A 140,890-nucleotide genomic window follows, 5' to 3' on the forward strand; every position below is an offset into this window, starting at 1 on the left:
TTTGGGGCAAAGATTGTTCTCACTGGTAAGGAGAGCAGGGCAGGGGCCTGCAGACAGGAGGGAGAGGCAGGGGAGAGCCTTGGATACCTGCGGAGAAGGAGCGAGCAGGACATGGAGGTGCCCTGGGATGTGTGGGAGTCTCTGTGTTGTGCTCCTGCCCCAGGAGGCAGGGGCTGGGGTCATGGCCTCAGAGGGAGACAACCACCTTCGCTCCCAGGTGTCTAGGTGCCTCGCTGGAAGATAAGCATTCCTGCACACGCCCTGGAGTGCCAGAGAAGATGCATTAAACGAAAAACTGCCGGCCCTCGTGCCCCCACCTCCCACCTCTGCAGATCCCACCAACCTCAGGTAGAAAAATCTGCCCCCAACAACAGCTGTGTCTGTGCTGAAGTAGCCAGGGATCTTTCTCATCATTATTCCTTTAAAATGCAGTAGAATCGGGCCAGCGCTGTGACACAGCAGATTAAGCGACCATTTGCAAAACTGGCACCCCATATGGGTGCCGGTTCAAGACCCAGCTGCTCCACTTCTGGTCCAGCTCCCTGCTGATGGCCTGGGAAAGCAGTAGAAGATGGCCCAAATACTTAGACCCCTGCCACCCAGGTGGGAGACCCAGATGGAGTTCCTGGTGCAACGGGTCAAGCCGCTACCTGGGGTCACACATCCTGTGTGAGTGCTGGTTCGAGTCCTGGCTCCTCTACTTCTGATCCAGCATTCCTGCTAATGCAACAGAGAATCACTCAAATGGTTGGGCCCCTGCCACCCTCATAGGAGACCTAGATATAGAGTTCCTGGCTCGTAGCTCCACTGTGGCCATTTGGGAGTGAACCAGTGGATAGAAGATACCCACCTCTTCCTCCCTCTCTCTCTCTCTCTCTCTCTCTCTCTCTCCCCGTCCCAACTTTGCCTTTCAAATAAAACAAATCTTTTTTAAAAAAATATATATAGTCTAGCAACTGTTTCCACATCGCTTACATTCTATTAGAGATTGTAAGTGATCAGGAGATGATTTAGTACGAACATGAGCATGTGCCAAGGTTCTGTGCAAGTGCTATGCTGTTTTAAATAAGGGATTTGAGGACACATGGATTTCAGATTCGGCAGGAATTCTTGGAGCCAAGCTCCCACGGACGTTGAGGTGTGACCAAGAGGCTGAGAGGTGGCCAGAGCACGTGAGAATAAAATACCACCGGTCAGTCCCCCGAAGGAGTCCCCTGTAGAAGAAACCAGCTCTCCTCCTCCCCCGGAGCAGGTTTGCACAAAATGCACATGCAGAGCCGTGTGGTCTACCAGGACCCCTCGTGAGCACGCCTCAGTACCTTCTGGGGAAGCCCTGCCTGTCCTCCTCGGTTTATAAGGGGCAAAATGCAAGGCACAGAGAGGCTAAGTCTGCAGCCCCAGGCTGCACAGCTGCTAAACTGTAAAGACAGGATGCGAACCAGCTCTTGCCTGACTTGAGAATCTGCCCACCTGGCCATCGGGCCATGCCTTGGCTCGGCATGAAGCTGCAGGTGCACAGAGGTTGACACTCGCAGGCAGTGAAAGCCGAGACATGTGGGGTCTGCACCTGCTCCACTTCTCCCCTCCGCCACAGCCTTCATCCTGTGCTTGGCCCAGAGACAGCACGAGAAGAGACCGAGACCTCACCGACTGCTTTTCTGCTCTCTCTCCTTTTCCCTCCCTTCGCTGTGCATTTACACTGGGAAATTCACACCCCGCACTTTATCTGCAGGACAGGAAGAGGCGCCGCGCCGCACCTGAGCGCGAGCCCGAGTTGTTCGAAGCAGCAACTTCGAAAGCAAGGCTGCTCCAGGCCTCCGGAGCTGGCACGAAAGGGAACACAGGCATTTCAGAAAGGCTCTTCCACGAGGGGAGGTGAGCTCACTTCCTGAGGAAATGACTGTGGGGGGTGGGGGTGTCTGTGGGGGCCGGCCGGGCCTGTCTTGCAAGCGGCTGAAACGGGCCCGCGGTGTAATCAGGCATGAATATTGATGCAAAGAAATTATGCATCTTTGTACACTCGTTTCTGATTTCATTCCCATGCTGCATCCGCATAGTTAGGCTGAGCAGCCCATGGGGCCCGCCAGAGTGTAGCTGCCCTGAGAAAAGCCACTTGCTTGGCAATATTTGGTGGCAGAAGAGCAGTCCAAGTCATTAGCGAAAATTAGAACCAAAATGACAGCGAAACCCTCTCAGCTGGAAGGGCCTGGGACCCAAGTGGCTGGAGTCAGGCGCTGTCCCCGTCCCTGGTCTTTCATGAGACCAGAGGAGCCAATATGGCCGGCTCCGGAGTGCCCGAGCAATTATCATTCTAACAAATAGGGCTTTTTCTAATATTCGCATTCCTTTCCCATGGCCTCATGAAAACACAAACATTCACTCCATCCTCAAAAAATGCAGGCGCTCCGGGAGGACAGAGCCACCCGCCCGGCCCCCTAGCCCGGCTGGCCCAGCTGGAGGTTGCGCTCTGCCGTGGGTTTGTGCATTGATTGTTCCTCACTCAGAAGATGGCCCGTCTGGCCCTGCGGCCGGCCACGGGGTGTCCCTGGGGGCTGCGTCATCCAGCCGGAACCTGCCCTGCTCTGGAGCCTGCTCCTTAACACCTGCACTTGGGAGAGGAACAAGACACAGACCTGAAGTTTCACGTTGGATGAATATTTTTGTTTATTTGAAAGGCAGAGAGACAGAGACCGTGAGACAGACAGACAGAACTCACGTCTACTCATTCACTCCCCAAATGCCCACAAGGACCAAAACCAGGCCAGGCCAAGGTAAGGAGCCCAGACATCGATCAGGGTCTCCCACGAGGTCTCCAAGGACCCAATCCTTTGAGCCATTGCTTGCTGCCTCCCAGGGTGTGCAGTAGCAGGAAGCTGGGATAGTGAATGTCCACAGGACTCAAACCCACGCGCTCTGATACGGCATGCTGCTGTCCCACACGGCGCTGGCGCCTTAGCCCCGGAAGTCTAAGCTGGTTCTAGGCTTCTTCCATCTTCGTCTGATTGCTCGGGTCTATTCCCGCAGAGTTACCCACATCAAAGGGAAACAGAATAAAGAATCCAGATTCCCTCGAAACACACCAACATGCATAGATCTCAACATTTTTGTACTCAAGTCAATTTATCTTTTAATCCCATTTTCTATGAAGTTATTGAAATAACCTCATAATAAATGGATCTTAATGCACTTCCGCACTTACGCCAGGTCGTTCAAAGCATTGTCAGCATACTGGCTGGCCCTTGGTATTTGTTGTAGAGGATACCTGGGCCCCCAGAACGTGTACTGCACGCGTTGAACGTAGGAATTAGCGTGTGAATTTATGCTGTGATCCTGAGGGTGAGCAGTATCAGATATAATCAGTTGGTAACCTGTATTGATGGGTTATTTTCAAAGATCACAGCCTGGGGGAAATCAAAGTAAGGTAGATAAAGATCCACAAACAACAACTCATTTCTCTTTTTTTAAAATGTATTTGTTTGGGGGTCAGCACTGTGGCATAGGGGGTGAAGCCGCCGCCTGCAGTGTCAGCATCCCATATGGGCACTGGTTCGAGTGCCAGTGGAGCCAGTTGCTCCACTTCTGATCCAGCTCTCTGTTATGGCCTGGGAAAGCAGTAGAAGATGGCCCAAGTGCTTGGGCCCCTGCACCAATTTGGGAGACCCGGATGAAGCTCCTGGCTCCTGGCTGCGGATGGGTTCAGCTCCAGCCATTGAGGCCATTTGGGGAATGAACCAGCAGATGGAAGACTTCTCTCTCTGTCTGTCTGTCTCTGCCTCTCTGTAACTCTGCCTTTCAAATAAATAAATAAAACTTTTAAAAAAGATGTATTTTTTTGCCATTTCATTAGAAAGACAGCATCAGACCCATAGAAAGACAGAGTTCTTCCAACCCCTGCTTTAGTCCCCAAATGCCCACAGCAGCTTGGGCTGGCCACACTGATGCCAGGAGTCCAGAACTCTATCTGAGTCTCCCAGATGGGTTGCAGGGACCCAAGTCCTTGAGCCAGCACAACCTGCTGCATCCAGGGTGCACTTTAGCAGGAAGTGGATGGGAAGCAGAGGAATCCAGGGCTGGAATCCAGGCGCTTAATATGGGACGTGGCCACCCAAGCAGCAACTTAATCGCTGCACCAAACACCACTCCCCCCACAGCTCTTCTGTGAAAGAGAGACAAGGAATTCTCACTTTCTGTATTGTGTGTTGCTCTAACTTTTTAAACAATTAGGTGAATAATTTACTCAATATGACCAAAAAAACATCATTTTCCAGGAAAGTGAAAGAGAATAATGTATAAACATGCAAACACTGAAACTGTCAGGGAGAAGAACCAGTTACCCAGATTTAGGAGAACAGGGGGTGGGGAGAGGCAGGAGAAAGAGTAGATATTAAGAATTAGGTGGGGCAGCTACGTGGCAGAGCTGTTAAGATGCCACTTAGAACACCTACATCCCATGTCAGAGGGCCTGGGTTCAAGTCCTGGCTCTGCTCTCAACTCCAGCCTCCTGTCAATGCATACCCCGGGGGGGCAGCAGGTGATGGCTCACAAACTTGAGACCCTGTCAGCCATGTGGGAGACACATATGGATTTATGGACTCCTGGCTTTGGCCTGGCCCAGTCCAAGCTGTTGCAGGCTTTTAGGAAGTGAGTCAGTGCCTCTCTGTCTCTGTCTCTGTCTGTATCTCTACTTTTCTAATGAAAATTGAAAATAAATTTTTAAAAAGTTTTGAGTGGCCACCACTGTGGTATAGTAAGTTAAGCCTCCACCTGAGGTGCTGGCATCCCAAATGGGCACCAGTTCGAGTCCCGGCTGCTCCAATTCTGATCCAGCTCTCTGCTGTGGCCTGGGAAAGCAGTAGAAGATGGCCCAAGTCCTTGGGTCCCTGCACCCACTTGGGAGACCCGGAAGAAGCTCCTGGCTCCTGGCTTCAGATCAGAACAGCTCCAGCCATTGCTGCAGTCATTTGGGGAGTGAACCAGCGGGTAGGAGACCTTTCTCTCTGTCGCTCTCTCTCTCTCTCTGTAACTCTACCTCTCACATAAACAAATAAAAATCTTAAAAAAAAAAAAGACTTGAAGGGTCCATGCTGAAGCCGGAATGATGAATGATGACCACCTGTGAGGGAGTAGCAGACCGAGAAAGGTCCTCCACATTACACTCCGCACATTTGTAATGTACTTTGGTCTCTGACAATGAGAAATGCGAAACTGCTACCAAAAATAAGGAAAGGGAGAAAAAATGAAGTTATATTCATAAATGATCATTATAGATGTCTTAAATGCAAAGCTTCTATTGGCAAGACACCCTGGTTTGGTTTGTATTTTTATACTGAAGACACTTTTTTAAAACAGGATTTATTTATTTATTTAATTATTTGAAAGGCAGAGTTACAGAGAGAGGAGAGACAGAGATATCTTCCATCTTGTGGTTGGCTCCCCAAATGGCCACAGCAGCTGGGGCTGGACCACAATGAACCCAGGGAATTCTTCCACGTTTCCCACATGGGTGCAAGTACTTGGGCCATCCTCCACTGCTTTCCTAGGCCGTTAGCAGGAAGTGGCTCAGAAGCGGAGCAGCCAGGACTTGAATAGGTGTCCGTGTCGCAGTCGGTAAAGGAAAGGGACTTAGAAACCACCCGAGAGCTGTGTTTTCAGTCTCCTGTGGGCCCCAAACCCACTGCAGAGCAGAGGAGCTCAGGAGTTGATGGCCGCAGGTGTCCCCGTGAGCAGACAGGATACCAGTGTGGGTTTGGAACCAGAGTCCAGGTTCCTGCTCTTCCCCAACCACTCAGCTGCCATGTGGTCTGGCCCATTCATGTCACCTCTCTACAGCTCCATTTTCTCTCTGTAGAAAGGAGTTAGAAATAATGAATTCAGGGGCCGACACTGTGGCACAGTGGGTTAAAGCCCTGGCCTGAAGCGCCAGCATCCCTTATGGGCACCAGTTCAAGTCCTGGCTGCTCCACTTCTGATCCAGCTCTCTGCTATGGCCTGGGAAAGCAGTAGAAGATGGCCCAAGTGCTTGGGCCCCTGCACTCATGTGGGAGACCCGGAAGAAGCTCCTGGCTCCTGGCTCCTGGCTTTGGATCAGCTCAGTCATTTGGGGAGTGAGCCAACGGAATGGAAGACCTCTCTCTCTCTCTGGCTCTAACTCTCTCTCTCTCTCTCTCTCTCTCTGTAACTCTGTATTTTGTATAAAAAAAATAAGAAAGAAAATTTTAAAAATAGTATTAAAAAAAGAATGGTGTAGTATTTGCATAGAATCTGCCTGTATACTTCACTCTTCTTTAGATTGTTTATAAAACCTAATGAAATGCAAATGCTAGGTGAATAGTTACTATGCCCTACCATTTAGGAAGTAATAGCAAAGAAAAAGGCTGGACACATTCAGTTCAGGCACAGGTTTATTTGAAGATTTATTTTTATTTATTTGAAAGGCAGACTTACAGAGAGAGAGAAAGGGAGAGGAGAGAAAGACAGAGAGAGAGCTTTCACCCACTGGTTCACTCACCAAGTGGCAGCAACAACCAGGGCTGGGCCGTTCTGAAGCCAGGAGGCAGGAGCTTCTTCCAGGTCTCCCACGTGGGTGCAGGAGTCGAAGCCCATGGGCCATCTTCAGCTGCTTTTCTCAGGCCATGAGTAGGGAGCTGGATCGGAGGTGGAACAGCCGGGACTGCAACCAGTGACAATATGGAATGCTAACTTCGCAGGCGGCAGCTTAACCCATTATGCCACAACTCTGGCCCCCAGGCACAGTTTTTAAAAATGAACTTTGCATCCCTGGCAGGTTGATTCTGTGGATGCAGAATCACCGGATCCAGAGAGCCAGGACCATCTACCCCACGAGTCCAAGAGAGGGGCAGAGACACAAACTTGTAAATGCTTGACCACATCACAGATATCTACCATCTACGTATGTGCGTGCACAACTGGTCTAGAATATTGGCTATTGAGCCAGCGCCGCAGCTCACTAGGCTAATCCTCCGCCCTGCGGCGCCGGCACACCGGGTTCTAGTCCCGGTCAGGGCGCCGGATTCTGTCCCGGTTGCCCCTCTTCCAGGCCAGCTCTCTGCTGTGGCCAGGGAGTGCAGTGGAGGATGGCCCAAGTGCCTGGGCCCTGCACCCCATGGGAGACCAGGATAAGTACCTGGCTCCTGCCTTCAGATCAGCGCGGTGCGCCGGCCCCAGCGCGCCAGCCGCAGCGGCCACTGGAGAGTGAACCAATGGCAAAAGGAAGACCTTTCTCTCTGTCTCTCTCCCTCACTGTCCACTCTGCCTGTCAAAAAAAAAATATATATATATTGACTATTGTGATTATTGGCACACCACTAGGGATTCCCCTCAGAGTGTGTAATATCACCCCAGATCTAGAATGAACGAGAAGATTCCATAGCCGGCGTCAAGTTCCAAGCCCACACGTTCAACACTGGCCAACTATTACTGAGCACTCTCTGTGTGCCAGCTGTTGCAGGTACACCCAAGGCGTGGTCTTGGAGCTGCCCCTAGGAATCCTCCCTCAGAGAAATAAACAGCAAACACAACACAGAGAGACTGGGCGTGCATGGGGTGGTAGGCTGCAGAGCATCCAGACTTCTTCCAGGGAGAGGGGAATCAAGTCGGGCTTCCCGGAGATTGAAAACAAGGACAGGTCGAGCACCCCCAAGCTAAAACTCTGAGGTGCTCAAAGTCTGAAACTTTTGAGCACCCGTGTGACCCCACAAGTGGAGAAACTGACCCCTGACGACCTGTGATGAGTCACAGTTAAACTCAGAAGCACTGGAAACATTGCATAAAATAGCCTTCGAGCAATGTGCACAAGGTTTATATGAAACGTAAATGAATCGCGTGATCAGATGGAGGTCCTGTCCCCAAGGCAGCTTATCATGGGTATGCAAATATTCCAAAACCTGAGACACTCCCGGCCCCAGAGATTTCAGATGAGCCACTCTCAACCTGCACCTAGAATGAGGGTGGCTCTCCAGGCCCTGGGAGCAAAAGCCCGGCCGTGAGAAAGAAGGTGCCGGCGCCCAGCCAGGTGGCACCTCAGGTGGTGGTGGTGATGGTGGCAGCCCAAGGACGGGGAGGAAACTCAACCAAGGGACCATGCATGCTGATCAAATGCCCCCGGCCTGTCACAGAAGTGCCAGCCACAGCCAGGGCATCCTGGAGAAGATTCACTCCCGGGAATCCTGACCACCGCCCTCAAGGCCTCGGTCACCTCCCTGCAACCCCAGACAGGTGAGAGGACCTAAAAGTTGTCCCCCATGAGTATCCCGTCAGGCCGCCCCTGGGCAGATACTTGTAGATCAGCGTTGCCCCCAGCCTGAGTCTTGGGGTTCTTCTCCGGAAGCGCCCTTGGCTGGGCTGTGCAGCAGGAAAGCAAGGGGACATGGAGCGGGGGTCATTCCCAGCCCCTTTGAACAGTGGACTGGTGTGGCAGGTGTGGCTACTGCCTGTGACGCCAGCATCCCACGTGGGCGCCGGCCGGAGTCCCCGCAGCTCCACTTCCTATCCAGCTCCCTGCTAGGGCGCCTGGGAAGATAGCAGAGGGTGGTGCCAGTACTTGGACACACATGGGAGACCTGAATGAGGCTCCCAGCTCCTGGCTTCAGCCTGGCCCAGCCCTGGCCGTTGCAGGGGAGTGAACCAGTGCTAACTTCAGGAGGTCCCTGGCTCCTAAAGATGAAGCCATCAGTGAGACCCTGTGGCTGCCTTCTCTCTGACTTCAGGAATGCAATTTCTGGTGCAGTACCGGGACGTGTGGTGAGGCTGTCACCGAGCTAATGGCCATGGAAGCATCAGCGTTTTCAACCGTCCTGGAGGTTCCTGGTGGGCCTCCATTGTCCACACAATGTGGTCTCTTCATGTCAGGTGACCCTTGGAAAGACTGCACGTGCAGCCCAGGGTCTCTGAATGACCTTTGACCTCAGCTACCACCTTGGACCCAAAACTCATTTTGGAACCACTTTCGTCCTCACCACTCTCCCATGAAGCAAGGAAGTGAATGGTGTCAACCATGCCCCGCGTTTTAGGTCATCCTAATGGCAGCCTGAAACTAAGAAATGCCCTCCAAATAGGCACCCATGTGAGATGTCAGCACTGCAGACAGCAGCTTAGCCCGCTGGGCCACAGCACCAGCCCTAAACGTAATTTTTTTAACTGCGCCAGATTGATCGATCTGAAAGATAACTCTCCCCACAAACTTTATCCTGAAGATACTTTTTGACATCTTTGTGTTCAAAGGAGCATTTGTTGAAGAAACTGTTCATATCCTATAATTTTCATTGGCAGTTCACTTTAACTGAGCCCACAATAGTTAAAATTCTTTTTTTTTTTTTTTTTTTTTTTTTTTGACAGGCAGAGTGGACAGTGAGAGAGAGACAGAGAGAGAAAGGTCTTCCTTTTGCCGTTGGTTCACCCTCCAATGGCCGCCGCTGCAGCCGGCGCACCGCGCTGATCCTGGCAGGAGCCAGGAGCCAGGTGCTTTTCCTGGTCTCCCATGGGGTGCAGGGCCCAAGCACCTGGGCCATCCTCCACTGCACTCCCTGGCCATAGCAGAGAGCTGGCCTGGAAGAGGGGCAACCGGGACAGAATCCGGCACCCCAACCGGGACTAGAACCCGGTGTGCCGGCGCCGCAAGGCGGAGGATTAGCCTATTGAGCCACGGCGCCGGCTCTAAAATTCTTTAAAGAAAGAGAAATCCGGGGACCAGCGCTCTGGTGTAGCAGGTAAAGCCGCCGCCTATAGCGCCAGCATCCCATATGGGCGCCCATTCAAGACCTGGCTGCTCCACTTCTGATCCAGCTCTCAGCTGCGGCCTGGGAAAGCAGCAGAGGATGGCTCAAGTCCTTGGGCCCCTGCACCTGCGTGGGAGACCTAGAAGAAGCTGCTGGCTCCTGGCTTCTGCCTGGCGCAGCTCCTGCCATTGCAACCATCTGGGGAGTGAAACAGCAGATTGAAGTTCTCTCTCTCTCTCTCTCTCTCCCTTTTTCTCTGTAACTCCACCTTTCAAATGAATAAAGAAATCTTAAAAAAAAAAAAAAAAAAAAAAGATCGGACATGCAGTGACAGTTTGTAGAACAGTTTGTCTCTCCTACTAACACTGACAATAAACACACCATACCCCAACATCCCACTCACGGGGTGACCCACAGCACATTCAGAGCGGCATAACTCACAGCAGTCACAACCAGAAGGAGCCCGTATCTCCCAACAGGAGACCAGACAAGTAGATGGTGGTCATCGCAGGTAAGGCAGCTCCAACCACAGGCAGCATCCTGAATGAACATCACACGCCACGTTACCTGCTGTGTGACTACGTTTCCTACAGAACTGGAAAAGCCAGATAATATGACACAGCAGCCCCCTCCCCGTGTCTGTGGCTTCAGATACCCAGCGTTAACCCCATGCTACTGCACAGCAAGATATTTTTGAGACAGAGAGGTGGAAATCACAGGTGTATAATTTTTCTGACAGTACATGGTTATCATTATTTTATTTTATTGTTGTTCCTATCTCCTTGTGCCTGATTTATAAATTAAGCCTTATAAAGGAAAAAAACATAGGACAGTCACGTGTCTCTTAACCACTGGGAGGCATTCTAAGAGACGTGTCCTCAAGTGATTTCGTCATGTGCTGCCATCCCCTAGTGTCCCCGTGCAGACATCCGGGCTGTCACTGTGTGATATATATATAACTGTATGAGACCACTGCTTCGCGTGCCATCATCATCGACTGAAACCTTGTTATGGGATGCTTGACTGGATGCAGAGAGTTTGCTACCAGCCAAGCTTCAGCATCCACAAACGAGCGGGGACTTTATAGAAGCTGTGAGGTTCAGGGACACTGTATAAGTGCATCCTTGAACTTAAATGCACCCATGCTAAAGGAGAGCAAGAAAAATTGTGTAGGAGCAGGAATTTGGGGGCCATCTGATGCAAGCCATGTGACTTCAGGGCTAAGAAGCTACACTTTTTTTTTTTTTTTTTAAGCAATGAACTCCACAGATTCAGATGTAAGTGAGCCAGGACTGGGGAGATAATGATTAACAACCTCTGAAAAGAGTTTAAGGAACGGCCCAAAGGCTCCCCTCCTGATTCCCAACTGATCGCTCCGGCCTGATCAGCTCAGCTTCTTCAGACTCACTCCTTCAACTTCTCCTTTGACCTGGCCCAGGCACCTGTTGGTGGGAGACAGAGATGCAAAGAGCAGCCAGATGTTTGTAGCATCCCCCAGCGCAGTGCGGCTGTAAATCAACGCGAAAACAAAGTGAGAGTCGACCTCCGAATTGTCTCTTACGGCGTCCCGAAGGTCAGAGCCATGTGTCTTGGAAGCCTGACCGCTACAAATGCTCTTCACTCTAGTGGATCATGGCTCCTAGCTCTTACAAACAGCAGCCGTGTGCCCATCATTGAGATCACAGCTGGTGAGCTGTGGTGTCCCAAAGGCCATCATTTTGCAACATGGAAAACTAGGTGTAGTCCCGATGCGGGCAGGAAATCCATAACACTGTTGTCCTGTAGGGCTGAGCCCCTGCTGACAGGCTGTTGCGGGCTGATACCCGCACAGGATGCAAGAGAATGGGACGCACAAATACAACATTTCCTTGCATTTCTGCTTTCTCTGAAGGCAACAGTTGCAAGGCCCCAAACTTCTCCTAGAAGCCCCTCCCCTGCAGGACTGCATGCTTGGCTAACTGATTTTTTTTTTTTTTTAAAGAAAACAGAAAGAAAAAGGACAACCCAGCAGTGACACCAGGAGCTGCAGCTCAGCTGAGCAGCTCTCTGGGCTCCGGTCCCCACTGAAAAGCAGTCAGCTGGAACTAGCAAAATACACACCCATAGGGCAGAACGACTTCCGTCGCAAAGTTGGGTCCTGGCCCCCATAAGAAGCCTGTGTTGTGTCGCGTTGTTGAGTCCCGTGGTGCCGGGCTGCATTGAGCACCATGGGAGGGGCACCCCTGGGGGCACTTTCCATGTGTGCGTGCAGTGGCAGGGGGGTCTTCACTTGCTCTGCTTCCATCTGCTCTCCCCGCCCCCCACCCCGGATTTTATGAAGTTTTGAGAACCTGTGCCGAGGAGTCCTCCAACACTGACCGAAGCCAGACGCATTGGGGGAACATCTGGAATCCCTATCTTCCTTTTCCTGGACCCAGCAGGCTGCCTTCCCTGAAAACCCCCCACCCTGACGATTCCATCTGCCACCTTGTAGCCCCCAGCCCCCAGCCCCCAGCCCCTGGCTTCCCAAGCCCTGCTGTATCCGGGGAACTCCTTCTGCCTGTGCACAGTAGGCACAGGGAAGCTGCTGCTGGCACAAGCCTGCTCCCATAGCGCAACGTGAAAACCAGGGTGGGCTCTGAGGAAAGTGACGGGGGAGGGGGCACGTCCATCTTGCATCAGTTTATTGAATCTGGAGAGTCCGTAGAGGAAAGAGAATTAAACATGTGCAGGCCTCCCCTCCTCAGACGCTCTCCAAGGCTCCAAGTGAAAAAGTTTTCATATACAAAGAGGGAAGAGCTGCGACTTTGTGGGTGGTATCATGGAAACAGCTTTGGGCTGGGAGGGGAGAGAAAAAGATTCTCATCCCATTGTTCCTGCCAATAAATAGTTCTGGGCCTTAGGCAAATTGCTGGGTCTTCAGTTTCCCTCTTTTCTGTAAGGAAGTGCTTGGATTCACCCACAGTTTCACCCAGCTCCAAAGTTCTCTAAGACCTGGAATACTGTCATGCAAATTCTCTTACTGGGGATCCACAAAACACTCATGGAAGGTGTGTGCCGCAAAAAAGCCATGTACGGATAAACTTATCTTCTGATCTCATTTTTCTCACTAAGTTTTGAAGTACCCTCATGTGCGAAGGGCTGTGGGAGCCAAAGCTTGAGCCCGGGGACTTGCCTGTGCTATTTGTCTCTGTCCCGGGACATTCAGGCCATCCACCGACTCGTCTCAGCCTTGCAGTCAATCAAAGAAGTTCATCTTCTTCATGCGTGTACTTGTTACTCATTGGTGTTCTCAGTAATGAGCTGGCTTCTCTCCCATCACATCCTTGGATTAAAGGGAAAAAAAAAAAAGCTGCACAACACATAACATAGCAGGAACAAACAGTCAGGGTGAGAGCAACGTAAATAAGTCTGGAAAAATCCCAACCAGAGAGAAAGACGTGAAATTCCCGTAACGTCGCACGAGTTCGGCTCACATTTCACTTCCACACTTCCTGGCGACCAGAGAGAAGGAAGCCCAGCAGACACATCCCTGAGCACGTTGGCGCAGAAAGTTCCCGAAGACAGGAATCAGCATCTCAGGGGCTGTGGCGCTTTTCCTACCCCCAGTGTCCACCAGGTGCGTCTACCGGGCTCCTCCTACCAGATCAGCAAACGACAGAGAGGACGTGGCACGTCTGCAGCACAGTCGGCAGCACCTCTGTGCACTGTCTGTCTGTCCGTCATGGCAAAGTCAGGCGGGTGTCGGTGCCTGAGGGAAAGGCAAGGCATTAGAGCAAGGGGCAGCGGTGCGTGGCGGGGACGGGCCCATGTGCCACTTCCCTGGGTGTGTGGGCTTTTCATTGCTCTCATGGCCTTCTCCAACTTCTGTCTGCGTCTCTCACAAGGACACTGGTCCCTGGATTTAGGGCCACTCCAAATACAAGACAATCTCCTCCTGGGAACCCTCAACTGACTTCACTCACCAAGACCCTGTTTATAAATAAGGTCTGGCTGGCAGCAACACGGACAGAATGGGAGGCTTCTGTGCTAAGTGAAACACGCCAGGCCCAGAAATACAAGCAGCAGGAGCCGGCGCTGTGGCATAGCGGGTAAAGCTGACACCTGCAGTGCCGGTTCGAGTCCCAGCTGCTCCACTTCCGATCCAGCTCTCTGCTATGGCCTGGGAAAGCAGTAGATGGCCCAAGTCTTTGGGCCCCTGCACCTGTGTGGGAGACCTGGAAGAAGCTCCTGGCTTCAGATTGGCCCAGTTCCAGTTGTTGCAACCATCTGAGGAGTGAACCAGTGGATAGAAGACCTCTCTCTCTCTCTCTCTTTCTCTCTCTCTCTCTCTGCCTCTCCTTCTCTCTCTGTGTAACTCTGACTTTCAAATAAATCTTTAAAAAGAAAAAAGAAAAAGAAATACAAGCACCACGCAAGCTCACTGGTACTTGGGCTCTCAAAATGTTGATCTCACGGAAATTGAGAGGATAATGGTGGTTACCAGAGGCTGCAGAGGGCGGGGGGGGGGGGGGGGGGGAGGACAGGGAAAGGTTAATTAATAGGTACTAAGTTATAGTTCAATAAAAATAAAAGTTCTGTTGCACATAGGTAACTATAATATAATGTAATTATCATACACTGTGTATTTCTGTGAAAAAACTAGAGGAAAGGGTTTGGGATGTTTTTTTCACCCTAAGGAAATGCTATATGTTAGAGGAGACAGATGCATTTACCTGATGGAACACTACACACACGTGCATGTATCAAAACATCACATGACACCTCGCGAGTATACGGAATTTTTATATCAGTTAAAAATCGTTTGAATTGTAAAGAACTGAGGTTGCATCCATAGGTTCTAGCACATGGAGTTATCTCCTGAGGAATCACTATTCAACTCACTACAGCATCCCAAGGACACATCTGGAGATAATAAACACCCACAATAAATGGTGGGCGTTACGGCTTCTGCCCCTGGAGAGAAGCAAAGCCATGGCCATCCTGAATCAGGAAGAGGCCCCAGGCCAGAAAGCAGGCAGCTAGACCCGAGGTCAGGAAGCCACAGGAGCAGGTGCAACATGAGCAACAGGTCAAGGATGAGGGCTGGCAGAGGGAGGCGAGAGCTCAGTGCAATCTTGCTTGCTTGCACGTTTGAATCACCTGGCCACTTAAAATACAATAAAATAAATAAAAATGTAAAACAACACGTCACACCCAGGCCCCTCCCTGGGGCATTCTGATTTCATGGGATTGGGTTGATGCCGGGACAGGGGTAGTTTTAAGAAGGTCCCCAAGGGGTTTCTGATGTGCAGCGGAGGAGGAGAAATACTAAGAGCTGGAAGCGGGCTTAGGCAGGGCTCCATGTGCCAGCTCCTCTCCGGGGCGCTGGTACCCACGTGGCACAAGCCCACTCCCATCCAGGATGGGGCTGGGGGGCGCGAAGGAGGAGATGAGAGCCAAGTGGTCCATGGCTTGCGCCCCCTTCCTGGGATCCCGGCCGGTGCTGAGCGCTCCCGTGCGCACACACTGTTCTCATTTGTCTTCTCCATCTGTTTTTCCACAACCTGCGCGCGTGCGCTGTGCCTCAGGACTCAGGCTTGACTGGTTGTTCAAATTATTACAAGGTCTTAAAAATTTAAGCAGCCGGTCTTGGGTCCTCCGCAGAGCCCGGGGACCCATCTGATGTTCATATTTCAGGAGATTCGGGGTTTTTTCAGATCGATTCCCTAATGTCCTATGTTGAGAACCACCAGGCCACCAACGGCTAAGTACTGCGTTCCCCATGTCATGACATACCCAGCCGGGAGGGAGACTCGCTTACTCTCTCCTAGGCTGTCCTCCGACAGGCGCTCGGGCTGCGCATGCTCACTGGCTACCTTCAGTCCCACACCGGAAACGGAAACGAGGAACAACTCCCAGCATCCTCCTCTCTGGAGCCACTGGCAGGTTGAGTCCACGGGGGCTTCTACTGAGAAGTAGCCCTACCGTCTTGTGGAGACTCTCTCGATGCCGAGTCTCCACTGAAAACTGAGTCCCTTAGGCCATGGAGTCAGTCAGGACTGAGAATTGACTGAAGACGGACAAAGAATTAACGAATATGTGTGGGACAGGGTCGTGCTAGAGACAGGGCTTTCCTGGCCTAAGGTCTGGGGGACAACTTAAAAAACTATTCTGAGACCTTATGGTGAAATCGCCAGATTTTAAAGGGCCCGTTAAGCCCTTTAGCAAATGCAAGTCACAGAGACAGAAGAGAAACGGATTTTATAGATTTGGTGGAAAAGGATTGAACAGAGGACTAGCAGAGCTGGTCTTTGAAACTGGCTTCACCTTCAATTGGCTGTGTGACCTTGAGCAAGACATGGAACATTTCTAGAACCCAGGTTTTCTCAGCTATGAGGGAGGAAGGTGGATTACAAGGTACTGTGGTGGCTTTTTTTTTTTTTTTTTTTTTTTTTTTGACAGGCAGAGTGGACAGTGAGAGAGAGAGACAGAGAGAAAGGTCTTCCTTTGCCGTTGGTTCACCCTCCAATGGCCGCCGCGGGTGGCGCGCTGCGGCCGGCGCACCGCGCTGATCCGATGGCAGGAGCCAGGATCCAGGTGCTTTTCCTGGTCTCCCATGGGGTGCAGGGCCCAAGCACCTGAGCCATCCTCCACTGCACTCCCGGGCCACAGCAGAGGGCTGGCCTGGAAGAGGGGCAACCGGGACAGAATCCGGCGCCCCGACCGGGACTAGAACCCGGTGTGCCGGCGCCGCTAGGCGGAGGATTAGCCTAGTGAGCCGCGGCGCCGGCTTACTGTGGTGGCTTTCTACATGAACCATAGTCTGTGTCCACGCAGTGAGCTGAAAATCAGAAGGGAATGTGTCACTGAGCTGGGTGTTCATTGAGATATATTATTATCTCAATAAATGTTTACAACCCACATGGACACGTAGGTGGGTTTTGAGAAAAACTGAGACTACTTAGGTTAAAGAATTTTGCTCAGAGTCACACAACAAGTATGGAATGAACTCACTCAGGTCTATGTGACTCCACAATTCGTAAAACTCTGATTCCCCTGTGTCTGCAATTTTACTTAGGAATTTTCTTTTAAAAGATTTATTTAGTTGTTTGTTTGAAAGGCAGAGTTCCAGAGAGAGGAACGGGCAAAGAGATCTTCCATCTGCTGGTTCACTCCCCACATGGCCAACGCTGGGCCAGCCCAAAGCCAGGAGCCTGGAACTCCATCCAGGTCTCCTATGTGTGTGCAGGGGCCCAAACACTTGGGCCATTTTCCACTGCTTCACTATATACGTGTGCATCAAGATGAGTATATCAAAACATCATGTTGTACACTTCAAATCTGAGGGTACATCAAAATCATAAAATGGAACTGAAATCTAAGTTTATTTTAGTGCAAAAAAATTATTGAAATCCATGTTGGTTTTTTTTTTCAAAATATGCATTTCTAGGGAGTTTTTTTAAAAACCCTCATACATACAGTTTTTAAAATACAATAAACACGCGGCTAGAATAGAACCTGGCACATAGTGAGTGCTCCATAAATATTACAGCAAACCACTCTCTGAACGTGTAGTCCAATGTGATGTTACAACTAGGAGGACCAAGAGCTTTCTCTGCAGGGTATTGTGTAAGTGAAAGGAGCATGCTCCTCCCCTACCAACAGCTTGCCCCTGCCAGCTTTATCTGTCTCTACTCTGTCACTGCATAGACAGGAGAAGCAGTTGGAGAACATTCCGGCCCCCCCAAAATTTTTTTTCGGTGCCAAAAACCTTAAAATCAGGACTTCCTCAACCCCCAGTGCTCTCTTCTCAGAGCTGGTAGGAGTTCATGACTCTCTCAATCCATGGCCTCCAGTAAGACAGCTGCCAGTGGATCTACAGGATAAGGTTTGTGACCAAACCCTCCAAAAATTGAAGCTGAAAAGGTATTTGACGGGACACCTGAACTCATTCAAACATTCACCGCATTCCAGCTCCACAATCTCATTTGAGGACATTTTTAGTGCCCCTCTACAACATATCCCTGTACACATTAGCAGTCCTAATTCCTACTTCCCCACACCTTAGTTTAAACCCAGACGACTACTAATCTACTTCTGTATGGATTTACCCATTCAGGACACTCCACATGAGCATGGACTTTGCTGTCTAGCTTCTTTCACTTAGCGTAATGTTTTCAAGGTTCCCCCATGCTGGAGCATGTCCCCGTACCTTATTATTTTACTGACTGAGTAACATGTCAGCATGCACATACCATATTTTGCTTTTAGGCACCCGTTGGCTGATAAAGATTTGGGCAGTTCCCACCTTTTAGCTCTTTACCAGTGATGCTGCTATGAACATTCATAGACATATATGTGTGGGTGTTGTGTTCCTAAAGTCTCATTTCTCTTAGCTTTACGTGGAATTTCCATGTCACGCGGTAACTCCACGTGTCGTATTTTGAGTAACTGCCAAGGTCTTTTCCAAGTTGACTGCACTGCTCTGAAATGCCACCTGCAAAGTGGGAGGGTTCCAGTGTCTCCACGTCTTTGCCAACATTCATTCCTGTGGTCTTCTGAGTACAGCCACCCCAGAGTAGTCCAATGTATGTTTTTTAAAGATTTGTTTATTTATTTGAAAAGCAGAGTTATAGGAAAACAGAGGCAGGGGCGGGGAGGGGGACTTCCATCTGCTGATTCACCCCCTAAATGGCTGCAATGGCCAGAGCTTGTCCAATCTGAAGCCAGGAGCCTGGAGCTCCTTCCAGGTCTCCCACGTGAATGCAGGGGCCCAAGAACTTAAACCATCTTCCACTGCTTTCCCAGGCACATTAGCAGAGAGCTGGATCAGAAGTGGAGCAGCTGGGACTCGAACTGGTGCCCATTTGGGATGCTGGCACTGCAGGCAACTGCTTTACCCACTAAGCCACAGTGCCAGCCCTTATCTATGTTTTTTAATTGCTTGTGTTTCAGTGTCATTTTTAAGAAACTATTATCTAACTTCAGGTCACAAATTTCTAGTTTCTTTGTTGAATTTTATACTCTTAGCTCTTATGTTTAGGATTATGATTCACTCTTAGTTTATTTTTATGTGTAATGTGAGAGGTTTAAATTCAGTCTTGGGGCCAGCGCTGTGGTGTAGTGGGTAAAGCCGTGGCCTGCAGTGCCAGCATCACACATAGGCACTGGTTCAAGTCCTGGCTGCTCTACTTCCCATCCAATTCTCTGCTGTGTCCTGGGAAAGCAGTGGAAGATGGCCCAAGTCCTTGGGCCCCTGTACTCGTGTGGGAGACCCGGAAGAAGCTCCTGGCTCCTGGCTTCAGATGGGTGCAGCTCTGGTTGTTGCAGCTATTTAGGGAGTGAACCAATGGGTGGAAGACTTCTCTCTCTCTCTCTCTCTCTCTCTCTCTCTCTCTCTCTCTCTCCCTCTCCCTCTCCCTCTCCCTCCCCTCCCTCTCCCCCTCCCTCTCCCTCTCTCTGTCTGTAACTCTGCCTCTCAAGTAAATAAATAAATGATTTTTTTAAATGCATGATTTCAAAATTTTCCCACAAACATTTGATGTACCCTCATACTTGCACAAACCTAGATGGTGTCACCTACTTAGACGCCCAGGCCATGGGGCATCTATGTCATGTGTGTGATCCATTGTTGATGGAAACATCATTCTCTGGTACCTAACAGCAGATCTCTCCATCCTCTTGATCCTATTGGTTCTGTTTCTCTGCAGAACCCTAATACCCCCGTCTCTCCTCTGGACCTGTTCATCATTTAATTCCTTATGTCTCCATTTGGATTACCTAGGAAAGACACTAGGACTTTGGTGTACTGGATAAGAGGTATATGGGGAAAATGTTCTCAGCAGTGACGCCCAAGGGAGTGGAGCAAAGGGATGGGTGGGCTGTGGGGCATCCTGGAGCTGGATGGCCTGTCAGAGTTGACCCAAATTCAAGCCAGGGGTGTGAGTCTTCGTAAACTGCCACCTCTCACAGCAGATCAAGGAACCACAGAACCACCGAACTTTCTTGGCCAAGATCAGTTCTCTGGAGGTCCCAGCCGAGCTGTGCTCAGCCAACTCACCTGGCCGCTGGGAGAAGCAGTGCCCCAGCCGTGAAGGGAACACACCTTCAATGCTCACCCAAATCAACCAGAGCTTGGCAAAATTTTTACTAAATCAGTCAAGAGGCAAAACCATCCTTTTAGGTCTGTGGGGAGATTCTGCGTTCGTTATTTAAGAGCTTCAGCTGGCAACACTGAACAACAAACAAAAAAGGAAAAAAAATCACCCTCACTGTGATGAAAGAATTCTACAGCCATTGGCAAGAACACAGAGAAGCTAGTGTTTAGATACGAAAACAAAACCTCGAAGGCGCTTACACAAAGCCCTGGCGTTCAAAATGGAGAATCTCGCACAAGTAGACAGGCAGGCTGACAGGCTGACGGAGAGACCAAGGGCTCGCAAAGCAAACTTCTTGGGTTACAGCAGCTCTTGGCTTATTATTTCTTTTCCCCATTAGGTACTGCATTCAAAGGACCTTCATGTGGTACACTGAAGATCAAAGGACATTTTTTTTTTTCCAAAGTCAAGAAAAAGAACAGAAAGAACGAACTATTCCAAATATACATATGTTCTGAGTCGCGAATGTTTTCCATCCTTTGTTGTAGGAAAATAAGTGGAAGACAGGAAAGACCCAGGTGATCGAATCAGTTGTGTACATGACATTGGCAAGGGAAGGGATGCCAAGTTCAGCCCGGCGTGAGCCTCTCTAAAGCAAAACTATCAGCGTTTGAAATACTCAGTGACCACCTCTCTGGGGGGAACTTTTGCTAAGCTTACGTCTGAGGCATTTGTAAAAGACAGCTTTTCTTTTACAGAGTTTTCTTTGCGAGGGTTCTTCAACATATTGAATAGACGTATAGATACCCAAGCCTTTTCCTAACAAGCCTCACATATCACAGAATTTGTGCCTTCAGTGAATAGCCTCTCTCCACAGCAAACCGTGTGTCCACTTCTCTTCCATCCCATTTCAAGTACAGTTTGAAGTAAAGAATTCCTGCTCCCTTCCTCCATGCTTATGGGAAAATCACACACCGCATGGTTCTTGAATTGCCCCAACAGAAAAGTGCCCCAGTGGCCGGGTTCCCACCACCTGCGAGAGATCTGGATTGAGACGCTGGCCCCCCATTCAGCCTGGTCCAATCTTGGCTGTTGCAGGCATTTGAGAAGTGAATCAGCAGACAGGAGCTCTGTCAGTCTCTCTCTCTCTCTCTCTCTCTCTCTCTCTCTCTCTCTCTCTCCCCTCTCTCTGTGCTTCTAAAATAAGTAAATGAAAAGCAAAATAACTAAATAAATGTGAGGCATCCAGTTTAAAACAATGCCCAGAGATGGAATCCCCAGTGTTCATAGTTATTATTGATTATCCTTTAATAACCTCAAAAAGTGACACTTGGATTTAGGGTTTTTGCACAACCTTCCCAGACTGAAGCTGCATGACAGCAGAATCCTCTGCTGAAAGACAGAAAGGGCTAAAGCACCTGCAATCTCTCTGAGAGAGAGAAATCTTTTTACTGCGGCAGCAACTCCTAACAGATCCGCTCCTCGATCCAACTCCTCGCAGATCCATTGTATCCCTGAGGACAAAACCGTTTATGACACAGTTGGTCAAAAGGCCTCCTACCTTGCTAGCAAGATTGCTTGTTTGGAACTGCAGGAACAGATTCCTTATAAACAGGCTTAACCGAGTCCAACATTCACAGTGAAAGTTCTGCCCTCAGGTTCCAGGTGATGGTGGCCACACAGATTTTCCCAGAAGTAGCTGGGGTGAGAGGAGGGGACTGGGGTGGGGGGAAAGGATTTGAGTGTATCTGGGAGTGGCAGGTAGGAAAGTGCCCTAGGGCAGGGACGCCCTTGGAGGTAGGAACTCAGTCCCACTGGGGGAGGCAGGGAGCTGGCAGGAGGCAGTTACTCCCTTCCCTGCAGAGAAGGCAAGGGAGCTGGGCTCTGGCTGCACCCGCCAGTTCTCGTCAGTTCTCCTGCATGCTGCTCCCAGAGTTGTTAACTCCCTAGCTCTTCAGGCCGCTGACTGGGGACCACAGCAAGCAGCCAAGAGACACGGCTGCTGGCAGCTCCAAGTTAGCTGTGTGTGTTTGGAAGCTGTGGGGCAGCGAGAGAGAGAGAGAGAGAGAGAGAGAGAGAGAGAGAGAGAGAGAGCACACGCAGGGGCACTGGCTGCTCCCAAGTCCTGCTTGCTCTGTGCAGGGTCTTTTGCGTTTATCACTGCATTTCTCTGACTCCTAAGAATCCTGCAAAGTGCACATTATCCCTGAGGATTTTACAGCTCACAAGAGGAGGCAGTTAGCTTCTCCGAGGCAGTGCACTGGTGCACCAGGGCCTCAGTTCTGAACCGTGACCCTGGTTCTGGGAGGACTTGCCCAGCCCCCTCCGCAAACACAGACCACCCATTCCACAGGCTGCGGAGCTCACGCAAGAGTGACGCGCCCTCCCTGCCTGCCGGGCCCTGCACTCTCTTCCACCGCTCTTTCACATTGGCATCAAGAGCTGTGCCAATTATTCAACAGTCAGTTGACCAAATACAGGACGACTTTGTGCAGGGGAGTGGAGCTCTGTGGGCCTTTGACTGGAACCTCCAAATGAACATTCCATGTGGCCGAGCGCTCGGTGAGAACAGAGGTTTAATGACTGGCCATGGTGTGTGACTGCAGGCAGGCCTGAACCTCTGGGCTTGAGCAGGATGACGAGGGGGCTGTCGCAAAGCTTCGGAGCACAGAGTAACCGTTATCTGAAGTCGGAAAGGAATTCCCTGCACTTGCGGGGATGTGGACAATGAAGCCCATCATAAAAGCTTGCGATCCCCCAGTCCCGATCGCGAAGACAAAATTAGACCTCTTAGAGTATTGATGGAAACCATGAAATCATTTTCAGAGACTTTCCCTCCAACAGAGAGAAACCCACCTACCTAAAATAACCTCTTTTTGTAGACTGTGGCAGTAATAAGAGGTTTTATTTTATGGACCTTGTTGTGCACATTCAGAGTGAATTTGGACCCACCAAATCCCCACCCTTCAGAGGAAATATAATAATGACCTCCTATGTTTTCATGCATTTAAGTCACAGCCTTTTAATTGTATCTTTAAAAAAAAGTGAATTCTTTAAAGTTTACAGGGTCTTCATTTTTTCTATTATAATTTTCTTTCATAATAACTGCTTTCTGTGGAAAGTTTACTGCTAAGAAAAAAAAATCATTCCCCCCTTTAATCCTTTTCAAGACTAGAAGGCTATTAAAAGATATTCAAGGGGGATAAGAGGGTGGCAGGCAGTGAAGACAGCCATGGTTCTTATCAGAGTGCTGGGTTCAAGTCTCAGCTCTGCTTCCAATTTTAGCTTCCCACGAATGCAGAAACTTCGAAGCAACAGCGATGGCTCAAGTGCTAGGTCCCTGCCACCCACGTAGGAGACTCAAATTGAGTTCCTGGCTCCTGACTTCATTCTCAGCCAGCCCCCAGCTATTGTGGGCACTTGGGGAGTTAACTAGCATATAGATTTCTTTTTTTTTTTTTAATCAAAGATGTATTTATTTATTTGAAAGACAGAGTGATAGGGAGAAAGAGAGAGAGAGAGAGATCTTGCATCTGATGGTTCACTCCCCAAATGGCCAGAAAGGGTTGGGCCAGGTGACTAGAACTTCATTTGGGTCTTCCATATGAATGACAAGGGCCTAAGCACTTGGGCCATCATCCACTGCTTTCCCAGGTGCATTAACAGGGAGCTGGATCAGAAATGGAGTAACCGGGACTTGAACCAGTGATCATATGGGATGCTGGCATTGTAGGCACAGGTTTAACCTGCTGCACCACAGCACCAGCCCCTCTATCAGATGGGATTTCTCCCCCTCCCAGCTTTCTGCCTCTCTCTCTTTCTCCCTCTGCCTCTCAAAAATAAATTTTAAAAGAATAAAATATTCAAGAGATAATCATACCAAATGCAGGATCAAGATACTTCAAAAAATTCATGGACAGTTGATTTAAAGGATAAATTTAGGTGCTGGCGCTATTGTGTAGCAGGTTACATGGGTGCTGGTTCAAGTCCTGGCTCCACTTCTGATCCAGCTCCCTGCTAATGCACCTGGGAAAGCAGTAGAAGATGGCCCAAGTGCTTGGACCCCTGCACCCACGTGGGACACTGGTTTGAGTCCTGGCTGCTCCATTTCTGATCCAGCTCTCTACCATGGCCTTGTAAAATCATCTTCTGATGGCCCAAGTCCTTGGGCCCCTGCATCCACATGGGAGACCCGGAAGACGCTCCTGGCTCCTGGCTTCAGATTGGCCCAACTCTTGCTGTTGCTGCCATTTGGGGAGTGAACCAGCGGATAGAAGACCTCTCTCCCTCTGCCTCTGCCTCTCTCTAACTCTGACTTTCAAATAAATAAATAAATATTTTTAAAAAAGAGGGAAGGAAGGAAGGAAGGAAGGAAGGAAGGAAGGAAGGAAGGAAGAGAGAGAGAGAGAGAGAGAGAGACTGGATGCTTAAAAGGGAGGAGTTACATTGTGATCTATCTCAGACCTAAAGAGAAAGGAATTTCCTATCTTAACCTAAGCAGGTAGAGGGTAATGAGAAATGACATACACTGGGGTGGGTGTTTGGCACAGCAGTTTAGATGTCTCTTGGTGCGCCTGCATCCCATATCAGAGTGCTTGGGTTCCAGCCCCAGCTCCACTCCTGATTGCAGCTTCCTGCTAGTGCACATCCTAGAGGGCAACAAGTTAAGGCTCCAGTACCTCGGCTCCTGCGCTCCTGCCACTCACATGGGAGGCCTCGAGTGAGTTCCTGGCTGCTGGCGCAGTCACAATCCCTGCTAGTAGAGCAGTTAGGGAGTGAGACACAAGTGGGAGACCTTAAGAAATCGCTTTTCTCTCACTCTCTCTCCCTTCCTCCCTCTCTGTCTCCCCTGTCATCTCTATCTCTCAAATAAATTTTTAAAGATGTTAAAAGGAAATAAATATTGATACAGAAAGGAGGTATATTTTACAGGTTTTTTAAAATATATTTATTTGATAGCCAGAGTTACAGAGAGGTAGAGGCAGAAAGAGAAAGAGGTCTTCCATCTGCTGGTTCACTCCCCAAATGACAGCAACAGCAGGAGCTGGGCCAATCCGAAGCCAGGAGCCAGGAGCGTCTTCCGGGTCTCCCATGTGGATGCAGGGGCCCAAGGACTTGGGCCATCAAAAGATGGCTTTACAAGGCCATGGTAGAGAGCTGGATCAGAAATGGAGCAGCCAGGACTCAAACCAGTGTCCTTAAGGGATTCCAGCACTGCAGGCAGCAGCTTTACCCACTGTGCCACCTCACCAGCCCCTACATTTTACAGTTTAAAAAGCAGACGATAGAGCAGTAGTTTAATACGCTACGGGATGGGCATTGTGGCAAGGTTAAGCTGCCACTTGGGAGACCAGAATGGGCTTCCTCACTCCTGGCTTCTGGTTCCTGACTTTGGCCTGGCCCAGCTCTCTCTCTCTCTCTCTCTCTCTATCACTCTGGCTGCAATTGGAAGCAAAGTAGCCAACAATCAACCAGCACTCAGATCTGGGCTGCAGGCATCACAAGCCATGCCTTAACCTGTTGGGCTACAACACAGGACTGTTTTTTTTTTTTTAATCAAGGGGATCTAGCTACATGGCTGAGCACATGTTACCCTTCTTCCTGCCTGGAGAATGACATGATGGTGAGAGGTGCTGTCGTCTCTGAAGCATGAGCAAGGCACCTGCCCAGAATGACAGAGCGGGAAGGTGCACAGAGACGGACACCACGATGCAGCTGCTGCATCCGCCCTGAGCCGCCTATCTCCAGCCTTCTTGGGACATGAGAAAAGACATCCTTACTTACTTGCTTTAGGCATTCAGGTTAGGGTTCTGCCAGTGCTGCCAGGAGCTCTCTGACCTGGCACAGGTGGCATCAACAACGGCAGAGGCTCAGGGAAGAGTCTAGAGACGGATGCTCCTGGACCAACCATGGGTTACATCCCAGCCTGGAAGTACCTCGAGCCAGAAATGCGTTAAATCGCCCTGACTTGCTGAATACGAGAGCTCAGGGGCACAGGCCCCGCAGGGTCTCCACTGCTGTGCTCATGACTGAGGAGCTGACTGGGAGCTGTGCTCACTGCCCCCACCCAACATCACTGCAGGGGATGCCTGGCCTGGGAGAGGTCCAAAGTCAACACTCAAAGTCCAGGTTCTGCCGAACCCGTGTCACTTTCGCACCATCCCCACAGCAGGAAATCATTGAGTTGGACCATTGTACATCAAGGGCAATCTGAACAGGGATGCTTTCGTCTGATGAGCAAAGGGTAGGATCCTGAGTTCTCTAGAATGACAGTGCTCGGTCATTGCCTCCATGGGATCCTAACTTAGCTTTCTTCTTCAAAACAGTCACTTATTTATTTGAAAGTCAGAGTTAGAGAGAGAGAGAGAATCTTCCATCCATTGGTTCAGTCCCCAGTTGACCACAATGTCCAGGGCTGGGCCAGGCTGAAGCCAACAGCTAGGAACTCCATCCAGGTCTTTCACGTGGGTGCAGGGACCCAAGCACTTGGGCCATCTTCTGCTGCTTTCCCAGGCCTTTAGCAGAGAGCTGGATCAGAAGTGGAGCTGCTAGGACGCCAACTGGTGCCTGTATGGGAGCTGGCGTCGCAGCCAGCAGCTTAACCAGCCACGCCGCAGCCAGCTGTCCATTTCCCAGGCTACCTGTACATTTTCACTAAGGCTTTTGAGTTCAAGTATTTTGTATTTTAGCATTTCCATCTTGATTTTCTATTTTGCTTCCAGTTATCTGGTTGCTAATAAATTGTTTTACACTACATGTGAAATTATGGATTTTAGACCCAAAGAAGTATTTTTTCCAGAAAGATTTGAAGTTACTTGTGTTTGATAAAAATTGATCTGGTATACTAAAATTTCCTAGCTCCAAATCTACCCATTTCCAAATTATAGGTTCACAGATATATGGTGTAGTTTAAGAATTCCAATGAATATTTTGGGTGATGCTAATAGTAAAATTTTCACATTTGTCTATTTTATTTAAAAGAAAAAAATTTTAAAGTGACTCTCACACAGATACTTAAAAAAAAAAAAAGGCTTCACTCCGGCAGACTTTAAGTGGGCAGTGCGCCTGCGCTAACTTCCTCTTTTCCGGCTGGAACCATGGAGGGTGCCGAAGAGAAGAAGAAGGTTCCTGCTGTGCCAGAAACCCTGAAGAAGAAGCGGAGGAATTTCGCAGAGCTGAAGATCAAGCGCCTGAGGAAGAAGTTTGCCCAAAAGATGCTTCGGAAGGCAAGGAGGAAGCTTATCTATGAGAAAGCGAAGCACTATCACAAGGAATACAGGCAGATGTACAGAACTGAAATTCGGATGGCGAGGACGGCAAGAAAAGCTGGAAACTTCTACGTACCTGCAGAACCCAAGTTGGCATTTGTCATCGGAATCAGAGGTATCAATGGTGTGAGCCCCAAAGTCCGAAAAGTGCTGCAGCTTCTTCGCCTTCGCCAGATCTTCAATGGCACCTTTGTTAAGCTCAACAAGGCCTCCATTAACGTGCTGAGGATTGTGGAGCCATATATTGCATGGGGGTACCCAAATTTGAAGTCAGTAAATGAACTAATTTACAAACGTGGCTATGGCAAAATCAATAAGAAGCGAATTGCTTTGACAGATAACACTCTGATTGCCCGCTCTCTTGGTAAATACAATATCATCTGCATGGAGGATCTGATTCATGAGATCTACACTGTGGGGAAACACTTCAAGGAAGCAAATAACTTCCTGTGGCCCTTCAAGTTATCTTCTCCCCGAGGTGGGATGAAGAAAAAGACCACCCATTTTGTAGAGGGTGGGGATGCTGGCAACAGGGAAGACCAAATCAACAGACTTATTAGAAGGATGAACTAAGGTGTCTCCTATGGTATTTTTGTAATCTGGTCAGATAATAAACAGCAACTACAATCAAATTAAAAAAAAAAAAAACACACACACACACACACCTACTGGGGCCAGTGGTGTGGCATAGCGGATAAAGTTGCTGCTTGCAGTGCCGGCATCGCACATAGGCCCAGGTTCGAGTCCCAGCTGCTCCTCTTCTGATCCAGCTCTCTGCTATGGCCTGAGAAAGCAATAGAAGATGGCCCAAGTCCTTGGGTCCCTGCATCTGTGTAGAAGACCAGGAAGAAGCTCCTGGCTTGGGATCAGTGCAGCTCTGGCCATTGCGGCCATTTTGGGAGTGAACCATCAGATGGAAGACCTCTCTCTCTCTCCTTCTCTCTCTCTCTCTCTCTCTGTGCCTCTGCCTCTGCCTCTCTGTAACTTTGGCTTTTAAATAAATAAATAAATGTTAAAAAAAATTACCAAAGATTTAACTAAATAGATTATGAAGGAACTAGTAAGATGTTACAACATCGAGGGCCCATGTAGACGGTGTGGTGAGGAGTGTTGAAACGAATTTACAAATAAATCAAAATTCTGGCAAAATGCAATGCTATCTATAGGGTAACAGTCTTATTTCACCAGAATAGTTTGCATTTTGATGGACAGGCATCATTTACGTTACTATTAGTGATCAATAACTTATAAAGTTGTAAAACAGTTCAAAGAAATAAGAGTCACAAAGAATCCTATGTCCTAGAAGCACTCAATAAACCAAATCTTGTTTGAAAACATATACTAGCGTTTTGGTCCATTTCAATGTCCTCTAAGATATTTCCCCATAGTGTATATTTAAATTTTTGTTTGTTTGTTTTGAAGACTTATTTATTTATTTGAAAGGCAGAGGCAGAGGGAGAGAGAGAGAGAGAGAGAGAGAGATCTTCCATCCAATAGTTCACTTCCCAAATGGCTGCAATTGCTGAAGCCGGGCTGATCTGAAGCCAGGAGCCAGGAGCTTCTTCCAGGTCTCCCACATGGGTGCAGGGGCCCAAGGACTTGGGCCATCTTCTACTGCTTTCCCAGGCCATAGCAGAGAGCTGGATCAGAAGTGGAGCATCCGGAACCTAACTGACGCCCATATGGGATGCTGACACTGCAGATGGTGGCTTTACCCACTATGCCACAGCACTGGCCCCAGTGTATTTCTTTTACTTACGCTAAGCATCTAAGAGTTCTGTCCTCCAGAGAAATCAAACGACATGCTTACTAAATAATCTACCTGACAAAAATCAGGAAAAATTCCAAAAGAAATGTAATGAAGGCCAGCACCATGTTATTCAAAACAAATAAAGTGTGTCTAGATGATTCAAGCCAAAGAACTTTTTTGAGCATTTGTATACAGGCAACAAAGGAAAAAAAAAAGACTTTGGCCTCCATTGTAATGGCTCTGCTTTTTGCCTCAGTTTTAGCGTAGGCTGGCCTGCCCTCTGCCTCCATCTGTCATGGTCCCCATTTTATGTTTTTCAGTTCTACTAAGGCTATTTCTGGGTGAAGGGCAGAATTACTGTCAGACTTTGGTTATGGGGACTGCCTCTCCATCGTGAAGGCTGGGGCTAGCAACCATTAAAGTCCTCTGAACAGACAGAGGTCCCTAGAATATGAAGATGGAGTCAGACTCTTTCCTAAACTCTGATTTAATATGAAGGGGCTGGTACCAGTCCATGTTGCCTGGAGGTCGGCGTGGTGGAGTAGTGGATTGAGCCACTGCTTGCAACGCCAGCATCCCACATGGGCTCCAGTTCACATCCCAGCTGCTCCACTTCTGATTCAACTCCCTGCTAATGCACCTGGGACAGCAGCAGAAGATGGCCCAAGTCCTTGGGCCCTGCACCCATGTGAAAGACCAGGATGAAGCTCTTGGCTCCTGGCTTTGGCCTGGCCCAGCCCTGGCTATTGTGGCCATTTGGCGAATGAACCAGCAGATGGGAGATATCTCTTTCTATCCCTATCTCTATCTCTATCTCTCCCCCATCTGTCCCTCTGCCTTTCAAATAAATAAACAAATCTTTTTACAAAATGATTGAAATGGTAAATTGTATTTGTATTTCACAGTATTAAAAATTAAAATTCAGATTAAGAGAGATATCTCTTTGAGCCTACTTGCTCTTAAAAATTATTTGCAAAAGTGTTGCACAGTTATGCAACTTAGAGTTCTCTTCCACCAAGAAACCCAGACACCAGATGGTGAGATCCATGCACACTTGGATCCTTCATAGCCTGCAGGTAGCACCGCCTCCTTTGCCCTTTACCCAGAGAAATTGGGAGAGCCACAGAAATCCTAGGGTGTATTTTTTTTATATAGCCAGAGAGTGGCTGATGGTTTCTGTTCTATCCCTCTGTAGTCCAAGGATTAAATACAGGTGGAACGATGCCAAGAAAAGCAGAGAGAGAGGGAGACGTGCTGGCAAGAGAGAGCAATAGCTGATTAATCCAATCAAAAATATTTATTGCAAGGCCTTGTTGAGTAAGATCTTTTACAATTGTTGGTCCGGAGGTAAACAAGTTGGTCTCCATCTTCCAGGAACTTAGAGACAACTAGAAGAGACGGTTTGCATCTTGTTCCAATCGCAGATGTCAGAGAGCCCACTTGAGAATGAGGTCAACAAAAACAGGAATGAACGGGGCCCGGTCGGGCAGAAGCTGAGAGCGCCAGCAAGGTGGAATTCGCTCCACTTCTCCGCTCTGTCTCCCGCCGTGTTGGCTCCTGTTCTCTGCCAAGCTGCATTGGGTGCTGTCAGAGCTGCGAACCTAGTGACTGTCTACAGTTGAGAAATCTCCAGGAAAGGAAGACCCACGCCGGTTCCCCGGTGGTCCCAGTGGAAGTCTCTCTGCGGCTCATCAGCTCTGACTGCCTCGTGTGTGCTCCAGAGACTGGGATGCACCCCCCCGCCCAGGGCGGGCCAGTTTCCTGAGCCTGTGCGAGCATCAGAGTGAAGCTGACTCATCCTGAAGCCCTTACCTAGTGCTGTGGTCTGATTGTGTGCCCCCAGACTCAAATGCTGAAACTCAATCGCTAATTCAGCAGTACAAAAAGTGGGGGCGGGGAGAGGGGACCTGTGAGAGGTGCTTAAGCCACGAAAGCAGAGCCCTTGTAGATGGGATTTGTGTTTTATAAAGAGGGAGACCCAACCCCCAGTCCCGTCTGGTCCTTGAGATGCCAGAGGATGCAGAGAGCAGCAAAGCCCAATCCGCTGCCACGTTGACCTTGGATTCCCACTCTCCAGAACAGTGAGAACGGAATTTCTATTATTTACCAATCTCCCCGCCGGCGGTACGCGGTTATGGCAGCATGAACGGATGAGACAGATGGGGCCGGGCCTCCACCAAAAGGAAAACTGAGGTTGTGCAGAGAGAGGAAAAGGCTGAACAGATGCTGGGTGTCACACACCCCAGCTGGCTCCTGCAGCTTGTATAAAAGAAGAAGAGAGCTAAATAAGTAGAAAGGGAGGAGAGAGAGGGAGAGGGGGAGAGAGAGAAAAAGAGAGAGAGAGAGAGAGAGAGAGAGATTGAGAGAGATATTCTAGCAGGAGGAGCAGAGAAGTCTTCCCGGAAAAATGGTGCGGCTGGGGTTGGAGGTGGGGTAATTGGATGTTCCGTGGGCAGGAGGAGCACGCGCAAAGTGAGAAAGCGTGGTCCCTGCAGGGGACAGAGTGCACCTCAGCTCGGTGCATCCCAGTGCAGGGCGAGGAGCCCGGGTGCCCAGGCTGCAGACGCTGACAGCAGCGGGGCTGGCCACTCCCCCTTCATTCAGTCCCTGATGGGAAGCACTGAAGGGTTCCAGCCCAGGAGCTGGTCACAAAGACCCACGCCCACTAGGAAGGGGACTCTGGTGAGGTCAGAAGTAGAGGGCTGGGGCTGGCACTGTGGTAAGGCCACCCCCTGTGCTGCTGGCATCCCATATGGGCACCAGTTTGAGTCCCGGCTGCCCTACTTCCGATCCGGCTCTCTGCTATGGCTTGGGGAAAGCAGTAGAAGATGGCCCAAGTGCGTGGGCCCCTGCACTGATGTGGGAGACCCAGAAGAAGCTCCTGGCTCTTGGCTTTGGATTGGCCCAGCTCCAGCTGTTGTGGCCATCTGGGGAGTGAGCCAGCAGATGGAAGACATCTTTTTCTCTCTCTGCCTCTGCTTCTCTGTAACTCTGCTTTGCAAATAAATAAATAAATCTTAAAAAAAAAAAAAAAGTAGGAGGCCAATTTGGAGACTATTTTAATTGTCCATGTGATTATCCCTGGGGTGAGGGGTACAGGTGCGAATGAAGGCGAGAGAGAAGTGGAGGAGAGGTGGGAAGAAGCAGCCTGGACCTGCCTGACTGGGGAGGGAGGGAGGTGGACGAGAGGCACCGGAGGAGAGGGTGTGGAAGCCAGTGTGTGTGCGAGACAGAGGGATGGGGACACTGAGACTGTGTGAAGACAGTTTCCACTTAGATGTTTTGACTTTGGGATGTGAGTAGTCAAATCAGAGAGAAATCAGAAAGCTTTTCCATTATAAGGGGATTTTATTCTGCTTATTTATTTGAAAGGCAAAGAGACAGAGACACGGAGATCATTTATCTGTTCACACGCACACCCCCCCCAAATGCCCACCACAGCCGGGGCTGGGCCAGGCCTAAGCCAGGAGCTCAGAATTCAACTTGAATTCTATTGCTTGAGCCGCCAGCTGGTGCCTCCTAGGCACAGCAGCCGGAAGCTGGAACGGGGAGTGGAGCTGGGACTTAAGACCAGGCATCCCTTGCGGCGCTGGCACACCGGGTTCTAGTCCCGGTTGGGGCACCGGATTCTGTCCCGGTTGCCCCTCTTCCAGGCCAGCTCTCTGCTGTGGCCAGGGAGTGCAGTGGAGGATGGCCCAGGTGCTTGGGCCCTGCACCCCATGGGAGACCAGGAAAAGCACCTGGCTCCTGGCTCCTGCCATTGGATCAGCGCGGTGCGCCGGCCGCAGCGCGCCGGCCGCGGCGGCCATTGGAGGGTGAACCAACGGCAAAGGAAGACCTTTCTCTCTGTCTCTCTCTCTCACTGTCCACTCTGCCTGTCAAAAAAAAAAAAAAAAAAAAAAAAAAAGACCAGGCATCCCCACCTAGAATACAGGTGCTCCAAGCAACATCGTAACCACTGCACCAAACACCTGCCACAGTTACAAGAGAATTTTAACTCCACTGGGCCTGGCCACACTGCCCCGCCCCCACATTGCTGCATGGCAACTGTCCATCTGCCGGAGCTGAGCGTTTGCTAACCACTCTGGGCAGGCTCTGTCATCTGCCACACTCCCCACCCTTCCCTCATGTCTCCCAAGGTAGAATTTGAATTCATCTACTTACCTAATTTATTATATACATTCTTACCATTCAAACTGCTGTGGTTAAAATGTGCCTTCCTTTCTTTTCTTTTATAGATTTTGGATTTCCTATCTCTGCTATAAAGGTCTAGGTCACATTTTATGGTTCCTTGGTGATATGACATTTATCTTTTACCTTTTTAAAAAAATATTGTTTATTTATTTATTTGAGAGGTAGAGTTACAGAGAGAGGGAGAGACAGAGAGAAAGGTCTTTCACCCACTGATTCACTCCCTAAATGGCCACAATGGCTAGAGCTGAGCTAATCCGAAGCCAGGAGCCAGGAGCTTCTTCCAGGTCTCCCACGTGGGTGCAGGGGCCCAAGGACTTGGGCCATCTTCTACTGCTTTCTCAGGCCACAGCAGAGAGCTGGATCGGAAGAGGAGGACCAGGACTTGAACCAGCATCCGTATGGGATGCCGGCACCTCAGGCAGAAGCTTAGGCTACTAAGCCAGCGCCAGCCCCTATCTTTTAGTTCTTACCTGTAAACATACGCTCTACCTGGCGCTTAGTTTTGCAGATGAAGGTCTGACTGAATTTTCTTCCAGAATCTATCAACTCAGGCTACTGCCATTGATTTTTCCCATTGAATTAAACCACCACACTGCATTCCCATTCTAACGGGATTTGTTTCTTTGTTCTCTACTTCCTTTGACTAAGCCATTTGATTCTCCTTACAAACAGGAGAAGCCAGACAAGTCTCAAAAAGCAAGAGTGAGGAGCGTGTGAATCCAGGCTCTTGTCTACATAACCCATCTCTAGGTCCTACCAGGAAGATGACCAGACGCATGGACGGGAAACACAGGCAGTCCTAGCCCCAGCGAGTTACTGTGTTGTCTAAATCACTTATTTATCTGAGAGACAGAGCTCCCATCTACTGGTTCAGTCTCCAAGCGCCCATGGTGGCCAGGGCTGGGCCTGTGCCAAAGCTCCAAGCTGGAAACTTAACCCAGGTCTCCCAAATAGGAGGCAGGAACACAACCAGTGGAGCCATCAACACTGCCTCCAAGGGTCTCCCGTGGCAGGAAGCTGGAATCAGCACCTGGAGCCAGGAGTGAAGCCCAGGTACTCTGCTGTGGGATACAGGTGTCTTAATCAGCAGCTGAACCTCTAATCCAAATGCCTGCTGGGACACTTAGTTTTGAATCCCTGGGAGGCAGGGTATTGCTGCAGGGGAAGCCAGGCAAAGCTCTTGATCAAAGAGTTGGGCGATGATTTGAAAGAAGCAAAGCCCTAGAAATAAGACAAGAGAAAGAGAAGAAAATCCTGGGCCATAACCACCGCCTTTCTAACACTGAGACCAACTTCTGTCCCATCCAGGGAGTATTGTATAGTCTTCCAGTTATAGGCCTGGGTATTTTCATCTTTGTTCCAGATTCCGGTCCCCATAGGAATAACAATTCAAAGCAGAGGCTTGAACACAGTGCCTAAGAGCAGGATTTATTTAAAAGGGGCCGGGGGTGGCACTAGAATTCCATATGGACACCAGTTCGAGTCCCAGTTGCTCTACTTCCCATCCAGTTCTCTGCTATGGCCTGGGAAAGCAGTGGAAGATGGCCCAAGTCCTTGGGCCTCTGCACCCACGTGGGAGACCTGGAAGAAGCTCCTGGCTCCTGGCTTCGGATCGGCGCAGTTCCAGCCGTTGCGGCCATCTGGGGAGTGAACCAGCAGATGGAAGACCTCTCTCTCTCTCTCTCTCTCTCTCTTTCTCTCCCCCTGCCTCTGCTTCTCAAATAAATAAATAATAAATAAATATATCTTTTTAAAAAAAAGTTTAAAAGAGAAGGGATCAGAAGTAGATATATGAAAAGCAGAGGCATAGGTATAGAAAAGTGGAAAAAATAGAAATGTGTAATAAATTCTATCTGGCTAAGGAAGAGCAACAGGGGGTCAAGATAGGGCAGGAGAGGGAAGCACCAGAGCTGGACACTAGGGGCCTTGTGAGCGACATGTGTGAGTGTGGACCTGCCTGATGAACCCCTTGGGCTAGGAGACAGGAGCACCCAGCCCACTGCGTAACTGTGGCTGGACGATTTGTGATGGGCCAGCCATGAACTGAGTCGGAACAGCAGGTCTGGAATTCAGCTGGAGGAGCTGGAGACAAGACCGGGTTAGATGTTAGGCTCCGGTGAGGCATCCCCACCCCCAAAAGGAGTGCAGAACATTCACAGAAAATGGAATTCAGTGTGAGCGCATTGTGGGCTAAAACTATTCTCACTCCATGCATAGGATTTTTCTTTTTCTTTATTTTATTTTATTTTTTTTAGATTAGAGAGAGAGAGAGATCTGCCATCCTCTGGTTTACACTCCAAATGCCCACAGTATCCACCTCTGGGCTAAGTGGAAGCCAAGAAGCCAGGAGTCTGTCTGGATCCCCCATGTGAGTGGCAGAAACCCAAGTACATGGGCCATCATCCACTGTCTCCCAGGATGCATCAGCAGAGAGCTAGATGGGAAGCAAAGTAGCTGGAATTCAAACCAGGCACTCTGACATGGAATGTGGTCCCAACCCATGTGTCACAACACTAGGATGATATCCTTGGTAAAAAAAAAAAAAAAAATGGTTTAGGGCCAGCACTATGGCTTAAAAGGCTTACACCAGCAGCCCATATAGGCACAGGTTCGTGTCCCACCTTCTCTTCCAATCCAGCTCCCTGCTGTGGTCTGGGAAGCAGTAGAAGATGGCCCAAGTCCTTGGGCCCCTGTATTCGCATGGGAGACCTGGAAGAAGCACCTGGCTCCTGGCTTTGGATTGGCGCAGCTCCAGCCGTTGCGGCCATCCAAGGAGTGAACCAACGGATGGAAGACCTTTCTCTCTGTCTCCCTCTCTCTGTATGTAGTTCTATTTCTCAAATAAATAAAAAATCTTTAAAAAAAAGTTTATTATGAAATAGATCTTACAATCAAAACTGTTAACATCTGTATGTACAGTTTAATGCATAATAATGAAACAATAAACACAAGAAAAAATGAATTATTTCTGGAGCCTCTTAATCCCTTCACCACCTTCCTCCCCAGAGGTGCAAGGTCTCCCAAAGGGGTTTTTTCTTCCCTTGCTTTTCTTGATGCCATTTATATAAGTGGAACTGATGTACACATTCTCATGAAACCTGCTTCTGACCTAGGGACTTCACCCAAAGTTGTGTTTGTAAGACTCAGCCAAGAGGTTCCAAGGGCTTGTTCCTTTACACTGCTTTGTACAATCCCTATATATGGGGTCATAGTGATTTTTCTACTTTGACAAACGTGTTGGCCATGTCCGGTGTTGCAATGTTATAAACAGCACTGCTGTGAGTATGTGTATATGTGTATTCTTGACCACACGTAAAAGGGTTTCCCTTAGAGAGATACCTAGGAGTGAGTTTTTCTAAATAATGCGAAACCATTTCCAAACACGATTTAACCAATCTACATTCCAGCCAGCCGGATCGAAAAGTTCAGTGTTTCCTCATCTTGTTCACATTCACTGTGGTCAGGCTTCTTAATCTTGTCAATCTGATGAGGATAAAGTGGTATTTCATAGTCTTTTTAAGGAAGATCTCTTTTTCATTCCCCAAATTCCTAGCCCCTAGCAAGGGACTACACATTATCATAGAAGGCTCCCGCATCATTTTTTTTTTAAGATGAATGACTAGCAACAGTGCACTGTGATAGATACCTTGTGCCATAGAGAGGACACCATAAGGAAAATATTCAGGGGTTGACATTGCGGCATAACTGGCTAAGTCGCAGCTTGGCGTGCTCACACCCCACATTAAGATGCGCCACTGGAGTCCCAGCTACACAGCGTCTGACCCAGCTTCCTGCCCACGCACACCCTTGGAGGCAGCAGGTGATGGCTCAAATACTTGGGTCCCTGTGCCACCAAGCTGGGAGACCAAAATGGAGTTCTTGGCTCCTGGCTTCAACCTGGCCCAGAATGGGATGGTACAGCCATTTGAGAGACTGAATTAGCAAATGGAAGCGCTCTCTCTCTCTAATAAGTAAATAAATCAGTCATTTTATTCATAAATAAACCAAGTGTCCTTTAGGTCTTCACAGTGAATTGTACAGTAGAATCCCTTGATTTGGCCCCCAAGTTGTTGCTTTCTTATTGACATAATTATGAAAAACCTCAAGCAATACGTATAGCAACTTGGGAAGAATTTTGCAGTGAACACTCCATATGCCCGTGTCTAGGTCCTGCATCCTCCTATCATCAGTGAGAAGTTACTTGACAAAGCGCATGAAAAATGGAATTAAAAGATGGTTTTATTTTGGTACAAACATTTTTGCAATCCATAAGTATAAGGGGTCTTCAAAAAGTTTTTAAAAACACACATTATCCCTAGGTTCCCAATTTTTTTTTTTTTTGCATCATCAAAATTAATGCACCTTTAAGTTCCACTTTTCCATGAACTCTTTCAAGCACCCTGGTACTTGACCTGGGGGGATTCTTCTAAAAAAATACTGATTTCCCACAGCGGGGACTCTGATTGGCTAGCCTGTAGATGGGGGCAAAGAATCTATCTGTGGTTCTCTGTCTTGGTTTGGTTTGTAAACTCCCCAGGTGATTCTAACGAGCAGCCAGCCCTGAAAAGCACCGCCTTGAGGAACTGGCTGAGATAAATAAAGAAGACAGATTTGTAATTAGCCTAGCAGCTCTCACTCTTTGCTGGGTGCCTAAAGCCATTTTCCCAGACCACCAACATTCCTAGGAAATGTGTCAGCCGGTGTCGGTTTTGTGAAGGTGTGGCAGGCTCCTGGGAGATGGTGGCTCAGGTCCTCTGGGCACTGATGCCATGGAGGACCCGGCTCCAGTCCTCCCTGGCTCCTCCTTCCAAACCCAGTAGGCACGAGAGATGGACTGACCCTTCAGATCCAAGTTAAGCAGCAGTGAAGACCTGCCTTGGGACACTCGCATCCCACACCGGAGTGCATGGATGGATTTGAGTGCCCTGCCACTCACTGGGAGACCTGGCTGGAGTTCCTGGCTCCTGGCTCCAGCCTGGCCCAGCCTTGGCCATCATGGCCATTTGGGGAGTGAACTTTTCAAATAAAAGCAGAGATTTTGAAAGAGAAAATATTTAAGGGCTCTGGGAGGCTGTGGCCTCTCCCATACAGCTATGAGGTTCCCCCTAAAATCTCACCCAAAGGGAGACTTCTTCGCTTCACACACCCTCTCTCCTCCATGGAGTGGAAATGCTTCTAGGCTGACCTGGCCAAACGTTCACCCATGCCCGCCAGAGTAAATGGAGCTCAGCTCTGCACCCTCCCCCCCATCTTAACCAAAACAAACGATGAGCACTGACGAGCAGCAACACCAGCTGTGTAACACTCACCCCTAGCTTCAGACGCTGTGTGCGTTTCCTATTTACTGCGCTCAGTATCCATTGTTCGGTCCGTAGGTCTGATTATTGTCATAATCCTGCTGTCCTGCGGTGGGCTCTTGGTCCTGGAAGTCACTCACCACCAGCTCCCCTGGCTGCCCCACCCCACCCCTCCTCCCACAGTGTACCCGTCTTCAGGGGTCTTTCCTTTTCCAGGGCTGCCCTTGGAGGATTCTCATCTACGGCTCCCAGAAGTCAGGTGCACATCATTTGTGTACAGAAAAATCCAGCACTAGCAGGAAGATCAACTTGGGAGTTTTGTTTGCTTAGGTGAAGGTTCCACAAGGTATCTCTTGCTACCTGTTCCTTCTTGTCCGAAATAATCAGTCCATCTTTTGAACACTACAAACACCTCAGTAATGGGGTCCCGTGAAGCCTTTGGTTTATGATCCTCTGGGGCTCATTCCACCTGCTTTGTTCTGGTTTTGCTATTCATACCCCAGCACTGCCTTTTTCTTTTCTACACTCCTGTTTTCCTTCTCTTTGTTCTTGCTGTTTAAACAATTCCTTTGACAGTGTGAATGCATCTTTCCATTAAAATTCAATCATTCTTTCCTTCTAATTCTGCATTGTAGCAACCAGACACCTTTCAACTTTTTTTTCAACTTTTTTTTTTTTTTTTTTTTTTTTTTTTTTTTTTTGCCACCGCTGGTGGGCTGGACTTGTACACATCTCCCTGACTGGGAAGAGGTTGAGTCTGGATGAGGCGTGGTCCTTTAAGAACCGGAATCTCTGCACAGAGCAAGATCGCTTTATGGAAACACGTGAGGATCTGCCTGGTGCAATATCCAAAAGTGTCCGTGCCTAAGTTGTAGCAGGTATGGTGGGCCACGGGCCATGTGCAAGAGTGGCATTCGTGGTGTGTGGAGACCTTCTTAATGTAGGCAGATGTTTGTTACGAACCCTCAATTGTACGTTTGAAAGCTTTCCAGTTACTGGATGCTGCTGTGTGAGAGGGGATGAACCATTTTTACCCAGAACAAGGGAAGAAGGGGCCTTCAGATGATATGTGTGTGTCTGGTAGTACAAAAGCAACATTGTATCTCAAGTAGCAACAATATTCAGAAAGACCAACAGAGCCCTGTATGTCCTTGTCCATCAATGCTTTGGATCATGCCCAAGTGGTCTGTTTGCAGACCCGTTCCAAAAATTCTTCTACTGCCCCCTCTTCCGGTGTCTCCCAAGTCTCCATCTGGTGGTACCCTGACATCTCCACCTTTGGAGTTATTCCCACGGTATGACTCTCAAAGTCCAGATTAACTGGCAAAAGCCCTGTCCCAGTAGCCAATCAGCCATTTAGTACCTTCACGTCGACTGCAGGCTGGACTTGAGCTACGTTGTCTGGTAGCTTTGTCCGTCTCTAACACCTCCGGTCCAGAAGGGCTGTGAGCTGGGGCAGCTCTAACTGGTTTCCCAGGAAGGGACGAGGCAGGCGCCACTTGAGAAGCTGCCGTTTGATGAGAGAGAGCCCACCCTGGTGGGGAATCGCAGAGAAGCACCAGAAGGTGCTTCCCCCAGCCCACCCCTACTCAGAACTGACTTTGTACCCCGAGGTCCCAGCGTCTGAGCTCAGAGCGTCTGCACTGCCAGAAGCTGCAGACTTCAAAGGAAGAGTAGAGAAGGGTCCGTTGCTCCTGGGAGGCAGCATTTCCAACCGGGTCCCCTCCTTCCTGAACTGCTCGGTCCCAACACCAAACACTTCTTCTCCCTGCCTCCCTACATGGCCCCTGCCCAACTCCAAGTATTTATGCTCACACCAAACTCGTCTTTGCCCCTAGCTGTAAAGACTTGGAGATGTGACTGACACCAAACACATTCAGTCCTAACCTGGGGCTGGTGGATAGCAGCAGGACCACAAAAACTATGCTCTCAAGGGAGGTAACCTGCTGGCATCAGGGCCTCTCCCTGCTCAAGCCCCTTCTGAAGTCTTATTCTTAGTTTTACGTCTGTAAACTTCTAAAGGAACCCTTCCCTCTCCACACACAACACACACACACACACACTGCTGAAATCTCAGGCCCCACAAAACCGGTGTCCACTTGGTGACTCAAAACTCAACTGAAACATGGAGCTGGAGTGTGTTAACATGAGGGGCTCCATTTTTACAGTGAAAAGCAAACCCTGCCAATGCTGCTGGCACGTCCCCACTCAACTCCCACACCTAGCAACTTTGGTACCATGTGCCATTTCAAAGCCATCCCTTGGGCTCTTCTCTTTCTTCTTATCCCCTTTTCATGTTTAAATTCTCTATCATGCCCTTGGCTGATGTGGACAGGCCTTCCTATTCCTCATCTCACCCCCAATTTACAGATGCCTTGGGAGAAGGGTTTCCCAAGGAAATATTGGTGTGGTGGTGTGGGTTTTTTATTCATTTTTTATTACAATATTGATGATTCAGGATCCTTGCTCACCTGGTACTCCTCTGAGCCCAAAAGTCAGTGGGCACAAAAGCTGGCACTTCTGGGCCAGCCCGAGTCACAGCGCTGTCCAGCATTCACGTGTTCCGTGAACGGGTCTCAAACCCTCGGGAAACCCAAAGGACCCCGCTAAAGAACGGCGTGATACAACCCATGGGTGGGTCAATATCTTGGCCAGGGGGGTACACTGTGACTCCTAGGAGGAGGAGGATGTTTATCATTAGTTAATAATCCTTCCCACCCCGCCACACACACACACACACACACACACACACACACACCCCTCCTGTGCCCAGAACGGTGGGGAAGGGCTGGCTTTATCGAGGGCCACTCTCGAGAGTTCCACTAAGGTGTCCGCACTCTGTGCTGGTGCGCATCCCTGCAGTCCTCTCCATTCCCGACGCGGTGCCTGCAAGACGCCACCCCACCCCCCAACTCCCAGTACCGGGCGCCACCGGAGGGGAGCTCCCGCACGGGGCGTCTGCACTCAGGGTGAGAGACTCAGTTTCTCGGCGCGGGACCCGTCACCCTGGCTTGCCTCGAACGGGAAGGCAGCGTGGGTGGGAGCATTTGGGTGGCATACCCCAGAAACCACAGTAATTGGAAGGGAGAGGAAGCAAATATCAATTAGTGACTGCTCAGCCAGCTACCAATCTTGGTTTCCAAGAGACTCCACCTTGGTCTCTTTAGAAGCGGCGGCTCCCAGGGACCTGGCACAGAAGCGACTCGCACCTCGCGGTCTTGAACGCTTTCCCCAGGAGACCCGCGGCCTCCACCCGGCCTGGGGCTGTCAACCAGAATGCACCCCGCTTGCCGGCGCCTGCGTGGGCATGCGGGCCGTGGCCAGGCCAGGTGGGGCTCTCCCGCGGCCCTCCGAGCACCCTCTGCGCCTCGCGGTGCTGGGCGCGCTGGAAGGAGCTACCTGGCACCCCAGCATCCCCCCGACCCCCGGGTTCTGGCAAGATGGCTCAAGGTTAGCAAGGACCGTGTGTGGCGCGGGGAGGGGCAAGAGCGGGCGGCGAGCGGGGGACCCCTGGTCGGCGGCCCCCCGCACACAGGCCCGCGGGGGGCGGGGAGGGGGCGGCGGGGCTCGCCGGAGCTCGCGCGGCCGGGCGCCTCCCAGGAAGGCGGGGAGGCCAGCGCCTGTTTACCCAGGAGGGCTGTGCTGATAGCACGTTCCTCGAGTTTACTTTGCTTGCCTTGAGTTTATTGTAAAGGGGTAAAGTTTTCGGATCCGTCACGTGACCCTGACAGGTCCTGCCTATGGCGCGGCAGACCACCCACGCCGAGGGCCATGGAACTGCTTAATAGAAACAGGCTTGTAATTGTGAGTCCGCGCCGCACTCCGCCGACAGCCTCCGGCGGCCCCGCGCGCCGGGGTTTTTACACTTTCCGTTCCTTTTGTAAGGACGGAGCAGGAGGAGGAGAAGACCAAGACGACGCCGGAGAAAAAGACGGCGACAGGGAAGACAAAGGGACCCGCAGCGACAAGGCCAGGGGGAGCCGAGGGGAGCCGGGGAGAAGACGGAGGAGCGCAGCACCCGGAGAGGGGGGCCGGGGGGCGAGAAAAGGAGTTGATGTGAAACCCAAGCCCAGCGTCCGCGCCATCGGCACCCGCGCTCCGGGCAGGGCTTGACGGCCGGCTATGGTGAGTGCAGCCGGCGCTCCCGCCGCCGCCGCCGCCGCCGCGCCCTCGCCCGCGCGCGCCGTGCGCCCCGGAGCCGCGGGGCCGCCCCGCGCTCCCGGCCGAGCCGCGAGCAGCCAGCGCCTGGCGGGAGGGGAGCGCCGCGTGCCGGTGCCGGTGGGGCTGGGTGGGCTGCGCCTCCGGGGCGCGGGAGCGCTGGTCCCGCGGCTCCGCGCTCGCTCGCTCGCTCGCTCGCTCCTCGCTCGCACGCCCGGGCCCCCGCCCCCGAGGCCGGCCCCGCGCGGGGGAGGGGGGCTGGCTGCGGCGGGCCCGCGCCGGGGAACGGCTGCGGGGGGAATTCTCACGGAGGGGGTCGCTCGGGATCCCATTTTCACGCTTGAAAGGGTCGCCACCTTGGCTTCCGCTCATCAGCCTGGTGGTGGCTCTTGGCTCCCCAGCGGAGGCAGAGCTGGTGATGGAGGGGCTGGTGCGGACAGAGTGACAGCACCGGGGGTGGGGTGGGGGAGGTGCGGGCTCCGGGGGAGCGCGCGCGCTAGGAAGCCTGTGCCGGTCGCGGGCGCCGGCGCACGCCCTGCACCCGCGTTCCGGGCTCCGGGCGCCCGGTTCATACTCTCGCGGCCGCCGAGCAACCTCTTACCCAGACCCGGGGCGCCAGCACTCACCTCCCCGCCGCCGTGGGTGGGCAGAGCGGGGCCCGGGGACTTGGTGAGTTCAGGAAGGGGCCGCGGGGAGAAGAGAGGCATGTGTGTTGACTCCTGCGCCCACGGATTCGGGCGCCCTGGTGCCTGCGAGTCATTAAAGCGGTGGGCGGGCGGCCGGGTGCTGGGAGCGCCGAGTGCAGCCTCGGGGGAGCCCGGCGGTGCACCCGGACCCCCAGAGACTGTGCCTCTGGGTGACATGTGTTCTGTCTCTGTGTGTTGACGTTCATGTTTAAAAGGATGCCCAGTGTGTGGACAAGTCCCAAGTATTGTGATCTAAGAAGAACCATATGGATTGTTGTTGATGGAAGATACCCAGAGAGCCCTGTTAGCTTGGACCTGGGAGAGGAGGGCCATCTTCCTCCCTTGCTATCTTTCCTTTCTCCCTGGGGAGAAGAAATACAAAAGCAGTAGACATAAATCAGAAAGCCCCACAATGGGTGGCTCTGAATATGTAATAATTGGATCACTGAGATCTTGAACTACAATAGTTCCTTTTTCAACATTCTGTGCGAATTCAAAAAAAATTTTTTTTTGTTTTGGCTTTAGTAGTTCAACATGCAATTAATTGCCTCCAACAAAGAAAGACAATGCTTTTCGGTGGCATCCTTTGTTACTGTAACTTATTATTCCTGGGTGGTACCTCAGGATAAATTGTTGCCTCAGGTGCATTGTGTCCCCCTGTTGTAAAACAAGGGCTTTCAATTGGGAGTTTGTGTGTGTTCCAGTTGTCACCCTTCCACAAGGCTGTAAAATGCCTTTGTGTGCAAGGTCTTTTTAAATAAAATGCTGCATCCAGGTGGACACCCATAGGCTCCTCCTTGGCAAGCCGCTGCGCCTAGTCCAGCGTGGTCTCAGTTCAGAGTCCATTTGCTTCATTTCAAACTCACTGTGAGAGGTGTATCTAATTTCTGGTTATAATCTAGTCATAATCTGACAAGCTGTTGGAACAGGAGTTAGCACTGTTTGGCATTTTTTTGTGAAAAGAAAAAAGACTTTCACAAATTGTCTTTAACTTAGAATCTCTGTGCACTGTTTTTATCCTTCTCTCTCTGCACACACACACACACACACACACACACCTTTTATTTTCTCCAGCCTCTGCCACAGTGTATAATGCCCTATTGAGACATGTAGGCGTGATGTGTAAACCGGATTAGCAGTATGAAAGACAGACACACAATAAGCTGGAATTGTTTTACTTCCCTTTCATTTCTCATGCCTATATCTCTAATAAATTTGTTGCTCCAGCAGTGGGTCAAAGGGATCACGTTGCTCGGCTTCCTTTTCATGCAAGTCCCAATGACAGAGATCATTGAAATGAATGGGGTGCCTTCTGCCAAATGCAAAGCTTGATATAGATATATTAGATGGGGAGAAAGAGAGGAGGAGAGAGGGAGAGAGGAAGGGAGGGAGAAGGAGAGAGGGAGACTCAGTCTACATCTCTATCAGAGCAGAGCAATGTGGGCTAAGATATTTAGATAAGTGGGACTCAATGCAAGGACCAATGCTGTATGTTTTCTTTCAAGTTCATTGTAGCTCTGCACATTCTCTCTGCCACCCGTAACACTCTCAGCAAGAGAATACCAGTAGCTTTTGGCAGTGCATAAAATCTAACTTCCCTCTCAAGCCTTAAGCCTGAAGTTATTATCAATGTGGAGATTTCTGGAACCTTCTCAGGATAGCTTCTCTCTGCCACCCTCCCCACCCCCAGGTCTCTGAGCTTTAAAAAAAAAAAAAAAAAAAAAAAAAAAGCCAGTGCTCCCGGGTTTGTGCTGGAGCCCTCTCATTCACTCCTTTGTGGAGTTGGGAGCAGCTTCCCGTTAAAGGAGATCAGGAGTAATTAGCAGCATTATTTTGACAAGTTGGCGAGAGCTGTTCCCTTTCCTCCAGCCTGGGAGTGGGGAGGGGGGAGGAAGAAGGGGAGGAAGCAGAAGGTGGAAGGCAGAGAGGGGAGGGAGTCAAGCCCAGTGGTTTTTCTATTTTGTGGCTGCTGAGAATCTTTCTTCCCCCCTCCTCCCCAAAACTTCTGAAATTCATTTTCTACCACCACCTTTTAAGTAAATACAAGAGCTGCCAATGAGGAAATAATAAGGTGTTCTTAGGGAGCCAAGAAAATGTTGGTGGATGGTGGCAAACTGGCTGGGGTTGAGTCAAGACTCAACTCTTCACCAAGGTAGCTGCTTTGGCCTGCTCAGGCCCTGGCCCACCACTCACATCCTTAGCCTAGGCGCCCCCAACCATCAATAGAGCATCTCATCCCATCTCCAATCCCTCTGCCCCACCTCCCCCTCCACACAATAATACTATGGGGGCAAGGTGACATTTGCAACTCTTTGCATTTCTGGAAGGTAGTTTTAAAACATTTTGTCAGCAGGTAAAAGTATAAGTGACCCAAGAGTCAATTTCCAAGAATATACTTGGCCCCTTTATAATCTGCAAAATTTAGCCAATTCATGTTGGGTTTTATAAACCCATTTGGTTTTGACCTAAGAAAGGTCCAATTTCACTGTGGTTTTTTATAACTCCATCTAGTCTGGCCCCCACCGTTGCCTATGGCTGGATCACCCCGAGCACAGAAGACAAATGTTTTATCTCAGTGTCATCTCATCGGTCAGATAATCTGATGTCATTTTTGAGATGTGTGTGGCATGGCTACGAATATTCCAAGTATCAGAACAGAGAGGGGAAGGAGACATGAGGGAATCCAGAGAGTTTGAGGAGTCAGTTTTGAAAACTCCAATGAGGAATCTCCAATCATGATAGGGAGACAAACATGACAATGTATGCATTGGAGAGGGAAGCAGACCGCCGATGCCTAGTTTCACAGAGGCCCACAACACCTGCGGGTGGATAAGGCACCCAGGCTCTCCCACTGGCTTGCTGACTCTCCAGGGGACCACCCCCCTCCAGGGCAGAGAGGGCCCAGAAGGGCCGGTCCTCTCTGCCCACACCTCAGTAGGCCTGGCTCCTCCTGGGAGCCAGCTCTCAGGTCTGTGGAATCCTTGTGGTTAGCTGAAGTTAACACAGCCGGTGTGGCGCTGCGGCCCCCGGCACAGGGTATGCATATTAAAGCCGACACTGCTTACAAATGTAAATAAGGCCAGATTGATTAGGAACAACATCATGGCCGGGAATGTCGCACTGGCCTGCATCAGCAATGAGGCAAATTGGGGGCAGCCTCAGCCTTGGCCACCCAAGTCGAGGAGCCTTTTACACTGGCTCCTCTTCCCTTTCTTAAAACGTTACAGAAACAAGGCCAATTAGATCCTCAAAGTAATTCATCTCTGCGTATGAAAAAAAGCAGACCACAGGGGAAGCGGCGGGTGGCGGCTGGGAAGATTAAGACAGCGCTTGTTAGAGCTGAGACTGCGGGTTGCGTCCTGGAACCAGTGGGTAGAATGTACAGGCCGGGGCCGCCGTCTGAGCTGCTGAGAAGTTAACCTATCAAACAGCGGGCGAGGGGGCTCAGCGCGCCGAAAACCTCGGAGATCAATGTGCAAAACGTTTAGGAATTAAGTCCAAGGGAGGGAAACGAGCCTGGGTGCGAGAGGCTTTGCCTTGGAAATGCTGCTCCCTGGAGCAGCCACCAGGAGGGGAGGGAGTGCGGCTGGCTGCGGGCAGGGATGCGGAACCGGTCAGTGGACCTCGCTTGGGACTGCACCCTAGAATTCCATAACGCAAGAGCCTATGCGGAAATCCCTGGGAGAAATCGCCCTGCGTTCCTGGTCCAAACCGTTGTAAAGATGTTTGGAACAACAAACATGGCAGCGCATTCCGTGGTGCGCGGTGACCTTGCCATCTCGCAAGCCTCGAAGGCAATTTCCAGTCGCAAGCAAGAAGCGGGGTGACTCACTGAAAAGCTAGAACAATCGACCCCTTGGCCTGCCTTGCGCCGTCTAGCAAACGTAACTCGCCGATCGCGATTCAAGTCGCGGCACTCTGGCTGCGCGGCGCCTGCCGGCCCTCCCTTCTGGTGCACACAGCAGAGCCGCCGGCAAAATCACGTGCTGCCTAGGAGCTGGGAGTTTTGAATTTCCGCGCTGGCTGGGGGCTCAGGTCCTCCTCCCGAGCCCCCAGCACCCCCCGGACGCGTCCGGGCTCTTTGTCCTTCCGTTCCCCCCGGGACGATGCGCCCCGACACCGGTGCCGCGCGCGCGTCTGGCCGGCCCGGGATTCAGGGCCTCCCAGGGGAGGAAGGTGGCGAGGCTGGGCCTGGAGCGGGAGAGCCGGAGGAAGAGGAAGGGGTCAGAGAGGAAGGAGCCAGGAGACGGGGAGAGGGAGGGACCGCCCGAGAGGAAGGAAGAGGGCGGGCGGGCTGGCGGCCGCGGCCCCCTGCGGGAGCCGCGTGCACCGCCCCGGTGGCCGGCGCGCCCCGCTGCAGCCCCTCGCGGGCCCGAGCTGCCGGCGCGGGGCTGCTCCTGGGCTGGGGCCCGTGCGCGCTGCCATTGGCCGGCGGCGGGGAGGCCGCGCGGGCATTGGGCGACGCCAGGGGGCCGGTCCGCCTCCAGGAATGTACTACGACGCGCCCGGCACGTCCGTCCGCACCGGCGGGGCGCGCGCCCCTTCTGGACTGCAGGGAGGCCCGTGCGGCCGGCCGGTCAGGCGCCCGCCCGACGCGCCCACCTCGCTACCTGCTCGGCCCGGGCTGCGCGGGCGCGGGGAGTCCCCGGGCGCGAGGCGCGCGCGCACGCGGACGCGGCCCGGAGCGCGCGCGGGCGGGCGAGCGGGCGCGGGGAGCCCTCCCCGACCCGGGTCACGTGGCTGCGCGGGCTCCGCCCCCTCCCCCGCTCCTCCCCCGTTCCCTCCATCTGGGTTTCTTTCTTTCCTTCCTTTCTTTCTTCTTTTTTTTTCAATGAACACACACCGTGTGCATCTTAAAGTCACACTGCCCCATTTCACGGCTTCAGTCGGCTGCTCGCCACCGTGGGGCCCTGTGCAATACAACCCCCTTTAAAAAAAAAGAGGGGAGGAATAAATACTAAAAATGAGGCCGAATCGGGGGTTTGTGGGTCTGCCACGGGGAGGCACTTTATGACTTGCAAGCGTCAGAGAAACGCATTCCACTTTTTCCCCCCTGAAATAAATAGCGTGGAGCCGTGCGGACGGCGGGCGGGGTCTCCTGCCCGAGGACCCCCTCCAGAAGCCGCGTGTGCGCTCCCGCAGCGGCGAGCGGGTCCCGGGACGCGCTCGTGGCACCAGGCTCAGTGCGGGAACGAGTGTTGGCGGTCCGCGCGCGCTTTGTTTCGAATGAAGCCGACGTCAAGGTGTTTTGTGTGCTCGCTTACGTCACGCTGTTAGGAAACGCAAACAGCGCGCCTACCTATTTGTGCAAATAGTAGAGGTTCATTGAAAAGGGGGAGCCGAAGCGAACCCTGACCGGCCAGGGAGACCCTCTCTCGAGGAACCAATGTCGTTTCGCTGGGCTGTGGAAGGGGTCCTGTTGTTTCTCCTTTATTTCTGTCACATTAAAGATTCCATACAAACGCCTCTGCCTCCACGACACTGCTCCGGCGTCTGGACTCCACTTTTTTTTGGAGGGGGGGAGCTCGGACTGCTTCAGAGCCAGGCTGTGCCGCCGTGCGTTGCTGGTGTTTTTGTTGTTTTGTTTTAATTTGAGGAGGGGGCTGCTTTTAAGAAAGGTGGCTTTCCCCCCAAGTCCTTGCTTTCCTCTTTTTAACTTTCCATCTTGTTTATCTTACCGCGAGGCATTGTTCCCTGCAAGAGTCTAAGTCTTCCCTTTAGTTATAAAAGAAAAGAGAAAAAAAAAAATCTGGCACACACTGGCGCACTATCCACCACCCTGTCATTATTGGTGCAGGCCTGGGAATCCCAGCCGGACCTCCCAGTATTCGCCGCTGCTCCAGGCCAAGGTGCCTCTGAAAGGGTGTTCTTTGAGGCATTTCAGACATGGTCGGAGCGCTTCAAAACACACGTTGCCTCTTTCTCCCGTGGGCGCCGCGGGGGCGGACGCGCGTGGGAGCGCGCGCGTGGGTGCGCCTCGCGAGAAGGAGACGCTGCCGGAAAGAAAAGGAGCGAGAGAGCGAGGAGGGGGAGCATTCCTGAATGGAAGCCTCGCCGGCGAGCAGGCTGCCCCCGACGCCGGGATGCGCGCTCCGGGGTTGCCGACCTGGGTGGTCTCTCGACTTTGGTGAGCTGTTGCTAAGCAGCTAATAATAGTCATGTTTGCTGAGTAATTTCTGCCCTCCGCGAGCCAATCGCGTCGCAGAAACCCAGGCCATCTGACAGCCTCGGGGGCGGGCGCTCCAGCCTTTTTCTCTCGCTCGCTCGCTCCCCCTCCACCCCCTCCCCTCCTCCTCCTCTTTCTCCAAATGGAGAGAGTTCTTTTTTTTCTCCTTCCATCTCATCTATTGAATCAAGGAGCCGCTGCGGCCGCTGCCCGCCGCACACACACACAGCGGAGTCCCCAGGTCCCGGGAGCAGGAGAGGCGCGCTGCGCGGGGGCAGAATGGTGCAGCGGATCGGCGGGGAGCACAAGAAGACAGAGTCCGGGACCGAGCAGCCACCGCGAGCCCAGCAGCCAGAGCCCGAGCAGCAGCAGCAGCAGCTTCAGGAACCGCCACCGCCAGCAGCAGCAGCAGCGGCGGCGCCGGCCCCGGCCCGGCAGCGCTGAGACCCGCCGGGCACCCTCGGACCCCGCGGCGGCGGCCGCTCGCGCAAGCCGGGAGGCGCCGAGAGCCCCGGCGTGGCCGGCGGGAGCGGCGGGGATTCGCTTGCGCTTTCTGCCGTGAAGGGGTCGCGGCGCGGGGCGGGGGGCGGCTAGGGGGAGCTGGGGACAGCGAGGAGCGCCGCGGCAGCGCCCCAAGGACAGGCTCGCTCCGCGCGCCGGCGGCTCTCGCCTCCCGCGAACTGGATGTGGGCAGCGGCGGCCGCAGAGACCTCGGGACCCCCGCGCAATGTGGCAATGGAAGGCGCAGCAGGGTCTGACTCCCCGGCAGCCGCAGCGGCCGCAGCGGCAGCAGCGCCCGCCGTGTGAGCAGCAGCGGAGGCAGCAGCAGCAGCAGCAGCGACAGAAGCAGGTCTGTCAACCGGAGCCCGAGACCGAGCAGCCGGCGGCCAGCAGCGTCCTCGCGAGCCGAGCGCCTGGGCGCGCCGGACCGCCCGGGAAGCCTCGGTGCCCGCGGCGGCGGCGGCGGCGGCAACATGGCCTCGGCTGGTAACGCCGCCGAGCCTCAGGACCGCGGCGGCGGCGGCGGCGGGGCCCTGGGCCGGCCGGCCGGCGGCGGGAGGCGTAGACGGATCGGGGGGCTGCGCCGCGCCGCCGCGCCGGACCGGGACTATCTGCACCGGCCCAGCTACTGCGACGCCGCCTTCGCTCTCGAGCAGATTTCCAAGGTGCATTTCAGATTCTGTTCTCCTCCCACTCTCTCTCTTCCCTCCTCTTCCTCTTGCGGATCTCCCCCGCCATACACGCGCACACACGCACACCCTCTCCAGGAAAAGCAGCAGACAAGTGGGGATTGAAAAATTCAAACCCTCCCTCCCTCCAGTCCTGGGAGGAATTGCTGTCTGCGGTCCGCAGGGGGTGGAGGTGTGTGTGTGAGTGTGTGTGTGTGTGTGTGTGCGCGTGTGCGCGCGCGCGCCCTCCCTGGCTCGCCTCTTCCGGAGCTCCGCACCGCCGCCGCGCGCGGGGGACCACCTCGAGGGCGGCCGCGACCGCGCCCGGCCCCGCGCCCCCTGGCCCCGGAGCGCCCTCCTCTCCGCGCCCCTGCCCCTGTTTGCAGCCCGGAGCCCTGCAGCACTGCCACATTTCCTAACGCCTCGGAGGGGGAGAGGCGGGGTGGAGAGGCGGGGAGAGGAAGGGGGGAGGGAGCCGAAATAAAGGTGGTTTCCTTTCTTGGCAGCCGGTTTTGCTTTTGTTGAGCCCGGAATCTCTGCTCCCTTAAAAGCGGGCTTCGCCAGGGGGACATCCCTCCTCTTCCTCCCTGGCTTGCGAGCCGCCTCCGCCGGGAGCCCGGGGCCGAGACGGGGCGTTGTAAACAGACTGCCACCTTAACTGCGCCGTGCGGGGCGGCCGGGCGGCCGGGCTTATTGTGTTGGCGAGGCTCGCTGCAATGTGTGGAATCCGGGGGCCGGCCGGGGCCCTTGCGCCGGGCACTCGGCTGAGTTGCACGTTTAAGCGTCTGGGAAGGGAAGAGCAGGAGCAGACCGCTGTGGCTGCCCTCTTCCGATCACAAACACTGTCGTAAGTCGCAGATGGCGGCCCCTGCTCCCTCCCTCGGCTCGCACGGCGGCTCCCACACGTGGACCCCCACCGATGCCCGCCCCGAGACGGGGTCGGGACTGGGCATCTCCGAAGCACACCTCCGGAGTGGGGGGCGGAGGTGGGGGAGATGGCCGGAGCCGCGGGGGACCTGGTGTGCCGGGCTCAAACGCTGGCGTGACCGTCCTCTCCCAGGTCTGGGGTGCCGGCGTCTCCCCATCTGCGTGGCAGCCCTTGTCCGAGCCGTGCCCCGGGATGCCGCGCGAACGCGCGTGGGGGGCGCCCCTGCTGCCCCCTTTCCCCACACGCCGCGGTCCGAATTTGACTTATGACTCCCCCCACACACACACACACCTCGCACCCAGCTCCACGCGGCGCGCGTTCCCCCGGGGGCCCCGCGGGCGAGTGGTGCCCGTGGTTGGGGGGGTTGCGTGGGCGCGCGCGGGCCGTGCGACTCCCTGGCGCTCACTCCCGGCTTCTGCTTCGTCCCCAGGGGAAGGCTACTGGCCGGAAAGCGCCGCTGTGGCTGAGAGCGAAGTTTCAGAGACTCTTATTTAAACTGGGTTGTTACATTCAAAAAAACTGCGGCAAGTTCTTGGTGGTGGGCCTCCTCATTTTCGGGGCCTTCGCGGTGGGATTAAAGGCAGCTAACCTCGAGACCAACGTGGAGGAGCTCTGGGTGGAAGGTAAGAGACCCGCGCCGCCCCGCCGCCGCGTCCCCCTCGCCCGCTGATGAAGATATTGGCGGGCGCACACCTAGAGCCGGTCCGCGGCCGGCGGGAAGCCCCCTGCCCGCCCCCCCCGGGGGGGGGGGAGCTGTTGATTGTTTGGGCGCCTGGCGGCTCGCCAGGCCCGCCCGACGGAGGCCGCGCTGCCGTGGACTTGGGGCGCTGCGCCCCTGCTCGCTGTCGTCGCGGCGGGGAGCGGGGCGCGGTGGGTGGGGGCGGCGCGGCCCGGCCCCGCCGCCCCCACCCACCGCGCCCCGAGAGGAGGCAGGGGCTGCGGGCAGAGAGAGGGAGGCCGCGGGGAGGGCGGGCCTGCGGAGGCGGCGGCGTGTGTGGTCCTGTTTTTGGACGGCTTTCAACTCTGGGGGAAAAAAACATTTGTCTCAAGGTACAAAAAAGGGGGGTGGGGTGGGGTGCGGGGAAGGAGCTGAAAAAATAGTAAGGCCCGGACTGGAACGCGTGTTTGCAGGAGACCAGTGTTTGCCTGCGGGTGGGGGCTTGCGCTGGGCACTGGGCGTTATGCTGGGGGCCTGCGTTTTGCCGGCAGGGGGTTCGAATGTGCTTTAAGATTTTGTTTTGAGACTTTCTTTGAAAAGCGACCATGGATTTAAAGTCCATGTTTTTGTTTGCAAAGACATTTTACATTCCTTAGGCCATGCAAGTTTTAATTTAGATTTTTTTCTTTTTTCCTCTCTCCTTTATATTGATATTACTATTATTACTATTATTATCATCTTTTTGGAAAATACAAGCTTTGGTATTGGGGACGTTTGAAGACTACTCTGGGCACCTCTTATAAGGGATTGAGATACTGTAGGATATGTAAATATTTCAGATCAAAGCACCTGGCTCCCTTGTAGAGGACAAGCTGGAGTTACCCTCAGGATGCTGTTGGAAGCTAACCTTGCCCTGTCTGTGAAGGAGCAGTGTGCCCTGTTTTGCAAGCCTACAGTAGAGCGTTTTGCTAAGAAGTGACAATTAAAATAATAGTCCAGATAATGAAGACAGACCAGAAAATATTTGTGCCTTAAGTAGCCTGGTGATTAATACAAAAGTAGACTCCATGGGGTAATTCAACCCCTTGGAGGTCCTTGGTAGATCAAAGGCGGCTTTTACTGAGCACCTATTATGCCCCTAGCAACAAGTGTGCTGAGCGCCTGTGATGTCCTTAGCACTCTGCTGGGCACCATGAGTGTGGGGTGCTGCACAAAGCACTTGCATTGAATTTGGGTTCCCGGTTGAAATGGGCCAGGACAGTAACACGGGAGGAAGAAAATGAACTTAGGTGGAAGTGGAGAGGAGGAGGGAGGCCCAAGACCTAGCAGAGGCCCCAGGACAGCAGCCGGAGGCTGGGTGATCAGCTGCACTGAGGTAGCCCCCAGTGGCTCCCGCAGAGCCAGGGACTGCCCAGCTCGGCCATATGCTCACTTCTACTTGGGTCAGCAAGTAATTTGTTGCCTGTCAGTGGTGACGACAAAAGACTGTCCTGTGTTATTCACAGCCAGGGTTTCCAGTAGGCCCTCAACAGGCTTCAGGAGAGGCAATGCCATTTGCTGTCTTAGCATGGCCTGTTTCTAGAAATAACGATGTGTCTGCCTTACACAACCCATTTCAAGTCCCGCAAGGAGCAGAAGCGTGCTTCTTCCCAGCAGGTCCGCCTGAGCTGCAGCTGGTGGAGTGGGAGGGAGTGAGGGAGTTGAGTTTTCCCCCAGTTGCACCAGCTGAAGACACACCTGGGATGGAGACACACATCCCGGACCCTCCTCTCGGCCTCCTTTCAGCCTTGGCGGCTTCAGCATGTTCACTGGTTCATGTCCCTTGTTGAGTGACTGCCATGTACCAGGCATTTATTTCATTCAGGTATACTATCACGCTATAAAGAAGCTATTGTCTTGGATTTTTGGTGGCATGACAGTTAATATAATGTTCTTACATAGAGTCACTGTTACCCCGATGAAATGCAAAATGCATTGCCTCCTAAAGATCGCATCCCTGTTGTGTTGGCCTTGATCGATGGTTGATGCGCTCACTGGTTCCGTGTTAGATTCTTCCCCCGTAGAAGTAGCAGCAGTTTCGTGAGTGCAAGGAGGCCACCACCCTGTTTTGATCTCAGTATAAAGAGCAGATAACTTTGTAGAGATCTTGCTGGTGATAAGGCCAATGGTGTGTTCAGATCTGCAGTGCGTGGAGTAGTGTAAGCTCGTGCTTTTGGGAGTAAGAATTCCCCTGCTGTCCTAGACCTCAGTCAAGGTCGGTGAACTCAAATGAGTAACAGCTCCAAATTGAGGTTCACCCAGTGCTGCCGTCTCCTAGACAGTTCTCTGTTGCTCTCAGCAGACTGGGCTGGTTCTGAGCAGGAACCTTGACACGAACTGGGTGTGTGCTGTGCGGCTACACCAAGTGAGTAGAGGGTGCACGTTTTTCCTAGTTATAACTCAGCCTGGACAGGGTTGTCCTTGAGTCGTTAAAGGGAGAAGGATGCTGGGAGTGTGACTGAAAAAGTGCTCTCCCTCCTGTGATCTAAGAATGATAGATACGTCGGAGGGAACTGCAGAAAGCTAAAAAATAGATTTAAGCCACAACATGTTGAATTCATGCAGTTTTCCTGTGATGTGGCGTCCCATCTTTGATGGGATTTTTGGAGACCCTTTGTGTGTGTGTGTTGAATTCGGGTTCCCAGTTGAATACATGTGTATGTACATATATGTGTGTGTATATACATACATATCCAGTTAGTTGCTTCTGTGTGTGTGTATGTGTGTGCATTTGAACTTTCTATATATACCCTTGAATCTGCTAAAATGTTATCGTTCTAGTGCAGCCCGCAAATTGGCTCCATCTTTGATTTGCTTTTCATGCCTTGTTTGACATGCTGGGGAAAGGAGACTTTATAAAGATGGTTTGGACTGCATTAGCCATATGTGCAGCCCAGTGCGCACGAGATAAGAAGGATCCTTTATATACAGCTTCAGGTGTTGGTGATAAGAATAGTTTGATTTTGCTGTTTAAAATCTCCATACAATGATTGCCTTTCAAGAAACTGTCAACTGGGTATTCAATGCCAGGTTGGGTCTTAGGGATTTCATCTCTGCAAGTGAGAACTGACAGAGCTCACCCAGGGGTGGAGTGATGAGGTTTGATGAGGAAGCCGTGCAGTGCCATGGTGGGCTTCTGCTGTTACAGCCACACAGGGTGGCAGCAAGGTGCGCGAAGAGGCTGTCACTTACAAATAAAAATATTCCTTTGGCACTGCACACAGCTGTAGAGAGATGGGTAAAAAAGCTGTAGCAAGGTGGTCACCCAGCAGACTCACTTGCAGGGTTGGTCTCTCTCTCTCACACACACACACACACATGCACACACACACACATGCATGCACACACACCGTGGCATTGCCAAAATGACAGAGAAATCCGAATGCCTTCCAGGATGGCTCCGAGGCAGGAGGCCTCAGCCAGCACAGGGATTGGAGGAGTAAGGGTGGGAGGGCACCCAGGGACAAAGCACCCCCCAACCAGCAGAGCAGGAGCGTGACCTCCTGGGGGCTGCCAGCGCCTCCCCTCCCCACTTGCATAGAGTCACTGAGGCTCCGCGGGGATTGGGGGTGGGGGGGCTTGCTCCTGGGTGTGGAAGCCGCCTGTCTAGGGACTGCGGTTTGTGCTGGTGTGCTTGGGCCTCTGCTGTGCCCTGCCCGGTACCAGTGCCTTGGCCTGGCTCTCACCCTTGCAGGCACAGCCAGGAACACACCAATCCATGCCTCCCCCTGCCCTTCCTTCCTCTCTTAGCTTCCCCTTTGTGTCTCTCCTGCTCTCGGCCTCATGTGCACCCCCCACTCCCACCCTGGCCCGAAGCAGGTTGGATGTCAGGGTTCATTTATCTCTTGGAGCTTTTTGTTTTTTCTAAAAGCTGGCCCAGCCCCTGGCCCCCTTTTCTGCAGAGGGTAACAGCCTTGAAATGAATCCATATTGCCTTGGTGTTCGCTTGTGAATGGCTCTGAACACCCGCCTCCGGGGAGGAGAAAGAAGCAAGTTGGGACTTGGATTTTTGTCTTAAAGCAAATTTCTTTAAAAAAAAAAAAATTAGTGTGAGTGCAGTGCTGTGTGCATCCCTTCAGCGTTCATTCACCACCCATGTAGCTTCTCAGTCTTCGCACTGATTGCCACGTGTGGGGCTGGGTGACCCTCGTGGTGGCAGCTGTCCTGGGCCCAGCAGGATGCCGGGTGGCATCCAGGCCCCTACCCACACCACTAGGGGCCAGTAGCACCGTCCTGGTGTGAGGACCAGAGTGTTCCAATCAGGGCCACGTGGTCCTGCAGGAGTGGGGGCAGGCAGCAGGGGGCAGAGCCCAGACCTGCCCCCTCAGAGCCCATCACCAGTTTGGGTGATAAATCGCAGGTGGAAGACACGTGTCGTCATGCAAGCCCATAGTGGTGGCGTCGCCAGGGGGTTTCAGTCCATCCCATCTCTAGAGAGAACTGATCCAGGTAACTAAATTTTCATGCTGATAATTTAAGCGTGCAGTTTTCTTTTTCTTAGAATGACCTTCAAAATAGCAAATAATTAAAAAAAAAAGCAACAAACACCATGGGAAGAAGAAAGGTCGCAGAAAACATTTTATATTGGAGCACATGGAGGCGGCGGGGGTGGGTCGCCCATTTCCTGGAGAGACCCTGTTGAACCTCAGCCACGGTAGGCGCAGGTTTTTCAGCAGTGAAGTGACTTTCAAAAGCTGTAAGAGCCACATCGGAATCCAAGGCTCTTTGCAGAGGCCTGGTAATGTATTAGCTCTGTGGTGTTCTCATCCTGCCTCTGTCACAAACCATTCCCTGTCCCCCCCACCCCACCCCACCCCCACCAAGCCCCTGCTAGAGCAGAGCCAAGGAGGACAGGACCGGACTGAGGCATCTCGGCCAGAAAGGCATTCGGGACTCTGGTGTGGGCACCTTTCACAAGGCAGCGGAAATACAGCTCCTGCTACCCCCTGGGGCTCTCCACCGCTCCGTCTCCTCCCCCTGCCCCCCCCCCCCCCCGCAAGGAAGAATATGTTTATTTAGACGGATATTAATTAGATTCCAGCCACGGCCACACACAGAGTTGGAAGCACTGGTGATATTGCTTTCATATTAGGAGAGACACAGTGGAGAACTGGGAGAGCCAGGCGTCAGAAAGGGCAGTTATGGGCGATGTGGAATCTCAGGTGCCGTGTGCCCAGGGCCTGCCTGCTGCCCGCCACTCCTGGCCAGGTTAGGGCCACGGGGTTTTTCCGAGACACACACACCGCTCGGAGGTTGCAGCAGATGACAGCTTCCAGATGTATGCACCGCCTGATCCGTTTGTTTAGATTCTGCACCACAGCTGATGGCGAGATTAATGCTGGCTGGAGGAGCTATGGGAGATTTGTCTGGTTTCCACCATGCCATGTTTATATTTCATTTGGATTTCTCCTTCAAAGCTGACCTGCCTGTGACCCCCGGAGCCCTGTCCACTCGGGGTGAGCTGGAACTCATCTGCCCTCGCTCTGCTGCTCACATTGGGGTGAGGCGATGAGGGAGTGGAGGGGGGTGACTGGGTTCTGCAGAGAAGGGAGCCCCCTGCTCCTGAGGCTGATCCCCTACACCTGCGCCAGCTGTCTGCCCAGATGGAGCCCCCACCTCTCAGGGGACGTGTTTGACTTTAGACGTTTCTTTGGCTTTTGAGACAAAGATGGAAGTATTGTAAAATTATTTTAAAGGGAACCCGATTGACTAGATGCCGCCATTTGGCATGACTGTCCTATTTGAACTCCTGGCAGGGGAAGTTCAGGGGATTCCCGCTAGGTAAGACCTCTCTGAGGAGCTGCCCCACCCGTCCCATTCCATCAACTGTGATCTCAGGCTGTGCCGTCCTCTGCCTCTCCCTGGCTCCCAGAACCCCCTCCCTTCTCTCCATCCCCACCTCTTCCCTCCTCCTGCCCACCCGCTCCTAAACTGCCCATCACTCCCTCGCACGAGGCTCTGCAGAGGAACCTGGGTGAGAGCTGAGATGGTCCTCAGTGTGGATAAGCCCAGGCTGACAGGAGGGCATCAGGAAATGGATTATTTCAAAGCCGCCGCGGGAGGCACCACGTACAGAGCTTGCATCTCCAGGTGCTTCTCTTGCTTAGGGTGGTCCTGGGACCATCCTCAACGACGGCTTCTTGCGAGCAGACGGGTTTCCCCTGTTGAAGAGCAGGCCATTTTTAGGTACTCTGGAGGCACCTGTGGAGTCCATTGACACGTTCTTTCAATCCGTACCAACCACCAAGGGACATGGGAAACGAGTCTTGGTCCCCTTAAATGTGGCATCAGAATAGGCAAGAATGGGTTCCCCGAGCACTTTGGCAATGCTGTGAGACCCAAGCTGTGACCCTGCGTCACCCTTCCCCTGGGTGGGACTGCAGCCCAAGCCAGTGGGAACATGGAGCTTGGCTGAGATGGGAGAGGATGGGTTCCCTTATCCCAACTTTGGCCAACGCTGGAGCCTTGGATGTTGCTCCTCACAGGTCTTGGTTGACAAGGCCAGGGAGCTGAGGGCTTTGCCCCGGGGGGGAGGGGGGCAGTTCTGCTGGTCAGGAAGAAGCAGGAAGCCAGCCACTGTCAGTGGGAACACAAACACACAGATAGAACCAGGGCCATCAGCCCTTCCGTTGCTGTTGTTTGCCGCCAGTCTCAGAATGTGGAGACCTTATAGTGCTCATTAGTTGTTTTTTTTTTTTAACCGCTTAAATGAGATTTAAGTTTCTTTGTTTCTTACACAGATCCTTTATTTTTTTTTTTAAAGAACTATTTTATGTATTTGAAAGAGTTACAGAGAGAGGTAGAGCCAGAGAGAGAGGTCTTCTGTTCTACTGGTTCACTCTCCAAATGACCACAACAGCCAGAGCTGAGCTGATCCTAAGCCAGGAGCCAGGAGCTTCTTCCAGGTCTCCCATATGGGTGCAGGGGCCCAGGCAGCTGAGCCATCTTCTGGTGCTCTCCCAGGCCATAGCAGAGAGCTGGGTCAGAAGAAGAGCAGGCAGGACTCAAACCGGCGCCCGCACGGGATGCTAGCACTGCAGGCTGGGGCTTTAACCCACTGCACCACAGTGCCAGCCCCCTACATGGATCCTTTAACTACACTGGACAAGCCATGAGTCTCTCTGAGGAGTGGAAGGGTGTCATTGAGGAGCTTCCCAGTGATCCGGTAGTTTTCAGGGCTGGATCCCTGCGGGAGAGACGACCACTTCCTGGGGTTTGGTTCTGGCTGGGGGTGTAGAGGCTCCTGCAGAAACCCCGGTGTGAGTTGGCTCAGAAAGTCCACAGCCCTGCACGTGGGTCCCACGATAACGATAACCACTGGCCGTGAAGGCGAGACCAGTGAGAAGCAGGTTCGTTGCCACCACAGGAGTTTCATTTATGACGGTAAATGAAAAGGAGTGGGAGACGGAGCCAGTTCAGCAACCAGGAGAGTTTTCAGTTAACTGGTGAAACGCGGACAGAAGGAAGCAAAAAGAACTGGAAATGGGCTTTGTGAAGTCCATGTGCGCGATTTTTTTTCCCCCTTAAATCATTGCTTAAGGGCTTCTGGCCCCTAGCTCGGGAATCTTGCCCAAAAATGCCAGATGTATTACACAGTCAAGTATTGAATGTAAACACTGCTCTGTGCCACGAGGCAGGGTGGTCCACCTCCTGTTTTAAGAAGAGTGAGAGATTGAGAGGGGGTGAGCCCTGGGCTGGCCAGTGATCGGATCCATTGTGTTTGGAGCTGGGAAGTCAAGATTTGGAACCACACAACTGGGCGTAAATGAAGACTTAGGAACGGCAAGGAGTGGCAGCAACTTGACAGCAAGCTAGGGCTTGGATCACGTTCCCTCACTGGGTCAGATGAACCTTTGTAAAATGTTGGGGCGGGAGAAGGCAGGGGCAGATGGGAAGACGGCTCTTGGGGCTCCAGCAGGAGCTCCAAGTTCCCATGAGCATCACCCTTCTTGGCTGCTCTTAGCTAAACTGAAAGGTGAGAGGGAGGCAGGCCAGGAGAGCCCTCCCCCCACCCCCCACTTCCTGCAGGCCCTCCTGCTGTGTCAGAGCAAGCCGGCTGGCTGGGTGCACCCTCTGTGTGTAACCTGAAGATTTATCACTAGGCCATTCTGGGGAGGTAGCCCAAGATATACCCTCCACTTTGCTGCTGTCTGCCGGTGATGACCAGAGGCGAAGGTCCCCGGGCCACCCTCCACGCAGTTCCCTGTTTTGCTGTGCTGTGGGCACTTAAAGCCAAGTGGAATGCCCAGACATCATCCAGCCACCCAAAGAGCCTAAAACCAAGCAGTTATTTAAGCGAACACACACACATTTTGTGAGCTAGGAGGAAATGGAATTTCAGTTTGAATGGAGGGGGTTGTTCAAGTAGCTGCACTGCTCTTATCCCGATGTGAGGAATTCTTTTATAGAAGGATCCCAGACAACTGCTTCAAGAAATCAAGGATTGCACAGACAGGAATTTTGAGATTAAGGGAAATGTGTTTGTCCGGACTCCCCCTAGCACTTTCTTTTTTGAGTTCTCCCATCTCCCCCCAGCCCACATACCCCCCACTCTCCAATTTCTTTTGCTCCTTTAGTGGGAATCCAGAAACCTTCACAAAATAGACTGAAGCATCTCACAGCCTCTTTTTAAATAGAGGCTTTCTAAGAGAGAAAAATCACAAAACAATTTCTCCTAACTGCCCAAGACGCTATTTCTTCCTTCTGCGTTGATCTCCCTACCCCTAACCCATGAGACTGCCCCCCTTGTTGTAATAAGTACAAAAAAGAAAAAAATGACAAATATCCTACCATCCATTTAGGCTACCCAGGATCCAAGGGGAAGCCCGCATGTTTAATACCTTGCTTAATTGCAAACAAAACTTACAATTTGCGAGAATTGGGATTGCGGCTAAATATCTGTTAGCTGCTCTTTCTAGAGATTTGGGAAAGAGGATGGCCTTTTTCTTCTGCTCCTCTTCCTCTTCTTCTTCTTCCTTCTCTTCCTCTTCCTCCATTCCTCCTCCTCCTCCTCCTTCTCCTCTTCCTTCTCCTTCTCCTTCTTCTTCTTCTTCTTTTTTTTTTTTTTTAACAGGCTACAGTTTCACATGGCTCCCAAAAGAAATCTCTCTCTCTTTTTGTTTCCCACACCAATTGATTTATCATTTTGCTTGCAAGCAGATCCAGAATGTTAGGGCAAGAACACACTCACTTTTTTCTCGTAACTTTTTTGTTGCGGACCGAAACCAGTTGACTTGAATAAATTTTTCTGAGGCCTGAATGTAGCCAGCAACGTGGAAAAATCTTGCCATTCAGGGCCGTCTGAATGTACATTTCAGCCACACAGAAAGCTGCATTGGTAGGCACTGGACTGCTAAATACAACCATTTTTCGCAGCGGCGAGTTAGACAGGTGATTAGCATAATTAGCACGGAGCAGCTATACATATGGTAATGCTGAGTGTGTAAATGCCAGCTGCGGTGTAAAATTTATGTCAGGGGTCGGCAGGACTGTGCGAAAGTATTGTGTTCCAGCTGCAGGTCAGGGCCGCCAAAGCTCACCTCCTTTTCTCTTGTTGGTGAATACGCCAAACAGAAGAGAAAGACAGAAATAGAACAGATACGGCTTTGATGGAGCAGCCCGGCGCTGTGCTAGAGGGGCTGCTGTGTCACACACACTCACACTCGCTCGCACACGCTTGCACGGATCCCACTCCCTTTTTCCACTGTGTGTCCTCCCATGGGGGGCCCCCAGGCAGGGGCCAGGGGAGGGGTGTCTCCCCCAGGAGGAGAAACTCAGGCCCCTTAAGGCTCTTCGAGGGAGTGTGTGCTCCCCACCCTCTTGGGCCCTCCACCCCTCTCTCACATCTGAGGTTGTTAAATGGGGGCAGTCTCTGCTGGAGGGGATAGCATTTGTCCTTTGGAAGGCGAGGGACACAATCTAAGGTCTCTAAGGCAGTGGGAGTCTCTTCTCGAACTGCTTGACTGGCTTTTGCCAAAGGGCTGAGAGATTTGCTGAGAGAGGAAGCATGGCCTCGCTAGGTTTCTTGTTTGAAGGCGGGAGTCTTGAATGGCGCACAGGCTTTGAGAGACGGGACGGGGAGTTTATGGCTCCGACAAGGTCAGACGTTTTGCACTGGGAGCAGCCCCCACCCCCGCCTGCTCCTGGCTCGGCCCCCCTCCCATCTTAGGGGGTGGGTGTTGACAGAATACAGTTCACATCAAGCCGACCCGGTGGTGAGACTTCCTCAGGGCACCAGGGGGTCCTTATGTACCAGCCCCTAATCCAGCTAATCCCGATGGCAACAAAATCATGAAAATGGCCCCCAGTGACGGGTGTCTCCCTCCCAGCACGGACGCGGAGGGAAGCAGCCCTGCGCAGCCCCGCGGCCGAAGGTGGGGACTCGCATTGTCTTCTCCCTGGTGTGGGCTCCAGTGCAAAGCAAAGCCGATAAAAAGAGACCCCGGCTGGCTGGATAATGGCAAAGGAGACGGTCTCAATCTGAAGGGTGATGTCAGCAGGGAGAAGGGACTGGGGTTAGTATTATGCAACAGCCTGCAGTGCCCAGCGAGCCTTTGGGTTTTGCTGTCATTGGGTTACTTTCTGGTTTTATTATTATTTTTTTTTTTTTGCATGAAGTCTCAACCATGTCCTGCCGGAATCACGGTACTGGGCTTTGGCATCAGCTCGCTCCCAGCCCTTGAGCATTCAAGGGGGACCGTGGTCCAGCAGAGTCTACAGTGAGGGATGGAGACATTTCCAGGTGTGCCCGGCAGGGAGTCGGGAACACCCCTGGGGCTGCCTGGCATGTGTCTCTTCCCTCCTGGCAGACTCAGTGTCACACGGGGGACTGGCAACCCTGGGAGCTGCAGGCGCAGTGCTGGGCTGACCTGATTGCGACCGACAGGGCGAGCGGGTTGGTCTCCAGGATAAGCCATTCAGAGGAAGCAGCGCGGGCAAGGGCTGATGGCAGATGGCACAGTCAGCTGCTGCTGGCGGGCAAGGGGCGGGGCCGCGTGGGCGCCTGTGTGCCACCTGCGGGCTACCTGTGCCCTGCGGCTGGACGGCTGTCCCCGGTGTGCTCCCAGCATGGCAGCAGCCATGGACGCTGTCGTGCATTCGCTCTCCTGTCTTTGTGGTGGTCACTCTCCCTGGATTCCCTTCACAAAGGCAGATTCTCTTGGGACTATCTGATTCTAGCACTTTCCCATGGCAACGCCCAAAGACACAGGCTCACAGGGAGAGAAGCAGTCCCGGAAAGCTTAAGCAGCCATTGGCTCCGGGTAAATAAAGGAGACGGGTGGAAGAGTAGCTAAAACTCGGCGGCCCAGCAGTTTTCAGCCAGTTGCCCAAAAGACCGAATCTTTTTTTTCCCATTTGGGAAAGGAGGCGACACGCTAATAATTTTGCAGTCTAACCCTTTTGGGGACTTGGAGTTCTCAACCCTCACGATAAGGAATGGTAACGTTGAGGGGGGAAAAAAAAGGACCTGGAGCAAGTAAGGGGGAGAAAGAATCTCTGCAGAGGCTGTTAGATAATTCACAGGATTAATCAAATGCAAATGCCACGCCTGCATATACACAGACCCCATTTTCCTAATTGGACTCTGAGTGGGTACTTTTCAGGCTGAAAGGGCCATTTGTTTTGACTGATTGACTTTTTGAGGCTTTGGGGGGGGGAATTAATATCTTGTACAGATGACTGCCTGTTCCCCGGGCTGGTGTTGAGACCATTGATTGGTTGACTCATTCAGCATAGCTCTGAGTGTGTGTGTGCCCCTGGCGAGCCTCTGGGTTCCCCCCATGGGGAAGTGAGCAGAACCCTCCTTGGTCCCTGAGGTCTTGATGAGGATCACAGTCAGCATTTGCTGGAAGGTTTCTGTGGGTGCTGCAGTTGGAACTCTGGGCAGAGGCCACTACTGTGGATGGGTACAGCAGGGAGCCGGCATGAGTGCAGCATCCGGGGCCTACAGTAGGTTGCAGGTTTAGACTCTGGGTTTCCCACCTCTGCTGACTTTCTCTGCTTTGGAAAAACCATGGTTGGTTTCATCTGGGGACGAGAGGGCCAGCTAAGCTGCATCAGAAGTCTGTGCACAACTGATGCTTTGTGCTTTGCCTCTTTCCCAGCACTGGCTGGACCTGTGGCTTTCTGGAGAACATGATGACATAGCTCGCAGGTCTAGCGACTTAGGGCTGCTTGCGCTCTGTGTGTGCCCTCGCCTGTCTGCCCCCTGGAAGACTCTGAGAACTACAGGGCCACCCCATTGCAACCTACGGGGTCTTATTGGAAAAAAAAAAAACTCTTGTTTCTCTCTGCCATGGCAGAGAGAAGTGTTTTGAAGCAGCACTGATGTCCTTTTCCATCCGAGTTCTGTAACAGGTGTTATAATTGAAGTTCTGGCTGTGAGCTTGACATAGTCTGGCATGTGGGATTTGGTGCTCAGAAGCCTTGAGGCTTCAGGGTCAGTTCCGCCTCCTGTTAGTTGAGCAGCTTTGACCAAGTGCTCCGAACTCTGCAGTTGCATTTCCTCTTCTCTAAAACAGCAGCGATGACACACGCCCTGCAGTCAGTGAGTGAGTGAATACATGAATGGACATGAGAGGGAGGCACACACACACACACACACACACAGAGAGGTCTTCCATCCTCTCTGGTTCACTCCCCAATTGGTGCCCAACAGCCAGAGCTGAGCCAGGCTGAAGCCAGGAGCCAGGAGCTTCCTCCGGGTCTCCCACGCAGGTGCAGGGGCCTAAGCACCTGGGCCATCTTCTGCTGCTTTCCCAGGCCATAGCAGAGAGCTGGATCGGAAGTGGAGCAGCCGGGACTCAAACCAGCGCCCACTTGTGCTGCAGCGCTGGCCTCTGGGAAGCTTCACATGCAGTGTCAGTTTGATGCTCACACAACAAAGCATTTTTACTCCCATTTCACAGAGAAGGGTACTGAGGCTCAACCGTGCTAGGGATTTGTCTCAGATCTCCCTGCCTCAAGCGAGGGTGCCGAGTCCTCTGGTCACCTGTCGCACACAGCTAGCCCCAACTTGATGGAGGAGTAGCAGACTACTTCTAAGTAAGTAAATAATGTGTGTTCAAGACTTTGGGAGTAGACGGTACTAAGCAAGTATTATTTTGTATCCCAGAATCCTGAGATAAGGTTTTCCCGAGTCTTGTTCAAAGAGGTTGGTTGTTTTATTGAAGTTGTTGTATTTGGTGAGTGGGGGGGAAGGGTTAAAAGAAAAGACAGAGGGTATCAGGATATGATGGAAGGGCAGGCATTGTGTCACAGCAGCCGAAGCCGCCGCCTGGGGCACCCACATCCCATATCCAAATGGCCCAGTTCAAGTCTCACCTCCTCACTTTTCCCATCCAGCTCCCTGCTGATGGGTATCCTGAGAGGCAGTAGATGCTGCCTAAGTGCCTGGGCTCTTGCCTCCCACTTAGGAGACCTGGATAGAGTCGTGGGCTCCTGGCTGCACCCTGACCCAGCCCTGGCTGTTGCAGGCATCTGGGGAGTGAACCCATAGATGGAAGATCTCAATATCTCTCTCTCTGCCACTCTGCCTTTCAAGTAGGTGTAAATATTTTTTTGACGGAGATACACTTGTTATTTTTGCATTGAGTGTGTATGTAGTTCAGATCCCTACCAAACAGCTTTCACATTCCTTTGTCTTTTTTTTTTTTTTTTTGTCCATGCTATGAAGGCTCTTCACGGAAAGCCCAAGGAATTGCACATTATGAGAAAACTGCATGGATTTTGGAATGTTTTGCACCACAACAAACCTTTCGATTCCATTTTCCAGAAACTTTGTGAAGTCCCTTGAGCAATATTAGAGAGACCACGATGGAGGGAGGCGGGTAGAGAGGGTCCCTGCACCTGCATAGCCCATATCTTAGCTTTGGGTAAGCTAATATCTTACCCATAGCCATTCATGGTTCATTCTGTCCCTTAGTCGTCTTCCTCCTCTCTTTTAAATAGAGATCTAAGAAGGACTCGGACCTTGAAAATGGCAACGAGAAGGGAGAAAATTCTTTCTCCCAGAGCATGACTGTAATTTCAGTCACCAGGAAGGAGTCCTCTGGGACACTGCACTGTGGATGACCAGGAAGACAGCAGGGTGATGGCCAGCTCTGGGCTGTCGTTGAGCTGTGAGTTAGGATAGGCGTTTGCCAAGGTAGCCAAAGTCGGAGAAGTCCTTCAAGTTGCTGTGTGCGCGGGGCTTCGTTTTTCTCGTAGCCTGCTCCCCCGTGATTAGGTGAATACTGATGTAAGACCCTGTGAATGCTGTGCAGTTTATGACCTGGGTATACCCGAGAAGGAGCTAAGTCCAGCGGTGCAAGTGAGGGGGTGACATCATCATGGCCTCACCGGGCTCAGCCACGCCTGACTCCTCTTGCCCTGCTCTGAGCCAAACCTGAGGGCTTTGCAGTGGCTGGTCCTCTCCCCAGAGTGCTGTTCCCTCCGCTCCTCAAAGGCCCCTTTTAGGTCTTCCCTGACCCTCCATTCAACATGGCACCACCATCGTTAGGTCCCTCCTGGCACTTTGCCATGCCAAAATGGCCTTACTGGCTGGCTGGCTTTCCCAGTGCTTCTTGAAACAGCAGCGAGCATCCTGGTGCCATCTGCCCAGCTTAGTGTGAAGTTGACGCCCGCAAATGCATGCTGGGTGCATGGATCGTCTTAGGATGGATGGCCGTGTGAAGTGGGTGGCACGGAAACCTTGCTAGAATGATTAAGTCACTTCGCAAAACCATTCGTGTTTGGTTAAATGCAGAATGAACTGCTAGGTGAAATACAGCCATCTACGATGTCAGAATCGACATAAGAGCAGTCGTAGGCTCCTGGGATTCAGCCTAACTGGTTGAGAAGCTTCAGAGTTCAGGGTGTGCATGCCAGCCGCGTGGCCAGCCCACGAAGTTCAACTTGCCTTTGGTGACCCTGGTCGTCACTGTGGCCAGATGCTCATGTTCTACCACTGGAGAAGAGGTGGCAGAGCAAAATGGTTTCCCATTCCAGAGACACATGCACCTTGGTTAGTTAGAGTGAGCGTTTTTCCAGCACCTTCTCAGAAGGTGACATCATGAAGCCGCAGGGGTACTCGGGATATCCTGTAGGGAATAGCAGCCGTTCTGGAAAGCCCTGTGAGAAAAGTTCCATTCCGAGGTTGGACTGGAAGAGTGCAGAGCACAGTTCTCGCGGCGGGGCCCATGCATTTGTCTTTGTTATTGCTGGTGTGTGTGCGTCTCCTGGTTTGTCACCTCATGAGTCGTGTGGTTACAGGCAGCTGGCGTGTGTGTGTGTGTGTGTGTGTGCGCGCACTCCCAGCTGAGGTCTGCTGGTGAGAAAGCACTGTGTTGTTAATTGGGTTGTACCTCATGGGTTTCTTTTTTAAAAAATGCATCCCTTTTTCATTGTAATTGTCATAAATTGGGCGTACATGTAATATGCATGTATATACGTGTACTGTACAGTGTGGTGGTTCTCATTTTTATTTATTTTATTTTATTTGGAAGGCAGAGAGGGGAAGAGAGACAGACAGAGGAAAAGCTCCCATCTGCTGGTTCATTCTCCCCAGATGCCCACAGCAGCTGGAGCTGGGCAGGGCCCAAGCCAGGTGCCAGGAACTCAACGGAGGTTTTCTGTGTGGGTGACAGGAACCCAGGCACTTGAGCCATCCCCTGCTATCTTACCCAAAGTGCGCATTCACGGGGAGTTGGGTCCGCAGCAGAATCAGGACTGCAGTGTCTCAAGCAGTGTCTTCCCTGCTGGGCTGGATGCCCGCCCTCAGGGTGGCATTTCAATATAGAGGTGCAATGTGCAGTGACCCGAGGAGGGTGGCTGGCGTATCCATCATTGTGTACATTCAGCCTCTCCTTGGGAAGATTCAAAATGCTCTGTGTGAGGGGTTTTGGAGTAGACCTATTCGTTGTTGGCGACCACAGTGACCCTACTGTGCTACCAAACCTCTGGTTGTCCCCCCCAGTCCAGCTGCACCCTGCACCTGTTCGCCATCCCCTTCCACTGCTCTGTTCTGTGCTTCTAGAACAAAATCTTTTTCCTTGTACACAAGGACTTCAAAAAGTTCGTGGAAAAGTGGAATTAGAACTGTATTTGGTGTCAAAAAATGGGACATCTGTGCATTTTTTTATAAGATTTATTTATTTATTTGAAAGTCGGAGTTACACAGAGAGTGGAGAGGCAGAGAGAGAGAGAGAGAGAGAGTCTTCCATCCACTGGTTCACTCCCCAAATGGCTGCAAGGGCCGGAGCCGGGCTGATCTGAAGCCAGGAGCCAGGAGCTTCTTCCGGGTCTCCCACGTGAGTGCAGGGGCCCAAGTACTTGGCCATCTTCTGCTGCTTTTCCAGGCCACAGCAGAGAGCTGGATGGGAAGTGGAGCAGCCGGGACTCAAACCGGCGCCCACATGGGATTCCGGCACTGCAGGTAGCGGCTTTACGTGCTGTGCCACAGCGCTGATCCCCTTGTGTGAGTGTACGTGGGCCTTGTGGTTTTAAGTTGCCTGAAGTTGTAAGCTTTAAGAAAGGCAGCCTTGTAGGCAGACGTTCAGATAGGCAGGTGGCAGTGTGGATGGCTGCTAGGGACATCGGGCAGGGCTGGGCCCAGCTCCTTGGTGAGCAGTTCCATGCAGCTCTTAGAAGCCACCTCTGGACTACTAATTGGCTTTTTAGCCTCAGCGTCCCTGCCTTTGGAGGATGTGTATTGCGTTCACTTCAGTTCATTAGTTACTTGGCCACGAGTCGGCCTGGTAGAAAGTGATTCCCTGCCAGAATGAGCCAGCCCCTGCCCTCAGGAGGCTTTGGGAGGGCCCCTGGAGAGGGCCAGCCCCCTTCTGTTGCAGGTTGTCCGGAGCCTTTGCCTGGGACCTCTCTCTAACTTCAAATCTGCTTGCAAAACCCTCCGCCACTCCCCCCAGGGCTCTTGACAGCCTTTGCGGCATGCAGAATGCGCTTCATACACCACCCGGCCCCCCGCCCCGCCCCCCGCAACCTCACCTCGCAGCGCCCTGCGGTGGCCTTGGCATCTACGCGAACCTGCGCCGGGGGTCCTGCCAGTCTGTGAGTCTGCACTGGTTTCCTAATGAGGGCATTACTTGCTTTGTAGCCTGTCCCCGTGTTTATAAAATATGCCAAGAGGACGAAACACCCCGCTGTTCCCAGTACTTATTTACTTGCCCAAACCAAATGTTTACGCCCTTGAATACTAAACTTGGGGAGAAAGGATTCCTCCTCGTGGGAAAGCGACGATCACCAAGTCCTTTCTAAGCCATAGCTGGAGGCCTGCTTTTCAGAGAGCATTCAACTTAGCCGTGACTTCAGGACTGGAGTATGGGGCGAGGAGACACCAGCACCCTCCTTCTGCAACTGTCTTCCCGTGCAGGTGCACCATGCTGAGCCTGGCTTGGTACAACACCATGACTGACTCTAACCCCAGGCCCGGAGATAGAGAAGGGCAAGGGAGAGACAGCAGCGGCTGGCGGTTGCAATGTGCATGGCTTGGGCACCTGGGTCTCCTTGCTGTCACTGGTTTCTAGCACGCCTTCCGTTTTGACAGCCTGCTGGAGAGCCAGGCTGAGGTGGGGTGGGGTAGGGTGGGGCTTCTCAGCCTCCCCAGTAGGTTCAGAATCCGCAGATGACTCAGCACCTGTGTTTTCTGGACACTGACCAGGTGACTCTGATAGAACCAGGTCCCAGGGAGCGCCCATGGCCGCCCTGACTAATGCATTTTGTTGCTCTCCAGTGGGGTTTCCCCTGTGCATGGGACTGGAATCTCGTGTGCTGGCAACTCTGTGTTAAACCTGCTGGCTACCTTTCCTTGTTTCTTTTTCCACAGCAGAGAAACATTTCCTTGTTACCTTTGCCACAGGACTTGGGAGAAGAGTGTAAATTGAAGCCATTTACTCCCGCAGTGGGCCGCAGGGGCACACTGTTTATACAAGTGAAAGAAATTGTAGCAGGGTTACTGAGTCTGGTCTGCAGAATAAAGCCTCTGAGTTTTCCTTCCGCTCTCCCCTTTGTCCGTGCGTGCGGTGTGGTTGGTTAGAATGTGTACAAAGCACCGTGCCTTAGGTCTGGGTATGAGCCAGGCAGGACACCCTTTGAGGGGCCTAGTGAGTCCTTTTTCTGTTTGTTATCAGAGTGAGCATGGCTGTCAGTAAAGTGACTGTCACTGCGCGAAGCGTCAGCGAGTTTCACGACCAGCGTTCATTGATTGCATGTCCCAGGGACAGAATGGGAATTGGTGGTGGTGGTGGTGGTTCTCATTGCGCTCTGTCCGTGTTTGTCAGTTGGTGGACGAGTGAGTCGTGAATTAAATTATACTCGCCAGAAGATTGGGGAAGAGGCTATGTTCAATCCTCAACTCATGATCCAGACCCCGAAAGAAGAAGGTGCTGATGTCCTGACCACAGAAGCACTCCTTCAACACCTGGACTCGGCGCTCCAGGCCAGCCGAGTCCACGTCTACATGTACAACAGGTAAGGCTAGCTGCGGCCACCTGCACACAGGTACCGCAGCTAAGGTGGTAGGAAGAGACTGCCGAAGTAGGTCCCTTTGTTTTAGTAGATAAGGCTCTACCAGAGTATTGGCCCAAATAGTTTCCTTTTAAAAAAAGATAAAATATTTATTTATTTGAAAGGCAGATGGCCCCAGATGGCCACAACAGCCAGTGCAGGGCCAAGGCCACAGCCAAGAGCTTCATCTGGGTCTCTCATATGGGTGCAGGGGCCCAGGGACTTGGACCACCTTCCACTGCTTTCCCAGTCGCATTAGCAGGGAGCTGGATTGGAAGTGGAGGAGCAGGGACTCGAACTGGCAGCCATATGGGATGCTGCACTGCAGACCACTGCGCCACACAATTTCCTAATGAAGTCTTTTTTTTTTTTTTTAGCTTGATTTGTCTTAGAGTTTGGTATGCTATTACAGCTTGAGTGTCCCTTATCTAAATGCATGGGACTAGAAGTGTTTCATATTTCAGAGTTTTGTGGATTTTGGAATATTTGCATGGATACAATGAGATATCTTGGGGTGGGACCCAAGTCTAAGCCCAGAAGTAACTTAAATCTATATATCATATGTACATGGCCTGGAGATAATTTTACATAATGTCTTCAATTGGTGCTTGAAGCAAAGTTTCATGGTGTGACATTTTCTGCTGTGACTTCATGATCACACTCACAAAAGTAGATTCCAGATTTTTCAATTGGGGTGTTCAACCTGTATTTGATAAGGCATCTGAAGTAAGTATCCTGGCCCTGGCCCCACCCCAGAGAGGGCAGGATCCTGACCCACTTGGGTGGCCCTACCACAACCCGGGCTGTGAGGTGTTCCATTGCTTAAGATTTGGTGGAGAAACTGTTTCATTCACTTGGGAGTTACCTTTGTGGCTGACGCCGTTTTTGGAAGAGTTAAATTTCAAATTGGCTCTCATTGACTTAACAATGCAAAAAAAAAAAAAAAGAAGAAGGAAATCATTTCTCCCAACTTTGTATTCATGGTTGGTATGCATCCCAAAGCAAGTGGGGGATGAGGCTGGGGCCAGTGTAGGAATTCATGCTAAAGAAGGGGAATTTACAACATGTGGAAATAAAAGTCACCCTTTCAGCTCCTCTCCTTTCACAGCGCGATGGGCAGAGTAATAGATTAGGAAGAGTTCTGGAATAAAAGTGACAGCCTCTTTCCTTCTGTATCTAAACTGTAATCACTTCAGGGCCTGCACCACAGTCATGGCCCAGCAGCTGGAACAGGGTAGGTAGGTTCAGAGTTTGTTGATTGGCTGGCTGCACATTGAGATTTTTTTAAGTGTCTGAACGGAGGGATACAGAAGTCTGATTTAATTTTCACAGTGAAGCTTTAGACATACTTAGTGGCCAGGGACGAGAATGCCACTAAGATGTGCATCTGTCCCTGTTCTAATGTTGCTCCCCGTGCACCTGCCTGCAGGGGCTATGACTGAGACCCATTCTCGCCAGAGACAGGATCTGAGGGTGCAGCGCCACGTGAGACGAGTCCCCTCTTCTTTGGCATGCCCTGGTTTGTGATGGGGTGCAGTCTGCCCCACAGGTGATGCCCAGGCCAGAGGAGCTCCTTGTTTCCTCGGTGTAAGCTGAGGTTGAGCCAGAGAAAGGGTTGAAGCCGTCCCCCTCCGGAGGTGAGAACACTGGAAGCTCAGGCAGTTAGCACTGAGCCAGGCTTCCAGCCCTTCCCTGTAGGTCCCAGCTGCTTTGCTTTTCCTTTTAATGCACAGCCATGCTTTTCTCAAGCAAGCCTGTGTACGAGTTGATAGGTAAGACTGAGAACCTTCTCATGGTGTATAACCTGTGCTGATGCTCTGTGGAGTTGGAACAAGGGGGAGGGGGGTTGGGGGCTGGCTGGATGGGTGTCTGAGTCCTGCTCTCAGGGAGAGAAATGGCATCACGGACAGGTATGCACTGAGCCAGACACAGGCTGTCCCCACTACAGGTGCTGCACGTCTGTGGAGGGCAATCTGCCATTCAGGTGTTACTTAGAACAAGAGAAAAGGGTCCTTTTCAACCGCACTGATCAAAGAACGTTGAGCCAGGCAGGTGGCCCTTCAGTGAGACAGGTGGACAGGTTCTGGGGGGAGGGCTTGGGTGAAGATGGCCCCTCCCCACCAGGAGACCAATAAAACCCAACAGTTTGAAGATAGTTGTTTCTTTTATTTTTTTTCCCTGTCTTGGATTTCTCATGTCCGCCACCTTCCAAATTTCCTATTTTCCCCAGTTTTATCTCCCTGTTGCCTTTAGAAAGGTCTAGAGGGCACAGTTTTGGAGACAGGAATACTCTTCCTGATCCATACTCTTCCATAAGGATAGAAGGGGTTGTGAAAAAATTGGATCGGCCTGGCAACCGTTGTTTCTTTGTGGTTAAGAGCAGGAGAGTTGCTTTGGAACACTACCAGTGAGAAGAGCATTATCCTGGAAATACATCCTTCTCCTAGAACTCACTAATGTAGTCCCCCCTCACTTGGAATTCCTGATCATTTAACCGGCCTGCCCTGAAGTTGTTTAATGTATGTAGTAAAGCAGATGAATGGTGTAAACAAGATTATTGGGAGAACACTTAAGAAAACAAGACTTCAAGCATTCATTTACATAAACACCCTACATTTGTTAATTACAGTCGAGTATTATCTATTCATTAAAGCAAGCCCGCCTGCTCCCCACTTGGCAAAAGCCCCGCTCGTTTTGACAGATGCTTAGAAGTGATGGGAATTGCGCGGTCCTTTTTATATGTTGTGATTTTGCACGGATTTCTTTGTTGACAGTTGTCTCTGCTTTTCATTTCGACAGGCAGTGGAAATTGGAACATTTGTGTTACAAATCAGGAGAACTGATCACAGAGACAGGTTACATGGATCAGGTATATTCTTGTTTGCAAAACTCCCTCGGATTTTCAGAAACACCACCCCGGCGGTGTGGTGTGCATGAACCTCACCCACGGCCCGTTCTTTTCCACAGATAATAGAATACCTTTACCCGTGTTTAATTATTACACCTCTGGATTGCTTCTGGGAAGGTGCTAAGCTCCAGTCCGGGACGGCTTACCTCCTGTAAGTACCCCTTCAGCATTCTGGGATTCAGTGTGTCTGAGGTTGCTCATCATTTTGTATTCCCCTTCAGTTGCAAACAGTAGAGGGGGGAAAAAGCATTGAAATTCCATGTGCATTTTTTGGAGTGAATAGTGAAGGCAGAGGGGATTTCAGCAGAATGTTTTTCCTCTTTTCAAAAAAAAAAGTTCTGTAGGCATCATTAAATTTCATTCACTTTCAGCAACCCATTTATATGCAAATAAAATGCAAATTATTGTAGAGTATGTGTGATTTTTTTTTTTTTTAACTTTTTTAAATGTTTGGGGTTTCACAGCCTGGCCACTTTCCCTCATTCTGGAGGGACGAGAATTTAACAGAACTGTTTCTTTGGATCACATTAATGACATTTAAGGGGAAAATCCGCTGTCCTCGAAGGCAGTGGTTCAAGATGCTTCGCTGTTTAGCAGTTGGATAGTATACGGGCTGCATCATTTAAAGAATGATTGTTAATCGGTGTGGACGTTTTCAGTTAATTATGCAAGAGTTAGTGCTTGGGTTATTGTTTCTGTCCGGCCTTGCACATATCTGCAAAAGCAATTTACAGTGGCCGTCCTCTGACCTTCCGTGTACAGTTGTCGATGGGAAATAAGGGGTTTTGTGTTTTCTGGTTGGGAGATTCTGAATAATGCCTTCAGCCTGGTTAAGCAGCTACAGTGTGGTTTGAACCACATAACAGGCAGCAAAAAGCCTTTCTGGTCTGTCAACAGCAGATTCAAAAGTGAGCGTCCGGGGGAAGTGGCTGTGACGGCAGAGGCCGGTGGGGGCTCCGCCCGCCCGGCTGCCAGGCTGTCCGAGACGGCTCCAAGGTGTGGGATCAGGGAAGGTAACAGGGATCAAACGTTTCTACGAATCCCAGTCGCAAAGCATCCGCCAGGCTGGCAAGTGCCTGTCCGACAGCGCCGTTCCCTCTCTCTTGTTTTGGAATCTGGCATCTCAGTCTGCTGAGAGGCGCCCACTGGCTCATTTTGTTTTGGGGTAGTCCATCAGATACGTCCACCACAGGTGCCTTGGTTAATTTGTCACACCTTCAGTGGCGGATTATCTGCCTGCCTCGAGTTTGCACGCAGACATACAGGTGAGGATCCTTCACCCAGAATGGCAGCCTCTACCCGGAAGCCGCTTCTCACCCGTCTCCTGATTTCGCCCACAGGGGGAAACCTCCTTTGCGGTGGACAAATTTTGACCCTTTGGAATTCCTGGAAGAGTTAAAGAAGATCAACTATCAAGTGGACAGCTGGGAGGAGATGCTGAACAAGGCTGACGTCGGCCGTGGGTATATGGATCGACCCTGCCTCAATCCAGCAGACCCAGACTGCCCGGCCACAGCCCCCAACAAAAACTCAACCAAAGTGAGTGTGCGCCCCACTGCCTCTCCCAATAGGGCAAGGTGCTAGGTGGCTGCTTCCATTTTGAGTTCTCTTGATGATTTTCATTGCTAACATTTCAATCTCCGTGGCTTTTTTTTTTTGGTCTGTACAACTAAGTTTGTTTATGGAGCTAAATTTTTGCTGTAAGGTTTGCCATACGCCTCTCATTAGCTTTGCTATTAATGTTCTCTCTGAAACAAACAGGCTCTTAATGCACTGGATTTTAACAAGGCATGTGACCTGCCTACTAATTATGTGGCTGTCTTTTTATTGTAGCCGCTCGATATGGCCCTTGTTTTGAATGGTGGGTGTCATGGATTATCCCGCAAGTATATGCACTGGCAGGAGGAGTTGATTGTGGGTGGTACAGTCCGAAACAGCAGTGGAAAGCTTGTCAGGTAATCCAACACTTAGAATCCAGTCCATCTCCTTCCTCTCCTCCCCCCTCCCACCCCTCCCCCCACCTAGACATCTGTCCTGCAACTATATTTGTATTAATAAGTAACTCTTCCCACTGGCTAGCCATCCAGTGTCCTCCAATATTACAAAAGAGTAGCAGCCCAGACCAGCTTGGGGGAAAAAAAGCCCCTTTGGGGAATGGTTCAAGGATACATTTGTAATTTTCATCAAGGCTGGGTCTTTATTGACTGTAGGTTTTAGAAGGACCTCCCAACAGGTGGGCAAGGAAGGGGGGCTGGGCTCAGGTTGGCAGGAGACACCTGTCACAGCGAATGGAGTTAAATAATAGGAGCCACACAGCGTCACTCCCCGTTGAAGGGCGAGACTGAGAACCGAAGGCTAAGGGAGAATGGTCCTTTGTGTGCCCCAGGGAGCTCCAGCCAGGCAAGTGTCGGGCTGTGGTGGAGATTTCTCCCTTGGGAAAGCTATGGGCCGGGACTTCTGCACTGCTAGTGTGTGGAGCCGAGCTGTACGTATCTGGCCAAGCTATCTACTCTTCTGCCCTTCCTGTTTCATGCAATGGAAACTGTGAAAGGAAATTGCCTATTAATTTAATTTGGGGTATATCTGTAGAGGTTTGTAAGGTTATACCTTTAATATGGTCCATCCATCTATTAAATAAAGTCACCGTCCTGGTCCCGTCTGAATGGAAACATGTGCCATGTGTGGCCAGGACTCCCTGGGAATGTTGTGTGTTCTCCCCTCCCCCTCTCGCAGCGCCCACGCCCTGCAAACCATGTTCCAGCTAATGACGCCCAAGCAAATGTACGAGCACTTCAAGGGCTACGAATACGTCTCTCACATCAACTGGAACGAGGACAAGGCAGCAGCCATCCTGGAGGCCTGGCAGAGGACATATGTGGAGGTAAACCCGCTTTCGCACCCGAGTCGCACGCGTGAAACACGCACCGCTTCCTCGCACTGGTGTCGAAAACAGCGTTTGCGGGAGAAGTGTTTTCAGCTCAGGTTTTAGTGCCGAGAACCTGATGGGCTAAACACACACGGCTTTTCCTTGAGAGGTGCACGTTGTAATGGGGGGGGGGGGGGCGTGAAAAAAAAAAAAGAAAAGAAAAAATACCGGGTGTGCAAGACAAGGTGTCTGGAAAACATTAGCAAGGCATAGAATCTGTTCACAGCTGCAGTCCCCTTGGTGGGTCATGTGACAGGAGCTGGCCTTTGTTTCCCAAGCAGTGACCTCTACTGAGCCACAAGTGACCTTTGAAAAGTGGCCAGCAAGCGAAAGGGGGGAGGAGCGCCTGGGAGAATGAGTTGTGTTGGATTAGGGGGGCACTGATGGACTGCAAAGCAGTCGTGGAATCACAGAGATAGAATGGCAGTCTTAGAGTTGGAGTAAATACACTGCCCCGAGTGTGGGCCAGTGACGGGGGCTCTCTGCTGCACCCATGTCACTTGCTTAGCAGTAGCCGCACTGTCCTCCACCCGGGACTCACCCAGCCTGAGTCCCACTTCTACCCCGCTTCCTCCACCTGAACCATGCAGCTACTCTGAATGTGTCATTCATCTCTTGGAGAGACAGCTAAGGGAACTCGCATCTCCCGGTTCATTCCCCAGATGCCCACAACAGGCAGGGCTGGGTCGGGGCCAAAGCTGGTGGCTGCGACTCTCAATCCAGGCCTCCCTCATGGGTGCTGGGGGAATGAACCCAGTTCCTCAAACCGTCACCCACTGCCTCCTGGGGTCTTTATTGGCAGGAAGCTGAGAAGTCAGGAGCCGAAGATGGAGCTGCTAGGTGGGAGGTGGCGTGTGAGCTGTGATGCCAGACACCCAGTCCTAGAACTCTCTTAATGTATCCAAGAGCAGTGGGGGTGGGGGGGGTGACCTGAGGGCTTGTTGAATGAAGCCAGGATGCCACGTGGGAGCTGAGCCATGTGTTATGGCCACAGGTGGTCCATCAGAGCGTTTCCGCCAACTCCACGCAGAAGGTGCTGTCTTTTACCACCACCACACTGGACGACATCCTCAAGTCGTTCTCCGACGTCAGCGTCATCCGCGTAGCCAGCGGCTACCTACTCATGGTACGCATGCGCTCTGCCCTCCTGGGCGCGGGGACGGGGCTGGGGCGGCGTGGCTGGGGTTCTGGGTTTTTTTGTTTGTTTGTTTGTTTGTTTTTTCAGTCTTTACCACCCCTGCTTTGTAACTGTACCCCAGGAAGAGAGCTGGGGTTTGTAGCCATTTAGAAAGTATTCGTGTAGAATGATTTGGGCCCCATGTGCACTTTATCCATCACTGACATGTACTATGTTGTGCGCCACCCAAAATAGAAAGTCTGGGAGGTGTTGGGTTCCTGAAGTTTTCCTCTGGGTTTGGGGTGATCGTGGAGGTGGGAGAGAAACGACAGGATCATCACACGTTCTCTCTGCCTTTGTCCTGCCTGCAGCTTGCCTACGCCTGTTTAACCATGCTACGCTGGGACTGCTCCAAGTCTCAGGGGGCCGTGGGGCTGGCTGGCGTCCTGTTGGTGGCCCTGTCCGTGGCTGCAGGCTTGGGCCTGTGCTCCTTGATTGGGATCTCCTTTAATGCTGCAACAACTCAGGTAGGCAAAGAGCTGCTCGCCTCTGGTTTGGTGACCAGCACCCCTCCCTGGGCACGGTATGTCCCTTAAAGGGCCTTAGCCTCCCCGGCTGGGATGCCACTTGTCTCCACAGGGAACCCTCCCGGCTCCAGGCCAGTGGGCGGGATGTCCACTCGTCTGGATTAGGCAGCTGCCTCGGTTGTAGGGATGTCTGTGGTTCATTGGGACCACAGGTCTTGAACCCTGACAGGTGCTAGCGTCCCCTGGAAGGCTGGGAAAAGTGCAGGGAGCTGCTCCAGGGATCACACTCTTGAGAAACAAGTCACTGTATTGACTTTCAAAAAAATGATTGTACACGGACCCTAGACCTTGAAAGGGACAAGATGTGCCGGGAGCCCAAAGTAACTGGCCTTCAGGGCTGCAGGTGTCTCCCTCGGGGCCTTGGAAGTGGTCATCGGGGTGGCCTGGGACCGTGTTTTCTTCGGAGCTCTCCATGGGGTCTCTGCATTTCACACCACCTCCCGCCCTCTGCCTGGCCGCAGGTCTTGCCATTCCTCGCCCTCGGAGTCGGCGTGGACGACGTCTTCCTTCTGGCCCACGCGTTCAGTGAGACGGGGCAGAACAAAAGAATCCCGTTTGAGGTAACAGCAACACAGAAGCCTTGGGAGGTGCCAGGCTCCTACAGCCACAGGTTGGGCCACGCCCGGGGATAGCCTGTCCCATGCCGTTTTTGCTCCTATGGGATTCCGCGCACCTTGCTTGCTTGCGGGACTTGGAAAGCTGGTGTTAGGTGATGAGGCCGCAGCGCTGTGGTTTGTCGTCCGCAGGACCGGACCGGGGAGTGCCTCAAGCGCACGGGCGCCAGCGTGGCACTCACGTCCATCAGCAACGTCACCGCCTTCTTCATGGCCGCGCTAATCCCAATTCCCGCTCTGCGAGCCTTCTCGCTCCAGGTGAGTATCCCAGGAGCAATGTCCAGCATCCTGAGTCTGCCTTGTCTCCACTACGGCGCTTAAGGGAGCACTGCCATAGATAAGGTCGAGCGTGCCTGCTCTTGGGGCTCTGCACAGCGGGGCGGGTGCCACCTTAAACCATAACCCTGACAGCTGTCTCCTGTGCTTTCCTTCCTCTGGAGCCCCCAAGCAGTTGTTGCAGCTTAGCTCCTCGGTGGGCCCCTTGCTACTCACAGATTCTGGGGTCTGCCTCCTCTGCTGGCCACCTCCTCTGCCTTCCCCAAGCAGCCCTGCCCCAAGGCAGCTGTGTCAAACAGGCTTTACTGGTGTGTAAGGGTGAGGTTGCGTGCCACCCAGGCCAGACGTGAAGCCGGCTGGCAGGTAGCACCATGAGAGCAGGTGCTGGCCACTCCCCCTCCAGGGGCGTGCTGGGGGCTAGCGTCCACCTCCTGTTTCTTAGTCACCCTCTGAAGTCTCTCCCCTACCCCTTTCAGGCTGCCCTGGCAAACTCCATGGGCACCCCAAGTATCTTCTCCTCTCCTTCCAGACCAGGCCCTGCAGACCCAGTAGCCAGCAGGGTGTTTTTCTAAAGCGGCAGGCAGCTTGTAGAGGTGCCGGGCACAGGCAGTTCCAGGGGGGAGCGGCTGCTGGAGGCACAGGACCCTGAAGGCAGCCAGCCCAGCAGGTAAAGCAGAGCCAGGAGCCCTCTGCTGTGGTCCACCCGGCCCAGAGTGGCCCGGGGCTCTGCTAGGGATCTCCAGATGTCCCTAATGTCTTGTGCATTGACTGCACGTTTGAAAGCTTCAGCTGCTTCCAAAGAAAAAGGCTGAAAGCACTTGCTGACTTCACCTCTCCCTTCCTCCCTGAGGATGTGATGGGCAGCTCCTGAGGCAGCCCGGGTCTTAAAGGAGACTGCGGCCCCGCTCAGGGCCCCTGCTTTCCCTCTCTGCACTCCCGTGGAAAGTGAGGATCCAGAGCTGAGAGAGAAACGGCTGAGTCACGAGTGAGGCTCCTGTGGGCACGGGCTTAGCTCTTTCTTCATTTTTACAGTCGTCCCTTTAAGAATCTATCAGTAATGGGTTTGGATTTCATTTCACTGATTACCAATCGACCCGAGCCACTGAGTCCCCCACTGTGTGTGGGTGTGGGGCTCCCTTGATAATCAGTGTGAGAGAGAACAAACCCAAGAAGGTGATCTGCCCATCAGCCAAAACCACCCTAAAGGAAAAATACTGAAAGGCAGGTGTATTTTTATTATAAGTGGATGTAAAATAGAAATAGTGAGTGAAAGAAAAAAAAAAAAAAAACAATAAATCTGAAACTGAACTTGAACACAAGAAACGTGAAAATACTGTGTGACTGGTGATGTGAAAAATAACAAGCCAGAGGAGTCGTCTGAATTAGGGGTGCAACCAGAGTTGTAGAACGCCTTGTTAATTTTTTTTTCACTTATTTGAGAGGCAGAGTGACAGATCCTCCATCTGCTGGTTCATTCCCCCAGATGCCCACAAGAGTTGGGGCAGGGCTGGGCCAGGCTGAAACCAAGGTCTGGGAACTCAATCCAGATCTCCCCCTTGGGCAGCAGGTACCCAGCGACTTGAGCCATCACCACTCCCTCCAGGGCCTGCACTCACAGGAGGCTGGAGTGGAACCTGGGCACTCTGGGTGGGGTGTGGGAGTCCTGACCCCTGAGCTAAACGCCCACCCCCAGAATGCCTTTCCCACTGGGGTTCATCTGCCCTGCACCTGCGGCTCTTGCTCCGTGGCTGTGGGTTGAGGCCTGGCTCTAGCGTCTCCCAGGAGCGGGGCCCTGTCTCCTGGCTCTCTCTGCTTTCCCCCTTCTCTTCTGCTCGCTTTCCCCTGCCTGTCTTTGGTCTGCTCTGTTCTCCATCTGCTCACACTCCTTTCCTTTCTTCTTTTCCCTCTCCCTTCTTCTCTCCTCTCCTCTCAGTACATACTGATGACTCATCAAGGCAAACCCTCCTTTCATGGTATCCCATGGTGTGGTGCTCTGAAAAACTCCATGAGTTGTCCTTGCAAGCAGTAGCCTCTTAGAAACCCTGTACGCTAAGCTCGCCCAGGTAAGCACCTTACAGAGACACTGAGTACTGTTGACTGTGCATTTCTAGAGTGTTCTAAGATGGCTTCCCAGAGTCCTGATTACTCAAGAATGGGCTTCCCCTGACACGCTGGCTCACTGTCTGTCCAACACCTGGGAGGGGACGGGGGTAGCAATATCAGAAACAGGCCAGGGGAGCGTGAGACCTCACCCTGGAGTGTGCCGACAACCTAGACCTGAGCACTGGGCCTGCACTCATGACGTGATGCTGGACACCGCGGATGCAGCATCAGAGGGGAGAGCCCAGAGTGCTTCTGCCCAAATACGCCTTTGGGTTCTACCCCATTCCAATTTTGTAGCCTGACCAACATAAAAAGACTATTTCCTGCCCCCCAATGCCCCCAAAGAAGCCGTCTTAAACTTCCCTAGCAACCTTCATGCATCCGTTCCAACGCCCCCTCTACGACCAGAAAAGCAGTGGCAGCCCTATGATTCCTGGGGACGCAGGGTCTTTATTAGGGGACAGAGTCGGCAGCGGTGAGGGTCTTCCTCCTGGTTGCCGTGGGACTCCTGCATCAGCTTCCCACTGCCCCATCACGTCTTCACCTTCCCCAGATGAGGTTCAGGTCCCAGCAGAATTGAGAGACTTGAGCCAGATGGACCTTATTGTTGGACACAGGGCATCTCTCCTGCCCCTGCTCCCACCTGAGTGCTGTGTCCTCTCTCAACCCCACACAGGAACGTCCCCTCTACAACCCCCACCCCCGCCATGCTCCCTCATCCCATCTGAGCCGCTCTGCAACCTGGGACCGGCTTTTCTTTGTACTTTGTTGATAGCTCTAGCCATATTAGAATCTTGTCTTACTTACCTCTGCATCTCCAGTTCCCAGTGCAAGCCCTGGATTTTTTTTTTTTTTAAGATGTATTTATTTATTTGAAAGAGTTACACAGAGAGAGAGAGAAGGAGAGGCAGAGAGAGAGAAAGGTCTTCCATCCACTGGTTCACTCCCTAATTGGTTGCAACGGCCAGAACTATGCCAATCAGGAGCCAGGAGCTTCTTCCGGGTCTCCCACGTGGGTGCAGGGGCCCAAGGACATGGGCCATCTTCTACTGCTTTCCCAGGCCACAGCAGAGAGCTGGATCAGAAGTGGAGCAGCCAGGACTAGAACTGGCACCTATATGGGGATGGCAGTGCTACAGGCAGTGGCTTTACCCACTACACCACAGTGCCAGCCCCCTGGCTGTTTTTAAAGTCTCTGTCCCTTCAAGAAGTTCCCTGGTCACTGTAGTGGTGTGTTTATTCCTACGCAGCTATCTGTCGTCAGCCTGATCCGAAGTGTCTTGCGTCCATTAGAGTCGTTAACATAACTACTGAGGGATCTTCAAGGTAGATGAAGAGGAAAGGCTGGGTGATTTTGTGCTGGAGACTCGGCTCTTAGATGGTCTGGTTCACTGGGCAGGGCCTCAGCTACAGAAAGGCACCTGTTCCTGAACATGCGCTTCTCGCGCAGTCACCGTGAAAGCCCTGGGCGAAGCTGTGCCTGGATGCTGTTGGGTGCCAGTGATCGCCCGCTCTTGGCCAGTTGGAGGTTTCACGGCCGGGCAGTTCACTGAGAAACCCCATGAGGGTTTTGAGCGCGCCGAAGCCAGTCCTGATCGCTGCTCGGCTCCCCCACAGTCCAGTCCCATTTTTCCAGCCCTCTCCCTTTGCCGGGCGTCTCTCAGCAGAATGCTCCTTTGAGCTGTCCTCCGACGCCTTCCCCCCATTAACAGCCCAATTTTGTAATTTTTACTAGGTCAGCAGGAGACTTGCCAAGGCACTACAGAACCGAGCCCATGTTTATTTTAGGTTATGGAGTGACTTTTGAATCTGCACTTACTTATTCTGCGTACAAAACTCACACACGAGAATTTCTTTCTGCTTAACTCTCCTTGACCTCCCGTGTTACTCTGCCTCCCACCCCCACAGGCTGCCCCACGGAGGCTCCGTGGAATGTGCCATTAAAAGCCTCAGGGGACACCTGGGACATTGGATTTCACGTCTTCCAGGGATATTTTAGTGTGCTTGGTCCAGCTGTATCCAAAATTTCAAGTGCAAAATCACGGCTGCTTGAGGTCTCGCCTCGTCTTCAATTACAGCATCTTGAGGATGCTCTGTGTTCTGACTTTGTGGGTTAAGTCGGGTTGGCAGGAGCAGTGCAGTCCCTGTAAAGACCCAAATAATAGTCTCTTGATGATGGAAGAGTAGCAGAATGATGAGAAACCCCACTTAGCTCGGGAGGGAGGCGGTCCCTGGCCGGAAGGCGGCGTTGCGGTGACCTCTCAACTCTGTCTCCGCCTCCCAGGCTGCAGTGGTGGTGGTCTTCAATTTCGCCATGGTCCTGCTCATCTTCCCTGCAATCCTCAGCATGGATCTGTATCGCCGGGAAGACAGGAGACTGGACATTTTCTGCTGTTTCACAAGGTGTGTTTTCATGCTTTGTTGCTTGGGTACGCGGCATGGTACGGCTCAGTCCCTTGGTCTGTGGACAGAGAAGGGATTGTAGCTAACAGGGGTGTCCAGATGTGGCGGCAGCAGGGGAGACCCAGGACAGGGGATGCTTCCCAGATGGGACACCTGAGTCCCTGGGCTTTGCCCCAGCCCCCTGCAAGCTGCATCAATGGCGCCAGTTGTTGGGGAGTTTTTCAGATCTCTCTGGATCACAGCAGAACAGCCAAGCCCTCTAGAAAGCGTGCAGTCCTTGGGTGGTTTTGTGTTGCTTTGATTTCTTTGAAATCATACTCACTGTCATATCGCTTGGCGTCTTTGAGCCAAACGCGGACCCAGCCACCGTCTGTTGGGCTTCCTTGGATGTCCTTGTATCTGTATCCAGATCATGCGGTGACACCTGCCGGGTTTGGTGCTAGGATAGTCTCCAGAGCTATGGAACACGAGTGTCAACACCCCCTTGTCCACACGCCACGTACACGTCTCGCCTTCTTTCAGCCCCTGCGTCAGCAGAGTGATTCAGGTGGAGCCGCAGGCCTACACCGAGGCCCACGACAGCACGCGCTACAGCCCCCCGCCACCCTATAGCAGCCACAGCTTCGCCCACGAAACGCAGATCACCATGCAGTCCACCGTCCAGCTCCGCACCGAGTACGACCCCCACACGCACGTGTACTACACCACGGCCGAGCCGCGCTCCGAGATTTCTGTGCAGCCTGTCACTGTGACCCAGGACACCCTGAGCTGCCAGAGCCCGGAGAGCACTAGCTCCACGAGGGACCTGCTCTCCCAGTTCTCCGACTCCAGCCTCCACTGCCTCGAGCCCCCCTGCACCAAGTGGACGCTCTCGTCTTTCGCGGAGAAGCACTACGCGCCCTTCCTCCTGAAGCCCAAAGCCAAGGTAACAGCCTGAGGCTCTGCTGCTGTCTGCCTGCGGCCCAGCAGGTCGGCAGGTGGCTCAGGGAGGGAAATGCATTAAAGCGTGATCAACGACGTCGTGCCTCCCAAAAGACGCAGTGCATTGAGGGGTTGGGGCCGTGTGAGTGAGCTCAGCTTCCACAGGGGTCCCGTCTCCTGCAGCAAGCATCCGTGTCCGTGCGGAGCCCACCCCGGCCTCTTCAAGGAAGACTCGGTGCTGGTCCTGTGGGGTCTGACCGCGTGCCTTTCCCTGTGTTGCAGGTCGTGGTGATCTTCCTTTTCCTGGGCCTGCTGGGGGTCAGCCTGTACGGGACCACCCGAGTGAGGGACGGGCTGGACCTCACAGACATCGTCCCTCGGGAGACCAGAGAGTACGACTTCATCGCCGCGCAGTTCAAATACTTCTCTTTCTACAACATGTACGTGGTCACGCAGAAGGCCGACTACCCGAACATCCAGCACTTGCTGTACGACCTGCACAAGAGCTTCAGTAACGTGAAGTACATCATGTTGGAGGAGAACAAGCAGCTTCCCAAAATGTGGCTGCATTACTTCAGGGACTGGCTGCAGGGTAAGACACAGCCCGGGGTGGGGCCTCTCGGCCATCATCCACAGCGCCCCGCATTCTGTTGTGCGTTGGGCTTCCGTCTGCTCCTTTTGTCCCTGTTACTAAAGTGTTGGGTCATAGTGTCACGCTGACACGTTTTCACAGACTTCCAAGTGTTGCTTGGAACCCAGGAACTTCCGTAAGAATTTGTGGGTACATGTTAGGAAAGGGGGGACAATCATGTTATAAAATAAGGAGCCAAATGACTTCTGTTGCTCTTGTCCTTCGGGCTGGTGGCCTGTTTGGTGACATCTATTTGAATGGCAGACTGATGGAGATAGAGAAAAAGAGGTCTTCCATCCACTGGTTCACTCCCCAAATGGCCACAGCAGTCTGAGCTGGGCCGGGCCAAAGCCAGGAGCCAAGAGCTCCATCCAGGTCTCCTACATGGATGGCAGGGGTCCAAGTACTTGGGCCATCTTCTGCTGCCTTCCCAGGCACATTAGCAGGGAGCTGGATCAGAAGCAGAGCAGCCAGGACTGGAACTGGTGCTGCACTATGGGATGCCGACGTCACAGACAGTGGCTTAACCCACTGCACAAAGCCAGCCCCTCATTTATATTTGAACAGACTAGATTTTTAGAGCAGTTTTGGGTGCACAGTACAATCTGAGTGCAAGGAGCGCTCTCCATCTGTCCCATGCACAGCCCCCCTCTGCCATAAGCAGTCCTCCATCAGAAGGGGCATTTGTCACAATCCAGGAACCTACACTGAGGCTGCATTATCAGTCACCCCAGAGCCCATCGTGTGCATTCAACTTCCTTTTAACCATCTTGGATTTGGCAAGTGAAGTCAATTGATAAATGCTTGATCACACTTCACATTAGGTCATAAATCATCAAATCCTGTCCTAAATGCCTTTCTTGGCTTCTTATCTTGCTCTTAGAAACGTTTCTAGGAAATGCTAGTCAACTGGAGAAGAACAGAATTGTCTAAATCCGCTCCTGACTGCTGACTGAACACAAACGTGTTCTGTGATTCCAAGAACATCTGTTCATTTATTCTGTGTTGACACATGCACGGTGAAGGAGAGACTTGGGATAATTATCCACACAGTTCAAGCAATGATGCTTTTACTGGAATACCCAAATAATTATGGCCCCAACATTTTTTTTGGCTGAGATTATCCAAATGATTGTCTTAATTTCCCACTTAATTAGCCTTGTTTAAATACAGATTTAAGTGCCCTTTTTTTTTTTTTTTTTTTTGGTCTTTCTTAAGTCAATACACAATTTGATTGTAAAGATTAAGCAGTTTCCATGTGAGCTTGCATGATGTGGCAAACAAGTTGAGTCTGACCAAAAATGGTTCAGTATGGTATCTGGCCTTTACTTAAGGTTCCTAGGATTTTTTTTCCAAATGTACATGCCAGATTTGGCTGATGTGTGGTGGAAGGTGAAGAGAATATTGTGTGCCGTGATTATCGTCACGCAGCCTGCTCATCAGACTGACTTGAATGTGTTCCAAGTGTTAACTTTTTTACACTTAGTTTTGAAAGCAATGGCTTTTGGGTCATGAGTCAGGAAAGAACCAGAGATTCCTTGGTTTTCATTTCATTGACCAAATCATGCAAGTAATGTGCCACCAGTGACAAAGACCTGCTGGGTGACGCCAGTCCCAAGCACCAGAGCCGGCCCTTGGCGGCCCAAGTCCAACAACGTGGCGATTGGGCTTGAAAATCCTTTTATTTTTTTCAGATGCATTTGAATCACGTTTAGATTGTTAAGTGGAGCAACTGGACCTGTGTGCTCAGGACTCCCTACACCCAGATCAGATCCGGGGGCCCTTGGCTGCTTACCCATCCTTTAGGCTTCTTGCGTGGTTGGCTTGGTCTGTGAACATTTCCTCCCAGGAAGAAATTAGCCTGGAGTCAGCTTCCCTGCCAGACGATTTCCAGTGGTGGTTCAGTGATGGAAGCCTCTTTGGTTTTTTTAGTGGAATCACCATTCAAACCGTGTCACCTCATTGGTCTTGATCAACATCATAGCAGTGTTTGAGTTCACTCATAGAAATAACCTGTGTGACATCTTGGACCATGCATGCAAATGAGAAGATGTTAGAGGGAGAAAGCCATGCTGTACACCTGTGCAAATGCCATTCATTTATATTTCTCATTGAATTTCACAAATGGAATTTGGAGGAACATTTTCTCTTTAGGATCCTACATTTGAAAAAAAAAAAAATGGACAATTGGGATAATTCCTTAAGCCAGAACTGTATGCCAGAAACTAGTTTTTAGTACACATTATTTATAATGAGAGACGCTCCAGCTGTGGTTATAAGGTTTTGCAGTAAACTGAGTAGAATCGCAGTCTTTTGCTGGCAGCCCACGGTCACCTCTCGTTCTGGGTCCAGGCTCAGTGCATGCACCTAGGTCAGCCTGTTGTCCCTTGAGCTTTCTTGTCGCTGATCAGAAAATGTGAAAATAACCCTGCAAGGTCCTGGATGTTGGCGTAAAGTCGAGAGCTCGCTCTTGGTCATCTTGGAACCTGCAGTGAAGCGTGTTGGTAATGAGTTTTGACCAAGTCGCCTGCAGGGTTGCCCTATCCAGCTCTGGTCTTTCTTCCTTTCTATGACAAGTCCGTGGTGTCCCAAAAGTCTTGGAAAATGCCTTAAAACAGCCCTTGGATTCTGGGGACCCTCTGGCCCCGGATGTTGTGGGTGCCTGAGTTAACTTTGTTAAGCTTGTACATGTCGTCAGTGAGTGCTTCTTGGGCACCACGGTGCATCCGGGGCACTGAGCAGTTTGTGCCAGCCCTGGCATCGGCCTGCCTGGTTTAAGCCCAGCTCCGACATTTCAGAACCTCACCTTTCTGGCCTCAGTTTCCTCATCTGTAGAGTGGGAATGCAAAACCACTCATGGGATCGTCAGGGGCTCTCTGTGCGTGAGCTGCCCTTGGGATTCAGAAAGGACCAGGGAAATCAGGAAGTGATGAAAATTCTTTTATGGAGAAGAAAACAGGCCAGGCCTCCCTTTTAGGGGTCTGGGGGGAGGGAGCGGTTGTTTCTCCTCTCCTGTTTATTTTTTTTCAAAAACAGAAGGGGAAAAAAAAAGACTGTGGGTCATAAAATGACATCTGTTCAGTGCGGCTGTGTGCAGGCCCCACTATGAGAAACAGGCTAGCTGTGGGCTGGGAGCACCGCTGTGCTGGTGGTCCCTCCCCACCCTGCCCCCTGAACTGGGGGCTTCCTTCCACCCTGGAGCCCACCAGCCGCATCCCCAAACTGTTCGTTTTTTTTTTAAAGATCATGCCCACAGCGGGAAGAAAAGACAGAAGGAGGAGCCTCCCCCGCCTCCAACCCTAAGAGCTTAACCATGCCGAGCCCAAAGCAGCCAGATTTTTTTTTTTGTCTTTGAAGTCACCCAAGGCATGTCCTGAAATGAAATAAACCCTTCTCCCGTCTTACCAGCCATGCCTAAGCCATACATGTACAGCTTGTTCAAACGCTGTGGTTTCCTGAGCCGCCGGGGCCTGGGGGTTCTACTTGGGAGGCGGCTGGCGAGGCCAGGGGGGCTGGGGGAGGCGGGAGGGTGGGGGTGGGGAGTGTGCGCCCCAGCCGGCACTCAGACCCTAGGGCTGGGTCACCAGGGCCCTGTTTTCTCTTCCAATGCGCTTATCTCTTTACAGCTGTAGCCAAACCGTCTGTGATGATGGTTTTGATTACAGGGCCCAAGCGCAGCTGTGTGTGGTGGGCTGGTGGGCTCGCCCATCCCCCAGCCCAGAAAGCACTCCCCACCCCACCCTCCCCGGGGCTTGCGGTTTGTCATCTGTTCTCACAGAGCCTCCTTGTATTGGCCTGTGGCTTCCTGTTCTGCGTCTGATCCAAGTTAACCCGGTGAGGGATTGCCCCTCGTCAAGGCGGGCGCACACGCACACACACGCACGCACGTACACATACCCCAGGATCCCTCCCTTCCCGCTCCTCGGAGAGGAAGAGAACGGTTGAGCGAAGAGGTGTTGGCTGTGATCTTTACACAACCTGGCAGCGGGGCCCGCAGCGTGTATTAGCTCCACAAGCCGACCAGATGGAACAAATTCACCCTGGGCTCCAGAAGCTGCAGAGGGGCTGTTTGAAGTCGGGAGCCTGGATGGGTTTCTCCTCCCCTCCGAGTGGAATTTCTGGTTGTGTGCAAGAGCCAGTGGCTTAGCACCCTTTGTGGCATGACGCGGTTAATGAGCCCGGTGTGCGTTTCGCTCTCCTCTGGAAGAGGCGTGGCCGGAAATCAAGGGGAGGTTTGTTTTTTTTTTTTTTGAAGCTAAAGTACGCGCATTTGTTTCCTAGAAACAAACATCCCACCACCACCCCTTGTAGGCAGTGATGATTAGCAACCTGCAACTCATTCACGAAAAATGTAATCGTATTAGTTGGAGTGGAAGTAGAATCCAGAGAGGGCTTTGATGGATGGCCAGTGGTCCCCTGTCCCGCCTGCGGCCCCCACCATCAGCCCCAGGGTCACTGTGGTTCCGAGTTGTAATGGATTCCACACATCGGCCTTTCCTAGGGCTCCAGGATGCGTTCGACAGTGACTGGGAAACAGGCAGAATCATGCCGAACAATTACAAAAACGGATCGGACGACGGGGTTCTGGCCTACAAGCTCCTGGTGCAGACCGGCAGCCGCGAGAAGCCCATCGACATCAGTCAGGTACCTTCCTGCTGCACCCCGAGGGAGCTGCCGGGGCCAGGGGCGGAGATGGGGGCAGGGTGCGGGCCGGCAGCTGCTGCACCACAGCCTGGCACCCTGGGGGCCCCAGGCCGGGGCCAGGAGCGTTGGGTTGGCTCTGACTCACTTCATCCCACCCCAGCGAAGTGTGTGACCTTGGGCAAGCCAGGACGCCTCATTCGGCCCCTCTGTCGAGGAGGGGTGGGCGGGTTCCCCACCTCCAGAGCAGAACTGGTGCAGGCTCCTGGAGATTTATTTGTATGTTGTTCCTTCAAGTGGTGGTGCTGACCCTGGCGTCGTCGGCAAGCTGCTCCTGCAGGCCTTCTGACTTGGGCAGGTGGCCGTCATCTGCACGAGTAGAACCTGGGCTGGGAGATGAGAGAGGTTCTGCCAGTGACTCCTTTGGGTTGCCCTGGCCCAGGGGGCAAACGGAAGCTCAGCTCCTGGAAACCCAGGAGCACTGACACCCCAGTATTAACGTTAGATACCTGGGGCCTGGCCAGGGGTGTGTGTGCACACTTCCCTCCCGCTCTTTGTAGCCTGCTGGCTTCACCTTCAGGCACAAAACCGTCATGCTAATGATCTTCTCTGCAGCTCTGTTTATTGTCTCCCCTTTCTCGCTGGCATTCAAGGTGACAGATTTACAAAGTACATTGTTGGGAGTTATTATGGAGTGTGAAACGCCGGGCTTTATAGCAGTGTGCAGCAGGCTGTCAGTTCTGACAAGTGTGTGGGCAGAGGAGCCTGCCTGCCAGGCCAGAGTGGGCTGGAGCTGGGGGGCCAGGGGCGGCAGGGACCTGTGTGATTGGGCCAAGCCCAGTCCTCGGCCTGGGCGGGAGAGGGCTGCGCGGGCGCGCACAGAGGCCGTGAGCTGTGCTCCGTCGTTCCAGAGAGGGTTTGAAGACATACAGTTGTTATGTATCCTGGGGATTAATTGAATCCAGATCCCTGAAATCCAGTCTCCTGCTCCTCCACGCTCGCTCACTCTAACTTCACTCTTTCTCTATTAACTGCTGTCACTGGTGTTTTTCATTTCGTTTAAAAAAAAAAAAAAAAAAAAAAAAAAGACCATAAGCGTTGGAACCAGGCCTGAATCTAAAGTAAACAGGAAAAAAATGTTTCTGTGTGTATAAAATATATACACACGTTCAGCCAGACGGCTCCCGGGACCTGCGGCAAGAGGGAATGTGGTTGGCCCATGTGGGGGACCGGGCAGCACCCCGGCTGGGCCCCCTCCCCACCGCCAGCCTCTTCCACTCCGTGGCGATGGGCATTTTTCGAATCCACAGGTCATAGGAGGCTAGTGTTAGCAAAATTTATACAGATGTTGTTTTATTTTTATAGCTCTCCTCCATTTACTGGGCGGTATTTCCTTCAGTGTTAACAAGAGGTTAACTGCACACAGACGCGGATGGGGAATCTTGCCAGGTTTTCTGTCCCCTGCCCTTCCTATAAATATGTTTCTCCAGATTGTTCCTTCCCGGCCTTGGCTGCGCTCGGTCTTTTCAGCGTTCAGGTTTAATTGCCTCGGCCGGTTCCCGGGGCCATCTGCAGAAACGGTGTGTTTGTTAGAAACACCCAGCGGGTCTCGGGAGCCGTGGAGGGTGTTCTGAGCGGGGTTCCCGAGCCTTCCACACAGTGGGCGTTCTGTTCTCCGTCGGACACGTGAGTGCCCCCTTCTCAAGGGCTTCCCTTTTTTTCCCCCCCTCTGGCAGTTGACGAAACAGCGGCTGGTGGATGCCGATGGCATAATCAACCCCAGCGCTTTCTACATCTACCTGACGGCTTGGGTCAGCAACGACCCCGTGGCGTACGCCGCCTCCCAGGCCAACATCCGGCCGCACCGGCCCGAGTGGGTGCACGACAAAGCCGACTACATGCCAGAAACCAGGCTGAGAAGTAAGTGGGAAGGGGGCGGGGCGGGGGCGGGGCGGCCCTCGGGAGGCTCCGCCCCCGTCCTGCAGCGCTGGGCCACAGCCCTTGGCCCCTGACACTGCCCAGAGTTCAAAAGTGTAAACAGCACAATATATTTCTTTGGGTTTAAAACCCCGGGGAGACAGATGAGGATGTGTAATGGAATACACCCCGCGCTCCATCACGGTGGAGAAAGGCAGTCTCTAATCTCCTTTTGTAGAGTTCACTCCCAGCTGTTCCGTGTGAACGTCGGGGCCGCCTCCACGTCGACTGTTACTCGGCTATTGCCGAGTTTTATCGCCGGGGATTATGTGTTTATCTTAACTTTGTCAACCCTGGTGTTGAAGGGATTTTTGGCACACTGGGTCATTCCCATAAGCCACCAAGCACCTGTAGTCTGTCAGGGCTGTTTAAACTGGGAGCGGAAAAGTCTGTATACACCACCGCGTCCGCTTCCCCGTCTCCGACCCGAGTTGGCGAGGTGGTTCTGTGTGGGTCTGATTTTGCACTTAGGTTCGAGGTGGTGGGAGCTCACGCTGTGGCCAGGAACACGGGTCCCTCTCTGCAGACCTGGCCGGAGCCGGAGCGACTTGTGCTCCCCGGCATCTAAAGCCCAGAGCCTTGTGGCAAGCAGCCAAGACGTGTCTTAATGAAAATTTATAGTTGAGATTATAATAGGGCAAATCATGTTTAGCAAGTCAACTCAATGACCCCAAAGGGTCTGGAACACACAGCGGCAGTAACTAAATGCTTGTTGTACGAGGATTTCTGCGGCTGTTGCCGAAGACTTAGCATCGCATTAGAAAAGAAGCATGGACGGCCGCTTGAAGTTTATGTGTTCACTAAAAGGATAAGAAAGTTAAGCGCTTTTCTCGGCAAAGCATGACTCTCGATCCATTTTGCCCTTGTAAGCGATCGAGGGAAACAGTGTGTGCCAGTGCAGCAGCCGCTGCCCCCGCTTAAAAAGGGGGAAAAAAATTCCCTGGAATTTAAGTTGAGTTTAGACACCCCCCCCCCACTAAAAGACAGTGCTTTGGGGTGGTGAAGATCAAAGGTGGGGAGGAAAAATGTACGGATCACAGGCTCCCCACGCCCCAGCACCCCCTCTGCAAATTTGAGGCCTCGGGTATAGCCCCTTCCTGCCTAAAGAAGTGGGGCAGCCCCTGGCCAGGTTGCTTTCCATGGCGGTGCCCAGGGAGAGGCCCCTCCCTCCCTCCCCCTGCTAACCCCCACGTCTCTTCCGCACAGTCCCTGCCGCGGAACCGATCGAGTACGCCCAGTTCCCTTTCTACCTCAACGGCTTGCGAGACACCTCCGACTTTGTGGAAGCGATCGAGAAAGTGCGAGCCATTTGCAACAACTACACGAGCCTGGGCCTGTCCAGCTACCCCAACGGCTACCCCTTCCTCTTCTGGGAGCAGTACATCGGGCTGCGCCACTGGCTGCTGCTGTCCATCAGCGTGGTGTTGGCCTGCACGTTCCTCGTGTGCGCCGTCTTCCTCCTGAACCCCTGGACAGCCGGGATCATTGTGAGTTATTAGAAGGATCTTTGTGGAAGTCGCATTCCTTTCAGCATAGCTCTTTCTGCAGCCGGGAACTTTTGTTTATGTCTGGGCCTCTGGAGGCGGGTATAGATTGCATCAGCCGTAACGTATTTATTCTACCGGGGGGTGGCGAGGTTCGTGGTGAAGGTGGAGTGTCTGATGGCCCTGGGCTTGCGCCCCCCTTCCCCCATCCCCAGCTCTAAAACCGTTGTGTGGAAGATAGGGAGTTTTTCAAGCACACTTTCCATAACAGCTCCAAGCATGTATTAAATAAAAACACACAAACGTCTCTCTCTTTTTTTTTTTTTTTTTAAGTTTGAAAGTGTCATTTTGTGACCTCCTTCCAGACCTAAGAATAGGTAGAAGGGTCGTGCCTGTCTCACGGGGCAGGGCACATAGCAGTCAGGACAGTGGGATACGGAGGAAGTGGGCTTCGGGTGCCCAGTGTGTGTTTTAGCTCCTGCGGGGAAGTGATGTGCTGCTGTCACTCACCTGCACTTTGGCTTCCTGCCAAACCGGAAGTCAGTGTCTTAGCATCCGACAAAGCCATGGCAGTGTTTCCGTCCCATGACCTGTGGTATGGTCTTTAACACGCCAGGAGGATAGAAGCAGGGCGCAGGGTTTGTTTTCACACCGTAACTCTGTGCAGCAGGTACACTGGCAGGTGAATGTTTAATCTGCAAGTCTTTGGTCCATCTCTCAGTATCGTCCCCCTGCTGCAGAGGAGCGAGGAGCACCCGCTCCTTGTCTTCTGCCATGTAGAGCTAGCTGGAGATGGGCTTCTGTCTGGCCCCTCCCCCTACTTCTGCCTACTGACCAGAGCAATCCCACCTCCCAGGTTTTTCTCTTTCCCCACAGTTTCCCAACGAACACCAAAGTCAGAAGCTCCAGCTGAGACATGGGTTTACTTGGTTTGCCCAAATTGCACCCCAGATCCCTGTACTCCAGCCCCTCGAGCTCTTACTGGCCCCCCTGAACCTGCTCCCCACTCATGTCCACCTCACCTGCGGGCTCCCACTAAAAGCCAAACTGCTTTACCCACAAGAACTCCTCCACGCCCCATCCGACCCACGTGCTCTGAATGCTCAAGCCAGCCAGGAGCTGTAGAGTGATCTCTAATGGCTGATCTCTAGTGACCAGTTGTCTCCAGCTCCTCATCCGCTGATGGCTGTCGGGGTGAGGAGGAGGGACTTGTTCCTGGCCCCCCGCGGGTACCAGAATCTGCACACATGCAAGTCCCTTCTTAGAAAATGACAGAGAACCTGAGCACGTCCTCTCGCATACTGCGTGGTCTCTGGATTACTCTCAACACCTACCACAGTGTAAACAGGTGTATTACTTAGGGAGCAACAAGGGGGAAAAATGATTGTGTATGTTCAGTACAGGTGTGATTTTTTTTTTCCTCGCTATTCCCCATCCATGGTTGGTTGAATCCATGGAAGTGGAATCCAGCAGGGCACAAGGCTGACTGTGTATGAAATTGGAAGCCATGTGATGGGTGCATGCAAATGGGTTCCTTCCATTCAACAAATGCTTGCCCCAAAACAAAGCGTTCTATTTTCCATGATGTTTTTGAAATATCTTTGTGGACTGGACAGACTGTTTGCCATTATGTCCTCATCTTCCTCCTCCACCTCCTCCTCCTCCTCCTCCGCCTTACAGTTGGCTGTCCTGGTGCCCCTTCCCAGTGGGAAGTTGCATTAGGAAAAGACAGCTGTCAGACGTCAACGCGAGTTAGTGCTGGGGCCACTGATGGTGTTTCTCTGCTCTCCACCTCACAGGAGGCCACCCTGGTACTCGGACACCTGCCCTTGGGTGCAGAACCTGCTGCCTGCCCACTAACCCCTGTGTGTCTTCTCCAAGGTGATGGTCCTGGCCTTGATGACAGTCGAGCTCTTTGGCATGATGGGACTCATCGGCATCAAGCTGAGCGCCGTGCCCGTGGTCATCCTGATCGCGTCTGTCGGCATAGGAGTGGAATTCACCGTTCACGTTGCTTTGGTATGGACGGCACTTTCTGCAAAAAGTGGCTGAAAGGGCGGCATCTCCTCTAGCTATCTTAGCCTCCGAGTGGGACCCTTCCCGAAGCCCCATGCGTCCCGGTGCAGGGGCTGCAGACAGCACAGGAGTCACGTGCCTGGGTCTCTCTCTCTCAGGCAGTCCAAGGAGAAGCGCATGGCAGGTCACTGGCCCTCTCCGGCTGTAGGCTCTGTCCTCAGTGTGGACTCGACTCATTGGGTATTGGCCACCATTCACGTTACCCTGGGTCCTGAGCTCGCAGACTTTATTCCCAGAACAGATCCCATGTGGAGTGTGCATGTGCCCATGCACGCTTTGACAGCCAGTGATGAAGCCGGGCTAGACCAACACCACACTCTCAGACTTGGTGGGGACGGCCTTGACAGGGAGGTGAGCTGGCTGCCAGGGGAGTCCCCTCGGGCCTGTGAGCGAAGGCTGAAGAGCTGGCTCTGCTGCCCAAGCCCACCCAGCTCCTTCCACCTCCCAGCCTTGCAGTTCATGACAACAGAGAGTGAGAGAACTAGCGGTGCTTTCAACAAGAGTGGTTTCTCTCGCGCTCTCTCTCCACATTGATTGCGAATGCTTTATTGGAGGAAGTTTAACTTCAGGAGGCTTCTTTAAGAGACAGACACATGGGATGTATTTATCAGAGAATTATCCAAAGCCTCATAATGTACATGTAATTTATGTAAATGTCAGTTATGTCCATCTACAGATGTGCTTGAAGCCTAAGTACATGGAGTTGTTGGTGGGCATTCAGTAATAATAATAAATATGGTGTCTGGGATGCCCCAGCTAGGAAACCTAGCATCGTCTGGACTTGGACCAAATTACTTTGAGTGTTGCTTTTGTCATCTCTAGCACTGCCTTTTGTTTTGTTGTTGTTTAATCTACCAGCCTAGAGCTTAGAAAACACGTAACACTGATATTATTTCTTCCGCAAAGGGAAATAGTCCCGCATGAGTTAACAGTCCATAAGCAGGTACCATCTGCAGACAGGGCTGTGTGAGAACAGATTTTTATGATGGACGGGCTAACCATGGTCTTCAGACTTCGAGCTGCTGGACTCCCGGAAGAGCACTAGCCACATACAGGACGTGAAATCCTATTCGTGAAATTTTGCACTTCAAGGGAGCAGTTGCTGCTCTCCCGAGGTCTTAAGACAGTGGAATGAGGTTGGCAAAGAAGACTGCTTGCGTTCCCGCCAGTTTGCTGTTTCAGCGACATAGACGTTGTGCACTCTAGGACAGGCACCTGTTGGTCCTTCCGGCCTCCCGGTCTGAAGATGACACACAAGGTGATGGTTTGTTTCCACAGTAGCTCACATGCAGTGGCCCTGGGTTCCACCCTGCAGCCAACAGCCTGTCACAGCAGCGCTCACTCTAGCAAGCTCATACTGGCTATTGGGACAAGCTTGATTTGAGCAACTTTTACAGTCCTATAGTTTTTTTCCTTAGGATTCCTCTGTGGTGCTTAAATGTACTACAGATATACTTGTTGGAAACAGTGACAGGAATTCCTTTCCTAGTTAGCATAACGGTGAGGACATACAGGAGGTCTTCAAGAAGTTCGTGGAAAATGAGGTCATTTCGGGGGAAGCTTCATTCGGCCAGTTGAACAGTCCCGGTGATGCCAGCCAAGAGCTGGGTGGTGAGGTGTGAGAAGGCTCCTGCATGCAGGGACGACAACGCTGACCGTCTGATCTCCCCACTCTGGGTCACAGGCCTTCCTGACCGCCATCGGGGACAAGAACCGCCGGGCTGTGCTTGCCCTGGAGCACATGTTCGCGCCGGTCCTGGACGGCGCCGTGTCCACTCTGCTGGGGGTGCTGATGCTGGCGGGGTCGGAGTTTGATTTCATTGTCAGGTAAGTGGGAGTGTCGGGGAGCCAGACACCGCCGCTCTCCGCTGTGTGACTGCTGTTGCTTATTTCCTTCTGTGTCTGGGAGATTGTGACAGCTCTTCACTGGGATCGCTTCCTTCTGAATTCATTAACTCAGAAATATGCTGAGAGGCACAAAGACAAGATTTTTTTCCTAGGATCTGTTCAACAAGACAGGAGACGGACAGTTTAGGGCCAGCAGCACAAGCAGATCTATGGCTTGAAGCAAGCCGGAGGATCGCCAACCCTCCCATCATTGGTTGAATTAGGTGCACAAAGACATGACTGGGGTTCTTGTTAATTGACTGAATTTGACCTCTGTCTTGTCCCTTTCTGAACATTAGGAAGAAAAACTTAGCAAATACCTAAAACAGTCACCTGTAGTGAAATTGAAGGTAGGGGCAGTGCAGTCAGGTTGCTGGTGTGGGACAGCTGCATCCCATATCGGAGCACCTGGGTTCACGTCCTGGCTCTGTCCCAGTTCCAGCTTCCTGCCAGCACTCACCCAGGGAGGCAGCAAGGGAGAGCTCAGGTGGTTGGGTTCCAGCAACCCACATAAGAGACCTGAACTGAGTTGCTGGCTCCTGGCTTCAGCCTGGCCCAGCCCCCAGCCATTGGCAAGCATTTGAGGAATGAACTAGCAGATGGGAGGTCTTATCTGTCAGCCTCTCAAATAAATAAATTCTTAACAAATAAGGAGGGAAGATAATGTACCCAGATTTCATATTTGAGTCCCCACTAAGATTTGAGAAGCATTGAGCGTTTGACTTTGGTGTCCATTTGGGGGAAGCCAGGTTAATTGGGACACTTGTCTTTGAGTCTCAAGGCAAGGTCTTTCTGGTTGATGTAGTGAAGGATGTGACTTTGTGATGTTATCAGCAGAGTGAGTTTTCCTTTTGGGAAGAATTGGAGAACTGCCAGACAAGAGACCATCTCCTCTGAACAGCCTTGGCACTCTGTGTGACAGCCACTCTTGGGTTGGCATGCTGTTGCTTTGTGGAGAGGCAAGGTCAAGATCATGTAGAAGTGAAAGCTAATGCAGAATTAGAACCGCGACAGGGCAGACCCAGATGTCAGCGACGATGGGCTCATTTGGGCTGCCTCAGTCTGGGAGGAGACGCTGGTCTGTGCCTTTGGGGGCCGCTAGGGAGGGAGGCACACACCTCTGATCTTCATGTGTAAAGGAGTTGAACCAAGAGTCTCACCACGTTTTATTGATCACAGAGAACAGCCCAGTCCATTGGCTGGTGGATGGCACAGCCCACTGGGCCATTCAGCGTTGTGGGATTTCATCCTTCTAGAATGAGTGCCAGGGTTTGCTCCCTGAGGTTTGGTGCAGGGTGAATTAAGCGGTGGAATAGCTACAGCAGTGTAGCCCAGCACCTTGCAAACTATGATGTCCCTCCCCATGAACCATCAAGGCCCCCTTCCTACCCCAGTGGGAATTCGTGGGGGGGGGGGGGCAGAGTGCGCCACCCAATACAGACCACTGATAAGTCAACAAGCCAATTAGTCAAATCTGGTTTGCCAATCCCGAGTGGATGGTTGCCTGACCTGGGAGCAGGTTTTGGTCTGTTGTTGGAAACCCTCCATTGACTCTGCCTTTTCCTTTGTCTACATTTACTCAGACATTCGTGTTGGTCTTCATGGTGGGAAGGTCCCATATGTACCAGGGTTTCTCTTGCGGAGTCACTTTCCCATCCAGTGCACGTGTACGGAGCCGCATGACAGCAAGCTGCTAGGACCCCGTGCCCCTCTGTGTCGCTTGTGGCCTTTGGGGGAAAGACAAGGCCATAGGCGATTCAGGAGCTCAGCAATGCGGTCAGGATCTGGCGCAGCCTTTTTTGGGGTGCTGCCCGAGCTGCGGGGAGGGGTGGCAGGGAGCCACCCGGCCAGCAGCCTGGAAGACAGGGCTCTCGTCTCTCCAGCAACTGCTCGCTGCCTTCCAGAGATACCTTGATTCCTGTGTAAGGCACTTAAAAGGGCTTCCCGTTTTCTAGAACAGGATGGATTAACCTGATAAAGCCCTCTCTGAGGTCCAACAAATGAGCAGACATTGTATACACGAAGCCGTCAGAAATCTAATTGGTCTGTTTATGCTAAGGTTAGATGGATGGGATGCAAATGTCTTAATGCCTCCGCCGAAAGTTCCAGCAGTTTACATTAGTGCAAGACGTTGGCTGCTTGGTTTTATACTAATGTAGCTCAGAAGTTCCTGGTGTTTACAATAGCTGTGAGGTATTTGTATTTTTACAGGGATCCTCTCTGCTTTCATGTAGTGGCGAAGCACACATGGACATGGCACAGTTGGGTGTCTGTCCCGTTTTATGATCCCAGAGGACTATTAACAGACAGATATCTTCCCAGAATATTCTAAGCCTCTCTCCTCCATCCGGGGGCCCCTTCCGTCAGCGTTGCGCTAGAAATCATTAGTTCCAGAAACGCGTGCACCAGCCGCTGTCCCTGGCCGACAGGCTCACCTTGGCATTCGTGACGGGTCCCAGACCTTAGCCCTCAGCGGTGGGAAAGCAGAACTCCCTGTGCGCGCCCCTCTTGTGCCACGGCGCTGCAGCCTTTATGTTTGAATTGGCTGACGCAAAACAAGAGTATTCAGAGATGCTAAATTGTTCCACAAAAGCTCGGCCCGCGGAGCAGCCCCGCCATTGTGCAGCGCCCGCACCCAGCACAATGCCCCCGGCTCCCACAGAAGGGGCAGAGCATTTGCTTTGCAGAAAAGCTGGTTCCTGTGGTCTTAAAAAAAAAAAAAAAAAAAAGGTCGCCATTGCAGCCACTTGGTTAAAACCGGAACTCACAGAATTCTCGGCAGAAAGTTGGGCCAGCCTCACCTGATACTGCCGGAGACTTAATTAGAGATTCTGCCCTCAAATGCAGAGGCATTTCACAGTGGATTAGCAGCCTGCAGAAGCAGCCCGGCTTTTCCTCCTGCGCTAAATTGTTTCAATTCTACACCCTTCGCTTCATTTGTTTGCTTCTGCTGGGGTGGCCCCTCCCACTGCACAGGGCCTCCGCATTGTGCTCCTTTCTTAGGCTGAGTCCCAGCTCCGCCACTCGGTTCCAATTCCATATTTTTGTGTTCCTTGTAGCACAGGCATAAATAAGTTATGTGCCGTGAGGTTTCAGCAGATCCTAAGACCCGTTTCTCTTTTCTTCCCTTTGTGAACTCACGCCTGGGGGGTGTGGACTGTAGGAGTGAAAGTCACAAGGTTACACACACACACACACACACACCCGTGCTGAATCCCAGCAGTCGTTGCTGGGCGGCGGGTTTCGGCACAGTGGGTGGTGTTTATTTGGGGCACTGGCGTGGATCCCGGGCAGCAGCATTTCCGGCGGTCACAGCGAACGTTCCCGCTTCCCCTCTGTCTTCCAGGTATTTCTTTGCTGTTCTGGCCATCCTGACGATCCTGGGCGTTCTCAACGGACTGGTCTTGCTGCCAGTCCTCTTGTCTTTCTTTGGACCGTATCCTGAGGTCAGTAGCCACGCTGGTCGTGAGGTCCGGTCCCCGGGCCACCCGAGTGCCGCCTTTCCTGGAGCCACTCCGCACTTAGATGCTGAACAGCTCATTCCTCCTTTGCTTTGTTTATGGCTTTCGGAAGTGTCTCAGTCAATCCCGATGGGTTTTTCTGTGTTGTTTTTTTTTGTTTTCTTTTTTTTCCTCTTTCCCACTTAATACCTTTGGGAGGGGTGGGGTACAGGGCTGCCTTCATTTTGTATGTTTTTTTTTTTTTTTTAAACCAACCGGTTAGCAGCCTGAGTCCACATCAATGAAAACATCCCCTTCAAGAGGACTCTCTGGGCTTACAGAGAGTAAAAAGTGCACATCCAGCCTCCTGTGCTCCAGCCGTGGGACTTGAGGATGTCTCTCGTGGCAGAGATGAGGGGAGGCAGATGCAGCATGGAATGCGGGGCCCCAGGCAGGGCACACAGACCCCCGAATAGCACCGTGCTTTGAACCTGGGGTGTGTGGCCAGCAGGTGAGCGGGCCGTAACCCCTCTCCTGTGGCATTCCCTCAAACAGGTGTCTCCCGCCAACGGTCTTCACCGACTGCCCACCCCTTCCCCTGAGCCACCCCCTGGCGTGGTCCGGTTTGCCGTGCCCCCCAGCCACACCAACAACTCCGATTCCTCTGACTCGGAATACAGCTCCCAGACGACCGTGTCGGGTCTCAGCGAGGAGCTTCGGCACTACGAGGCTGAGCGGGGCGCTGGGGGCCCCGCCCACCAGGTGATCGTGGAAGCCACGGAAAACCCAGTCTTCGCCCGCTCCACGGTAAGTCGCCCTGGGGCACGAGGGAGGGTCCGTCCCACCCGTGGCCATGGATCTGGTGGTCCTGGCGGAGCCCCTGCCCGCTCTGAGTGGCCCAAGCGTAGATACATACATAATGACGTCACCAACATTTGAACCATCCTGAACTATAAGAATGTCACCTTCCTTCCTAAGGTGTGAACTCACCGGGATCCCTCTAGGGCAGGGCGGGGTGAGGCTGCTCTGTGTCACTTGGGGTCAATCCAGTGTGAGTTCAAGGGCCAGAGGTAAAGCCTGCCTGTCCACCTCACCCCTTCTGTCTCCTTTTTTCTCAACCATCTATGGTTTTAGAATGATACTTTTTTGTGTCTTTTTTTATTACCAGCAGAGAGATGGTTTTAATCTCTTGGCTTTTTTTTTCCCCCTCTCGTTTCTGTTGTATTTTTCACTTCTTATTATTCTAAGATTTTCCTATAAGGTTCCGTGCCTCCAAGCTCCTATTCCAGGTGGCTGGAGGGAGCAGAGGAGCTGAGAGCCACACCCCGCAGTTGTTTGGGGAGTCAGCAGGAGCCTTTCCTGCACCCCGTGCTCCCCAAGGCGGGCACACGCACACGCACACGTACATGCACCCCACCGCTGCCACCCCCACCACCAGGCACTCCGCACGGAAGACCCAGGAAGGCTGTGGGGCTCATGTTGCTGCCCTGAGGGCCCCCTGCAGTCCCTCCAGGAAACGGGTATTCCAGTCCCAGGCCAGAGCAGCCCTTCCTTGAATAACCCGAATTGTCCTCCCCTCACCCCCCATGACGATGCCTGCTGAGTTGCAGCGTGAATCTGCTTTTGTTCAGCAGGAGCCTAAAAATAGGTACAAGCTGAACCACTTTGAAGTTGGTCACGCTCCTTGTGATTGACGTGGCCGCTGTGTTGCTCCGTGCTTTGTGTTAGACCCAGAAAGCAAATTCCTAACAGTCGGGCAGTGCAGCGCTGCCCGATGGTGGAAGCGCCGTGGGCACTGGCCCGTGCAGGAGCTGCCAGCCACACGTGGCCCGTGAGCTCGGGTCCTGTGGCTCGCGGAGATGGAAACCGCCACCACTGTGCCCGACGGTGTAGGTGTAGGCAGTCCTGCCAGAGCCAACAGCGGTGGAGGTTTTTTTTGCTCAGGGTCTGGTAGACGGAGCAGGGTGGGGTAGCAGATGGTGGAAGGGGAACAGCTGGATGCTCTCTGACCACAGCCCTGCTTTTATGGGCAACAGCCCTACGTGTCCAGCCAGCTGTTCTGGGAGAGGGCCTGGGACTAGGATCCAAAGAAAGCTCTCTTTCCATGGCCTGGAGGTCGTTCAAGGAAGGGGTTTTTCCTTGGTAGGTCGAAGGGCACTGTTGTTTGCCTGGGCTTTCTGGAGCCGGGGTGGGCGGGGGGACTCCCTGCCCCCTCGCCGGCCCGTGTTAACCAGCCTTCACCCTCTGCAGGTGGTCCATCCCGAAGCGCGACATCACCATCACCCGCCATTCAACCCTCGACAGCAGCCCCACCTGGACTCAGGGCCCCTGTCCCCCGGCCGGCAGAGCCAGCAACCCCGCAGGGATGCCCCCAGAGAGGGCTTGCGGCCGCCCCCCTACAGACCGCGCAGAGACGCTTTTGAAGTTTCTACTGAAGGGCACGCTGGCCCCAGCCACAGGGACCGCTCGGGCCCCCACGGGGCGCGCCCTCACCACCCCGGGAACACGGCGAGTGCTGCGGGGGCCGGCAGCGTGCCGGGCTACCGCCAGCCCATCACCACTGTGACGGCGTCTGCTTCCGTGACTGTGGCCGTGCACCCCCCACCCGTGCCGGGGCCCGGACCGGGGCGGAACCCCCGAGGGGGCCTCTGCCCTGGCTACGAGGGCTACCCAGAGACTGACCACGGGCTGTTCGAGGATCCCCACGTGCCTTTCCACGTCCACTGTGAGAGGAGGGACTCCAAGGTGGAGGTCATAGAGCTACAGGACGTGGAGTGTGAGGAGCAGCCCCGGGGAGGCAGCTCCAACTGAGGTGCGTGCAGCGAGAACCGGCGGCTGGGGGCCCCCAGGGGCATCAGCACATCCCAGACCAGACCCTGGAATGCGTCCAAGCTGCCATCCAGGGGGAGCAGCCCACCTCCAGATGGGTTTCTTTTCCCCCACTGTGAGCTGGCGGAGAGGTAATTAAACCGACCGCTGGTTCACTCCCCAAGTGGCCACAAAGGCTGGGGCTATACCAGGCTGAAGCCAAGAGCCAGGAGCCTGGAACCCCATCCAGGTCTCCACGAGGGTGGCAGGGCCTCAAACACTTGGGCCATCCTCCGCTGCTTTCCCAGGCACATTATAATTAGCAGGGAGCTGGATTGGAACTAGAGCAGCCGAGACTCAAACTGGCGTCCATGTAGAATGCCAGCCTGCCAGGTGGCAGCTAAATGTGCTATGCCATCGTGCCAGCCCCTGCTTACAAGTCTTTATTATTGAAGAGCCAGGACAGGCTCCCTGAACCTGCAAATGCAGGAAATGCCTAGACCACCCGCAAGAAACCCAGGAAAGTGGCAAACTGCCTAAGTGGGACCATCCTAAGTGGAGGACCACTTGCTGGGGTTGAGCAGTCATCCGGTTTCCGGAGCCCTGCCATGCCCTCAGCCCAGCCCACCTCCTGGCATCCGGATCCCCAGCGCCATAGATCCATCACTTTGGCCAGTCTGTTCTTTATGAGCGTGGACCTGTACACCTGGTACTTACTCTTTTTTTTCTTTTTGTTTGTTTCCTTTTAAAGGGTCGTTAAAATCTGAAGCAAAGAGGCCAAAGATTGGAAGCCCCACCCCCACCTCTTTCCAGAACTGCCTGGAGCCGCAGGAGGGAGAAGCCGCGAGGGCCAGACAGCAGTTCACTGTTACTGTAACCGATTGTATTATGTTGTGAAATATTTCTATAAATATTTAAGAGGTGTACACATGTAATATAGGACAGAGCGTGTAAAGTGGCGCCATCTGGGGTTTCTCCCTTCCTGCCCCTGGGGCGGGGGCGGGGCCAGGGAGGGGGGGAGGCCACAGCGGGCCCCTCCCTGTTTGTGCGTCGGTCCCTGTGCCACAACCAAGCTTAACCTAGTCTTCAATTTCCAGCATGTTGCTGCTGCTTAAATATTGTATAATTTACCTGTATAATTCTATGCAAATATTGCTTATGTAATAGGATTATTTTGTAAAGGTTCCTGTTTAAAATATTTTAAATTTGCATATCACAACCCTGTGGTAGTATCAAATGTTACTGTTAACTTTCAGACACGCTATGCGTGGTAACGTTTTGTCATTTGATGAGCAGATATGAAGAAAGCATGTCAAATCCAGCAGCTTCTCCAGGGGTGGTGTGTGCGGTCTCCCGATGTACTGTACTGTGAGGATTGTTGTTGTTTGTTTCTTCCCGTTTCCTGTCTGTAACCCTCAGCAGGCTCCGCCCCATCAGCCTGCAAGAGTCAGGAACTCTTGGTTGCTTTGCGCTGGCCCAAACATCCGCCTCCGGAGATGCCCAGGAGAAACCAGACTCCCTTCATGTTCGTGCCACCTCCCGAGGGCATTGGGTGCCATCAGCCGCCCCAGCTTGGACCGTGGTGCAATGGATGTTGGAACCTCGGGGTAGAGTTGACATCCGTCCGTCTTCACTGACATCAGAGAATTAACTAGCGGGCCTTGACCGGGGCCATGAGGCAGTTGGCAGTGTCGGGGCCCTCTCAGGACCCACACAGACACATACACACACACACACAATTTAAGAACAGATTGCAAGGCTGGCCCTCCTCTCCAGACAGCAAAACCTGCTCTGTTCATCCGGGCCTCTCTGGAACAGAGAGGACAGCCGAGCCGGGCTTTCTGGGTCAGTTTGCACCTCTAGTAGGTAGTGAGCGTTCAGTTCAGTGACCCAGGGTCCCAAGGCCTGGAGGGTGTGAGTTCCACAGGGGCTCTTCTCTCCGTGAGTTGATGTCGCGGGTGCACACTTGCCAAAGAGATGGAAACTTGGGCCCCCTCCTCTCACCACTCCTGGTGTTCTTTGGGTGGGCGTTGATTGATCTGAGGGGTGCTAGTTGCATGCACCCCACTGAAGGGTGGCTCTCAGCCAGGCATCAAGATTTGCTTCTGTATTGATTCTGTTCTCCTCCTCTGGGGTTTGGGTGCTCTTCATCTTTGAGCCAGAGACCAGCAAATGCCAGGCAAGCAATGGGTGCTCAGCTCCCCTTCTGTCTCAACACCAAGAAATCAGAGGGACTGGCTGAGCGCCCCCCCACCCCCAGCCGAAGCCTAAGCTACTGTAGGCAGCGCACACACACAGCAATTCCTGGTAGGCACCGAAAAATCTTAAGACACGGGCCTCGGGCCCCCAGTACTGCCAGCAGCATAGTGACCTCAGACCTGATACTCGCCACCGACCCATAAGATGCTGATTGGAAGCCAACAGGGCTGCCAGGTGTGTGCGCTAATACGCTGGGTCCCCAGCCGCCCCCCCTGCTGCTCGCTTGGTGCCCGTGTTAGCCCAATACCCAGCTCTGCTCAGAGAACTGCAGTCCTGCATGGAGAAGAGAGACGATGCAAGATTCCCAAGTCAGCTTCCCCCCCGCCCGGGGCTGGCATGCCCTTGCCCCTTTCCTGAGCTCAGCCCGTGGGGTGCACCAGCTCATGTGGCCCCTGATTTCTGCACAGCATAGTACTTTCTCCTTGAGTCACATTGACAAAGGGAGAACTCAGGGGCTGGCCGGCAACTAGAATTCTTGCGCTCGCTCACTCTCTTTTTAAAGTAGTTTTATTTTGTCTGTCTCGTTTGTTCATTTGGATGTTTTAATTTTTTTAAAAAAATCTTTGCTGATATTTATAATTTTGTATCATAAGAATGTTTTCCTACAGTATTTGTCATGCCAGTTTATAACAAAAAATGCAGGGATTTTATTTCTATTGGAAACACTATTACAGCTATGTTTTACGTTTGAACAGAATTTTTATTTGTATAGAGTGCTTACTAATGTTAAATAGTTCAGAGTATATGACATTTACATTAAGGACTCATGGTAGCTTTTAGAGTAAGGAGTTTAAAGGAAATAAATATTCAAACTGGGTCTCATTGTCTGCCGATTTGGGTGGGAATGAGTTTTGTGTCATTTCAATTACAAAGATAAAAGTATGCCATATAATTTATTTATATGAAAATTTATTTTTGTAGTGTACATAGTAGTCATCAAGTCTTTTGACAGAAGTATATTTTTAAAGAATTTATATGTGATGAATCCATAATGTCTGGAACTTTGCTGAGACACGAGTGAGGCACACTTGTCATTGTAAACCACAGCAAGCAGAAGCACATGTTTAACAGTGTTAAGAGAGTGAGAGCGAGTGGAGATTCCAAGCGATTGTGAAATGTTGATTAGTTCCCATGTGTGACCTAGTGTGGTTCTCATTTTAAACCTTGGAAGGTGAAAATGTACAAACTCTCTAAATATTAATGTTCAAACACTGATAGAAATTCTAACATGAATAAAAAATAATATAACTTGTTGGTTATGTCTTTGTTGATGGAATGTTTCTTCTTTCAAGTAGTATATAGAGGCAGGCACTGTGTCCGGCCGTCGTAAACTCCATTGTTGCATCCTGCCAGCTTCAGAAACTCCCAAAGGCAGTGCTGTTCCTGTTACCGAAAACCTTCCTAAAATATCCCTCAGAAGTAGGTAGCTCTTTGGGGCTGGAATTGTAACGCAGTGGATTAAGCCACCACCTGCAGCACCATCAGCCCATATCAGCCTGTTAGAAGAGTCCCAGCTGTTGCTCTGCTTCCAATCCAACTTCCTTCTCAGGCACCTAGGAAGGCAGCAGATGACAGCTGTAGTCTTTGGGCCCCTGCCAGTCACGTGGGAGACCAGGCTGGAGTTCCAGGCTGCTGGCTTTGACCTAGCCCAGCCTTTCGGGAGTGAACCAGCACATGGGAAATTGTGTGTATATATCTCCTTCTCATTATGCCTTTCAAATAAATTTTTTTAAAAATGTATCCCATCTGTCATCTCTTAGCATGCTTTGTTTTCTTATGTGATGCTTGCTACTTAGAGGAAACATAGTGACTTATAATATGCAGGGTCATTTCAAAACAGCATGGCTGATAGTGTGAAACTGATTGAGCCTGATGCAGAATTTGTTTCCTGTGTTCTGTCTCTGTCCCTGATTCTGCCTTTCAGATTCATAAATGGACGTTAAGAAGTGTGCCTGGTATCAGTTGCACCCTGAGTTACATGTCCTCTGATTCGGCTTTGGTTATGCGTGTAGCTGCACCCTAGGAGAAAGATAGGAGAGTGGTAGCATCCCAGTGTCACAGCTGTGAGCAGTAAGTAGTGGTTAAGTGGTAAAGGATTCAAGCCCCAAGTCGCTATAAACCTTTGCTGGGCCTTAAAGGGGCCAATGATCCCCTGCTGACCACCTCCTGGCTTGGCACAGATTATCAGAAGATAGCGGTGTGTAATCATGTACCTCCGAAGCCGACCCATCTCCCGCCTCCAGCTTCCCTGGGGTGCAGACCCTGGCAGGCAGAAGTGATGGCTCAAAGGATTCAGTGCTTGGCTCCCGGGTCCAGTGGCTCCCAGCCTTGGCTCTCGGGTCCAGTGGCTCCCAGCCTTGGCTCCTGGGTCCAGTGGCTCCCAGCCTTGGCTGCTGTGGGCACTGGGGAGTGGAGCAGCAGAGGGGACCTTGCTCGCACACTTACTTGCTCGCTCTCTGCTTCTCAAGAATTAAGTTCATGGAAAATGGAATTAAAAGATAAGTTTATGGAGCCAGCACCATGGCTCACTTGGTTAATCCTCTGCCTGCAGTGCCAGGACACTGGGTTCTAGTCCCAGTCAGGGCGCCAGATTCTGTCCCAGTTGCTCCTCTTCCAGTCCAGCTCTCTGCTGTGGCCCAGGATAGCAGTGGAGGATGGCCCAAGTGCTTGGGCCCTGCACCCCCATGGGAGACCAGGAGGAAGCGCCTGGCTCCTGGCTTTGATTGGCGCAGCCAGCCATCGCGGCCATTTGGGGGGGGGGGTGAACCAATGGAAGGAAGACCTTTCTCTGTCTCTCTCACTGTAACTCTGCCTGTCAAAATTCAAAAAAAAAAAAAAAAGGTAAGTATCATGGTGCAAAAGCAGTTGGATTCTCAAAAGGTGGGAAATTCCTGTTTGGATTTCCACCTGTGGGCACTCAAATGAACTTCGACTTCGACTTTTGTCCTCTTACTGCCCAGGGCTGCTTTCGGACTGCCCTGGCAGAGCAGGGAAGCTGCTGTAACAGACTGCCTGGCCAGCAGAGCCTATGCCGAGTGACTCTGGCCCCTAAGCAGCTAGCCCGTCCATCCCAAGGCCACAGAGCCCGGTGCTGTGCTCCTGTGGCCTTGGAAGCTTGCTGGAAAAGTCAGAGCTTCAGCAAAACCCCAGCTTTCACTGTGTCAGGATCCCTGGCAGTGAGCTTCAGAGGCACGAGCAGAGATGAGCCCTAAATGCCTCCCAGCCGAACGCAGCCATGGTACTCTAATTTGACACAGCCAGTGCAGGCCAGATCTGGAAACAACATAGGAGATCCTGACTCCTGTGTGGTCCTCCCACAAAAACACATGTTCCGCTGTGGGAAAGCATCGAGCCCTGTGAACTTTGCCATTGCATCTCGGTGTCCAGACAGGAATTCCCTCTTTAGAACTCTGCCCGGGCTGTGCAGAGGGCCCTGGAGGGCGTGGGCCCCTGACCCAGCAGGCCACACCCTGTGCTGCCCTCCCCGCTGTGAGCTCATCCTGGTGGCTGGCTTGGCCTTGAAACCTTGCAGCCCCCTGGTAATTAAAGAGGAATGTCCCTTTGCAGGTTTTTGAAGATCAAGAGCAATAGTGCAGGGGCTGGTGAGAGTCATCTTGAGGGGCACCTGGATCAGTCGCCTCCTTGGGACCCTTCGGAGTGAGGCATGCTGAGAGAAGATAGGATATTTAAGCGAGTTTCTCTTTGGAGGCATTTGCAGTGAACTCTTCCCAAGGGCGATGACAGTGCCACGTAGCCTAGACGTCTTAGAACATCATCTTCCTCCCATCTGCTTTAATCAGCCATCTGCTCTTAAGCCAGTCACTGGTTTCATCTGTAATGAACTTGGCTTATTGATTGCCTTAATTGGTTGGAAAAACTGGGAGAGACTTTGAGACATGCTTCCTACCGCCAACTCTGTATTCTTTATAAATGACATAGAGCTAACTTAGTTTTTAATCATGTTGGCCTTGGGAGACTTTTTCAGCAGATTTGTGTTCCCAAATCCACCCCATTTAGCCAGGACTTGGGTAAACACAAGGCGCCATTTTTTTTGGCACAACGGGCGTCTTTCACAGCTTCGGGAAATCCGTGTGCCACTCTGTTCCGGGCAGTGGCCACGTGGACGTCAAAGCAGGTGTTTCATTTTTTAGAAACTGGTGACTGCCCTTCCGAAAGCTGTGGAGAGCATCCGGAAGAAACGTTTGCCAAGTTGCGATCACGTCTCATGGAGGATGCCCACCACAGGAACATGCCTCACACATGGGTCCCCGTGTTCATCCCCGTGGAATGGTGGACAGCACGCTGGGCACCACTTCCTACACAGTCTCCTGCCGGGACACTATAACTACCTCCATCAGAGGGCTCTTGAAGGGATATTCTGGCCCTCTTGGGAACACTTTGAACAGCAGGAAAACAGAGACCCAAGGCTCTCGGGTGAGAATTAGAGATGACCCAAGTGGGACTTGGTCATGCCTCTAGCTCTGCACGCTCTACTACTCTGTAGGAATCTCCTTTTCTGAGGGCAAGAGGACAGGTGTGAGATGCTGCACAACAAGCCAGCTTTGCCCTGAGAATGAGTCTGACTCCAGGGAGCACTGGCACCCACCACTGGTGACCATACCACACTTTTAGCACAGTCACTATTGGATAGTCCCTTCTCCGGGAGAGTGTGATCTTCATTTACCTTGCTTCTTTCTTTTTTTTTTTAAGATTTATTTATTTATTTGAAAGAATTACACGGAGAGAGAGAGAGAGAGAGAGAGAGAGAGAGGTCTTCCATCCACTGGTTCATTCCCCAGTGGACCATAATGGCTGGAGCTGCACCAATCTGAAGCCAGGAGCCTGGAGCTTCTTCCAGGTCTCCCATGTGTGTGCAGGGGCCCAAGGACTTGGATTGGAAATAGCGGCTTTACCCGCAACACCACCGCACCGGCCCCTCATCTTCTTATCCCTCGGACTTGAGACTGAGGCTATTGAGTGTAATGGAAGCTACCAACAGGGGAAAATATGGAGTCAAAGTAGATCAGAAGCAAGCATGGGAAATACCTCCATCAACAGCGCCATCTTGAAACCTGCAATGGCTTGTATTCACATGGAACGAGGGGCAGTGGTAATAACTGGCTTAAATTTTATATATATAAAAAAACTATGTAGATGGAGGAGGAATAGATGAGCAAGTTCTGACTAGTCAGTTATTATATAATAATGAGGGTTGCACTGTTAAGCCCAAGTCAAGATACCAAAAGCCTCACCTTTGTAATTACAAAGTTCAGTCAACAGCAGTGGTTGGTGGACTTGCGGCCAGGGCCTCTTTCACAGGCAGAAGAGAAGCACAGTGAGGCAGGAGAGGAGACCAGCGATGGCTTAGGAAGGAGAACAAGTGTCCATCAGAGGTGAGCAGGCCACACATCTGGAAAGGGAGGTGCCGGGATTCAAGTGCCGCCCAAACGAGGAAAAAGCCAGTACACTGGGGAGAGGAAAAGGAAAAGCGAAAGGATCGGTGCCAACAGTCCTTCCAAAAGCTCTGTGGATGGCAAGAGCAGTTGCCAGCGCCTAACCTCGGTCTTGGGCCTGTGCCGGAGCATGCATAGGCACCCATTGTCCTTCGTGGAGTTTCCTACCCATCTCCCACCTCCTGCAGTACTGTGGGAGACGCTCACGAGCCATGGATGTTTGCCGTGGGTCATGGAAGCAGCGCCTATACAAGACCTTTGCTGTCTTACATTCGGGGAATCTGGAGAAGGAATAGGACTCTCCAGCATCCGCCAACAACATCCTCAACCACTTGAGTCAGATGTAGAACCTAGCTCTCCGGAGTCAGGTCTGATGTTTTGTTTTAAAACGTTTATTTTGTACTTATTTGAAAGGCAGAACAGGGGCCGGTGCTGTGGCATAGCGGGTAAAGCCACCACCTGCAGTGCCGGCATCACCAGTTCTAGTCCCTGCTGCTCCACTTCCGATCCAGCTCTCTGCTGTGGCCTGGGAAAGCAGTAGAAGATGGCCCAAGTGCTTGGACCCCTGCACCCACATGGGAGACCCAAAAAAAGCTCCTGGCTCCTGGCTTAAGATCAGCCCAGCCATCTGGGAAATGAACCATCAGATGGAAGACCCTACCACCTCTTTCTCTCTCTCTCTCTCTCTCTCTCTGTCAAAGAAAGGCAGAGTGACAGAGAGAGGGACAGACAGAGAGAGAGAAACAAGATCTTCCATCCCCTGATTCATTACCCAAAAGGACTCAAGGCTGGGCTGGGCCAGGCCAAAGCCAGGGGCCAGCAACTCCTTGCAAGCCTCCCACTTGGGTGTGAGGAGCCCAAACACTTGGGCCATCAGCAGCAGCCTTCCCAGGTGCATTAGCAGGGAGCTGGATCAGAGCAGAGCAGCCAGGACTTTAATGGGTGCTCGTATGGGATGCCAGCGTCACAGGCATCGGCTTAACCCACCGTACCACAACACTGGCCTCTAGTTGGATGTTTCCATTCTTTTTTTTTTTTTTTAATTTTTTTTTTTTTTTGACAGGCAGAGTGGACAGTGAGAGAGAGAGACAGAGAGAAAGGTCTTCCTTTTCTGTTGGTTCACCCTCCAATGGTGATCGCATCGGATCGCACTGCGCCGATCCGATGGCAGGAGCCAGGTGCTTATCCTGGTCTCCCATGGGGTGCAGGGCCCAAGCACTTGGGCCATCCTCCACTGCCCTCCCGGGCCACAGCAGAGAGCTGGCCTGGAAGAGGGGCAACCGGGACAGAATCCGGCGCCCCGACCGGGACTAGAACCTGGTGTGCTGGCACTGCAAGGCAGAGGATTAGCCTAGTGAGCCGCGGCGCAGGCCCCATTCTTTCTTATCACTCGCATTGCCCCTGTTTGTTTTATGTGTTATTTCCAAGGTTTGGATGAGTCCTGTCTACACAGCCGCCGTAGCCAAAAACCTTCGGAGCCTCTCAGCCAGCATGCATGTGCACGTGCAAGTCGCCCGTGCTCACAGCGTCGTAGGGCTGCACTCCACAGCTGCAGTGGGAGAAGCAATTAGCAAATCTCTGAATTCTCCTTCTGATTGCACTTAAATTCCAAAAGCTAATTGGCTAAAATGTTCCTCCTTAATTAGAAGCAATTAATATGTGAAACTGGGTTTGCATTTCACAAGAGCGGTCCTTCGGATTTCACGATTGGAATCTCATCCTTCATTTGCTAATGGTCTCTAATGGCCTGTAATCATAAGGCACACACAATTAAGGTGGGATTTTCAAAGTGGAAGGAAGGAAGGACGCCTGACTTTATGAATTATTCTTCCACAGCTGAGAACACAGCCAGTATCCACCTTGGGCTGTGACCCACACCAGGCGTGCTCACACTTGCTGAAGCACACCCACATGCATAGGACGTCCTGACCTGTCACCTCTGGCCCCTTCTGAATCTCCTACTCTCTGCAACCGCCCCTCAGCATCTATGGGGTCAAGGTTCCAGCTCTGTGCAGATACGGAAATTCACGGGCACTCAGATTTGGCCTTGTATAAAATGGTATAGTATTTGCATATGACCTGTGCACAGCCTTAAGTCATCCTGTAAGGCTTAATACAATGCAAATACAATGTAAATACATTGCATTGGGCAGGAAATACTAACAATGAAAAAAGTCCGCATACATTCGGTTCAGATGGATCTGTGGGTGCAAGGCTCATGGAGGCAGAATAGACTGGCCAAGGGCTCCCTGACTTGCCCAAGTTGGACCTCACGACCCCAGTGCCAACAGAATCCAACTATGATAAGATGCTGATGATTCAGCATCATCCTGGGTGGTAATTATTACTAGTAACAGAAGCTCCTGTTTTGTACCAAAAAGCAGAAAGAGAGAGAGAGATCTCCCAGCAGCTGATTCATTCCCCAAATGCCTACAACAGCCAGGCTGGGCCAGACCCAAACCAGGGGCTGGGAACTCCATCAGGATCTCCCAGGTGGGAGGCAGGGACCCAGTTCCCCAGCCATCCCTGCTGCCTCCCAGTGCTCACGTTAGAAGGAAGCTAGAATCAGAAACGAAGCCAGGGCTCCCACCCAGGTGCTCTGCTATGGGATGCGAGCCACCTCGAGCAGTGGTTTCGCCTCTGTGGCAAAGCCCCCATTGTCTTGTTCAATGTGAGCCAGACCAGAGGTGAGTGAACCCAATAAAAATAAAGTCATCAGCAGAGATCAAAACGGTCAGGCAGAGAGCTAACACGGGGGAGGAAACAGGAAGGAGGGAGAAGAGATGGGGGCAGGGCAGTGAGAAAGGAAAAGAAGCCGCAGAAAGAGAGAGAGAGAGAGAGAGAGAGAGAGCGCAGTTGTGCAAGAATGGCAATGTCCTAAAGGAAAGTGGGAGACGGATGACTACAATCAGTGCCTTTCAGCTCTCTGCTGTGGCCAGGGAGTGCAGTGGAGGATGGCCCAAGTGCTTGGGCCCTGCACCCCATGGGAGACAAGGAGAAGTACCTGGCTCCTGCCATCGGATCATCGCGGTGCGCCGGCTGCAGCGCGCCGGCCGCGGCGGCCATTGGAGGGTGAACCAACGGCAAAGGAAGACCTTTCTCTCTGTCTCTCTCTCTCTCACTGTCCACTCTGCCTGTCAAAAAAAAAAAAAAATCAGTGCCTTTGTTTCATGGGTTGATTTTCCAACATCTTCCTCTCCCCAGGCTCTCGCTTGCCGTGTGCCTTTAGACTAGGGGTCGCCGGCCCGCGGGCCCAGTCCCCATGCACCATGGCGAGCTTCCGTAAGCCAAGTTTTATGAGAACACAGCTATGCCCGTTCCTGCCGCATCGTTGTCTCCGGCTGCTTTGGGGCTGTAACAGCAGAGCCGAGTAGTTGCCACAGAAGGCATCTGGCCTTCTCTGACGCTTGCTCTATCACCCTTCACTGAGAAGGTCGCCACCTCCGATTTGGAGCACGATGCCCCCACACCAATCCGAACCAAGGATCGACTTCTACTACAGGCAGAACTGCTATTGCTTGCTGTTCCCCAAACTCCCCAGGCACTGCTCTGCCTCAGGACCTTTGCACTTACTCACATGCTTTCTTCCACCTGTGACACTCGGAGCCCGTGAAATGCAGGTCTTTGCTGAGAAACGTCATGTTCTCAGGGACCTCTTCCGGGTCTCCCACATGGCTGGCAGGGACCAACCATCCCAGTCATTACCACTGCTTCCCTGAATGCACGTGAGCAGGAAGCTGGGGTCAGAAGTGGAGCCAACGGCGCCACGGCTCACTAGGCTAATCCTCCACCTGCAGCGCCGGCACTCCGGGTTCTAGTCGGTCAGGGCGCCGGTTCTGTCCCGGTTGCTCCTCTTCCAGGCCAGCTCTCTGCTGTGGCCAGGGAGTGCAGTGGAGGATGGCCCAAGTGCTTGGGCCCTGCACCCCATGGGAGACCAGGATAAGCACCTGGCTCCTGCCATCGGATCGGTGCAGCCGTAGCAGCCATTTGGGGGGGTGAACCAATGGAAGGAAGACCTTTCTTTCTCTCTCTCTCTCTCTCTCTCTCTCTCTCTCTCTCTCACTGTCTAACTCTGTCAAATTAAAAATAAATAAATAAAAGGTGATGGTTAGATTAAGGTAGTATGCAACTCAACATTATAATACATAATACAATGTAGCATTTGTAAAAGGAATAAATCAAGCAAAATGGGACACAGACGGATGGATAGATCAGAAAAGATGTTGGAGGGGTTGACATTTGAATTCGCCCTTGAAGGGCGGGGCTTCAGCAGATAGAAATTATGGGAAGGGTGTTATCCATAAGAGGACACGCTGGAGCTAAGGCCCCGGGGACCAGAAAGTAGGGGTGTGTCTGAAGAATGAGAGGCCCAGAATGGTTGCTGGAGCAGCTGTCACCTGCGAGCTCTGGTTCTCGCACTGCTGCCCTGGGGCTGCCAGCTTTGATGTCATCTGAGAAACTGTTAGAAATGCCAGCTCACAGCCCCCGCCCCAACCCCACGGCATCAGAATCGCTGGTGTTTTAATAAGCTCTCCAGGAGACCCAGGGGTCAGCGTTGTAGCGCAGTGGGTTAGGCTGCTGCCTTGGATAATGGCATCCCATAGCAGAGAGCTGGTTCGAGTCCCAGCTGCTCCATTTCAGATTCAGCTCCCTGCTAATGGTCCTGGGAAGGCAGTGGACAATGACCCAAGTGCTTGGGCCTCTGCCATCCATGTGGGAGACCCAGAGGGAGTTTCAGACTTCCGGCTTTCGTCTGGTCCAGCCCTGGCCATTGAGGCCATTTGGGGAATGAACCAGTGGATGAAAGATCTCTCTGTCTCTCTCTGCCCCCTTTCTCTCTGTCATTCTGCCTTTCAAATAAATAAAATAAATATTTTTAAAAAAATAAATTTAATTGGCCGGCGCCGCGGCTCACTAGGCTAATCCTCCGCCTTGCAGCGCCAGCACACCAGGTTCTAGTCCTGGTCGGGGCGCCGGATTCTGTCCCGGTTGCCCCTCTTCCAGGCCAGCTCTCTGCTGTGGCCCGAGAGGGCAGTGGAGGATGGCCCAAGTCCTTGGGCCCTGCACCCCATGGGAGACCAGGAGAAGCACCTGGCTCCTGCCATCAGATCAGCGCGGTGTGCCGGCCGCGGCAGCCATTGGAGGGTGAACCAATGGCAAAGGAAGACCTTTCTCTCTGTCTCTCTCTCTCACTGTCCACTCTGCCTGTAAAAAAATAAATAAATAAATAAATTTAATTAAAAAAATCTCTCCGGGAGAGTCTTACACTCCCCAAGGCTAAGAAGTGCTGCATGCAGGTGGATTGGAAGAAGGTGACCTTGAATGCTAAGCTAAAGACAATGGCCTTTGTCTGTTAGCAAGAGAGGCTCTCTTGAAGACTGCATGTGGAACAGCTGTGTGGTGGCGCCAGTGTTTTGGAGTCTCAAGGGCTCTGAAGGATAGAGGGGAGGGCCAGAATGCACCTGGAACAGGGGATCCTAGGAAGGTTCCATAGTGGCTGCAAAACAGAAATAGAGAAACCATGTGCTGCTCTTCCACACGCGTGGCTAGGCCTCCATTCCCTGTTGGTGTTCCCATGGTTTCCTTCCGCAGGAGCCATTCTTTCCTCCACTCTCAGTCTATTTGGTTCAAACAGAGGGGTCCAGGCCTGATCATGTGATTCAGACTGCCCAGTAAAGCCGTCACATTCGCCTGGCCGCAGTGAGGGATTCAAGGACGGAAACATGGACCCAGCAGAAGCTGCAGATGTGGTGGGGCTGGGTCTGAAGCTTTCAAGATGTGCTTTTTCCATGCTTAAAACTAGGATTTGGGGGCCGGTGCTGTGGCTTAGCGGATAAAGCCACTGCCTGCAGTGCCGGCATCCCATATGGGCGCTGGTTCGAGACCCAGCTGCTCCACTTCCCATTCAGCTCTCTGCTGTGCCCTGGGAAAGCAGCAGAAGATGGCCCAAGTGCTTGGGCCCCTGCACCCACATGGGAGACCTGGAAGAAGCTCCTGGTTCCTGGCTTCAGATCAACGCAGCTCCAACCATTGCGGCCAATTGCAGAGTGAACCAGCGGATCGAAGACCTCTCTCTCTCTCTCTGCCTCTCCTTCTCTCTCTGTGTAACTCTGACTTTCAAATAAATAAATCTTTAAAAAAAAAAAAAAAAACTAGGATTTGCCGCTTTCTTATGAGTGGTGGTGTTGGTAAGGGAGCTTTCCTGAGAAAGCAGCCAAAGTGACAGAAGACAATCAAAGAAGGAAGAGGGAGAAGTTAAGTCTGATCACATCATTTGAGCCCTAGATCAAGCCGTACCTGAAGTTAAATCTAGTCTTGGAGCTTTCAGTTCTAATAGCCTTGTGCTCAGGCCAATTGGAATTAGTTTTTTTTTCATTGATTAAGTTAAACTTGGCCATGGTGATGCACTTGATAAAGGAGTCATAGAATCGGCCGGGGTCGTGGCTCAATAAGCTAATCCTCCGCCTTGTGGCGCCAGCACACCGGGTTCTAGTCCCGGTCAGGGCACCAGATTCTGTCCCGGTTGCCCCTCTTCCAGGTCAGCTCTCTGCTGTGGCCAGGGAGTGCAGTGGAGGATGGCCCAAGTGCTTGGGCCCTCCACCCGCATGGGAGACCAGGATAAGTACCTGGCTCCTGCCATCGGATCAAGAGCGGTGCGCCGGCCGCAGAGTGCTGGCCATGGCGGCCATTGGAGGGTGAACCAAAGGCAAAAGGAAGACCTTTCTCTCTGTCTCTCTCTCACTGTCCACTCTGCCTGTCAAAAATAATAATAATAATAAAAAGGAGTCATAGAATCACAAAACTGTCAGAGTTTGGACTACCCTTGGGAAGAGAAGGAATTGGGGAAATCAGAGGTGACTGACAGTGCTGCAAGGTGGATTGTATGAGAAGCAGACCTTAAGAAGGAAGTGGGTGGGAGACTTGGTGGGGTCGACCGCTGTGGAAGAGTGAAAGCAGCAGCACGGGGCAGAAAGGGAAGCGGAGTCCTCATGGGACTGACCCCACAGGGAGCAGAGACATTCCCCGGAGTTGGCTCAGATCAGCACGAGGAGGCTAGAGCTACACACCCTCTCACGGGCCAGCCACAGGCTGCCACCAGGAGACAGATCTTGGGCCACTTCATCAAGTGCAGCTCCCCAGGAGCAGCTGAGGGACCCATCGCTGCCCCACGCCTGCAGCAGGGGTTGGTGCGGGCAGTGGCACAGCCCTGAGGACAGTCCAGTTCCCACCTGTTGGAGTGGCTGTGAGGACTCCGAGGCTTGCAGGTGAACCGAGGGAGCGGGGAGGCGCAGACGGTGTCAGGGACAGCATAGACGGAGCCTCGAGCCTGTGGCAGTTAAACCCTGGAGACAGTGCTTCCGGGGCTCCAGAAAGAGGTCAATCTGGGTTCCGTGGGAACGTAGCTCAATGACATCTGCCAGAGGTGAGTGGAGAGAGATTAGGGACTCCGAGGCTGAGACCTCCCCTGAGGGAGGAGAGGGAAGAGGAGCTCCTGAAGGGGAGAAAAGAACAGTTTGGGGCTGGCGCCATGGCACAGTAGGTTAATCCTCCGCCTCCGCTGGTTCGAGTCCCGGCTGCCTCTCTTCCAATCCAGCTCTCTGCCATGGCCTGAGAAAGCAGTGGAAGATGGTCCAAGTCCTTGGGCCCCCGCATCCACGTGAGAGACCAGGAGGAAGCTCCTGGATCCTGGCTCCTGGATTCGGATCAGCGCAGCTCCGGCCATTGTGGCCATTTGGGGAGTGAACCAATGGAAGGAAGACCTCTCTTTCTGTCTCTCCCTCTCACTGTCTGTGGCTCTACCTCTCAAACAAATAAATAAAAAAATCTTAAAAAAAAAAAGAGAGAGCAATTTAAGTGACTGTTTAAGAACCAGTCACTGTTGCAAGAAGATCATTGGAATAGCAAGTGGAGAACACTCATGCAGCACACTGTTCTACATTCATTTCTTTTTTTTTTAATGATAATGTTTTCTTTTCTTTTTTTCTTTTTTATTTTTATTTTTGACAGACAGAGTGGACAGTGTGAGAGAGAGACAGAGAGAAAGGTCTTCCTTTGCCGTTGGTTCACCCTCCAATGGCCGCCACGGCCAGCACACTGCAGCCGGCGCACGGCGCTGATCTGATGGCAGGAGCCAGGTACTTATCCTGGTCTCCCATGCGGGTGGAGGGCCCAAGTACTTGGGCCATCCTCCACTGCACTCCCTGGCCACAGCAGAGAGCTGGCCTGGAAGAGGGGCAACCGGGACAGAATCCGGCGCCCCAACCGGGACTAGAATCCGGTGTGCTGGCGCCGCAAGGCAGAGGATTAGCCTAGTGAGCCACAGCGCCGGCCATACATTCATTTCTACCACTTCCGCAGACAGATCTTGAGTGTGAACCATCTATGGATGCGCAGTTAACTTAGTGGGGATCTGGGAATGTCTGAAGCACCTGTGCAGGGGCACTTCAAAGAGTGCATGGAAAACGGAATCAAGGGGTGGGCATTTGGCACAGCAGTACAGATACTGTTTGGGATTCCCACACACCCTACCAAAGTGCACGAGTTTGAGTTCTGCTTTTGCTTCCAACTCCAGCTTCCTGCTAGTGCTCGCCTTCTGAAGTGGCAGTGATGGCCCAAGTACTTGGGTCCTTGCCGTCCACACGGGAGACTCAGGTTGAGCTCTGGACTCCTGCCTTAGACCCGGCTCAGCCCTGAATGCTACAGGCATTTGGGGAATGAACCAGCAAGTAGAAGATCTCTCTGTGTCTCTGCTCTGTCTCTCTACCTTTCAAATGAATAAAAATAACTATGAATTTTTAGAAAAGAAAATTTAATTTAATTTTAATTTTAAAACAAAATTGAAACATCAGAATATTAAGATGAAAGAATTTTTGAAATTTATGCATTTTTTTCAAAATATACATTTTCAATGAACTTTTTTCTTTTCTTTTTCTTTTTTTCTTTCTTTCTTTCTTTTTTTTTTTTTTTTTTTTACAAGCAGAGTGGACAGTGAGAGAGAGAAACAGAGAGAAAGATCTTCCTTTTCCATTGGTTCACCCCCCAATGTCCGCCACAGCTGGAGTGCTGCGCTGATCCGAAGCCAGGAGCCAGATGCTTCCTCCTGGTCTCCCATGCAAGTGCAGGGCCCAAGCACTTGGGCCATCCTCCACTGCACTCCCGGGCCACAGCAGAGAGCTGGACTGGAAGAGGAGCAACCAGGACAGAATCCAGCGCCCTGAATGGGATTAGAATCCGGGGTGCCAGTGCCGCAGGCGGAGGATTAGCCTATTGAGCAGTGGCGCCGGCCTCAATGAACTTTTTAAAAATATTTATTTATTTGCTTGAAAGAGTTACACAGAGAGAGAAAGAGAGGCAGAGAGAGAGAGAGAGAGAGAGAGAGAGAGAGAGAGGTCTTCCATCCACTGGTTCACTCCCCAGTTGGCCACAATGGCCGGAGCTGTGCCAATCCAAAGCCAGGAGCCAGGAGCTTCTTCCGGGTCTCCCACATGTGTGCAGGGGCCCAAGGTCTTGAGCCATCTTCTACTGCTTCCCCAGGCCATAGCAGAGAGCTGGATCGGAAGTGCAGCAGCTGGGACTCGAACCAGCACCCATATGGGATGCTAGCCGTGCAGGCAGCAGCTATACGCACTATGCTACTGTGCCACCTCATGAACTTTTTAAATACCCTCCCCATGCACAGATTTCAGAGTGTTTTTGCCAAAATAAACTTATATTTTTTAAGATTTTTTATTTATTTATTTGAAAGTCAGAGTTACACAGAGAGAGAAGGAGAGGCAGAGATAGTCTTCAATCCGATGGTTCACTCCCCAGATGGCCACAATGGCTGGAGCTGTGCCGATCCAAAGCCAGGAGCCAGGAGCTTCTTCTGGGTCTCCCATGCAGGTGCAACTTCTATGGCTTTCCCAGGCCACAGCAGAGAGCTGGATTGGAAATGGAGAGGCCGGGACTCGAACTGGAGCCCATAGGGGATGCCGGCACTGCAGGCGGCGGCTTTACCCGCCACAGTGCTGGCCCCTAAACTTATATTTAAATTTCATGTTTCACAAACTTTTTGAAATATCTACCTCATATATGATAACTAAAACATAAAAATCATTTTTAAAAAAGTGTGTGTGCATGCTGAACAATTTCATCTTCATCCTCTGGGCTCCTATTCTTTCAATAGCTTTATTAGAATGTGATCACATCCCATAGAATTTACTCACTTCAAGTGTACATTCCAGGGACCAGAGTTGTGGCATAGCAGATTAAGGCACTGCTTGCAATGCTGACATCCCATATCAGAGCGCTGGTTCAAGTCCTGGCTGGTCTGCTCCCAATCCATCTCCCTGCTTATGTCCCTGGGAAGGCAGCAGATAATGGCCCAAGTACTTTGGCCAAATATAATAAAACCATTGCATTGTACATCTTATTTATATTTTTAAGTTTTTTTCTTATTTATTTAAAAGACAGAGTGAGAGAAAGAGAGAGAGAGAAGAGGAAGAGCTTCATCCACTGATTCACCCCCAAATGGCTGCAAAGGCAGGGCTTGGGCCAGGCCAAGACCATGAGCCAGGAACTCAGTCCGGGTCTCCCACTTGGCTAACAGGGGCCCAAGCACTTGGGTTTGCCTTCCACTCTAACCAGTGGCTTTGCTATGCCACTCTTGGACATACACAACCAAATACCCATGTGTGGTGCTTAACAGACCTCAGGGAGAAAAGTTGTTTCTCTAAAACAAATGTGTTCTGCGAGGATTCTTCCCTAGAAAGAAGTTGTACAGTTGTGTCAAAAATAAATAAATAAATAAATGCAGACCCTGGGAGGCAGGATGGCTCAAGTAACCAAGTCCCTGTCATGCACGTGGAAGACTTCATATTGCATTCCTGGCTCCTGGCTTGGACCCAGCCACTGTAGGCATTTGGGGAGTGCATGAGCAGATGAGCCATCGCTCTCTCTCTCTCTCTCTCTCTCTCTGTGAGTAAATAAATATGCCTTTTTAAAATGTAGGTTCCTTTGGGTGCAAAAAAAATTTTTAAAGCCATATGCTACATAGTTTTTCCCTAATATGCATTTTCCATGAACTTGGTGGAAATATCTTATATATGAATTTGAAGGGGGACACAAACATTGAAGCCATTGCCTGCCCCTGACTTCCATACAAAACTGCCTGGTGTCTACTGAGTTTGCATTTTCCTGGTAGAGTCTTGCTTCTCTCTCCAGCGGTTCCACATCCCCAGATTCAAGCAACAGCAGAGGGAAACGATTCAGGGGGAAACGTTGCATTGTTGCTGATGTGGACTTTGCAGTCAGGCCTACGATGGTTGTGTCTGTGTTGAACACATACAAACTTGCTTCCTTTGCCATTGTTCCCTAAACAGTACAGTATGACAACTATTCAGAGTGTGTACAAAGAATGTACTAGATATTGCCAGTAATCTAGAGATGGTTTCAGGTACACAAGGGATGAGGTGGCCATTCAGCCTAGCAGTTAAGATGCTGATTAAGATTGCTATGTCCCATCGGAGGGCCTGGGTTCAATACCTGGCTGCAGCTCCTGACTCCAGTTTCTTGCTAAGATACCCACCTGGCAGCCACAGGTGATGGCTCAAGTAATTGGGTCACTTCTACCCATGTGGGAATCCTGGATTGAATCTCTGGTTCTTGACATTGGCCTGGCCCAGTCCTAGCCATGGTGGGCATATCAGTATCTATCTATCTATCTATCTATCTAATCTCTCTCTCTAACTCTACCCATCTATCTCCCAAGTGTACAGGTGGATACACAGAGGTTATATCCAGATCCTATGCATTTAGATCTAAGAGACTCCACCAACTGAGGATCTGAGTTTTCAAGGAAGTCCTGGAACCACTCTCCCACCAATGCTAAGGGTTGACTGTCTAAGGCTGCCATTCCTGTCATCAGCCTTCAGACTCTTCTGATATGGCCTGTCAGGAGCAAAGACAAACATTCAACTATGTCTCTAGCCCATCCACATCACTGCAGTGGGTAGACTCCAGTTTTCTCCCTGAGCTGATCATGTCAAAATGCTTCTGTGTACGGAAGTGAACAAAGCAGTTACTGGGCCATTGAACCCAGTCTAAGGGACACTCGGAAATGTAAGAACCATTTGGAGAAAAAAACTTCTCCCGATAATAACAGGAGCCATCTGCAATGAGAATCAAGCCTTCCTCTGACCTTCTTTCTGTGTCCCAGTCAGTTCAGTCCCAGGCCCCCAAATTCCTAAATAAATCCCAGAGAACCAGCCCAGGTAGGTCCTGGGCAGGTGCGCTAGAGCCGCTACAGGAACTGTGACAGAGGCTGAGCAGGCAGCCAGCCTGTGTCTTCAGCCACGTATCAGTCACTTCTTACTGCTTTGTGACCACTGGGATCATTCCAGGGACTCCAATGAGCACTACATCGTCATTGCTAGCAAACATCCCCATTATTAAAGTCCCAATATCTGGGCTAGAGCTGTGGTGTAGCAGGTAAAAACGCCACCAGCAGCGCCAGAATCCCATACGGACACCAGTTCAAGTCCTGGCTGCTGCATTTCCCATCCAACTCTCTGCTAATAGCATGGGAAAGCAGCAGAAGACTGCCCAAGTGCTTGGGGCCCTGCACCTGCGTGGGAGACCCGGAAGAAGCTCCTGGCTCCTGGCTTCGGATTGGCCCAGCTCCGGCTGTTGCGGCCATTTGAGGAGTGAAGCAGAAGACGGAAGACCTTTCTGTCTCTCCCTCTCATCGTCTGTAACTCTACCTCTCAAATAAGTAAATAAATAATCTTTTTTAAGTCTCAATATCAAATGTATCCAACTCCAAAATTCATAAATCCAAACAAATGGAGTTTTAAAATTTTTGTTTGTTGGAGAGGCAGAGAGAGGAGACACACACACACACAAACACACACAGAGATTGATTCCCATCCACTGGTTGACTCCCCCAAACACCCACAATGTCCAGGGCTGGCTGGGGCGGGAGCAAGGGGTCAGGAACTCAGTCCAGTGCTCCCACATGGGTGTCGGGAACCCCAGCACTTGAGCCAATACCTGTCGCCTTCCAGGGTGTGCAGTAGCAGGAAGCTGGACCTAAGAACTCTCACAGGGGACACGGGCTTCTTAACCACTATGCTAAATGTCCACAACTGTACAACTTCTTCCCGGGGAAGAATCCCTGCAATAAAACTCTGTGTAAGAGAATGACCTTTCTTCATGTGGTGATTTAAATAAACACCTCACATGTGTGTGTGGCTGTGCACCATCAACAGTGGCACAGCCGAGCTCACATGCATATTTGTGCACCTTTGGTTATCTGGAAGATCAGAAAAATGCTTGTGGGTACGAGAGAGCATATATTTGCTGACACTGAAATGTGTCTATTTCCATACCTTTCTTTATATGATCCTGTTATTCATACATATATAGTATTTAATATTATTTATTTGATATTAACATTATTTCTATTATTTTATTATTCATTGTGTTGTGTTGTGACTTTTTTTGTCGAGTGATTTGCATTTTGCCTGTATCTGTATTTCCAAATTTCCTCACCAAAAACCAATCTTTATTTATATGAAGCACCTTTTTCCCAAAGGCGATTTTACCGATTTTCCTGCCTCCCTTCCTCTCTTCCCCGCCCCCACTCCCAACCCCTCTGGCTCTTTTCTCAAGCAAGCATCGTAGCAGCCCGCTAGTCCTGGCTGTGCGTGGCGGGGGGGGGGGGGGGGGGTGCTTCCAGGCCGCCGGGAGGACCCCCGCAGCACGGCGCCCCGAAAGCGTGCAGCTCCGTGGAAGATCGCGGCGCGCCCTGCGAGCCAGGCGGCTGCGCGCGCGGGGCAGGCGCGGGTGCGCCCCGGTACAAAGCGGCTGCCGCGCATGGCAGGCGAGCAGATGCCAGCAGCCGGCTTTTGTGGGAACCTTCGTGTTAATTAACTTTTGTGAGAACCTTCATGTTAATTAACTTTGCTCGAGCTTTCCCTCCACTTGAAAGCCTTGGCGTGGTTTGTTTTTGTAAAATGCTTTGACTCCAAGGCAAGCCGCTTCAGGGGGAGAATAGGAGAAACAAAGAGAGAGAAAAGGGGGAAATTTCAGTGGGGTTTTGCTAACCAGGAAATTCCCTTCTCTTGGCCCCGTCCCTCTCCTCCCACCACATGTCGCGCCTCTCCCATTACAGAGAGTTGGCCTGGGGCCTCCAGGGCTCAGAGTGGACAGGTGAGGGCACAGGTGTGCTGACCAAGCCCCCTGGGCCAGGTCATGAAGCTAGCTTGGCCACCGAGCTCCTCCACGGGGTGGAGGGATCCCTCCATGGTTCCAGGGCTGTGCGACCTGGCTGCTGTTGCTGACTCACCAAGGCCAAGGGGGCAGAGACGGTGCCATAGAATCTAAGCCGTCCTCTGTCTCAGGAGTCCACACAGCTTCGGACCCTGACTTGCCTTTTCTTCTCCCTGTACGAGGGTGCGGAGCTGTGCTGTAGCGGGTAAAGCCTCTGCCTGCGGCATGAGCATCCCGTACGGTGCCAGTTCGAGTCCCAGCTGCTCCACTTCCGATCCGGCTCCATGCTAGTGCTCCTGGGAAAGCAGTAGAAGATGGTCCAAGTGCTTGGGCCCCTGCATCCACGTGGGAGACCTGGAAGAAGCGCCTGGCTCCTGGGCTTCTGCCATTTGTCCATTTGGGGGAGTGAAACGGGATGGAGGAGCTCTCTCTCTCTCTCTCTCTCTCCCTCTGCAACTCCGTTAACTTTGCCTTTCAAATAAATAAATAAATCATTTAAAAAATAAATGTATAAAAAAAGTTCATGGAAAAATGGTATTAAAACATAAATTATTTTGGGACTAAAAAAATTGAAGCCCACACATAGTTTTTCTTCCTTCTTTTGTTTAAATTTGTTTAATTTATTTTTCATTTATTTGGAAGAGAGACAGACAGACAGACAGACACATGGAGACAGAGAGATCTTCCATTTGGCTTCTAGCTTCAGACCAGCTCAGCTCCTGTCATTGAGGTCATGTGGGGAGTGAACCAGAGGATGGAAGACCTCTCTCTTTGTCTCTCCCTCTCTCTGTGACTCTGCCTCTCAAATAAATAATCTTTTTAAAAAAATGAACTACCGCCAGCACCGCGGCTCACTAGGCTAATCCTCTGCCTAGCGGCGCCGGCACACCGGGTTCTAGTCCCGGTCGGGGCGCTGGATTCTGTCCCGGTTGCCCCTCTTCCAGGCCAGCCCTCTGCTGTGGCCAGGGAGTGCAGTGGAGGATGGCCCAGGTGCTTGGGCCCTCCACCCCATGGGAGACCAGGAAAAGCACCTGGCTCCTGGCTCCTGCCATCGGATCAGCGCGGTGCGCCGGCTGCAGCGCGCCGGCCGCGCCGGCCATTGGAGGGTGAACCAACGGCAAAGGAAGACCTTTCTCTCTGTCTCTCTCTCTCACTGTCCTCTCTGCCTGTAAAAAAAAAAAAAAAAAAAAAAAAAAAAAAAAAAAAAAACCAACTGAACTACCATGTTCCCGACACATGTTTAGCACTTTGATCCCTTCTGTTGAACTTTTCTGGGATGAGGTGCCTGTGCATCCTTTGGAACTTCCATTGCTTGTTCTCAGCCTGTCTGGGTCTCCTGAGACTTCCTCTCTTCTCCCAGCATGCCCTGGCCTGCAGGGACGGTAGTCCTTTCCTGGGACTGGGAGCTTTTTCCTCTATTTCCACGTCATGTGATGGCTGTGGTGTTCTCTGTTGACTGATCGTGCTACAGGCATGGGTCGCGCGTCATTTTACGAGCACTCCTTGGCGATGTTATGTTTTGGGGAAAGATGTACAAAGATATCTGGATTCACGTGGCCATTCGTATCTCCCAGACGCGAAGACCCTTCTGGCTTTTACTTGTTGCTACCGAATTCATTAGCTGTTCCAATGTCATGTGGACACGGGGCCAGAGCTTTTCACTTTCCTCTACTTCCTAGGGGACTTAGTCCCTCAAGCTAAGTCTGTGTGCTCCACTAAGCAAAGCTTTGCTCTTAGTCAGCCTGATTACCTTGATGTCTGGGTCCGTGGGGTTGGTGAACGGATCAAACCACAGCTTCCGGTCAAGTCTCACCCAGCTGTTGGGCTCCGCCTGACCTCAGTGTGTATTCCAAGTCAGTAGAAATGCCTGACCTTCCGTGGCAGTTGTAGTGGGGGGGGGGGGGATAGGGAGCATTTCAAAATCACAGCACGTTCAAGGTGTTTTTCACTTTCAGGTCAATAGTATGGGGCATGTTCTCGGTTAAGATCAGCAAGGTACAAACGGCTCTCGGCATCCATAAGTGCACTCAATATTCTCTTGTTGCTTACTCTGCGTCCATGTGTGAAGATGTCCCATCTTTGTGTGTCTCGCAATGCATCACACAGATCTGTGGGCAAAATGGTTGATATGTTTATTTTTTACTATAAAACTTTTGAGTGCCAACATAGCCGTAACCATTGACTCAGCGAAGCATGTGCAGTCTACAATATAGAACATTATAGCACGGGCTAATGAGTATTCACTCAACAAACACATTATGAGCAAGCCGCCTTAAGGATTAAAAGAGGGGCCAGGGCTTTGGGGTAGCAGGTAAAGCCGCTGCCTGCAGTGCCGGCATCCCATATGGGTGCCAGTTCGAGCCTGGCTTCTCCACTTCTGATCCAGCTCTCTGCTATGGCCTGGAAAGGCAGTGGAAGATGGTCCAAGTCCTTGGGCTCCTGTATTCACGTGGGAGACCTGGAAGAAGCTCCTGACACCTGGCTTCAGATCAGCGCAGCTCCAGCCGTTGTGGTCAATAGGGGAGTGAACCAGCGGATGGAAGACCTCTCTGTTTGGACCATCTTCCATTGCTTTCCCAGGCCATAGCAGAGAACTGGATCAGAAGTGGAGCAGCTGGGACTCAAACTGGTGCCCATATGGGAGGCCAGCACTGCATGCAGCTTTACCTGCTATGCCACAGAAACAGCCCCTATTTATTTATTTGAGGGGCCGAGTTACAGATAGAGAATGGGGAGACAGAGAGAGGCCTTCCATCCGCTGGTTCACTCCCCAGGTGGCTGCAACAGCCAGAGCTGGGCAGATTTGAAGCCAGGAGCCAGGACTTCTTCCGGTCTTCCACATGGGTCCAGTGGCCCAAATACTTGGGCTTCTCTTTCACTGTTTTCCTAGGCCATCAGCAGAGAGCTGGATCGGAAAGGGAGAAGCCAGGACACAAATTGTCTCCCATATGGGATGCTGGCACCACAGGCTGAGGCTTAGCCCACTATACCACAGTGCCAGCCCCAGGTAGTTTTCATCTTCAACATCAGACAATACTTCCTGGAAATGTTAAAATTTAATTTAAGACCTTTCAGCCTCCTTGACTGTTTCAATACTTTTAACACTCCTCACTATTCACTCTGTATCTCCAAGGCTTCTGAAAAGCAAGTCTATCTCTCCTTCTCCCAAAAACACACACCACCATACACACTCACAGATACATATAAACACACACACAGACACCTGTCTCAGTGGTAGTAAAAAAATGATTTTTAGTTCAATTTGCTTTTGTCTACAAGTGTACTTCAAAGAGCTCTTGGAAAAAATGGAATGAAAAGTTTGGTGCAAAATTTTTTTTTGAACTCCATGCAGAGTCCTTATGTAATATGCATAGCCTTTACCTAATATGTATTTTTGGATTAAGTCGCTGCCCAAGATGCGGCATCCATATGAGCACCAGTTGGAGTCCCAGATGCTTCACTTTCAAACTAGCTCCCTGCTAATGTGCCTGGGAAAGCAGTGCAAGATGGCCCAAGTGCTGGGGCCCCTTCACCTGCATAGGAGACCCGGATGGAGTTCCAGGCACCTGACTTTGACCTGGCCCAGTCTTTGCTGTTGCAAACATTTAGGGAGTGAACCAGCAGATGGAAGATCTCTGTTTCTCTCTCTCTCTAATGCTGTCTTTCAAATAAGTCAAATAACCCTTTTAAAATAGTAATAATAAAATGCATTTTCACAAGTTTTCTGAATTACCCTGTATATTTTTAAATGTTGACTTATTTGTTTATTTATTTGAAAGCTGAGATACAGAGAAAGAGAACTTCATATATTTTCTTTCTTTTTTAATTTTTTAATTTTTTCTGACAGGCAGTTAGACAGTGAGAGAGACAGAGAGAGAGTTACAGACAGTGAGAGAGAGAGAGAGACAGAGAGAAAGGTCTTCCTTCCGTTGGTTCACCCCCAAAATGGCCGCTATGGCTGGCGCGATGTGCCGATCCAAAGCCAGGAGCCAGGTGCTTCCTCCTGGTCTCCCATGCGGGTGCAGGGACCCAAGCACTTGGGCCAGCCTCCACTGCCTTCCCGGGCCACAGCAGACAGCTGGACTGGAAGGGGAGCAACCAGGACAGAATCCAGTGCCCCAACCAGGACTAGAACCCGGGGTGCCGGCGCCGCAGGCAGAGGATTAGCCTAGCGAGCCATGGCGCCGGCCATAGTTTCTAAGTTTCTTCAGTGCACCAACACTGTTTCTCAAACAATAAACTGTTTTAACAGTAAACTGAACATCTAAATAATTATCTCCCATACAAATAAATAAAACTTTGTTTCATATCAATTGCTAATGAAACAGTCATTGGTACATTTGTGTAGCTCTGCACGTGAAACCTACACTGTCCTCCTTGGTACATTGTAAAAATAAATAAATACCTTGATATCTGGGACATCTCCTCCATTCTTGGTCTAAATCTCTGCTGCTCCCACAAGTAGCTACTTGCTCTGTGTGTTTTATTGGGCCCTGGACAAGTCCAGACTGAGATGAACCACAAATGTAAAACACACACCAGATTTGGAAGACTTATTACCCAATAATAATGTAAAATATTTGTTGATAAATTTTATAGATTACTATTTTTATTTTGAGTATATTGGATTAAATTAAATATATTATTACAATTAAAGACACCTGCTTCTTTTGACTTTTTTAAAAATGTGGTTCCTAGAAAATTTTAAATTTAAAATACTCTTTGGCACATGTTAGATTTCTTTGGGACAGTGCTGTTCTGGAACTAACTGGATTTCCTATTTCTTCTTAAGTCAAAATCAATCAATCACATTTTCCTACAAATTTTTTCAATTCATCATCTAATTTTTCACAGTTTTTACAAAAGATGTTCACTGGGCTCACTGTTGATTGTTTTAATGCCTATTGTATTTGTAGTGATGCCTCCTTTTTATAAAATTCCTGATTGGAGTTATTTGTGCCAATTCTTTTTTCCTTATCAGTCATGCCACAGGTTTATCATTGATTTATGCTTGTAAAGAACCAAATTTTGGTCTTATGGTCCTCATTTTAATGTTTTCTTTATAGTTCACTAACATCAGCTTCCATATTTATTTTCAATCCTCTTTTGCATTTGGTTTGCTATTATTTTCCAATTGAGATGCATCCTTGAATTGTTGATTTTCAGACTTTTTCCTATTCTAAGTTTTATATTCCATGTCTATAATGTTATTGCATTTTACTATTTCAGAACATATTTTAAATATTTTCTAATTTCCTTGTGCTTTCTTATGTGACCCATAATGTCTCTCACCATTTCCAATGGACTGGAAGTGTTTTCTTCTCTTAATTACTTCCCAACATAATTTCCATGTGATCAGAGAACATTCCTCCGTAAGATGTATGACATTTGCCTTTATGGTCCAGTATGTTGTGAACACTCATACATTCCTGACTTGCTTAAAAAGACTGAGTATTGTGTAGCTGCTGGGGAGTGATTTTTTACATCACTTAGTTCAGGTTTGTTAATCATGCTCAAATTTTCTACATCAGTTTTCTTTCAGTTAATAAGAGAAATGTTTTGGTGAAGGTGTTTGTTTCTTATTGCAGTTATACATTTTAAATATAGTGAGGTTATACCATTAGGTTATTCTTGCCACTCTAGCCTTCCATCACTAGGAACTGGCTCTTAGCGAAAACATAATTAAGCATGACAAAAATGTTGATTTTTACAAAAGAAGAAAAAAGGTCATTCTGATGAGATCTCAAATGTAGATGAGGAACGTGTTATTGGATGACAGATGGAAGGCAACCCTTGCTATGAAGTGGCAAAGAACTTGGCTGAAGTGCTTTGTGGAGCGCGGAACTTGTAAACAATGAAATTGGATATTTAGTTCAAGAGCTTTCTTTTAAATTTTTTTTTTTCATTTGAAAGGATGAAAGAGAGAAAAAGCTTCCATCTGCTGGTTTACTCCCCAAATGCCCACAACAGCAAGGGTTGGATCAGGCTGAAGCCAGGAGCCTGACTTCCACCCAGGTCTCCCAGGTGTGTGGCAGGGATCCAGACACTTGTTCCACGACCTACTCCCTCCCACATTAGCAGGAAGCTGAAGTCGGAAGTGGGGCCAGGAGTTGAACCCAGGTACTCCGATATGGGATGCAGGCATCCTAAGTGGTACCTCAACTGCAGTACCAAACGCCCAACCCAGTTGAGGACATTTTTAAGCAAAGTGTTGAAGCAATTTGGTTCCTTCTAACTGCTTCTAGTACAATGTGAGAAGAGAGAAAGGAGTCAGAGAAGAAACTGTTAAGCAAAAAGGAACCAGAACTTAAAAGATCGGGAAAAGTCTCCATTTATATTAAGAAAAGTGAGAAATCCTGTTCTGAAGACAACATTTAAGATGTGGTAGACCAATCATTGGATAAGGAGATTTATGTAGATGTGAACCAGAGATGTATTGAGCCATCGCGATAGAAGCCAATGACAGAGATGGGATTATACCAGCAGAAACACTACCCACGGGCACTAACTAAAGAAATGGAGAAATGGGCCTCCTCCAAGGAAGCCTTGCAATGTGTGCACAGGCAATTTGGATGTCATCAGGGCCACAGCCTGGGTTTCAACAGGCCACACAGCCTCCACCCAAAGTCGTAAGGGACTGATCCTTGCTTGGCAGAGAGCTGCCACTACAACCCCTCGCCAGCAGGGCGGCTGGGGCAGGAACCTCCCACCCAGAGCTTCCAGAAGGCAGATCAGTGAAACAAAGAGGATTAGTCTCAAGCCCTAAGATTTCATGGACAGGGCCAGCTCTGTGGTGTAGCAGGTTAAACCCCTGCTTCAATGTCAGCATCCCATAAGAGCACCAGTTCAAGTATCAGCTGCTCCACTTCCAATCCAGCTCCCTGCTAATGTGCCTGGGAAAGCAGTAGAAGATGCACCGATGTGGGAGACACAGATGGAATTCCTGGCTCCTAGTTTCAGCCTGGCCCAGTTTTGGCAGTTGTGGCCATTTAGGGAGCAAACATGAAAACGGAAGCTCACTCTCTCTCTCTCCCCTCCCTGTAACTGCCTTTCAGCTAAAATAAATAAATTTTAAGAAAAATTCCATGGAGTTTGCCTTGTAGTCTGAACTTACTTGGAACCTGTTATAGTACTCCTTCCTTCTCTCCTGTCTCCCCCTTTGAAATGGGAATATCTATCCTATGCCTACGCCATCACTGTATTTTGGGAGCAGGTAACTTGCTTGGTTTCCCTGGTTCACAGCAGGAGAGGAATTTTGCCTCAGAGTGAATCATACCTTGAGTCTTACCCATCTCTGATCTGGATGAGACTTGGAACTTTAGACCTTTATGGAGCTGGTGTTGCAAGGAGCTGAGACTTTGCAGGGTGGAATGGATGTTATCTGGAACAGATTAAGGACATGCATTGGAGGGCAGAGGTGGAACGCTATGGACTGAATGTATGTATTCCCCAAAACTCGTATTTTGCAACTCTCATTCCCCATGTGACGGCAGCACTGGGCAGTGAGGACTGCCCAGTCAGTACCCAGGTCCTGGACTTTGCCTCAAGAAGACACTCAGGATTAAGGTGGAGAACAGCGAGTAGTGAGTGTTTTATTGAGGAAGCAAAGATATAAGCTCCACAGGCAGAGCAGATGCCTCTGGGAGGAGAGTGGCCCTGACCCTGAACTTGCAGCGTTACATGGGCTATTCCAGGAAAGGGGAGCTAGATTCTAAGAACAGGGAGGGACACCCTCTTAAGGAAGAGGACTAGCCATGGTTTGGGCAGCAGGTGGAGAGTTCTGGAATCTAGCTGCCACCCCTTTTCACTCCTTCTGTGGGCCCTTGTTTGCTGTCATGGCACTTGGCAGGTGTGTCACTTAGCATGCTAAGGTATTGCAGTGAGCGTGGAATGACCTAGGTCAACCTAGGTTAGCCTTGACCCTCTAAGCTGGTCTGAGCCTGGTCCAGGCAGGGGTCTGTTTACCTTCAGAGCAGGGGAACCAGACCACATCCTGTAGGTCTTAAGATAATAAGAGCTACCCCAGGTGGCTCAGCGGCTCCCCGCACCTCCCTGTCTCAATAGCAAAAGAAATGTGCTGTTGTTGGGCCTCCACCTCCTTGTCACAGCAGCCTGAACGAACCAGGACAGGCGTTACGAAAATATAGCTGCTCTGGCCACAAACGGGAACAGATTACATGCAACGCTAAGAAGGGATCTTAAAAATATTGTGCTGGGTGAAAAAAGCCAGACCTCTCCAAATATCTTCTACGTAATTCTAGTTATATGAAGTTCCATAATTGGCAAAACAAATCTAATTCATGTAATTGAATTCAGAGCAGCGGTTGCTCTGGGAGTGTGACGCGGGATTAACTGGGAAGGGGCACGACACATTTCTAGGGGGGTAGAAATGGTCTATCTCTTACTCGGGATATTTGTTTGTCAAACTCCACTAAATAACACAATTAAGACCAGTGCCTTTCACTGGCTGTCGGTGTCACCTCCATAAACTCAGCAGAGCCAGTCCTCCAGAGCCACCGGTGCCTTATGCGTGGTTTCAGTCAACCTCAGGTCAAAAGCATTCAAGAACAAGAGCGCGTTTGTACTGACACATAGACTGTTTTCTTGTTATTATTCGCTAAACAATCTAGTGCAGTAACGGTTGACATAGCATTTACACCATATTAGATAGCATAAGTCATCTGCGGATGCTTGAGAGGAAGTGCAGCCTTCTGTGCAGATATGATGCTGCATAGAGAGGCCTTGAGCAGCCTTTGGTACCCTCAGGGGTTCCTGGAGCCAGTCCCGCAGATGCTGATGGACACCTGTCGACAAAAGCCGAGGAAAGTGGCTCAGAAGCAAGAGGGAGAATGGAGCAGGCGTTCCTCTCCCCAAGCAATTTACAACCCACCCCCATCCCATCCCAATCGCCAGCCAATCAAACACAGTACTTCCTCCGTCCTAACATCACCTTTTCTTTAAAAAAAAAAAAAAGTATTCATTTTTATTTGAAGGCACATTCAGAGAGAGAGAGAGAGAGAGAGAGATCAATCTTCTATTTGCTGATTCGCTCCCCAAATGGCCACAACGGTCAGAGCTGGGCAAGCAGAAGCCAGGTGCCAGGAGCCAGGAGCTTCTTCCAGGGCCACAGCACTTGGCCCATCCTCCACTGCTTTCCTAGGACATTAGCAGAGAGCTGGATCGGAAGTGCGGCAGCTAGGACTTGAACCAGCGCCCATATGGGACCCCAGTGTCACAGGCAGCTGCTTTACCCACTGCTCCACAGCGCCAGCCCCTAACATCATCTTTTCTAAAGCCTGCCATCCATTTAATAAGAGTTTTGGGGTTAGAAAGCATATTTTGACATGAATTGCAAAAGGCATCCATTTTCAGGAATATTAATATGTGAGAAACCCTACATCTTTCAACTCACTGGTACTCTTTCTAAAAAACTATTTACTAAGCCAGGAATCAAGAACTCCATCCAGGTCCCCCATGTGGCTGGCAGCGACCCCAGTGAGTGGGCCATCATCATCGCCTGCCTCTCAGGCACGTTAGCAGGAAACTGGATGGGAAGAAGAGGCAGGACTTGAACCCAGGCACTTGCAATGTGGGCATCCCAAGCATCTTGTGCCACAATGACCACCCTGAGAGATACTTTTCTTAAGTAAGATTTTTTTTATTTGAAAGGCAAAGTGACAGAGATGGAAACACACACAGATCTAACATCTGTTGGTTCACTCCCCAATGTCTGCAACAGCCCAGGCTGGACTAGGAACTACATTAGGGTCTCTGACGTGGGTGGCCGGGGCACCAGAGGCACTAGCAAGGAGCCGGACCTGCCTCCTATAGGTTCACCACGCTAGGCCACAACTCCTGCTCCGCGAGAGCCTCTCAAAGCCCTGGCTTTCTGGCCTCGTCCCCCAGTCCCTGCCTGGGCGGGTTGGTTGAGGTGAGCGAATGGGCGCTGGGTTCCTGGTCCCACCATGCTCTCAGAATGGGAAGACAACTCGCTTGTATGAGTGACAGGGGCACACACAACCTCCACAACCTCCCCCACCCACCTCCGGCTCCAGGGCAAGCCGAGGGAGGGCCTGGGTGGCGTCCTGAGCACTCCCCACGGAACCCCGAGGCGGCCAGAGCCTCCCTCTTCCCGCTCCAACTTCAGGCTTGGTAGCCCTACCAGCCTGGGGGCAGCGACAGCGCCACGCCCTCGGGAGCCCGCACACACCTCCAAGGCCACACCTACCACGGCCTTGACCCGTGACTGCCCCACGTAGCAGGCGGGCCCCCTCCCCACCCCCCAGCCTCCTTGTCCTGGGCAGGAAGCAATGGTGGGGCTCGACCTGGCTCCCAGGGCCTCTGCCCCAGCTGGCTTCTGTCGGAGCCTCTTACAGAAAGGGAAGATGAGCTGGGCCAGGAGCCAGGCCCCCATCCCCCACCCCCAGGCCCGGAGTGGCCTCGGCCTGGGCCCTGCCGAGGGGCCAGGATGCCAGCGAGGCCGCAGGGCCTCAGCCAGGGCGGCTGCAGCCTGGGGCTCTCCCAGCCGCAGGCGGAGCGGCTGCTTCGTTCAATGAACCGCGAGGTGAGGGGGGTGGGGAGGGGGCGAGCACAGGCTGCCTCCGATTCCCTAGGGAATTTGAGGGGGGTGTGGGGATGTGTTTCCTTTCTGCACTCAGCTGGGAACGGCGCAGAGAGGATCCCCTCCCCCTCCTCCCCCCCTCCCCCTCCCCCGCCCCCGCCCCGCCCGCCTCCAACCCCCAGCCCACCAGTTCTGGGAGACCCCGGTTAGCAGTTTGGGCCTTTCTTTGTGCACACAATTGAGGCACAGGGCCGGAGCCTGGTCCATTCAGTCGCCTCCTGGAACGGCTCTGTTTTTGTCCACCGCGCCCGCAGCTTCTAGAAACCCCATCTCACCTACCCCACCAGAAGCAAAATCCAACCCGCCTGGCCTGGGCTGCAGTTTGGGCCTCCTCGCCTGGCTCTGCGGCTTCTGGAACTTTCCGGTGGAACACGTCAAGTGATTTTTCGTGGGGGGCTCCCCTCGAGGCGCAGGTCTGGCGATTTTTTTTTTTCTCTCCCAACACTGAAAGGTTCGATTCTTCCAACTATCCATCAACAAATCGCATTGAATGACGGTGCTCAGTGACCCAGGCTGCCACCGGAGACAAAACACACCATACATATTTTCTGGTCTCCCTGGAAAATTAGTGCGAACACTTTCATCACGGCGGAGAAGGGAAATACGCGCACGGAGGCGAAGATCTGCTTTGTTTTTTTGTTTTCCTAAGAGAAGCCTTCCCCCTCCCTCACGCAGGGAAATTTACATCGCCCTTTGCCTGCAAATTAACCAGTTAGTAGAATTCCTGCGGCTCTCTCACTCCGGCTGGCTAGCGGGGCCCCTGCTCTCTCTCCCTGCCGGGGGACCGGTGCGTAGGCCACCGCCCCAGTCTCTGCTCTCACAGAGCTCTGTGGAAATAGGTTCCAGTTTCGCCCTGACTTGCTAAAAGCAGCACTTAAACTATTTCACGTCCCATTCTTGTCCCATCTGTCCTGGTCTTAAGCTCCGTTTCAAAGACCCTTCCTCTCTTCCTTAGGGATAGCCTGCTGTTTTTGTTTGTTTGTTTGTTTGTTTCTGATGCGGTGGAAAACTGGTTGAGTTGCTCCTGTTCAGTGTTTCGGAAGAGAGAGGATGTGGCTTTCCGGAGGAGGCCCAGGAGCTGGGCCCGTGGTGTAAAGAGGCTCCCTCGCTCTCAGTGGAGACTGAGTCCCGGCCGCATAGACAGATGGCCGTGTCTGGGCACAGGGTGGTCGATTTAGCAGAGTTCCTGGATGAGGGGATGCAACTTGCAAAGGATCCGGATGCCTCACGGTTGAACAATAATAATTAGCGTCTTGCTTAGAACAGGCCGCCAGAATATTTTATTGATTTCTTAAGAGTTTCCACACTATGACAGGAGGGCTCTGAAGACTGAAGTCCAAAGACACTTGTCTGGGTGTGGAGCTGGGGAGGACAAGTTGAGCAACAGGTCCTGGGCAAGTCAGAAGCTTCAGGGAAGCCATCCGTGGCTCCTAAATGTACAAAAAGCCAACGAAGTGTTGGAATGCAATTATAAAACATAAGTTTTTTTTTTTAAAGATGTATTTATTTGAAAGAGTTACACAGAGAAGGAGAGGCAGAGAGAGAGAGAGAGGTCTTCCATCCACTGGTTCACTCCCAGTTGGATGCAATGGCGGGAGCTGCACCAATCTGAAGCCAGGAGCCAGGAGCTTCTTCCAGGTCTCCCATGTGGGTGCAGGGGTCCAAGGACTTGGGCCATCTTCTACTGATTTCCCAGGCCATAGCAGAGAGCTGGATTGGAAGAAGAGCAACAGGGACTCGAACTGGTGCCCATATGGGATGTATTTTACCTTAGGCGACCGCTTAACCTGCTGTGCCGCAGCACCGGCCCCAAGATCCTGAACAAAGGACATGATCCTCTGAAACTCTTTGCTGATCAGGCTACCTTTGGGATATTTTTTCAGTGACAGACAACAAATTTTAAAAACAAATCTTGGGGCTTGCACTGCGCTATAGTGGGTCAAGCTGCCACCTGTGCCGCTGACTTCCCATATGAACCATTTGAGTCCCTGCTGCTCCACTTCTAACCCAACTCCCTACTATTGCTCCTGGGAAAGCCACAGAGGACGGCCTACGTGCTTGGACTCTTGCCGCTGATGTGGGAGTTCCTGGCTCCTGGATTCAGTCTGGACATAATTTTTTTTGAAAAATAGATTTTAAAAAATGATTTCTTTTACTTATTTGAAAGACAGAGTTACAGAGAGAGGTAGAGACACAGAGAGAGGGAGGTCTTCCATCCACTGGTTCACTCCCCAAATGGCCACAAACGCTGGAGCTGAACTGATCCAAAGCCAGGAGTCAGGAGCTTCTTCTGGATATCCCAAACAGGTGCAGGGGCCCAAGCACTTGGACCATCTTCTACTGCGTACCCAAGCGCATTAGCAGGGAGCTAGATCAGAAGTGGAGCAGCTGGGACTCGAACCGGAGTCTGTATGGAATACCAGTACTGCAGGCCAGGGCTTTAACCTGTCGCGACACAGTGTTGGCCCCTAAAAATAGATCTTATAAATCAGAAGAACAACCTGAATAATGAAGGCTCTGGAAACCTTGCAAATTAATAAAAAAAAAGTAACCATTCAATATTTTTGCATCAAAATAAACTTATCTTTTAATTTTATTTTCCATGAATTTTTGGCAGTACCTTTATTAGTTTGTGGAGGAGTATCTGGCACATAGCATGCGCTCAGTACATATTAGATATTTTTATTAATGTTGACAATAAAATTAGTCATTATGTTCCCACCATACAGTTAATGGCATTTTCAGCTTGTGACTGAACTCATGTTTTCTAATGTTCCCATTTTTTAAAATTTATTTGTTTGTTTGAAAGGCAGAGCAACAGAGCAAAAGAGAGAGAGAGAGAGAATCTTCCATCTGCTGGTTCACTCTCCATATGGCTGCAGCAGCCAGGTGTATGCCAGGCCAAAGCCAGGAGCCTGGAATTCCATCTGATTCTCCCACATGGATGGCAGGGGCCCAACTACTTGAGTTGCCATCTGTTGCCTTTGCAGGCACCTTAGCAGGAAGCTGGTTGGGAAATGGAGCAGCAAGGACTCAAACTAGCACCATAAAGTAGGATGCCGGCAGTGACTTCACCAACTGCACCACAATGCCGGCCCCTAATGTCCACATTTCATATGTGTTAATCATCACCAGTTGGGCATCCCTAACCCCAAAATCCCAAAAATCCAAAATGCTCTAAAACCCAAAACATCGCGAGCACCGACATAAGGCCACAAGTGGAAGATCTGGGAAACCTCATTTCATACACAAAATTATTTTTAAAATATTGTATAAAATTACATTCAAGCAATGTGTAGCATAGAAGGTGTATATAAACATGAACGAATTTCATGTTTAGACTTGGGTCCAGTCCTCAAAATAGCTCATTACGCATATGCAAATATTCCAAAACCTGCCCCCAATTTCTGAAACACGTCCAGGCCCATTTTCAGGAGAAGAGAACTTCTGGGTCATCTGCCCCCAAAGGCCTTTCACTTGTGCTGCTGGGCCGGGCGCCAGCCTCCTGTCTCACTGCTGGCACTGCTCACCTCCCAGAGTGGCATCTTGGTAGCCAGCAGCCCACAGGGTAGAGAGGGCAGGGGGCGGGGGTGGGGGGGACTGCCTGGGTGTCTGTGGTCTTGGCCAGTCTTTGGGATCACGCACCTCTGGACAGCCTGGCTCTTTGTGTTTTGTTTTTGTTATTTTAAAGATATTTATTTGAAAGAGTTACACAGAGAGAGGAGAGGCAGAGAGAGTGGAGAGAGAGAGAGAGAGAGAGAGGTCTTCCATCCACTGGTTCACTCCCCAGTTGGCCGCAACCACTGGAGCTGCGCTGATCCGAAACCAGGAGCCAGGAGCTTCCTCCAGGTCTCCCACGTGGCTGCAGGGGCCCAAGGACTTGGGCCATCTTCCACTGCTTTCCCAAGCCATAGCAGAGAGCTGGATCGGAAGTGGAGTAGCTGGGACTCGAACCGGCGTCCATATGGGGTAGCAGCCTGGCTCTTTGTTAACAGCTCTCTCTGTGCAAGTGGTGGTGAGGTTTCTGTGCACTGTGGCCATGCTGGCTGCTCCACTCCAAGAGCAGAGGAGCCCTGAGCCCAGGATTTACAGACTCTGCTAATCACAGGGGAAAAAAGAAACAGGTGCCCTTCCTCTTCCAGGCAGCCCGGCAATCACATGAACAAGCAGAACACAAGCACTCCTTAGAGAGCACTAGACCACGCCCTCAATGGCATTGCCAAAGTAATTCCCCAGCAGATGGCAGGAGATGGTGGACCTCAGCAAACCTCTGTGTGGAGGCCCCCGTTAAACACAGTGGACGTGGGGCCGACGCTGTGGTTAGCAGGTTAGTCCCCTGCCTGCAGCACCAGCATCCCATATGGACACCAGTTCTAGTCCCGGCTGCTCCTCTTCCAGTCCAGTTCTTTGCTATAGCCTGGGAAAGCAGTAGAAGATGGCCCAAGTCCTTGGGCTCCTGCACCCGTGTGGAAGAAGCTCTGATTCTTGGCGTCGGATCGGCTCAGCTCCAGCCATTGCAGCCATTTGGGGAATGAACCAGCAGATGGAGGATCTTTCTCTCTGTCTCTCCCTCTCATTGTCTGTAACTCTACCTCTCAAATAAATAAATACCTTTTAAAAAATTTAAATCAGCCTGCGCCGCAGCTCACTGGGCTAATCCTCCACCTGCAGCGCCAGCACTCCAGGTTCTAGTCCCGGTCGGGGTGCTGGATTCTGTCCCGGTTGCCCCTCTTCCAGGCCAGCTCTCTGCTGTGGCCAGGGAGTGCAGTGGAGGATGGCCCAAGTCCTTGGGCCCTGCACCCCATGGGAGACCAGGAGAAGTACCTGGCTCCTGGCTTCGGATCAGCGTGGTGCGCTGGCTGCAGCGCGCTGGCCGTGGTGGCCATTGGAGGGTGAACCAAC

The 140,890-nt window shown here is 51.7% G+C and overlaps 2 protein-coding genes and 2 long non-coding RNA genes across 7 annotated transcripts; 2 read left to right on the forward strand and 2 right to left on the reverse strand.

The window, feature by feature from the left end:
- Positions 1-10,043: 10,043 nt before the first annotated feature.
- LOC138843916 (uncharacterized) lies at positions 10,044-15,561 on the reverse strand. Its single transcript, XR_011379126.1, has 3 exons — positions 15,492-15,561; positions 12,889-13,038; positions 10,044-11,176 (listed from the first exon to the last, which is right to left on the reverse strand). It is a non-coding gene; the product is annotated as an uncharacterized lncRNA (long non-coding RNA).
- Positions 15,562-26,846: 11,285 nt separating this feature from the next.
- Positions 26,847-27,650, forward strand: LOC100341489 (large ribosomal subunit protein uL30-like). Its single transcript, XM_051847181.2, has one exon. The coding sequence runs from the start codon at positions 26,890-26,892 to the stop codon at positions 27,631-27,633; it is 744 nt and encodes a 247-aa protein (XP_051703141.2). The 5' UTR covers positions 26,847-26,889; the 3' UTR covers positions 27,634-27,650.
- A 14,465-nt stretch (positions 27,651-42,115) lies between these two features.
- PTCH1 (patched 1) lies at positions 42,116-106,923 on the forward strand. Of its 3 annotated transcripts, none has more exons than XM_051847163.2 (24): positions 42,116-42,426; positions 51,839-52,031; positions 70,381-70,570; positions 73,406-73,475; positions 73,574-73,665; positions 74,855-75,053; positions 75,348-75,469; positions 76,248-76,395; positions 77,435-77,566; positions 77,929-78,084; positions 78,606-78,704; positions 78,891-79,016; positions 83,422-83,540; positions 84,063-84,465; positions 84,744-85,053; positions 89,594-89,736; positions 91,470-91,653; positions 92,917-93,197; positions 95,076-95,213; positions 96,955-97,097; positions 100,504-100,603; positions 101,153-101,404; positions 102,848-103,409; positions 104,157-106,923. In XM_051847163.2, the coding sequence occupies exons 1-23, from the start codon at positions 42,424-42,426 to the stop codon at positions 103,406-103,408; spliced, it is 4,164 nt and encodes a 1,387-aa protein (XP_051703123.2). In that variant the 5' UTR covers positions 42,116-42,423; the 3' UTR covers position 103,409; positions 104,157-106,923. The 3 variants fall into 3 exon arrangements, with proteins under 3 accessions (XP_051703123.2, XP_051703119.2, XP_051703129.2); XM_051847159.2 differs by lacking the exon at positions 42,116-42,426 and adding an exon at positions 50,070-50,477; XM_051847169.2 differs by lacking the exon at positions 42,116-42,426 and adding an exon at positions 51,132-51,327.
- An 18,078-nt stretch (positions 106,924-125,001) lies between these two features.
- Positions 125,002-136,820, reverse strand: LOC127491354 (uncharacterized). Of its 2 annotated transcripts, XR_007920010.2 has the most exons (3): positions 136,268-136,820; positions 132,644-132,748; positions 125,002-127,475 (listed from the first exon to the last, which is right to left on the reverse strand). It is a non-coding gene; the product is annotated as an uncharacterized lncRNA (long non-coding RNA). The 2 variants fall into 2 exon arrangements; XR_011385167.1 differs by lacking the exon at positions 132,644-132,748 and having other exon boundaries at positions 125,954-127,475.
- Positions 136,821-140,890: the final 4,070 nt, after the last annotated feature.

This window comes from Oryctolagus cuniculus, chromosome 1 (genome assembly GCF_964237555.1).
Source record: "Oryctolagus cuniculus chromosome 1, mOryCun1.1, whole genome shotgun sequence".
NCBI classification, from domain to species: Eukaryota; Metazoa; Chordata; class Mammalia; order Lagomorpha; family Leporidae; genus Oryctolagus; species Oryctolagus cuniculus.

Bases quoted from the DNA above. Each gene is read 5' to 3' on its own strand.
- LOC100341489 (XM_051847181.2), top strand. From the start codon at position 26,890: ATGGAGGGTGCCGAAGAGAAGAAGAAGGTTCCTGCTGTGCCAGAAACC.
- PTCH1 (XM_051847159.2), top strand. From the start codon at position 50,286: ATGGCCTCGGCTGGTAACGCCGCCGAGCCTCAGGACCGCGGCGGCGGC. The intron at 70,571-73,405 runs GTAAGGCTAGCT...TCATTTCGACAG, and splicing joins CACGTCTACATGTACAACAG to GCAGTGGAAATTGGAACATT. The intron at 76,396-77,434 runs GTAAACCCGCTT...TTATGGCCACAG, and splicing joins GGCAGAGGACATATGTGGAG to GTGGTCCATCAGAGCGTTTC.